The 141,906-nt window shown below is 44.9% G+C and overlaps 4 protein-coding genes, 1 long non-coding RNA gene and 1 pseudogene across 6 annotated transcripts in view; 4 read left to right on the plus strand and 2 right to left on the minus strand.

The window, feature by feature from the left end:
- GTSF1 (gametocyte specific factor 1) overlaps positions 1 to 6,040 on the minus strand; it is a 12,533-nt gene extending 6,493 nt beyond the window's left edge. The window contains exons 1-3 of the mRNA XM_019724364.3: positions 5,971 to 6,040; positions 4,043 to 4,087; positions 1,095 to 1,195 (exon numbers count right to left, since the gene is read on the minus strand). Of these exons, the coding sequence (XP_019579923.1) occupies positions 1,095 to 1,195; positions 4,043 to 4,058 (117 nt within the window). The 5' untranslated portion in view covers positions 4,059 to 4,087; positions 5,971 to 6,040. The remainder of the gene's footprint in view (positions 1 to 1,094; positions 1,196 to 4,042; positions 4,088 to 5,970) is intronic.
- Positions 6,041 to 21,830: 15,790 nt separating this feature from the next.
- NCKAP1L (NCK associated protein 1 like) lies at positions 21,831 to 62,300 on the plus strand. The gene is made up of 31 exons (XM_019724390.3): positions 21,831 to 22,015; positions 23,449 to 23,559; positions 24,264 to 24,356; positions 28,828 to 28,884; positions 29,352 to 29,494; positions 30,417 to 30,507; positions 30,595 to 30,732; positions 31,554 to 31,602; positions 31,700 to 31,856; positions 35,656 to 35,712; positions 35,999 to 36,095; positions 37,522 to 37,631; positions 37,803 to 37,935; positions 38,274 to 38,355; positions 38,538 to 38,596; positions 38,834 to 38,979; positions 40,270 to 40,402; positions 40,690 to 40,809; positions 42,899 to 43,044; positions 43,351 to 43,482; positions 46,252 to 46,470; positions 48,268 to 48,398; positions 51,122 to 51,219; positions 51,350 to 51,443; positions 51,588 to 51,670; positions 51,963 to 52,043; positions 54,475 to 54,568; positions 55,455 to 55,571; positions 55,912 to 56,021; positions 57,816 to 57,905; positions 61,777 to 62,300. The coding sequence occupies exons 1-31, from the start codon at positions 21,914 to 21,916 to the stop codon at positions 61,906 to 61,908; spliced, it is 3,405 nt and encodes a 1,134-aa protein (XP_019579949.3). The 5' UTR covers positions 21,831 to 21,913; the 3' UTR covers positions 61,909 to 62,300.
- A 5,430-nt stretch (positions 62,301 to 67,730) lies between these two features.
- Positions 67,731 to 94,640, plus strand: PDE1B (phosphodiesterase 1B). The gene is made up of 16 exons (XM_019724386.3): positions 67,731 to 67,906; positions 67,994 to 68,116; positions 84,218 to 84,331; positions 85,243 to 85,425; positions 85,571 to 85,637; positions 85,982 to 86,098; positions 88,367 to 88,507; positions 88,898 to 88,998; positions 89,104 to 89,229; positions 89,353 to 89,454; positions 90,484 to 90,604; positions 90,926 to 91,007; positions 91,357 to 91,465; positions 91,958 to 92,088; positions 92,597 to 92,716; positions 93,231 to 94,640. The coding sequence occupies exons 2-15, from the start codon at positions 68,007 to 68,009 to the stop codon at positions 92,698 to 92,700; spliced, it is 1,608 nt and encodes a 535-aa protein (XP_019579945.1). The 5' UTR covers positions 67,731 to 67,906; positions 67,994 to 68,006; the 3' UTR covers positions 92,701 to 92,716; positions 93,231 to 94,640.
- A 965-nt stretch (positions 94,641 to 95,605) lies between these two features.
- PPP1R1A (protein phosphatase 1 regulatory inhibitor subunit 1A) lies at positions 95,606 to 103,499 on the minus strand. The gene is made up of 7 exons (XM_019724387.3): positions 103,244 to 103,499; positions 99,541 to 99,601; positions 98,460 to 98,497; positions 98,066 to 98,129; positions 97,305 to 97,460; positions 96,267 to 96,373; positions 95,606 to 95,739 (listed from the first exon to the last, which is right to left on the minus strand). Exons 1-6 carry the CDS (start codon positions 103,325 to 103,327, stop codon positions 96,267 to 96,269), a joined length of 510 nt encoding a protein of 169 aa, XP_019579946.1. The 5' UTR covers positions 103,328 to 103,499; the 3' UTR covers positions 95,606 to 95,739.
- An 18,153-nt stretch (positions 103,500 to 121,652) lies between these two features.
- Positions 121,653 to 128,419, plus strand: LOC141568635 (uncharacterized). The gene is made up of 3 exons (XR_012491824.2): positions 121,653 to 122,288; positions 127,712 to 127,891; positions 128,013 to 128,419. It is a non-coding gene; the product is annotated as an uncharacterized LOC141568635 (long non-coding RNA).
- Positions 128,420 to 129,427: 1,008 nt separating this feature from the next.
- Positions 129,428 to 138,416, plus strand: LOC109443708 (torsin-1A-interacting protein 2 pseudogene; annotated as a pseudogene). Its single transcript, XR_016021879.1, has 2 exons — positions 129,428 to 129,656; positions 134,886 to 138,416. The product of XR_016021879.1 is annotated as a torsin-1A-interacting protein 2 pseudogene (transcript).
- Positions 138,417 to 141,906: the final 3,490 nt, after the last annotated feature.

A 141,906-nucleotide genomic window follows, 5' to 3' on the forward strand; every position in this document is an offset into this window, starting at 1 on the left:
ATCACAAATGATATTCAAAAAAGAAAAAATAATGTGAAATGGGAAGAAGGTTTGAAAAAAATAGAAAACGGGGAAAAGTCTGTGGGCATTTATCGCGATTTTCATACAGGATATGAGGCATTCCAACGCAAAGATTAAGAGCATTACAAGAGCGGAGTTATGCCAGTGTCTTTTAGCTGCTTGGCTCCCTTTCCCAACCTTTATTGCTGACATATTTGAGAGCCTAGGGGAGGAAGTTGTGGTGGTTTCTTCTGACCCATATTGTTCCAAGTTCAACCTTAAGTGATTTTTTGCTCAAAAGATTAAAAAGAACTGGAGAAATAATAAAAAACGACATTATAATCATGTCTCCAGGATTGTAAGAGAAACATCATTTGAAGGATGTTAATGCATACATAAATCGTATGTAGTTTGGATTAAATACTAAAATTGTTTCCCAGCATAAATCCTGGCAGAACTTTGGCCTCTGTATCTGTCATCTGTACTCTAATAATCTTTTCAAAGTGCCTCAGTTAATATACCAGCATTAAAGCAGTTTATATCAGCTAAGTCTACAAATGAGTGCCAGAGAAAAAACTCTGATGAGTTGTTTTCTTTTCCCCCAAAGATGCTTACTGTTGAAATTTGGAGAAACAGTTATTTTTAGGAATAATATTTTCTTGGGATAACCTCTAGCTGTTCAACTTCTCTAAAATTTCTAAACAAAAAAATAAAAAATCGATGTATTATATATAGCACTCAATCCTTAACAGGACAATGAACACATCAAATTCACAAGGCAAGAGGGATTTCTCATTGCTAGCAAAAATTAGTGTTTCCTCTGTTTTACAAAGGGTGAGAAGACTCCAGAGAGGTTGTTTATAAAGGGTGCTTTGTCACTAGTTGGGGGAAAAAGCCAAAACAAGGAAAAACTTACGTACCCAAGAAATAAACTCCTTTCTGTAGAAGTTGGTATAGTAAAAGGTAGAGTCCTAAAACAATTCTGGCATTTAATCAAAACATTTATGCTAAAATTATTTGATAGTTATAAAATCTGGCCTTTTAAGAGAATTCAGAACAGCATTACAGGGCATCTTATGAAAATAATACCTTACCTTTCTGCACTTGATAAGATGATAAGGAAACCTGCAGGCCCTGATCTGGTGGTTTTTATCATAGGGGCATTGTATTAGCTTTTCAGGGTCCAGGGAATCAACTGAAAGAGAGGGAAACAGGATAAGTATAAAGCTGAACAGGCCCTTGTAAAACTGCAGCATTCTAGGCACACTGTATTTTCCAACAGAATCTATAAGAACAGAACAAGACAGTTTGACAACAGTTTGAAATTTAAAAAAAATGGTGACTAAACATTTGAAAATGAAAATGTAACCCTGGGAAGATACAACTGTGTTATCACCAAATCTAAAACCATCAATCATGAGACGAGGACTTCGTTTGTATTTGGTTGTACTTAAATATTGTTGTTTTCATTGTTGGTTACTCTTACTATAAAACAAAAAGTTCAATGAAATCACATCCTTTTTTCCTTTTCTAAAAATGCTAATTCAGGGTAATTCCTATTCCAGCTAGCCCAACCAGAGCTTCCCAACCAGTACGCTGAAGATTGGAATGGCTGGTGTGCCAACATATTGATGCAGGGGTCCACTGCACATGTTCCCCCTATCCCCTACCAGTCCTCGGGCAAGTTGAGGGTAGTTAATCTTCCCAGCATCCCTGTCTATTTACTAGTATGCCATGACATGAAAAAAGATGTAAGCCCTGCTCTCTATTCGTTATATGTTCTATGGAAGCTTGAGAAATATTAATTGACAGATGATTTCTTTTTCGTCTATCTGCTTTAATTTACTACTACAAGTAGTTCCTGACCTTGGTTACTTTAGTTACCTCTCAAATGAAACCAACGCCTTATCTGATAGGTGGTTTTACTTCTCATATTTTGACATGTAGATGAGAAGAAAAAAACCAGAATTCTTTAACCTAGTGATTATCAAATTAGCCAGATTAAAAAATAGAATCATCTACAGAAACAGAACCTCCTGAGGTTAAGACAACTGCAGACATATGAAGTTGCTGTGTACAAACCCCTGACCTATATCATGCTTTTTAAAACTACCCTTACAAGACTATACTTTCAGGGATCATTTCCATAGTTTGGAACGATGGAAATTTCTCGGAACATGTCTCTCAGAGAAGTTTCTCTAAAGGTGTAAAACTGACCTTATGCTTTACAAGGTGCCCAGGCTGAGCCCCAAAATTTAACAAACCTGATTAAGGAAGGGAAATTCTGAGGACAAGAGGCAACCTAATAAAATGCTCCTGCTGTACTGAAGGCAATGATAAAAGTGAAATAAGATAAACAATTCACATTTGATAAGAAGCTTATAAACCAGGAGACTGCTATGAAAATCAGAAGCCAGTGGGGAATTGAAACAGACAGTTTCATTGGAAGAGTGGTAAACATGAAATAAATTGCTAACCATGATCATGATGCAAATGAGCCAGAAAGGTGACTTGAAGGACAGAACGAAGAGGGAGGAAAAGTCTTAGAGGACAGGCATGCTTATTATGCCAAACAGGCTCATCCTGACCAGCAATCTTTTCGTATTTCTGAAGCTTCAGGACACCCAGGGAGAGTTTACAGATACAATTCTTATTAGTTTCCTTTCATTTAATCCATTCCATCGCTAGCAAATGTTTGGCCATGTCAGCCGCTGACAGACTGGACGTGCCTTATGATTCAGATGCACTGCACTGCCCGTACATCCGAGTGGCATACATACAGTGGCATACATCCTAGTTGATAATGATAGCTTCCTATCATAATGTTTTACTTTTCGGTTTCTGGTAACTTAAGTCAGCTCTAACCTGTTTTTTTAGATTAAACAAAAATTAATTAAAAAATTTTAAATGGTGATAAAATATACACAACATAAAATTCATCAGCTTAACCATTTTTTAGCGTACAGTGCAGTAATGTTAAGAATATTCACAATGTCGTGCAGCCAATCTCCAGAACTACATCATTTTGCAAAACTGAAACTCTATATCCCCATTCCCTCCTCCACTCAACCCATGGCAATCACTATTCTTTATGTTTCTGAGTTTTACTAGTCTAGATACTTCATCATACAGTGAAATCATACAGTATTTGTCTTTTTGTGACTGACTGGTTTTACTTAGCTAATGATCTTAAGGTTCCTCCATATTGTACAATAGTATGTAACGGGATTTTCTTTACCTATTTTGCTATTGCTTTTTTTTCCTTTACTTAGTATGTCCTGGTTCTCCTTCTATATCAGTACATATAAAGAATATTTCATTGCTGCAAATGGATGTACCATAGATTCTTAATCATTTCCCTTACTAATGGACATCTGGTTTTTTACTATGGTATACAATGCTGTGACTAACAATCTAGTATATACTTCTTGTGCATTATATGAATATTTGTCTTTGGCAGATACCTAAGAATGCTACATTGAAGTATCTGTGCATTTAATGTTACAATACACATTATCAAACTGGCAAAAATTTTTCCTGGCTTTCTGGGAATATAACTTAATTTAGAAAACAAAAGATAGGCCCTGTGGACAAGCTTCCTCCCAGAGCATAGACTCAGATGTTCCTCACACTTGGATAGGGCCTAGAACTCATGATGAGAAATGGGGGAAACTTTATGAAAATAAGGAACTAGACCTGATGAAAGTATCATCAACTAAGAGGTACAGCCCAAAGACAGAAGCTGGAGATCTTCAGGAATCTACCAGATTAAGGTTAGAGTTTTAGGTCAATTTGGAAAAAAGGTCAAGTATATTCTAAAGCAGAGTTTTTCAAACTGTAAAATGATCCCCAGGTGTTAAATCACTTGGGGATTATGTTAAAATGCAGATTCTCATACAGTAGGTTTGGGGTAGGGCCTGAAATTGTGCATTTCTAACACACTCCCAGGTGACATTTTTCCCACACATTAAAAATCGTGTCAGACATAAAACTATATGTACGTAATTCAACTTATATTCTAAAAGCAATAAGTAGTACATACGGTAAGTTTCTTCCATGTTGGAAATGAAGGAGCTAAATCCACGTGCTGGGGGGAAAAAAAGCAGTGGTTCAGGGAATTGGAAATGAAATGTACCAAAGGGTGGCCCTAAAAGATAAGAGTCAAACTGGAATTGAAGCCAACCAAGTTCAATATAAGAACTCCTGAGTACTCCCCTCCCCCAGACATATTTTCCTCTTTAAAAGATTCCTTACTACTTTGAAGCATTTCAAATCATTGCCTAATTCACACTGTTGGAATAAATTCTAGGGCTCACAAATAGTTAAGAAAAACCAAATAAGACTTCCAATTTAAACTGTACTAAAGTGATAAGATCTCAGTCTACTTTAAGTGCCATTATAACGACCAGTCGCTATTTACTACGTATTAGGGTTTGATGCTATTTAATATTAGCGAGGGCAAGACCACAAAAATACTGTTATTTAAACTCCAAGATAAACATAGAAATAGGGTACCATTGTAAAGCTCTCCTCTCAAGTTCTTAAAAAAACAGGATGGGCGGGTTGACTGTCTTGCTCCCCTCTGGGACCTGGGAATGCTGGAAGCCTACGTCAGAAACTATATACACTTAATCCATCCAGTATGCCCAAATATATTTTAGTTTACTATTTCTATGACTGTTCCTAAACATGGTCAGGAAGTGCTTCACTTTTTCCAGTGATGCTTCACCTCCCTTCTGGCCCCCCAATCTCCTATGCTAAACTGGACAGACTTGGTTACTTAACCCCTTCAGTTAACATTCCTTCTATGTATTGAGGGAAAACTACTGAATGTTAGGACTTAAGAACTGCCCATTTTATTATGGATAACACAGCATAAAAGAACAAATCTGTAACAGAAATGTGGAAGATTAAAAGACAAGAAATGGTTCTGTAGTTTGAATCCTTTTCTACCGGGGATCCCCCCTATTGAGTACTGTGATTAAATAAACTTATCATTATAAGAAAAAACTAAATTTATATAAAACCAGACCCATAAGAAATTTCTGCAAATTGGCTAGATTTACAGCTGCTGTCTCTAGAGCAAGCTGTCCTTTGGCCTCTCACACAATTCCACACCCCTTCCCCCCCATTCTATGACATAAGCAGCCATGGAATCTATGATAGGAAATAAAGTGATCAGCTGGAACTCCAGTTTAGTAATTTGCTGTAGAGCCTATTTGTTCATTACAATCATTAGTGAAACCGTCCTAAAAAATACTTTCCAAGTCTGGATTAAGAAATTCTGACCTTCCTTTTGATATGTTTTACTTATACATCGTTACTTTACACTTTTTCAATAAAAATAAAAGAGGTTTGTAAGGAAGAACCAAGTATTATGTTCCTTGATTTTAAGACATTGAAAGGAGTGATCAGCACTAAATTCAGCAACTTGTAGGATGCCACCCTATCCTTTGGGGGCAAAAAGACCAATTTCAGTTGACAAAGGGCAATGGAATCGATAGCCTCATTATCCAGCCTTGTCTACTTAACTATTTTTCATATCAGCTGTTAACAGGTGATTTTTACCTTTCCCCTAGTGCTAGACATGGTGAAACGGGACAAATTACACAAAGAAGTCGAGTTTGGGGGCTGATGAAATCTGAAGCAACTGGTTAGAAACAGCTGGGGCTCAGTAAAATAGTTTTTCTTTCTTTAAACATAACATTCAGAGGACGTAGATTTAAGCAATGGGTCTAAACAGGTGAAGGAGGGAAGGTGGTTAACGTGAATGGAGACAAAAGAGCTAGGGAGGCCCTCGAGGGGACCAAGCGGTGACGGAACCACCCAGTAGCCAAACAGCTGCAGTGAGAACCCTCTCAGCCAAAGGCTATGGGCGGAAAAGAGAAGATACTAAATGGTGGCGGTATCCCAGCACACTAAAGGTGAGTTGTTTGAAGGCCCCAAGCCACGGCCCGACGCCTTCCCTACCTCGGTCACCACACGCTCTCGGCACGGTCGCCTCCGCTTCACAGCCGCGCTCTAGCAACGCTCACTTCCGGCTCTGGACGTTAGTGGGTGGGGCCCCCACTTCCTGTGACGGAGCTCTGGGCCCTGGGCGTTCCCTGGGGGCTGAGCAGAGAGCCCAGGACGCTCCCTCCTGTGGTCTTTCGCACTGTTTAGGCCACCTCTCCCACCCATCCATTTTCAGTTCATTCCTCTCCGCAGCACGCATCCTCTTTTAGCTCATCGGCCTCTGGCCCCCATCGGGATAGTGCCCTTGCGTGTGTAGAACTCGCCCTGCCTTCCTTGGGCATCGTGGCGGCCATCTTAGAAAAGAGAACAAGTGCTTAGAAATGGGCACTGGGGGAGGGAATGGGACTGGTTAGAAGTCAGATGATGGTTGGAAAGAAGCCTGGTTTGTGGCAGTTGTCCACATAGAAAGGTAATTGAGATGCTGAGGGAAGGGAAGAAGAAAACTGGAAAGGAGATAAGCAGGCACAACAGCGAAAAACAACAAAGCCAGAAACAGACAAAACCCTGGATCACCAATGACAGGAATCTGGTTGTTTTTGTTTAGCACACGTGGTAAAATCTCAAAATTCAAAACTCAATAATAGTATGTGAGAATGCTTGGTCGGATGGATGCCATAGTCGGTCTTAAAAGGGAGTTTCAGAGTTAAGGAGAGCGCAATGGAAGGAGTTGGAGAGGTAAAGAGGGCCGGAGAGTTATAACTTGGTAGTGAAAACCCAAACATAGTGTGAGAGCCTTTGTTCTGGAAACCGTGATACAAATAAAAGGTATAGGCAGTAGTTCTTTGCCTAAAGTGGTTAGGCAAACAGGTCCCAAAGTGGATGAAAGGTTAAGTGGCAGTAAGTATAACAGATGCCAAAGAAGTGGTCGGGACTGTAAATTCATATTAGGCAGAAATCACTGGAGACCAAGGTGACCTGGGAAGACCTGATGGAGAAAAGGGACTTGGAGGGGGTAGAAGATGTTGACACTACAGGTAGATCTGGTGGTACTATTTTTATAAACCAAGAAGTGAAAATGTGACACGACAAAAATTTTTTGTATTGTCCAAGGTATAGGAAGCAGTCAGTTTGGATGCTGAAATATTGGGGATTTTGGGAATATTTCTGTGGTTTATAGAGAGCCTAGATGTGACTTAGGAGAATCTATCCAGACAGCAGAACTGAATGTGGCTTTAGTGAAAAGGATCATGGAAGGAAGGCATTTTATTTTTACATAAGTAATTTGTAAATATAATTTTCAAGTTTTTAATTTTATTTTATTATCAGCCCTCCCGCTGAGGAGAGCGAGCTTTACAGCCTTTGGTTCATATTAAGATCCTTAAAAGACATGTATTGATGGAACCTGGGCCCAAGCCATTCTTGTAGGCTAATGGTTCTTAATCTTGTCTGTATGTTACACTCATCTGGGGAGCTTTTAAGACATACATACGTGGTCTGACAATTAAGTTTGCAAACTTGCCACCATGTGCTTACGTTGGCAGCACTGTACAAACAGCTTGGTAAGGTTTCATAACCTTGGTATATCAGTGTCTCACAGCTGTGTTCGTGTCGATGTGTGGCGGTGTCTTGCAGAGTGGCGTTCATTATTGAGTGTTTTGTGTGCCGTTGTGAGAATGTCTGAGCTTGAATTAGATCCAGCCAACAAACATTAAATTTCTTGTTAAACTTAGCAAGAGGAAATGAAATCAGTGACATGTTAGTCCAAGTTAATGGGGATTATGCCATGAAGAAAATGGCAGTGTACAAATGGCTTAAACATTTTTCTGAGAGGAGAGAACGCGTCACTGATGAAGAGAGGTCAGGGAGGCCAGTAATGAGCAGAATTGATGAAAACGTTGCAAAAATTTGTCTAATTGTGCATCAAAATCCTTGACTGTGAGAAACATAGCAGACCAAGTAAACATCAATAGTGAAACGGTTAGGAAAATCTTAACTGAAAATTTTGGCATGAGAAAGGTGTGTGCAAAAATGGTCCTAAAGGAGCTCTTGCATCACGACAATGCACCAGCTCACAGGGCACTGTCTGTGAGGGAGTTTTTAGCCAGTAAACAAATAACTGTATTGGAACACCCTCCCTACTCATCTGATCTGGTGCCCAATGACTTCTTTCTTTACCTGAAGAAAGGAAATATTGAAAGGAAGGCATTTTGATGACATTCAGGACATCAAGGGTAATATGACTACAGCTCTGAGGGCCATTCCAGAAAAAGAGTTCCAAAATTGCTTTGAAGGGTGGACTAGGCACTGGTGTCGGTGCATAGCTTCCCAAGGGGAGTACTTTGAAGGTAACTGTAGTGACATTCAGCAATGAGGTATGTAGCACGTTTTCTAGGATGAGTTTGTGAACTTACTTGTCAGACCTCGTACTATGCCAATTTCCCATTCCCGGCCAATTAATCAGAAAGGTCTGGGCATAGCTATTTTTAAAAACCTACTCAGATGATTCTAATGTGCAGTGGTTCTCTAACAAGAACCACTGACCTAGGCACTGTTCTGAGTTTACAAAAGCTCTTCTTTCACCTGGGTGCCTAGGATGATTTCGTGTGAAGGAGGAGCAAGCTGTTAAAGTGCTTCTTGAGAGATAATTGCTAAGAATGAAACCTTTATTGCAAGCTTAGTGCAAAGCATTTCAGAAAAAGCTGCTGTTTTGGCAAATCGGTTTCAGATTGTTAGGAATATCTTAAAGTAATCTTTATGAAAGCCTAAACCTCTAAATTTATGACATCATTCATGCAGATTGGTGGGGCCAATGTGATTTGAAGTGAGATGTAATTTTTTTTTTCTCAGGCTTTAGATTGCAGTAATCTGGTGAAATTGTTGACACTGTTGCTGTGACCCATAAGTATTTTCTTTCAGATACCTGCTGATAGAAATTTCTGAGAAAGAAAGAGCTGAGGGCTTGAGAGGATGAGGAGTAGGTACCAAAGGAGAATCCGAAGTAAGGCTTCACTGCGTTCAGTAATGCCTTGTCAGGGTGACAGGATCCTCAACTGATAAAGCTGTTTTATTTAGTAGCACCAGGGAACAAGCCCACCAACTTTCAAGAAAAAACAAAACAAAACAAAAACAAAACCCAAACCCCAAAAATCCAAATTGCCTTTCAGTGAATTTTAAAATAAAAATGGACCACACATCTATTCTTTCGATTCTTAAATGCTTTGTTTATTTCTTTCCAACCCAGAAAGTTCCTGCTTTATCTGAGAGTCCTGCTGAGCTTTCTTTCAGACTGGTTTTTCAGCCAGGTTGAATATATTTGAAAAGGAAAAAAACAATGAGAGACCAAGGCATTTACACAGGATCATTGTAGAAGCTAGCTGCGATTAATATCCTAAACTGAATCTAATCCTCGTTGGTTCTATCTGGTGACATGCTAACATTTATCCCTAAATTATAGATTATATTTTGGAGTAAAAAATTATTAGTTAAAGACAAAGACTTTGCACTAATGAGTAAAAGAGATCTGTATTCTAGTGATTGCAAAAAAAAATCTTTGTTAGAAAATCAGTTTTCTCAGCTTTTAGGATTGAAGGAATTTCAGTAGTCCTTGAAATTCTTTAGAGACTTTCAGTGTTTCAGAAAGCCCCCCAAAATTTAAATTTTAGCCCATCAGAAGATTAAAATATTAAATTTCTTTGTTTTTGGTATGAGTGTTGTAAACTAATTCCTGGTTCTCTCATCTAATTATGGTTTCTGATTGGTAGTTAAGGGTATAATTAAAAATATGAAACTTATTGAATAAATGTAGTTGCAAAATATTTCAAAATGGGAGATCTATAGGGGAACATAATAAATGTTCTTATTGATGAGGATAGATTGGAAGTATTGCTTTAGAGGAGCCTGAAATGTTGAGGCTGGTTACAATTTTTTAGGCAAAGTAGCAGGGAGAATTGCTCCCTCTAGGGAGCCAATGAAAATAAATTGATGTTTAAAAAAGTGTTATTAATGGGAGTTTGCCAAGAACAGCCAACATCCAGCTCTAGAAATACAGGATGATACAGGATGAATGAGAAAACCAGTAGTGATTTTTTTGTTTTTGTTTATACTTTAAATTCACTCTGTGTCCTAATATGAAACATTATATATCTGTGTAATACACATTGCTTGTACTTGTTACCAGGGTACTTGAGAAATCAGTTCTCTGTGTTTTTCCTTGATATCTAGGTAGTTCCTTTTCCCTGGACTCAGCAACAAATAACCCCTCACACCCTTTCTAGTGCTGGCATCTAATATGTAAATTATAAGTCAAAGTTTGTAAACCATTCATAAAATCACTTGGCAAGGCTTAATGAACAGATAGGTAAGGAAATGGGAACTTCTTAAAAGTTAGGTTTGTTGGAAAGCTAGTAGAATGGCACAATTGTGCTAAAGAAATTTTACCTCCCCCAAATTGTGTAAAGGACTCTTACATTTTCTTGTGGCCTCCTCTTGCTCTCTTTCCCTCACACAACTTACACTGTGTGTCATACCAGTGGTTCTCAAAGTGTGTTCCCCAGGCCAGCATTATCTGCATCATGTGAGAATTTGAGAAAAAGCAAATTCTTGGACCTCACAACAGGCCTACTCAATCCAAAACCTAGGGGTGAGATGCCTGACAATTTGTGTTTTAACAAGCCCTCCAAGTGATTTTGATACCCACTAAAGTTGGAGAACTATTGCCTTATACTATAGTTGTCAACATTGTTCCCTCATAATAGACCATGCCCACTACAGTTCTTAACATCGTGCCACAAACATAGTAGATACTTGATTATTTATTTGACTTGAGAGGACAGGTATATTTTGTCAGCACCTATAAGACATCATCTATCTTATAAGAGAATATGTGGGAAGAAGAGACTAAAATATTTGAGTTTTTTCCTTTCCCTGTTTCATACCACAGCTGCTTGGAAAGCCTGCACGAAAAGGCCTATAAAGTATGGACCAACAATCGGATAAAGATGTGGAACTGATGGGATATGTTTTGGTATGTATCTAGGACATGAGTAATGGGCCTTAGCAATTTTTTCCCTACAGTTTATACTGTGAATGTAAGGGTGGAAACTCTAAAACCTGATTTTAGGGAAGAAAGTTTACAACTGGAAAGTCTTTACTGTTACATAAATATAATTTAAATTGCTTTGATAGGGCTTTTTGGTGAAGATGAGTGAGCCTGGTTACCAAGGTTTTTGAAAGATTGATTTATTCAGTATAAATATTTAGCCCAGAGCATAGAGTTTCTTTTTACCCCACTATCATATCTATAAAGTATAGTTTCTCCACAATGAGCAACTTTGATTTTTTTGTGGTTACAGGACTAGTGCATAATAAAGATCCTGCCGCTCTTAAAGCATCTTATAGTTTAATTACAAAAAATCAGAATGAAAGGAGGTTAAATGGAGACATAAGCCACCTGTTATGGGAGCGTGGGGGAATAGAATAGTTAGGACTTGGGTAATCTAGGCAGGCTTTGAGACATACATTGATTTTTAAACTTTGCATTTTTTAAAAAGTATTTTTCCATAAGTTTGTTTGGTCTTTCTTGAAGCTTTGACAGAATGTTATGTTAGAAGCCAAAAACTGATATTTTAGTTTCTATTGTGCCTTCCTCCGAGGAGCTTAAAAGTTCTTAAAGTGAGATTTGAGTAGAGCCGGCACTGGCATTTTGAATGACACAAATGCCTAATAAGTGATGTTTTATGCCTTAAGAGGTGGGTGGCTGACCTGGGTTGTCTGGTTGTTCAGGATAATTATTGCTCCCCCTTTCATGCTCAGGAGTACTCTGATTTGGAGGAAAATTTATGTGGTACCCCAATGGACACTGCGTGGCCTTTTAGGGAAAGATGCCACATATATAAAATAAATGACAAAGGAAGACATCTTTATCTTTTTGGGCCATCTCTTCTTACATTCTTTTGTTTTTATGTAGTCTGCTGTTAATATGCCAAAGTGAAATTAAAGAAATTAAAAATGTGTGTAAAGCCTTAGTCAAGAGATAAAGTAAATCTTGTTTATGTTATGTAAATTTAAGGGAGAAAGTCATTGGCCCATTTTTGTACAAAGTATACTGGAATGCAGTAGATGCTAAAAGTATCTAGTTTTTTACCTTCTATTTTCTGCTTTAACTGAAGAAAAAGATCATTTGAAAAGGATCTAGAAAATACTTAGATAGGGCTAACACTTCTAAGGGCAGAAAATATTTATTTGACTACAACTTCTACTTTTAATTGGAAATCTAAATATACCTGAACTAATCAGTAAACTAGCAAAAACCAAGTCCTTTTTTTAAAATTAGCTAGCTGCAATAAAAAATTGCAGCTTAAGAGGAACCAATTTTTGGCCTGTTGTAAATTGGTTCAGTTTAACAGCAAGTATTTGAATATCTACCAGAAGCACAGCAGGCTAGTGGTGTAGTAAATACAAGTCAGCATGTCATTCTGCTTGTGCTATGGTTGAGGTTGGAGATGATTCTGTGTGTGCTAAATGAGGTGAGGATTAAGAATTGGACTTTGAAAAAGCTAGAACAGGGATTTGAATGGTTGAAGGACAAAGGGGTGACATTTTAAAATGAACAGAGTGAGAAAGAATAAGGCAGACTTACGATGGGAGTAAACTGATTTCTACAGAGTGAGGAAGGTAGGTTTGGAGCCGTGTTCCAAACTCAGCTTGTCATAAAAACTATATCCTTGAAGCATGAAAGGTTTGTACAGAGAATTGATTGAAGTATGTTGATCTGATGGTCATATAGTAAATGACATGGAGGTAGGAGAAAAAGTTGGAGGATAAAGAACCTAATTAAGGAATAGCATTATAGCCCATGTGGTGACTGTATTTCTCCTACTAAAGGAAATAGGCAAATAAACACTGTAGCCTTCTGGTTGACAAATGAGGATATGAAAATAAGGAAGAATAGAAAACCAAATGAAGCTTGTCATAGGAAAAATATTCTTTACTTAAGTTAAAAAAAAACCAAAAACGTGTTAAGATGGCAACAATGACAAGAGTTGTTACCTAAAACCTGACAGTTAAGATTTCCCCACAGTTTTTTAAAAGGCTTAATAATATGTCTTCTGTCTGCTGTCGTTTTAATCCACAACTTCTCTATCACTTTTTCTGACCTGTGGATAGAAAGAGAACATTGAAGTAATGCCGTTTTGATAGTGAGTGTTTTTATGGAAGACCTAACCTTGATGTGTGTTAGCATTTCAAATAGATTCCTGGACAGCTCTTTCTTCAAAGTCTGATTTAAAGCTATCAGGACTTTTCCTGCATTCTATTGTGGGGGGAGGAGGATTTAGAATAGAAAATATGATTTAGTTTTTAAAAAGAAAAGCTTGTCTAAGAATCTTTGAAGATTTAGAATATAACATTAGTGTTATTAGTTAAAGCTATGTTAATATGTTAAGCATTATATTCGTATGTGTTAAAACTATGATATTAATTTAAAAAGTTACTCTACTTTTTCTTCAGGACTTAGACTGTAGTTGTTAGGATGTTTATTATCCATAGTCTCTTTTATGTCTCTTGAGTCACTGTAGGAGATGACCAAAAGGGGAAAGTTAGTTGAAAAATGACCTAAAGAATTAGTCTAGATAACCAGTGCTAGGAAATTAAAGTTACTTTATAAAAAATAGTTGATATTACTAAATGTCAGAGTAGGATCTCCTGATTTTGTGCTGGCTTCTGTTTCAAATAGTTCCTCTGCACCTTCCCTTCCCCCTATATGTGGTGGGTAACTCCATCCTGGGCCCCTCTAACTCTTGGATGTGACCTTCAAGCTTGTTTGGGTGGGAATCCTGACTTGGTTCACGTACGAGGTCAGACAATTAAGTTCGTGAACTCATCCTAGAAAAAGTGCTACATACCTCATGGCTGAATATCACTATGGTCACCTTTGAAGTACTCCCCTTGGGAAGCTCTGTACCGATACCAGTGCCTAGCCCACTCTTCAAAGCAATTTTGGAACTCTTTTTCTGGAATGGCCATCAGAGCTGTCATCGTGTTACCCTTGATGTCCTGAATGTCATCACAATGTCTTACTTTCAGTATTTCCTTTATCTTTGAGTAAAGAAAGAAGTCATTGGGGTCCAGATCAGGTGAGTAGGGAGGGTGTTCCAATACAGTTATTTGTTTACTGGCTAAAAACTCCCTCACAGTGCTGTATGAGCTGGTGCATTGTCGTAATGCAGAGCCATGAATTGTTGGCAAAAAGTTCGGGTCATCTAATTTTTTCAAGCAGCCTTTTCAGTATTTCCAAATAGTAAACTTGGTTAAGTGTCTGTCCAGTTGGTATAAATTCATAATGAATAATCCCTCTGATATAAAAAAAGGTTAGCAACATCATTGCAACAAGTTTGTGAACTTAATTGTCAGACCTTGTATAATATAACTAATTCTTTTCCCTTCATTGTTTTAGGAATTGGTTTTTTATTTCTTGAAAATCTTATACAGAATTGAGAACCTTATGTAATGAAGTCCTTAATGGATTAAAGCCCTAAGTGGAGCCTTAGAAGAAGGACTGGAAGTACTCAGAGTCTACGAATACAGATCTCTTAAAATTTGTAATTGAAGCTTAGGCATCTGCCATGTCTATGACTTTAGTGACCATCTCACTTTGAGTGTCCATCTTAAAGGTATTCTGTTCTTTATTCCAGTAACTTCTATAAGATGATTTACCTTTCACAAATCAGCATTTTGGGAGCAAGTGTCTTAAGAACAATTGAAGGAGAATGATGTGTGTTATTTATTTATTTAAGTTTAGTGCAGTTTTTTTTTAAACTTCTATTCATTTAAGTGTGTTTTTCCAGGACCCATCAGCTCCAAGTCAAGTAGTTGTTTCAATTTAGTTGTGGAGGGTGCAGCTCACAGTGGCCCATGTGGGGATTGAACTGGCAACCTTGTTGTTAAGAGCACCGCACTCCAACCAACCGAGCTACCCGGCTACTCCTGATGTGTGTTATGTAGAAAGAAGGAAAGGAGGAAGAAGTAACACATGTACTAAGCATTTACATATTGTTGCAGAGTAGGCTAGCTGGCAGCAGAGACTTGAGTCTCCCTTCCATCATTGTTTCTGGGAAGTGGCTGCTCTACCAGGGACTATATTTCTACCTCCTTTACATTTAGGGATGGTCCTGTGACTAGTTTTTGCTAATGAAAAGTCAGTGAAGTATTCTCTTCTGGGGTGAGGTGGTTAAGAGTCAGCTGTACCTTCTGCATTCTCTTTTGTGGCAACTTGGGAAGCCAAGTGTGGAAGGTGACAGTCACAAGATGAAAAGAACTTATGTTCTCAAATCACCACCCCCACTAGATAACTAGCACTGAGATTGTATATGAGGAAACTTCTGTTGTATTAAACCATGATATTAACACAATTTGGATTTTATCTGTTAAAGGAGCTGCATTGCTCTAACACACATACATCTTAATTTAATATTAATCTACCTTATGAAGTAGATGTTATTTCTTTTATAGGTGAGGAATACTGTGTTTGAGAAGTAACTTCCCTTTAGGCCAAAGCAGATAGTTGAACCTAGATCTGATTGAAAAGCTAGTTTGTTCTCCATTATAGCGTGTTGCATCTTACAGCAAGGATATTAGTTGAGACAGGATAAATCCCAACATTTCAGGTTACAAGTTTCAGTTTATACCAGTATTTTTTTTTTCTATGGACAATGACCAAGTATTGGTAAGATAGAAAGCTCTTTTAACTGTTGTAAGTTAATTGAGATTTTAATTAGACACCTTTCATCTGCCTCTCCAGAGACAGATGAATTCTCAATTTACTATTTTGATTGTTGCAGTGAAGAATTTTGTGGGAGGAAGAGTAAAACAATTACTCAGAGCTGCAATACTTATTAGCTATGAAGGACTTAGGGGCCAAGACTTCATTTATGACTGTGTTCACTGTTTCACCCTTGCTCCTCTATATTCCAGACATCAGGAATCTGATTGGCAGCATTAGAAAGTTTTTCATTTGGTTCTAAACTTGGAGAAATAACCTTTGGAAGATTAAATGGCTCTGAAATGAAGCAGATCAGAAGTTATAGAAGCAGAATAGAAACTTTCTTTTGTTTTTTATTCCTCCCATTTGGCTTAGACTTCCATAGCTATGAAATATGGAGGGCAGGGAACAATAGATCTTGATGCCACTTATATGTCCCCAAATGAAAAAAAACTTGCCTTCATTGATGGCAGTTCTATTGAGGCAGTTAGCCTCAGGTTCCTTGAGCCTTTTGATTGGGACTACGTGACAAGCATTACATTTGCAGTTAGCCAAATTTTTAGCTATTTTTGGATTTTTCTGAAAGGAAAAGGTTCTTGTTTTGTCTGTATTCCACCTTCCATTCCTTTTTGGAAATGCTGAAGAACTACCATGTTCCAACATTAAGAACTGCTAGGTGCTGTGTATGGTCAGAAGCTTGTTCTTTTTTTAAAAAAAGTCTTTAACCTTTTGTATTCTCCCCCCAGTGACTTAATATTTCTTATGAGGGAAACTTACCTTTCTACATAAGGCCAGGTGGTACTGTAACCTGCTGACTGGCATCCTGCGGTTTAGGTATGACCCAAGGACATATTTCTAAGGCTTCTGGCTCCGTGAGGCCTAAATAGCAGCAACCATGGGTTGGCAGAGAAAATATTGACATTCAACATCAGGTCATCTTGACATAGATCTATTTTCTGTTCTCAAAAGAAGAGTGGTGTGAAAGATGTGGGTATCTCAAGTCTTACCTATGAAAGTTTTGGATAAGTAAGTCAATAGCTTAGCCAGATAGATAATAGGAGATATTAACTGCCTATATGCCTTGAAAGACCAAAACCTAACATTTGTACATATTTGTAGTCTTATAGTCTGTTTCAAATAGTCTGCCCCCAAATAGAGTATTGAACAGGCAGGATTCCTTGGAAAACTCACAGTACTGGGTGAGATGAAATTTAACACCATAAGCTTGAATGCTGGAGAAGGCAAGTCTGGGGCAGCTGGTTCCTTTACTCTTCAGCATTGCCCCCTTCCATCACTTCTCCAAATTTGTCTATTAAGCTGTTTGCCAGACAAGGATGCTACTTGGCAGATAGGTCAGCATAGCTACTTTTGGGGAGAGGGGATTGGAAGAATGAACAGTAAGTACCATGTTCAAGTTCAGGCTACTTTATAATTATCTGAGAATGTCAGTCTGAAGTTTCTAAAATTGTAGATATTAACATATGAAGACTCCCTGAAGTGAACTAAAAATACACCATTTCAAATCTGCTGCATTTTATTGCCAATAGGAGGCCTCCTTTCTCTATCTGTGTTTAGCTATCCTAGCAGACATTTACTTCAAGGACTCCCAAGTTTCCAGGCAACAGCTACAGCTGAGATTTCTGTAAAGCAGGGATAGCATGGCCTGATAAGGGGGAAAACAGATCAAGGCTGACTCACATGAGCAGCAGGGTTAGAAAAGTGCCTAGAATTGACCATTTCAATTCTGCTTTGCATCATGCCTAGGGCACAGACAAAAGGCACAGAACTAGGCTGTTATATGTCAGATTTTCCTGAGGGTGTTTAGGTGATAAAGTCCAGACTCAGGTACCTTTCAGGAATGTAAGTCATGGTGGTTCTTTAAAGCTTACACTGCATATTAATTATTAAATTATAGTCATGACCACTTATTATGAAGTGAATTGGCTTTCTGAAAAATAAAGGCTGGAGTATAATCTAATATTGTATGCGGTTATCTTTAGATTCTTAAAGATAATGGGGAAAGAACTTTAATACCTAAATGTAGTCCTCAGATAACCCCAAACCCTTATTTTAGTCAGCAGCCTAGAAAAGGACGAAGTTTGACCAGACTGATAAGGGCTGGTCTTAATTAACAAAAAGTTCTTCAGAACAGCTAGTGAGAATTGGCAACGTTGGATCATTCACCTAATTATTGCTACCTAAATATCCAAATAGGGAGGCCAAGACTCTAATGGAAGCCATTTGGTTAAATACATGTTAGTTTTGTTAAGACCTTGATATGCTGCCTTGACACTAAAGGATCTTAAGACCTACCTTATTTTTGAAGTATTTCTCTCAGGAGTCCCAAGGCGTGGTGTCATTTGAAGAGGAAAACAATTCTTCTGCAAGGCAAAACAAGGCAAAGAGCTGAAGTTTGAGGAGAGGGAACGCACAGTACCTTTCAGTCAAGTGATATGAGTCAACTTTTTGTACAGGCTATGCACCCTCTTCTCCCACCATATGTTCTGTGGTTTCTCAGAGGTTTCGAAGTTTCTGATATTATAGTTAAGTCTTGGAGAAGTGATTCTCAATCCTGGTTGTGTATGAGAAACACTGAGTAGTTTTGAAGTGACGGATCCTTTGGCCCCACTCCAGAACTACTGGGTTACCGTGTTTCCCCGAAAATAAGACCTAACCAGAAAATACACCCTAGCATGATTTTTCAGGATGACGTCTCCTGAACATAAGTCCTAATGCGTCTTTTGGAGCAAAAATTAATATAAGACCCAGTCTTATTTTCGGGGAAACACAGTAGAATCTTCGTGAATGGAATCTGGCTAACTGGCTTTAAGAGAGTTCCATAGGGGATTCTGATTTGTAGCTAGGGTTACTAGGCCCTGCTCTGGAGTAATTCAGCTGTCCTTGGATGGGCGCCTTCTGGTTCCAGGTGGAACTGCTGCATGATTCCTCCAATGAAGTTTCTCTAAAGACTACCAGTTGGCATGATTAATCCTATTTTTAAACCTGGTCTTTTTCTTTATGCAGCGCCAAATAGAATTCCACGTAAAGTGACAAGGTCATACATCCTCAACAATAAAAAAATTACTTTATTGTTGGCATACCTAATTCAATGTACAGGCCTTGAGCCAAATGTTTACATGTACCTTATAATTTAATCACTCCCACAGTTGTATGAGTGATGACTGCCATTTTATAGATTAGGAAACCAACTCAGTGGTGATGGCCTAAAGTTACAAAGCTAGTATGTGTTTGAATACCATTATTATTATTTGAGGTAATACATGTAAAGCACTTCAAGTACTTGGTACATAGTAAATAGCTAGGCCATCACTTTACATGTAGTAACTTATTTAATACATACAATAGCCCCATAAAATAAGAACTATTAGCAATATTATCTTCGTTTTACAGACTCAGAAACTGGTTTGCAAAACTGAACTGGTAAGTGATAGAGTTGGGATCTGAATTCAAACTATCTGGCTCCGGAACCTGGGCTCTTAGACTCTAAATCATAAGGCTTAGCCTACTGTACTCAACTATATTTGAACCCCAAATTATGGCTGATGTTAAAATGTAGGCTTTTCCTATATACCAAGTACAGGCAAATAAATGTTTTCAAGCTCCATCAATCTTACAGTTCAGCTGGGGTGGCAGTATAATATGAAATGGACAATTAAAGGTGGACCTTAATTTAAATGTGAAGTATGTGGTATAGACCTAGTGTATAGGAATTCAGCAAGGGCTGGGCTTGGGACTATTTGAGCTAGATCCAGAAGATCCACTAAGTTTGGGTCAGTAAAAGGGAAAGCATACTTAAGTGAGAAAGGCAGCAATGAACATAGCATACAAAGTCAGACAATTAAGTTTGCGAACTCATCCTGGCAAAAGTGCTACATACCTCATTGCTGAATATCACTACATCACCTTCAAAGTCCTCCCCTTGGAAAGCTATGCACCAATACCAGTGCCTAGTCCACCCTTCAAAGCAATTTTGGAACTCTTTTTCTGGAATGGCCCTCAGAGCTGTAGTCATATTACCCTTGATATCCTGAATGTCATCAAAATGTCTTCCTTTCAATATTTCCTTTCTTCGGGTAAAGAAAGAAGTAATTGGGGTCCAGATCAGGTGAGTAGGGAGGGTGAACTATGAATTGTTGGCAAAAAGTTCAGGTCGTCTAACTTTTTCATGCAGCATTTTCAGCACTTCCAAATAGTAAACTTGGTGAACTATTTGTCCAGTTGGTACAAATTCATAATGAATAATCCCTCTAATATCAAAAAAAGGTTAGCAATCTCGTTGCAACAGGTTTGTGAACTTAATTGTCAGACCTTGTATTCCCAGTAGACTGAGAACATGGTCCGGGAGGTTGGGGAGTACGTATCAAGGGACAGCAGAAGATAAGACTGTCTTGGTATGGAGAGTCTTTAAAATAATTTTCAGGACAAAGGTAAGACATGCAAATGAGGAAGATCCAGCAGAACTATACTAATCTGTATGAAGACTGCTGCTCAGCTTCCTAGATGTGGGTGTCTTACTGCCTGCTCCTTATTCTCCTCTCCAAGGCAAAAGGCCAATATAAATCCCACACGTCTCTTTAATAAAACCTGGGTTTCTTTGAAAACAGCAGGTGATTCAGATCTTCAGGGCCAGTATCATCTAATGCCAGGCCCATAACTTTCTAGGGACACAGCCAGTATATAAACTGGAAGGCAGATTCATTTCCAAAAATGCAACATTTCCTTTACAGATGTTTGAAATTTCATGTGTTAAGCATAGCCATCTTGTTTCTTTAAAAAATAGATTCTCTTGGGAGCAAACATATTAAGTTCCTTAAATAATAATGCTAATCAGCTTTCCCCTCCCTCTGTCCCAGGGTATATTGGGACAATGTGGGAGCCCTGGATATGGAAAGTGGCAATGGTTGAAAAGTGGGGAAAAGGTATTAGAAGGGAGGTAGATATGAAGACAACTCTGTTTCATTTAGAATTTTTCCAAGGATCTTCTGCCTTGAAAGACACTTGAAGGTGAGTTGGTTTTCTCGAGTAAAGGAGTTTATAGCTTGGTTAGAATGGCAAGAATATTTTAGTGCTAAAATTCACCCAGTCTTCTAAGATTTAAAGTCTATTAATTTGATTCTTCTTCATGAGGCCTATTTTCCTAGTTAGTCTTAATAATTCAACAAATAAACCAGCATGTTTATTGAGTGGCCACTGTCCAGGAGGTGGTGTTCTAGACCAGTGTTCCTCAACATGTGTTTGATGGAACATTTGCACCAAAACCTCCTAGGAGTCTTATAAATGCAGATTCTAGACCCCACTGCAGACCCATCAATCCTGAATCTCAGGGGACAGGGATTGGTCTCAGTTTCACAAGCACCTTTAAGAACCATTGTAATAGAGCAGTGGTTCTTAAACTTGAGAGTGCATTGTTAAAACAGAGTACGGGACACTACTCTGGAGTTTTGTATTCACTAGGTCTGGGGTAGGACCTGAGAATTTGTATGTCTAATAACTTTCCTCGTGGTGCTTATCTGATCACATTTTGAGAATTACTGTACTAGAGCATTGTGAGGGATATATAAAGAAGTATTAGATACAATTCTTATCATTAAGGAGCTTATGATGTAGGTGGGGGAGATAACACATATACTTAAAAGATATAAAAGGAATCATTGACATTGGATGGGGTAATTAGGAGTTGGGACTTAATCTGGGCCCTAAAGGATGGATGGACCTAAGGTTCAGGAGAGAATAACATAGGCATCCTTGATGGGGATATAAAAGAGGGAAAGTATAAAGGTATATGGGAGTGGGATGGTCAATACTTGTTTGTCTGGTATAGAACTTTATATAGGACACTAGTGGAGGTTAGGTAAGGCCAAAAGGGTTGGTGCCAGACTGTGAAGAGCCTTGAAAGCTTGTCCCTCTCACCAGCCTCCACCCATTTCACAGTATTAGCTACATAGCTAGAAAGAGGAAGTCTCCCCTGCTGAGTGTGCAAGAGGAAGCACAAGAAGATTCCGAGGGCCTGTGAGCTGTAATGACTGCTTTTACCCATGAACCAATTGTGGAGGCAACAGGAAGACCAGTGCACCAACCAGGCTGAGTCCCTCCGCCCAGAAGGTGTCACCACCCAAGCTGAAAGTGTTTGGGGGAGATCAGGCATCGCTGTCTGGATGCTCGGCTCTCTCAGTGGCCATCATGTCTTTGACCTCTGCCTACCAGCATAAATTTGCAGAGAAGCTCACTATCCTGAATGATCGAGGTCAGGGGGTTCTCATCCGTATGTATAACATCAAGAAGGTAAGCATGAGCAACGGGACTACTACTAATTATTGCAGCGGTAATGGGGCAGGGAACCCTGAGGCCGGCAGGTCCAGCAGTTAGACTTTTTCCTCTTTCCCTCTGGTTTAACTGGCCTCCAGTAGCTTGGATTATATAGGCAAAGCAGGAAGGGAGGCTTTTTCTCAGGACTTCCCCTTTCTAGGTATTATTTTCAGCCCACTGAGAGAATCTGCTTTCTGCTAGGTATGGGGGTACGGGTGGGGTGGTAAATAATTAGCTGTGTTCTGAATCACTTGGATAATGGTCTGGAATCTAGAATTCTGGGTCTTATTGTTTATTGCTGATCCCATACGCACTGAAGATACTCAAAGTTGTGTCTCAGCAAAAGCGTCCGTGGAAGTGCTTTCCAAAGAGGAAAAAATAAGTGTGATATTTACATTAAAAAAAAAAAGGTAGGTGCCTTCTGAGGTACTTACAGTCGGAGACAGTTTATGCTGTGGTTGTGTATGTGTATGTTTAGGGTAGGAACTGTGGAGTTGAGAGAAGCTGGTGGCAAGGGAAATAAAGAGATAAAGACAGGAGTGGGAGTGGGGAGTTTCTGGAAGAGAAAATAGTGGACTTGGGGAAGAAACTTCCGTGCATTTTAAAAAATGGGTTTTAATTTTAATCATATCAATTTATTACTAATTTTGGTCTTCCCATTAGTTCCCTTTATAAAAATGATGAGTTTCTCAGTAGTAGGTATAATAGCTTTTAAAGAGAATTTGGGCAAAATAAGATAGAAATCATAAATAACCAGAAAGTAAATGAAGCAAAACTGTCTAGTGTGATGTTTACCCTAAAGCATATTAATCTTCTTCCATAAAGTTTTAGACTGTTAAAATAAAATCATCTTAATCTAACATAATTATGAATCATTATAAAAGATTCCAATCTTTAAAAATATGAAAGACTTCAAGATCTCATTAATGGAATTAGAAATGTCAGCTATTATGTTACTGGTCAAGTTTGTGCATTTTTAAATCAAACAAATCACCAAGAACATGGTTTCTCTGTTCGCATGTCTCCTATAAATGCCCTTTGTGATGATTTACTCACCTAACGTACATAATTAAGACACTGTGTCTCCCTCAAAGTCTAACTCCTGAGCAGCTGCTTTTCTCACTCCTTCCGGCTTCAGCTGAGGGGTGGGGAGAGCTTCCTCTTTGTGTTGGGGCCCAGCAGACATTAAGCTTTACACGGCAAGACAAGATGCCCAAGTTATTTAGCTCTTCTAATAGTTTGCTTAATGTCCTGGAACTTGTTCCGAACCTACTCTTATGCTTTTATAATGAATTTTCAGACTCCCTTTCCCTAAGAGAGATTGTATGAGAATGCATGATACAGGAAGAGAGGTATGTTTCTGAATGGCAGAAGAAAGTATTGAAATATAGTGTGGTTTATCTGTGCAGACATGTTCAGACCCCAAATCCAAGCCACCTTTCTTATTGGAAAAGTCCATGGAATCATCTCTCAAGTACATCAACAAGAAATTTCCCAACATAGATGTCCGAAACAGCACGGTGAGGATGTGGTCCCTCTTTTCTCTTCTCTGACATAACTCTAACTCTATGCTTGAATGTCTGTCTCAAACTCTCCTCTTTGACTGCCTTTCTTTAAACTTTGCAGGAAATAGAACAGCCTTCTTTTAGTTTTCGTAGGCTCAATCACAGGGCTTCAGGTTGTTGGAGTCCTGAGAATTCTGAGATAAGATGCGATTCTCCCAGGGTGGTCTTGAGCAAAGCATGGCCACTTTTTCAATTGCAAACTTCATGAGAACACTTTGTTCTTACAGAGAGACACCCCAACAATCCAGCAGGGTGCATATGTTTTATTGTTGTTCCTGTTTCCCACTCAAAGTTTCCTTGCTAATTATCTTAGAATTATGTGTCTGGTGGGATATCCCTTATGAAATGTCAGCATTAGATTTCTTACCATCTTACCTACAGTATCTTATTATGCTTTTTTTGGCTTTGGTAAACCTCTAGGGACCTTGAAATTTCTTCTCATTTAGCATTCTATATCTAGTCAGAATCACATAACCATCCTACCTCCTACATAGAGAATCTTCTCTGTTTAAAGACCTTCAAAGGAGATTTTCCAACTTCCTTTGTCAGTGTACTTCAACTGTCTTTAAGAACGTTTTAGGTATAACTTATTTTCTTCTTGGGTTACTTTGATCACTTGTCTTCTTATTTTTTTAAATTTTGTTTTGTGTTTCTCTCAGCAACATTTAGGACCAGTACATCGGGAAAAAACTGAGATAATTAGATTTCTCACCAACTACTACCAGTCATTTGTGGATGTCATGGAATTTCGGGTGAGCCCTCTCTAGCCCAGGTCCCCCATGTAGGCATTGTCCTTCTGAGGTTATTCCTTCTTTAATAAATGTTCATTTATGTTGCTTAATACTGTTTCTTGAAAGAATAAGATGTACTGATATTGAAGGGTAGCTACTGTATTTTGCTGTGCATAATGTGCACTTTTTTGCCCAAATTTGTAAGGGAAAAATAAGGGTGCACATTATACCACTTTCCCCCCAAAATAAGCCCTAACTGGAAAATAAGCTGTAGCATGATTTTTCAGGATGCTCGAAATATAAAATAAGCCATAATGCATTTTTTGGAGCAAAAATTAATGTAAGACCCAGTCTTATTTTTGGGGAAATACGACAGGGCTTATTTTATATTACGAGCATCCTGAAAAATCATGCTAGGGCTTATTTTCTGGTTCAGTCTTATTTTCGGGGGAAACACGGTATATGGGTAGTACTAATTCTGTATCTGTATAAATGTTTTAAATTCTTTTGTTTATGCTTATGAGTTAAAAGTGTAACTCTAGAAATCAATAACAATATCCATATGCAAAATAATACCCTGACATATGATAAACAGTTTTGTTGAATTTACGACGAACTTGCAACAACTAAGAGTTCTTGACCTTCTATGATGTGTAAATATCGTTGGCCTTCTATGATGCATAAATATCATAAATTTGTTATTGGTACATAAAATTTCTTGTACCTTGTATCTGTTCTTGAGTTTTGTAATTATTTGTGACATAAAATTTCTCGTATTATAACATGTTAAAAAATAAATGCTAAAAATCCTTTATAATACAAAAAACAAGTACCTAAATGTAAACAAATAAAAATTTGAATTAAAAAATTAAAACCAAAGATTTTTTTCCCCCCTGAAAGTTTGGGCCAAAAGTGTGGGTGCACATTATACATGAGAGCACATTATACATGGTAAAATACGGTAAGTTGTATTGTTAAGTGAAAGCAAGTTGCAGAATAGTATAGGATACAATTACATTTTTATTTTAAAAGATACATAAGCTTTTAACACTATATTACTACACATTGTGTTAGTGTATATATAGGAAAGATTTGGAATATTATACATTAGACTGAAAAATAACTACCTTTGGTGGGAATGTATTATGATTGGCCTTAATTTACCTAGCTATACATTTTTGTATTATTTGAGTTAAATTTTTAAAGTATTATTCCTCAATAATTTATTACAAATCTACTGAAAAATTCCAAGAGTAGTACAATGAATATTGTTTTACTCTTCTAGTGGATTTCCTAATTGTTAGTATTTTGCCATGTTTGCTTACCTTTATTTTTCTGTCGGAACCATTTGAGTTAGTTGCAGACATTATGACATTTCCCTCCCTAAATACTTTTATCATACATCTGCTAAGAACAAGAATATTTTCTTACATAATCCTAATGTAATTATCATACTCAGGAAATTGTAAAATACTATGAATTAATAGATAGCCCATATTCACATTCCTTTAGTTGTCTCAAGGATCATACACTGAATTTAGTTGTCATGTCTCTTTAGTCTTTAGAATAGTTTCCAGCCTTTTTTTGTTTTTCATCACATTGACCTTTTTGAAGAGTCCAGATTAGTTATTTGGGTTTGTCTGATTGTTAACAGTGTTTGGTAGAAATATTACATAAACAATGAGCATATATTATTTTTGTAAATGTAAACAAACTAAAAAATTATTTTTGAAGGGGCAAATTGATAATGTGTTTCAAAAGTCTTAAAAATACATACTTTTTAATGTAGCAGTTCTACTTGAAATTTGTCTTAAGGAAGCAATAAAATAGAAGCACAAAGATGTATGTACAAGAATGTACTCGGTTGCATTATTATTATTACTTTTTTTAATAACAAAAGACCTTTATTAGGAACCAGAGGCCCTTGACATAATAGTTGGAGGGTGAGTTTGAATTTTTAAATAGCAATTTGAATTTTAGCCTAGAGTTAAGAATCTAACGGTTGCATTATTTTTGTCATGACAATAAATAGAAGTTTGTTTAAAGTTCAGAGTATATGTCTATAAATGAATGTTATGCAGCTGTAAATGATAATATATATTCATATTAATTGGCATGGAAAAATGTTCTTCACATGTTCTTTAGTGTAAAGGCAAAGTACAATACAGCTTAAGATGTAAAGTGTCCCTAAAATGTATATTTACATAGATAAACATGCACATGCAGAAGATTAGAACTTCTGATTGGTAAGATTAGAACTTCTGATTGGTGGGATTTTAAAAACGAATTAAAATTATGCTTGTTTGTATCTTCTGCAGTGGACATGTATTATTAATGCATTCACGAAATAACACAAATGTCAGCCATCTGAACAATCCAAGTTTGTGAGGGTATTATAGTATTTCTGCAGATGATACAACAGCCATTCTTCAGATCACACAATAAAGAGAGAAGTGGGGACATGGAACATTGTAAGGTTTGCAGTAGGGTCAGGTCAGAGGTATTAATCTTAGAATTGAGAGTAGTAATTAGGAAAAAGGTGGGCACTGGTAGAGGTAGTGGAAAGAATGCTGGAAGCAAATAAGAAAGGCCTCTTATTAGGAAAGTTGGAGTCCAAAGGAGATTTTAGGACTCTTTCTGGTTGCTGCATTGCTAAAGTTCTGAGCCTACGGTGTTGGTATGGCTCATTTAGGGCAGGAAGGGACATAGAAACAGTAGAGATATATTGTGCATTTAAAGTAGGTAGGCTCTGAATCAGACAGACCTGGTTTCAGATCTAAGCTTTACCACTTACAAGATGTATGACTTTAGACAAGAAACTCTTTGAATTTCAGTTTCTTTATCTATAAAATGGGGAAGTAAGATTTACTACATGACATATTTATGAGAATTAAATGAAATGACGTATGGAAAACATCCAGCTCAGTGTTTAGCATATAGTAAAAAAATAGGCCAACAAATATTAATTCCATTTCTTTCTGATTCTTGTCTTTAGAGTATAAGACCTATGTAGTGATGTTGGTTGTGAGTGGTTGAAAGTGAACCTCAGCTATATTCTATGGGAACTGGGCTGCAGGAAGGAGTTGTAGAAAGACCCTCCTAGCAAATGAGGCAGCCTAGATCTAGTTGGAGGACTGGAAGTCCTGTAGCACCGAGGGAAGATCATGGGCTCTGGGTTCTAATTCTGATACTATCCCTCACTAGCTTTGTGATCTTGGGCAAGTTTTTAAACTGCTCTTAGCTTTGGTTTCCCTATATGTTGATTTAGATACAGTCTTTTTGGGAAGATAATTTGGAAACATTTCTTCCCATACATTTTTAATAAGTGTGACAAATGTATACACACCAGTGTAACAACTACCACCGCAATCAAAGTATAGAAAATTTCCATCACCTAGAATGAGCTCTGTTCCTCTTCCCCCCCGCCCCCCGTCAATCCCTCCCTCCCCAACTCTTCACCCTAGGCAACCACTCATCTGCTTTCCAGATTAGATTTTTCTTTTCTAGAGGTTCAGTTAGAATCTGTATAACATGTATTCTTTTGTGTCTGTCTTTTTTTTAATCAGCATAAAGATTTTGAGATTTCTCTATGTTGTTTCATGTATCTGCAATTCATTTCCTATTTTTGCTGAGTGGTATTCCGTTGCATGAATACAATTTATCTGTTTACCTGTTCATGGACATTTGGGTTGTGTCCAGTTTCTGGCCATTATGCATAAGATGCCACAAGCATTTGAGTACAAATAATTGTGGGGACATATTTTTCACTTCACTTAGGATTTTTATAAATAGCGAGAAAATTAAGAAAGGATATACCAAGTTGTTAAACTGGTTTATGTGTGGGTTGGGGCAGGATAGCGGGTGGGTGCTGATGTGGGGGAAGGAAAGTGTCCACAATAAACCTGCATATTTATTTAGGTAAAATTATGTATGAAAAGAAAAAGAATCCCTATCACACTGAAATGAGGGTTAAATAAAGTATATGTAAGTTACCTAGTAAATACTTAACACACAATAGGTGTTCATTAAATAGAAACACATAGAAAATCGGGTTGTATTTCCACTTTTTAATGATAAACCTCTGAGAACAGGAGACGGCATCCAAGAACAGACTGACTTTGGGATTTGTCAATAAAAATGGTCTGATTTTTGGCATTTTAGGAACAGCCTATCAAATGACCTGCATTTTGTGACTTTTTTTTTGGGGGGGTCTGTGTGTGTGTGGAGGAAAGGGGCACTGGGTTGATAAGATCAGGGAGAGTGTGCTAATATAGTAATGACTTGTGCCTGTGGAAACATTGGAACTTGGCACAGGGTAAACCTGATAGGGGTCCCCTGATGTACCGAGGAGGAACACTCTCTATTCAGCAATGCCTCCCTATGTGACTCAGTGGCTCCCTAGGACCTATAAGCGAGAGAACCCTTCCCTTCAAATTCTGGTTGTACAAGTCACCTTCTCTTTATTCACTCTCATCTCCAATTCTACCCCCAGGATCATGTTTATGAACTTCTCAACACCATTGATGCCTGCCAGTGCCATTTTGATATCGTAAGATTCTTTGCAATTCTCTTCTATCCACAGAAAATGTCTCAGTTGGGACTCTGAGGGATGGGATGGGACTGGAGGAATAACAATTCCTTCAGGACTATGTGATATATATTATAATATATATATAATATAGTGAATAATGAATGGCTATTCATTCCAGGACTATAATTCTTTCATTAAAATGTGCTGAAGTTAAAGTGTGTTTACATGTGAAGTGAATCAGCAATGTGATTTATTTAATACAAAAGTTACACAAAAATGTACTTATTCCACTCCCTTCAACCCCTAAATGCTACCTTATTTCTCGGCCTCCTTTTATCTTGTGCTCACTTTTGGCTCCTGACTTCTGTTCCAGTTTTCTCCTGAATTTTCAATCCTGTGAGTTCTTCTTTCTAAAAAGACCCTTTCGGGATAGTAGGGATTAATTGGCCTTGATGTTCTTGGGTTCCTATGTATTTTCCTTGTAGAATCTCAACTTTGACTTCACTCGGAGTTACCTGGACTTGATCGTGACTTACACCTCAGTTATTTTCCTTCTGTCACGGATTGAGGATCGACGGGTACTAATTGGCTTGTACAACTGTGCCCAGGAGATGATGCAAGGGCATGTGTGAGTTAAGGGGATATAGGAGGTAAAGAATTTCATGCATGTTGCTATGAGGTAGGGGGTGGACACAAAGGAAATAGATGCCGTGCTTTCTCACATGAGAACCTATAATCAACCTGATGATACAGGGAAAATAAAACAAGTTAGAATACTTATAAGGGCATATACTAACAAGTGCACTTTTACATATAGTTAACTCTTCAGTGTCTGCTAGTGGGTTATCCAGTTTGCATTGTCTCTGATCAGTTTTCAATCCTGGGTTGGTTTCCCTCTGCTTTTCAGGTTAATTGTGAAAGGCAAATATTTTTTTGTTTTGTTTTAAGTATTGGTAGGAATAATATTAGCAACGTAAAACCATTAGAAGAAAGTGATGTATGATACATTTGAAGCCAAATATAAATAGATTTTGGATTATCTGCAATTCTGTACTCCTCCATTAGTGCAAATAAAAATATTTAAGGGTTGAAAGAATGAAGACCAGAGGGATCAGAGTAGCTGTGGCATATTGTTCTATGCATGATGTGTCTACATGAATACCTAGGCACCTCCCTTACCCATTACCTTTGAATGTGTATATATCCTTTGATTGTACATAGAATTGGCTTCAGGCATATTACTTGATTTATAACTAATCAACATGAATTTATAGAGTACCTATCATGTGTCCAACCCTATTTTGGGTGCTTATAAGAAAGAAACTTTCATTTACCTGCTCCAAATTATCTGGTTCTATCTAACCATAGTTTAATACACCTGGGCCTGGAATGGGTTATCCATATATGTAATTTACAGTTTAGTATGAACACCTGTGGAGGTGGTGAAGCATGCCAGCCTACGCACACATCTTTATCCTATATGCAAACATAAGCATTTACATCGTGGTTAAAGGAGGCCTGTAACTGCTCTTTCCTCTGCTTTCTTCCAGTGACCCCAGTTATGCTCGTCTGAGTCAGATGGTCTTGGAGTATGACCACCCCCTGAAGAAGCTGACAGAAGAGTTTGGACCTCACACAAAGGCAAGTTCCCTGAGAGAGTAGGGAATTCCTCAGGCACAAGTATATTTCCCCATCGCTGACATTGGGGTACATTTGCTTTCCCTGCAGGCTGTGAGTGGAGCCCTCCTTTCCTTGCACTTCCTCTTTGTCAGAAGGAACCAGGGGGCTGATCAGTGGCGCAGCGCCCAGCTTCTAAGTCTCATCAGTACGCCCCCCGCCATGATTAACCCTGCTCATTCAGACACAGTGAGTCCCCTTTTCCTCTTGTCAGTAGGGATGTTCTCCTCGCCAAAGCCATCTCTGGAGAGGGTACTTCTTTCAGGGAACAGCAGCCCTATGAATGCTTTAGCTCTGTGCCTCTAAGTTGATCACCTCTTGTCGCTGAAAAAATCTTGTTTGGTTGGATCTTTTGTTTGGACCAAATCATGGTTGGTTGGATCTTTTGTTCCTGCCCATAGAAGGAATTTAGTAAATATTCACAGAATGAATGGATGGATGAAACTGAATCATCAGGCGCCTATTCAGCCCAGTAGGGACTTGAGCCTGGCATCAATTAATTAACAAATGTTTTTTTATTCAGTGACTATGGGTCCACTGTCCTTGCTTCAAAGAACTTAAAATCTAGCAGGGAAGATATGCCACGTAGTCATAAAAATACAACTGATGGCAGACGATGAATGAGAAGCACCAAATGAGTGATTTATCCTTTAAGTGGTAAAAGAATCCAAAGGAGGGAGAAACTGTGAGAAGGTTTTGAATCTTTTTCTCCAGTTATTGAAAGTATCTGCACTGTTGAAGAGAAGTTATGTTAAACCTTTTGTTTGTCCTGACTTCCAACCCAAGCTGCTTTTCCTTTCCTCAACTGTATTCTTTTTTCCTCACTTCACTTCCAGTGCGTCACCTCCATTAATGGCAGGTCTCCCAGCTATTGGCTTATCAAAGTGCTGTTATCCAGTCCGGTAAAATAAAAGTTGGTTTTGGTATTTGCATTCTAGCTTGACTGCATTAGTCTTTAGGGGAAGACCAAGTTAAACAACTGCTTGCCCACTCTGCCTTTCTTCCTGCAGATGGCCTGTGAGTATCTGCCTGTGGAAGTGATGGAGCGCTGGATTATCAGTAAGTTTTGTGGGACTAGGTGGGAAGAGATAGAGCAGCGTGTTACATGGAGAGCAAGTTCTGAAATCTTCCTCTGCACTGTTTTACCCATCTGCAGTTGGGTTTCTTCTTTGTCATGGATGCCTCAACTCCAACAGCCAGTGCCAGAAGCTATGGAAGCTGTGCCTGCAAGGCTCCCTGTACATCACCCTCATCCGGGAGGATGTGCTCCAGGTGCACAAGGTCACCGAGGACCTGTTTAGCGGTTTGAAAGGGTGAGACAGGAGAGCCAAACTCATCTTCTTTTAGGATTTTTAGCCCCTCCTCACATCCTTTTTCAGTCTCCATGAGTGTCCCAAGTATGGGTGGTAAGGATTAATTTTAATTATTGAAGAAATACTTATTGACTACCTACTACTGACGAGGTACTTCACTGGATTTTAGGGATGTATTAATTAAGAAGATAGCATATAGACTAAGAGCAAGGACTCTGGAACCGGACTTCCTGGGTTTGAATTCCACCTCTACCATTTCCTTACTGGCTGTGTGATCTTGGGCATGTTACTTAACTTCTCTCTGCCATACCTCAATTTCGTCACCTATAAAATGGGGATAATAATACTACTACCCTGCGACCTACCTAATAGGGTTGTTATGAGGAATGAAATAATTACTATTTATAAATTAGCACATAGAAAAGTGCCTGGTACATTGTAAGTGCTATATATGTGCTTATTAGATAAACAAAGACAGAGTCTCTGCTCTCAGGGAGTTGACAAATTGGTAAAAAATAGACAAACTTTTGTGATATCGTAAGGAATTAGGATATATAAACATAAAGTGCTATGAAAACATTTAGAAGGACACTTAAACTGGCCTAGGAGGATCCAGAAAATCCTGGACAGATAGACCTAAAGAGTTAAAACGGTGAACTCTGTGTGTGTGTGTGTGTGTGTGTGTGTGTGTGTGTGTAGGTGTAGATGTGGAAAGGCAGGAGAGTTGCTTAAGGCAGAGAAAGATATTCCAGGTAGAGAAACTATCAAGATTTCGAGGCAAGAGGGAGCATGTCAAGTTCTAGGAAATGCAAGTAGCTTAGTGCATGGGCAGCTGGGTTACAAAGGTGGGGATGTCAGAGAGAGTTTTAAAGAGGTAATTGGAGCCTTGTATGTCCTCTCATTGCGTTTGAACCTGTCCTAAAAAGGATAGGGAGTTACTGAGTGATTTCAAACGGGAATGACATGATCACATTTGCGTTTTAGAAAAATCACTCTGGTTGCAGGGAAGAAAAGAGATTAGATGGACAAAAGTAGAAGCAGAGATTAATTAAGTAAATTAGGGGGAATTGAGGATGAAGTCAAGGTTCCTGGTATGGATTCTTGGCATTTTGGATTCTTGGTATTCCTGAAGATCTAGTGTGTAGGGGAAAGATCATGAACTCAGTTTTGAGCAGGTTGAATTTGAAATGTCTGTAGGATACTGAAGATAGATGCATGTTAGACCTTTTACTTAGTGGTTCTGGAATTTAGGAGTTAGATCTGAATTCAGATAAAGATGAGGGAAATGGTAATCAAAACCACAGGAGTAGGTGAGATTGCGCAAGGAGAACATTTAGAGTGAGAAGAGACTTGGCCAGAACCTCTGGGAATATTGATATTTAAGGGCCAGCAGAGGCAGATAAATTCATGAGGGGTGTTAAGAAGAGGGAAAGCAGAAGTCAAGGGAAGACAACACTCCAAGAAGGGACTGCTTATCTATGTTAGATGATGTGAGGGTTCAAAGAAAATGAGGACTGAAAAACGCTTATTGGATTTGGATATAAAGATGGTCTTGGCGTCCTTCTTGTGAACAACTTCAGTTGAGTGGTGAGGTTGAAAGCTGGGTAGCAGTGGGTTTAGGAGCAAATGGGAAATAAGGAATTTAATAGATAACTCTTTCAAGGAGTTTGACAATGAAAGGAAGAATAGAGAGAGAGCTATAATGAGAAGGCGGTATGGGATTAAGGAAGGGGTCAATACCTTTATCATTTTTTGTAGTTACAAAACTAATAACCAGAAATGTAAAAAATACAAAGTAGAAGTTGACTATAATCTCACATCCCAGAATAGTTTGGTGTATATCCTCCAGATGCTTGTGTTTATATATAAACATGTAAAGGTATGCATATATTTTCAACCTTATATAAGCAATTTTTAAAAAGCAGTGGATCCACATTCTACAGTATGTTCTGCAGTTTGCTTTTTTTCACTTACTGTATTTTGGATAGCTTTGTATGTCAGTCTATAAAGACTTATTTTTAACAGTCAAATCGTATTTCTTTTTGTGGGTGTAACATAATTTATTTACCCAATCCCCTATTGATAGACATTTAAACTGTTTCCAGTCTTTAAAAAAATAATTACAAACAATGCTATAATGAACACCCTTAGTTATATATATATATCTTTGTGAACATTTTTATAGGGTAAATTCTCAGAAATGGAATTGCTTAGGTAAAGGACATGCCTATTTCTAATTTTAATAGCTTACCAAATTGCCCTCTAAATAGATATATTATCTACAGTCTATGAGAATACTTATTCTTCATATTCTCAAAAAGTGGGTATTATCATGCAAGAAATCATTGCCAAAATTAAGAGAGCATAATTTAAGATTAATAATTTGAAGATATAGGAAGTGGATTTGGATCAATATATATCTGCATATCTAGGTAGATATATAGAAAACCTTTCTAATGATTACTCCTTCTAAGGAACGGAAGGGATGTTTGAAGAATGTTCAGTTCCCCGTCACTAAGAACAAGTAACATCAGCTTTATAGTTTAGGGAATCTTTGACATAAATGATCTAATTTGATCTTTACGATACTTACACGCAGGTGTAAGTATTAATATATTTTTTATAAATGAGAAAATGGAGGCTCAGTCTCAATGTCACTTAATTAAGAGGTGGAATTAGGAGGAAATAATTCCAGATTTTTCAAGTCTTAATGCTGTCTCTTTCCATCGTACCATGAAATAATTACCTGCCAGTGGAGTTGAATCCTGATTTAATTAAGACACTGTCCCGACTCAACATTTCTTTGATTCTGTGCTAAGTTCTATACGAGAGTGGGTTGGAGAAGGGAAATGGAAGGTTTTGAAGTCTGACTAATGTGGCAATAGTGATATAGAACAAGAGAAGACAGATATAAGGAACATAGAGAGCAAAGAGCCTAAGGTAATGTGGGATTTTTGAGCATGGGTTATTAATAACAAAAAAGAGATATTGTGAGGAAAGTCAAGTATTACAGACAAACCAAGAACAATGACAAGGCCATTTACTATGGTGATTTAAAAGTTCACATTGACCTTACAGAGAGCAAGGTGTGTAGTGTCAAAGGCCTGTGGGATTCAAGGGTTAGTGAAAGGTGAAGAAGTAAAAAGAGCATAAGTATCTCCTTGGAGGAATTTGGTGGAGTGGGAGAGTGGGCAAAGTATAATAGATTGTCATGGTCAAGAAATGGTCTTCCTAGAGTAAGGGAGGCTTTGAACTTACTTGTTGGGAGAAGAGAACAAACTAGTGGAGAGGGAGAGATTAAAGTGACAAAAGGATAGATAGCTGATAACTGTTAAATTCTAAGAGGTGGGGTAGAAATAGGACGTAAGGCAGAGCAGGAAGAACTATTTTACTTGAGAGCAGGGCCTGTGTCATATTTATGCACTGCTTTTTTAATCTCCCTTAAACCAGAAAGAGCACTTTGGCTTGGAGGTGTCAAGGCAGGAGCACAGGACTAGAAATCTGGTCCCAGCGTTGCCATTAAAACCCTATGTGAATTTGGGCAAGTCATTTTTTCCCCTAGGTATTAATATTATTTTCTTTATCTGCAAAATAATGAAGAGAACTGAACAGTCTCTAAGCTCTATTAGTCTCTTATTAAATAGGCCAGGGTGAAAAGTGGGGTTTGGGAAGATCTTGATAGTGAGGGCTGCCCGTGCTCGCCCAGGCTGTCGCTTGGAATCTCTGAGGAGTGGGAAGGTGGGACAAGGCCTCTGACCAGTGGTATAGCCAATGTCTCTGTGCTTGTGTCAACCCTCAGGTATGGCAAGCGAGTGGCAGACATCAAGGAAAGCAAGGAACATGTCATTGCAAACAGGTAAAGGGGGAAACGGGTTCTCCTGGGGGGAGGGAGGAGGAATCTCTCCTAGCCTTTGTTGTCACCTAAGCCAGCCCAAGTTTCTGTACAGGCTTATTGCCTCAACCCAAGAAGAACTGGCTGCTGCTTCTCAGATCCTCGTGTTTTCTTACAAAGGCTAACTGTAGCATGGAAACATCCTCTGCCTGACACCGCTTCCTAAATGCAGCTCTCGTCTGTGCTGCCTTTAGAGGGTTTTTAAGGGTGGGAGAGGCCATGTTCTCTAGTTTCCACTTTCTTTTCTCAGTGGCCAGTTTCATTGTCAACGACGCGAATTTTTGCGGATTGCAGTGAAGGAGCTGGTGACTGTGTTAACTGATGAACCAGGACTACTAGGTCCCAAGGCAAGAGAAAGGAATGTTGGGAGGGTGATGATGATAAAAGACTCTGTGTGGGGACTGACTTTGGCATTCATGAGTTTTTGCATTTCTGAGTCTTCTGATGTCTGTTTGTATATGTACATGCTAATTCCCTTGAGTCTTCTTGGAGTACAACAAATGTTTTGTATCTTTTTCGGGGCATTAATGTAGCATATTATGTATTTTAGCTATTTGTGTACTTGTCTTATCCTCTATTTGAGTATGAACTAATTAAAGACAGACCTTGCTTTTTTTTTTTTTTTTTAAATCACATAAATGCCTAGTAAATATTTCTAAAATTTAGTTTGATAGGGAGGAAAGAGTATTGACTGTGAGCTAATGTCAACATATATACCTGTCTGATTCTGTGTCACATAGTTTTTTGTGGGTCTCTGTGTTTATTGGATACTATTGTTGGTGTAGCTAACAATTGTACCCATATATGAGTGTGATAAAAAATACAGAGAATGTTTAAATTAAAAAAATTTTATTAGAGTAAAAGATACACTGCCATTAATCCCGCTTAAAATACTCCCCCACACTTATCCCATCATTCTTGCCACTTTCTGAAACAGTTCTGGAAGTCCTCTTTCATGAGTGTCTTTAGTTGTGCTATAGTGGCTGCCTCGATGTCCTGAACCGATTTCAAAATGTTTACCTTTCAGGATCATTTTGACTTTGGGGAAGAGCCAGAAGTCACACGGTGCCAGATCCAGTGAATAAGGTGGATGAGGACACACCATAATATTTTTGACAGAAATTGCTGTACTGGAAGCGATGACACGGAGCCTTTCTGTTGTAATAAAAAAGATATGGTGAATGCTGCTGCTGAGTGCCATCCAATGGAAAGGCAGTGATCTTCAATACAGGAAGTGGCATGTTGAACCTTAATAACAGTGTGTGACAAGTTTCAACTTGTTTGGTGCAGTCAGTTGGGTGTGCGCTACAGTTGAGAGAAGGTGTGTTTTAAAGCATGCCATAAATCATCCTCCATCATGACAACGCTCCACGTCATACATCGCTTCTGGTATTTGGCAATTTCTGTCAAATAAAAACATCATCCACCTTATTCACTGAATCTGGCACCACGTGACTTCTGGCTCTTCCCCAAAGTCAAAATGATTCAGGACATCGAGGCATCTACGACAGTGCATCTAAAGACACTCACAAAAGAGGACTTCCAAAACCACTTCAGCAAGTGGCAAGAACAGTGGGGATAAGTGTGCTCGAAGTGAGAGGAGTATTTTGAGGGGGATTAATGGCAATGTGTCTTTTACTATAATTTTTATTTATTTAAACATTCACCATAGTGTTTGATCATACCTCGTACATATTATTATGGTAGTTTTCTCTGTGCTTTGAAATCCATTTTTAAAGTTGAAAATTCTCATAGTCTCTGTCCTCCCCTTAGGCCCTTTATGCTTTCATGGCCCTGTCCTTCATTCGTGATGAGGTTACCTGGCTGGTTCGCCACTCAGAAAACGTCACCAAGACAAAGACACCGGAGGACTACGCTGACTCGTTAGTACTTGACATGGTTAAGAATCTTGACCTTAGATGGACTGGAAAAAGGGACAGGGAGGCATCAAATGACCTCAGGAAGTTTCAGTTTCTGCCCTGTTATCACTGTTTTTGTCTCAGCTCATATTTCTAATCTCATACATCTCTCTGTTCTCATCCTTGACTTTGTAGGAGCATTGCAGAACTGCTTTTCTTGTTGGAGGAGATTAGGGCTCTCGTCCGAAGACATGTCAAAGTGATACAGCAATACCACCTTCAGTACCTGGCCAGATTTGATGCTCTTGTGCTCAGTGACATCATTCAAGTATGTTAACTTGATTATTCTTTGGAAATTAAAGGGCAATCCCTGGTCATTTCCCCCTGGAGAACACCCTAGCTGAATCTCAAAAAGCCTTATTTCCCCCTCTACATTTGTCAAAAGAAAAAAAAAAAGACTAATAATCTCAGCAGTCTTCCCCTCTACCCCAAGGTGAAGCTACATAGAAATAGCAGAGAAAAAGTGAAATTAGGTGTTAGCGTCGTAGGGAACCCAGGAGGTTTCCTCCATCTCTTGCTTGACTCTTTCTGTGGCGCTTAGCATTTCTACCTTCAGACACTGATCGAACCTTGCCCACTTGACGGTAACTCCAACTTCTCTTTTAGAACCTGTCTGTATGTCCTGAGGAGGAGTCCGTCATCATGTCCTCATTCGTCAGTACTCTCTCCTCTCTGAATCTGAAACAAGGTAACTGGAGGAAGTGGAAGAGGCGGGGCATGTGTGAGGGGGAACAGCTTTATTTTCTAGAAATATTGATCTCTTGAACAGGGAATGGAGCAATATGGCTTTGACGAGGACCTACCATTCTATGTAGTTGGATACAGGGTGCTCCTTTATTATTGCCTTTTAACTTCTATTTTTCTATGCAGTTGATAGTGGAGAGAAGTTTGAATTTTCTGGATTGAGGCTGGACTGGTTCCGCCTACAGGTAGGTCTGTTCCTGTTAACAGTTCCCCATTCTCAGGTTCTAGCCACCTCTCCCCTGCTCCCCCACAATCCCATCTCTTTTTATCTCCTAACTCTGCTATATAGAGTGATTCAACATTGAAAACTGCTGATTGGACAGGAAAAACCCCAGCCAAACTGTAGCCCCAAGACTTTTTTTTTTTTTTTTTTTTTGTCATTATCTTGTTTTTCTCCACCCCTTCCCCAACTCCAACCACAGGCATACACCAGTGTGGCCAAGGCTCCCCTGCACCTGCACGAGAACCCTGACTTAGCCAAGGTGATGAACCTCATTGTGTTTCACTCCCGAATGCTGGACTCAGTAGAGAAAATGCTGGTGGAAACTTCTGACTTGTCTACTTTCTGGTACGTCCTGATAAGGAGCTCTTTATCAACTCACCTGATCTTTTGTATGGTCTCTGTGGAGGACTGTGATTCTCCCAGATGGATGGGAAAGTTTTTTTTTTTTTTTTTCCCCCATGATTCCTTAAAGGTGGATACTCAAACTCCACAGCTCACTCATTGCAGCTTCTACCAAGTGATAGGAATTTGAAGTTGATATCCTTTTGTTCTGACATTTGGAGTTTACCCACTTTCCCTTCTCTGGGATAACCTGTCAATACATCTTTTTCCTCACTGTTATCTTTGGGAACTTTTTTCATTCTTGGGACATTGTGATTTAGAAGAGATGTGAAAAACTTGGGGTTTAGTGGGGAGAACTGAAAATAATTGAGAGCTGGAAGATAGGGCCTTTGGAGAATGAAAATTAGTTTGTCTTCCTTACCCTGTTTCCCCAAAAATAAGACCTAGCCAGACAATCAGCTCTAATGTGTCTTTTGGAGCAAAAATTAATATAAGACCCAGTCTTATTTTACTATAAGACTGAGTCTTATATAATATAATATAACATAATATAGTATAATATAATATATAATATAATACTGGGTATAATATAATATAATATAATATAATATAATATAATGTACTACCGGGTCTTATATTAATTTTTGCTCCAAAAGACACATTAGAGCTGATTGTCTGGCTAGGTCTTATTTTCAGGGAAACACGGTAGTATCATTCAGCATTTATTAAGTGGCTGTGGTTGTGCATAACTCTACACTTTGAGGGACCAAACAACACAATATGTTGTCTCTGCTCTCTGCTTGAATATAGGTGGGGAGATATAACACCCACATGTGAAAGGGACATCAACATGATACTTGCAAATGTAAAAAAGTGCAAAAAGAGTGCGTGAAATTGAGAGGATGTAGGGTTTAGGGAAGATCAGTCTCATGGAATTAATCTGAGAATGCTTTCTGGAGCCTGAGTGTCCAGTTTTAGGAGCATGTGAATTTGTACTACTGAAGGACTTCCAATTAGGGAGAATGGCCCAAATCATGCAGAGGTTCTAATGGAGGAATAGTAAATTTTGTACAGGGAAAGGGAAGAAAATTATCAGTAAACTGCCCTGGGGTCCAGTATAGAAGTCTGAAAGAGTTAAGGTCCTTGAGTTCCTGTCTACCTTAAAAATAGGAAAAGTAAGGAGAAGAGTGGTGAATATCAACAAATATTTGTTGAAAGAATGAATACTCTCTCCACTTCAAAGGGACCAGCTCCTAAACCCTGGTTTTAAGTCTCCTTCCTTTTTTTCTGCAGCTTTCATCTCCGTACCTTTGAGAAGATGTTTGCTATGACTCTGGAGGAACCCACCATGTTGCGTTATGCCATTGCCTTCCCCATGATTTGTGCTCATTTTGTCCACTGCACTCATGAGATGTGCCCAGAGGAGGTGGGTACCCTGAACTCCAAACCCTGTCATCTGTCTCATCACATCTCATCCATATTCCCTCAAAACACAATTCCAAGGGTTGATTTTGGTCCCAAGAAGGGCACAAACATAGGTATGTCATATGAGTCCCTAACTGTCTCAGCTTTATGTAGGCGGTGTTCTCTCTCTGGGTTTCAGGTTCTTCTGTAGAAGGGATGGGTAGCGCAGGCCAGGGGGGCAGAGCAATATTAGGAGGAAGTGACTGTCTTGGTGATGATAATTTCTTCCATGGTTCTTCTTTCCCAAAGTACCCTCACCTGAAAAGCCACGGCCTTCATCACTGCAATTCCTTCCTGGAAGAGTTGGCCAAGCAGACCAGTAACTGCATCCTGGACATCTGTGCTGAGCAGCGAAACTTGAGCGAGCAGGTAGGCTGAGTCCTCTGTCTGCTTAAGTTGCCCCTTTGCTATCATTTGGTGCCTTCCCCTCTTCCTACCTTTGTCTTCCTCTCAAATGCCAAGTTATCTAAACTGTTTCACTCAAATAAAGCTAGAGCTTTTGTGTACTTGAGTTTATGGCAGGATGCTTTTCTTCGTGTAGTCCCTTAAGTCTTTACTCCCTGGGGATGAGATAGGGTGTCTAAAAATACTTATTTGAACAGCTGCACTCCAACGAAATCTGTGCTCTCATTTAAAGAGTTCTGAGAGATGAGTTAACTTTCTAATTTATTTCCCCTCTTCTCGCTGCCCTGGGTCCACGTACTTAGGACAGTGGCCCCTAGATCACCTGTCTTGTCTCACCTTGCTGTCCATCTGCACCTTAATCTGTGGCTGCCTGAACATTTGTAGGCCCCTCCTCTGTGTTTATCTGCAGGGCTGCTTTCCTGTTGTTGTCTGCTTGTTTTCCCCTCCCCTCTCCTCCCTTGACTGACTCACAGCACCTGGTCACGATTCGCACAACCTCAATTTCAGAAAATTTGAAAATGAGGAACTTGTTCTGTCGTTGCCCCAGACTACCCACCCCTTCCTGGATTTGAGTCAGGCTTTGAAGCAACTTTGCTAGACGGGAGCCAGGTTGATATGTAAAATGGAGATAAAAATAGTTTCTTTATAGAGGGATCATAAAGATTAAATGAAATAAAGTATGTTACATATTTGGTATACAACTCTCAATAGATGTTAGGTGGTCTTTATTTGGTACTTACTGGGGGCTAAGCTGGGTTTTGGGGATGGGGTCCCAGAAGGAAGGTACACAGTCCCTGTCCTAGGGGAATGTCCTAGATTAAGGGAAAAAGGAGTATAGACACATTTATGAAAGACATTTCAATAATTAATTCAAAGAAGATATGCAAAAGAATGCAATGATGGGTATATTCATCACTCAACTTGACTATCTCCTGTATGCAAGGGACACGGAGATTGGCCCAGTGCTGAATCAGGGATGACAAGCCATGATGTGAGGAATGATTTTCACACACACCAGCACTTCTGTAACCAAATGAGTATTGGCTCCTCCGAAGTTATCATTTTGACTAGATAATTAGTGATACTCCCATTACTAACGGAGCTACACATTTGGGCACTGCTTTCAGAGTCTGCCATATACACTTTTGCATAATTTCACGGTGGACCATCTTTGTCCATCTAGGTGGACTTGACTTTTTTGAAACAGAGTTTGGACTTTAATAAAAAGCAAAGTGTAACTATAAAGTAACAAAATCAGTTTTCTCATGGCTCCTGTGCTGCTCTAAGAGTAATTCCAAGTGAGGAGTTTCCAGACGTGCTCTGCACATGCTCAGCAGCATTTGGCTAAAAGGGGAGAATTCCGAGGTGATTACCTTGAAGGAGATACGTGAATATGCTGTCTGTCTGACATTTTCTGTACGGCTAACTGGGGTATCTCAGTGAAGGGAAGAGAGGTAGGATTGATGTTTCCACTAACTAGCGAGAAACGTGATGTCTTATTTCAAAGAGAGACAGAGAGAGAGAGAGAGAGAGAGAGAGAGAGAGAGAGAGAGAGAGAGAGAGATGGAAAGAGTGCAGGCCACCTATGAACTGAGTCTTCAGAAGGCTGTGGGTGTCTGTCTCCACAGGACAGCAGGTGAGATGGTGTTCCATACCAGCAACAAACAACTGTCTTCCCAGGTTGGAAGCCCCTGGAGAGTACAATTGAGTGGAGCTCTTAGATCTTATTCTTTTCCCTTGAATTTTTCCATTAGGAAAGGCTCCTTTTCAGGCTGTGGTTGGGGGACTGATGATCTGATCTATGAAAGACACTGTCATCTGGAGACTTTGAGTCTAAACATGGGGAGATATTTAATAAAAACTGTAAGAGGTGAGCAGTTTGCAAATAGGCCCTCGTTAGAGAAAGAGATGCTGGAAGGGAAGAGAGAGAAAGGCAAAAAGATAAAAGAACAGAAAATAATGGAGGGACCTTTTTATAACTGTTAGGTGGGCTACTTGGCAATTTTAGGAACGAATGAATCTCCTTTCTCCAGTCACTTGTTTGTTTCTAAAGCTTCTCCCTAAGCACAGTGCCACTACCATCAGCAAGGCCAAGAACAAGAAAACCATGAAGCAGAGGCAGACTCCCAAAAAAGGAGAACCTGAGAGAGAAAAGCCAGGAGCCGAGAGTCACCGGAAGAACCGCGGCGTTGTTACCAAGTGAGGATCTGGGCCTGAGAGGGCGAGCTGGGCACTGCATCAAAGAAGGGAGAAGAGGGAAGGGGAAGGTGATACGGCAAAAGAATGCAGAGCGGTGGTGGGGAATGACAGATATGGAAAAGCACTTAAATGTAAGTTTTCCACTTTGCCTTTGCAGTCAGCCTTAATGTGCACTGTTCTAGGCTGAGTGTTCCTAGAAGATGAAAGGGATCTGAGGGTCATGGGCCTGACAAATCCTTCCCAGATAATAGCGGGCAGTGCCAGACCCATAATCAAGGCGCATTTCACTTTCTCAATTTTACCCAGCATGGACAAGCTGCACATAAACTTGACAGAATTGGCACTGACAATGAATCACGTATACAGCTTCTCTGTATTTGAACACACTATCTTCCCCTCGGAGTATCTCAGCAGCCATCTGGAGGCCAGACTCAACAGGTATTACTCTTTCCTTGTCTATGTTTGGATAGTATTGTCATTATCAAGTTGGGTTCCATTAGATTCATCTTGGTGGTCATGCGACACCCTGGAGATTTTGATGCAGTCAGTCTGGCATAAGTTCTCTGTTAAAAGCAAATAAACAGAAAGAACCCCAAAGCTCTACAGGTGGTTTCGATGAACAACCAGAGTGGTCACCACTGGTTTAGTAGACTGAGCAGAGCCTTTGCAGTGAGCAGAACTGTGTGGAGATCCTGGCCGTTAGCTGAGACATTGGAGCAGGTTGTTCAATTTGCTTAGGCCTTACTGTCCTGCCCTGTGAAATAAGGATAATGACACTTACCTTATAGATACATAATTGAGAATTACCTCTAATTGAGAATTAGCAGAGAATTAAAGATTGTAATGAGTACAAAGTCCCTGACGTATTATGTCTTGATAAGATAGATTCTCTTCCCTCCACTTTGCCTCTCATTGCGTTGCTTACAGAGGAGGAACATTCCTTATATTGGAATTGGGCACTATAGGCAGCAATTAGGGGGAAGAGAGGAAGAATTATTGTAAATAATCCCCTAGTCTTCGATGTTTTCTTTGGAATATGTAGTATAGTCACTCATTCATTCAACAATTGTTTATTGAACAGCTACTGTGTGTGTCGGCAGTGTTCTAGAAGCTGTTACTATCGCAGAATACAAAAGAGATAAAACCCCCTGCCCCTATAATGTTTACCTTCTGGTGGGTGGGGGGGATAGAGGAACAAAATAAAGTAGAATATATAGTAGATTAGCTATTGATTACTGCTAAGCAGAAGAATAAAACAGGAAAGGGACACAGGAAGTGTGTGTGTGTGTGTGTGTGTGTGTGTGTGTGTGTAGTGGTGGTGGTGGTGGTGTGTGTGTTGCTTTTGCATAGGGTGGCCATGGAAGGGCTGCTTGAGAAAGTGACATGTGAGTAAACTCTTGAAGGAAGTAAGGAGGCCAAGCATGTGACTGGGGAAAGAACATTCTGAGCAGAGGAAACAGCAAGTGCAAAGACTCTGAGGTAGGAGCATGCCTGGTATGTGCAGGGCACACGGAGGAGACCAGTAGTGCGGCTGGAGCACAGTGAGCCAGGGGGAGACTGGGAGGAGGAGAGATTAGAGAGGTCGGAGAAGTGGTATACTGTCCAGATGCGTCTGTGTCGTTGTAAGGATTTCGGCTTTTATTCTGAGTGACAAGGGGAGCCTCGGCAGGTTTTGAGCAGAGCAGTGCAAGATTTCACTCAGTAGTTCAATTAGATCATTCTGGCTACACTAGGGGGACAAGGACAGACGTAGGGAGAACACTGAGGAGTCTTTGTTTTGATTGTAGGAGTTTCAGATTTATTTTTCAATTAGGTTTTTGATTGGGTGATGATAAAATTAGTTTGTTTCCATTCCATACACATTAGCTGTAAGGAAGGAAGTATCGCAGGTACATACACACATCAAGAGGATGACAAGTTGATAATTGTCCATGGATAAACCTTCAGAAGCTGGCAGTGGCTCCTAGGCCCTGGAGTGGCATGGGTGTGATCTTCTAGTTTCCCCTGAATATCTCTAATACTTTCGTCACTGACATTGTTCCTAAAGCCCCAAGGTTGGCCTAGAGGTTTGGCCTCAATGAAAATTCTAAAATACACTAGGCTTGCCCCAGTGTGTCCCTTCTGTATTATTTTCCCTCAAGTGGTACCTCCTCTCTTTTCCTTTTCCTCTGGGGAGCAGACTCTCCAGTTCCTTTCTTTCCCCTGCCATAAGCATTTTACCAAAAAACACAAAACAAACAAAGAACTCCCCAAACATCTGAGGCTTTAGGAAGAGTCTGATTAACTCATTCATACTGCGGTACAAATAACTGACAGAGCCTTTGACAAAGTGGGATGTTCTTTTCCCTACTCTTTACTTTTAACAAGGAAAATAGCCTTAGGGCAAAGGACTGACTCTGATTATGAATTCTTAGGTTCCTGGGGAAGGTATTTCAGAAGGAAATGGGGAGAAGTATTCTTGTGTGCCCCTAAAATAATACAATAAGTCCTCACTTAATGTAGTTGACAGGTTCTGTGACTTTAAGTGAAACAACATATAACAAAACCAATTTTACCATATAAACATGAGTTAAGTTCCTATAGCATCTCATCAACGTTATAACAAAATGATATTATTCGAGGACCTGATGTTCAGTGTGAAGAGTTATCTCACCGTGTCTAGTGTTGGGTATAGCTGCATGTAAGCCAAGTGTTCTCTCCATCTAGCTCTGGCATCCCATGGCCAGTAAGGATTGCACTGCACTTCCAAGGATTTCTAGGTATGGTTTTCCATTTCTGACAGGGGTTGAAGTAATTATTTTCTAGGAGAAAAGACAAATACTGGCCCTGAGAATGCAGGTGGTGTGAACCTTCAGGTAGAGTTAGGTGGGATTTGGGAGCCCAGGTCTTTTACCACCTGAACTAATCTTTCCAGAGGAGGCAGAAGAGCATAATGGTGAGGAATCAAATGTCATTGGATTCAAGTCCCAGCTCTGCCACTTGCCAGCGATGTGGTCTTCACAGATAGCAAGTGACTTACTATTTCTGTGTCTCAGTTTCTTCATCTGTAAAATGGGGATAATTATACCTACCTTACTGGGTTGCTATGAGGTTTACATGAGATACTGCATGTAGTAAAATCATAGCACAGCACCTGGAACACAGTGAAATGTGATAATTGTTACTATGTTTATCAGTATGGTTGTGATTATGATTTTTGTCACCCAGAGCCATTGTGTGGCTGGCTGGCTACAATGCCACGACCCAGGAGATTGCAAGGCCTTCTGAGCTATTGGCAGGAGTCAAAGCGTACATCGGTTTCATCCAGTCACTGGCCCAGTTTTTGGATGCGGATGTTTCCAGGGTCATCCGCAATGCCCTTCTGCAGCAGACACAGCCGCTGGACTCCTGTGGGGAGCAGACTATCACCACTTTCTACACAAATTGGTCAGTGTTGCTTGTCCTCACTCTGCCTTACCTCTTTGTTAGCACTTTTTCCTTTACACAGCAGGACCTCGGCGGGTCCAGGCATTTTAACTCCCAGGGCCACAGAGCCCCAAACAGGCTTGTTTCGGCTTGAAGACTGGAGCAATAAGCTGGGGCAAGCCAGCTACCCTTCTGTCCAGCATGAGGTCCCTTTCTAATCTCCCGTGGAACGTCCATTGATCTCCTCTGTAGCAATTTGACCTTTTCTCTCTTAGTCGTCAATTCCTAACCTTCCTTTTCTGGATTCTAACTGTTTTAATTTCAGATGATCTGTCTTCTTCTTTCTGAAGTTCCCTTGTTTCTCTTTTCACCCAGCTTCTTCCTCTGAAAACCATTCTGACATCATCTCTCGGGAACATTGTCTCTTCACTCCCAGCCATGACCGTGTTTCTAATAGATTGTTCTTAATGGGGATGGGGGCCTCCTCCCCAAACCGTAGGAATTATGTAGCAGTGTTTCCTTTGAGATTTAAGGATGGAATGGAGCCGGATTCCTACCTCCCCACAAGCCACTGGGTGGCGCTCTTAATCCAGTATGAGCTCATCAGGCGAGAGGCTGCAAAGAACCCCCAATAGGGGAAAGACAGACAAGGTTTTGCAAATACAAATGCCAATAAGGACCGGGAGGTAAGGTAAATGGATGTTGTGGGCTACCGTGTTTCCTCGAAAATAAGACCTAGCCGGACCATCAGCTCTACTGCGTCTTTTGGAGCAAAAATTAATATAAGTCTTGGTCTTATATTATATAAGACCTGGTAGTTTATATCATATCATATCATATATCATATCATACCATATCATATCTCATATCATACCTGGTTTTATATTATGTTAAAATAAGACTGGGTCTTATATTGCTTTTTGTTCCAAAAGACACATTAGAGCTGATGGTCAGGCTAGGTCTTATTTTCGGGGTAACACGGTAGGTGGGAACTTCAGGTAGGTGGGGAAGACATGCCTTTTTAAAGGGGGCAGCTGCCACTTAGCTCCACCTGATCTCTGCCTCACTAAATCCTTATTTTTAATGTAAAATCTCTCAATTTCAAAATTTTGACAACTAATTCAAATTAAAAGGAAAAAATACATCACATTTGACAAATGGGTTTGACCTACCCGTGGTTAGCTTGTGACTTCTGTAAGACCTAAGCCAATAGCTAGTTGCCTGGGTGAATGGCATGGATTAGCCAAGCCCTCCTCTGCTGACATTGTCTGGGGGCCTTCTCAGCTTGCCCAGACGTCAGAAGGGACTGTTTGGAGACTGGATGATTAGTGTTCATGGGGTTTCTCTGTCCAGGATGTTTGACTTGAGATCTGCTTCCAGGATCCTAAGTTTTTAGTCCAACATTCTCATTGGAGAGTTTGAGGCTAAGTATATTTCAGAGGAGCCCAATTTAGTAGGAGCTTTTTTCTTGTCATCTTGGGCTTGTCTGACATGACAGAGAAAGGCCAAGGGTGAGGGGAATACAATAGTCGGAAAAGAGCAGGAGCTGAGGGAGGAGAATGCATGCTATTACATTTGATGGCCCAACGGAATACCCTGCAGATTAGAGGTGAAGCAGGATTACATTACTGCCAGTTGTTGTTGAGCCAACAGCTTGGGGTTAATTAGAGTGTTGCAGTATCTTCTTTGAGTCTCTTTGTTCCCACCCCAGCCTTTGGTGGAGTTTCTGTTCCTGAGCCCAGTAGTAGTGGTGGAAAACAATGGTAGGGAGAAAAGATTGAACATTAATCTCCTGTGCTTTCTTGGCCAACCCGGTAGGTACCTAGAAAGTCTGCTTAGACAGGCGAGCAGTGGGATCATCCTCCTCGCCCCAGCCATGCAGACCTTCATCAGCCTCCCCCGAGAGGGCGAGCAACACTTCAGCGCAGAGGAGTTCTCTGACATCTCTGGTGAGCCCAGGGCCCGGTCTCCTTGTCAAGGAGCTGAGCCTTTCCCCCCAATACAGTATCTCAGCCTATGGATTCCATCTCAATTCTCCTACTTCCTCAGAGACTCATTCTACCCTCTCCTCAGCATCTCTGCTAGATTCCACCTTAGGGACAAAAAGTGATTCTAAGTGAGACCCAGAATTGAGGAGTGGCCTGAGGGTTGAAGGTGGAGAGGGACAGTGAGGGGAGTTAGGAGTTAGGGACACTCAAGTCACTGAAAGGATTTATTCTTCGAAGGGTGGTAAATAGTTATTTTCCATCTCCACGAAGAATAAAAGAATAGGACATATAATGAAGAATAAAGCATAAATGGAAGAAGGTCATTCTCATGCTTGGAATTATGAAATAGTGGTCTGATATCATGGCATATTCCTTCTTAGGGATACATTTTAGAGCCTTTAACCAGTGCTTAGGTTACCGATGTTTAATAATGATGATAAGATAATGGATGGCACTTATTGTGGGCTAAGTTCTCAGTGTTCTCATGTATTAACTCATTTAATGCTCGCAAGAGCCTTGAGGTAGATACTCTTACCCCGATTTTACAGATGAGGACACTGAGACATGGACACGTTAAGGAGCTTGCCTAAGGTCACACATTCATTAATGATAGAAATGGGATTTCAACTCAAGGCAGTCAAATTCCAGAAGCTGGTGCTTAATCACTGTGTAGTGCTGCTTCCCATTGTATGGAAGTGCTTTTGTGTCTCAAGGGGGGCCAGGTAAGGAGTGTGTGGTGAATGAGTTGGGAAGTCATTCTCTTTTTAAAGAGGGCTTTAAGCCATACAGATCCTTTTTCATGGATTTGTTTTGCTGACTGATTTATGAACTGTCCTACTGCTTCCTCCTTCCTTTCAACTCCATATAAATCATGGATCCTGCATGGTATTTGGGACAGGTAGGAGACATTCCAGTGACCCTCCGCTCTCCATCCTTCTCCTTCCTTGGGGGTGTTATGAAAGTCAGAGTATGCAGTTCTGTTCTCCAGCTCTGTCTTCTTCCTACCCTCATTCTGACTCCATCAGTAAGCTGACCCTACTCTTTATCTGCTGGAGGTTTCAGATGTCCCCTTCTCATCAACTCCACCCACAAACTGTAGGCAGCATCTAAAATCAGCTTTAGGTCTTGCTGACAACTGACAAGCAGCAGGAGGTAATGCTGATTCCCCCTTCTACCACCCCCACCCCAATTTTCCTGGGTTACCATGGTGATGGGGCAAAGCTACTCCAAAAATAGATGGAAAGAGGAGGATGCCCTTGGGTTACTAGCCTGGAGTAGAGAAGACTAGAGTAAGGAGGTTTGGCAGATCCAGACCTGTAGATGGACTTGCAGTTCAGCGGTCCCCTCTCCATCCAATCTAGAGGATGCGTCTCAGTCCCTTTCGCTGTTGTTGGCCATTTTAGCATTATCTAAGTTGAGTGGTTAGGAAATCCTTTTCTAGTTCTCAGGTCAATCTTCCTACTGTCAATAGGTGACTCTAAAAATGTATTTACTCTGGACAAAGCTCTGTGTCAGTTGCTGTGACCACTTCTACATCCTCTGCCATTGGTGGAGGTGGAGGCCAACCAGTCTTGCTCTCAAAGACTTGAGCATGGAGCCTTGATTTTCATTTCCCTCTAAACTCATATTCACTATGTTAAACTCACCTTTCTTGACTGGTCTCTTGTTGTTATCACTTCTGGTCTTTTATGGTTTTTCTCTGCTGGGATGGCCCATAGCCAGAGATCATAGCTAGAGCTCCTCCCTGTTTGAATTTGTCACTACTGTTCTTAACATGGGGTTTCCCGAGACAGCTTTATTTGATTCAAAAGGACCAGAGGCAGACTGGGTAGGGAGGGATAAAGCATTGGGGCAGACGAGATGAAAGAGTATTTAGAGGAAAACACAATTGCGACTCTGGGGATGTGCGTTGATTATGAAAAAACAAAAGGTAGCTTAAGGAGAGAAAAAGTTGGACAGTGAGGCGTTAAATAAGGGAAGGGGAGGGAGGAACATAGACAAAGCCAGGCCTTTGATAAGGAACTAGTTGTGGTATCTGCTGGGACACCAGAAGGGGCAGTAAGGCACTACGCTAGCTTTCTGGTACCAGCTTTTAACTTGGTTAAGCACCTTGGGCAAGCACTTAACCCCTTGCCCTCTTGTCTGTTAAGCCATATATCTCAGAGGGCTGTTAATAATTATCATAATAATCCCTTATTCATATATATAGTGTTCTAATGTTTTTATAATGTATGTTATTTATTCTCATATCAACTCCATGAGGTATTCAGGGCAGATATTGATTTCTTCATTTTACAGAGAAGTAAACTTAGCTTTATAGAGGGTCAGTGACTTGTTTAAAGTCTTATGTCTACTAAAGTTACTACAGCTGGTCCAGTAAGAATAAAACCGAGGTACCACATCAAAGGACCTGGGAAAGTATAGATTCTTATAAGGATGTAAAATAAATAGTTCTCATTTGTGATACATATTGGTGTGAGTACCAGTGGGGAGAGGGTAAACGGTCCCATGGGCAGGCCAAACCTATCACCTGAATGCAGGATATCAGGTCACTTTTGCTCCCCAACTTCCCCTTTCCTTTCCTTGCTGAAACCCATTTTAAAGAGTCAAATCACCCTGTAGCTGTTGTGCAAATGCTCCAGTGCCCTTTGAGTCCAGCTGGGATCTCTGTAACTCTATTCCAGAGATGCGGGCCTTGGCTGAACTCTTGGGCCCCTATGGCATGAAGTTCCTGAGTGAAAACCTGATGTGGCATGTGACCTCTCAGATTGTGGAGCTGAAGGTACGGTGGAAGCAAGCCCCGGGCAAAATGTTCAGCCTCAGGGGAAGAGGGTTAAGAGTAGGAGACTGGGGGAAAGAGGCACCGTGGGTTCCGGCGTTTCCTGCCTAACGTCTCTGTGTCCCGGCTGCAGAAGCTGGTGGTGGAAAACATGGATGTGCTTGTTCAGATCCGCTCTAACTTTAGCAAGGCAGACTTGATGGCATCTCTGCTGCCCCAGCTGATAGGTGAGCACCACCCCAAAAGGGAGAAGGAACTGTGGGCAAAGCATTGCGGGATCTGGATTTGGGGGACCTGGGGGCTGGGCCGGATCTGAAGAAGCAGCGCCATCACTGTCCTCCTAGTTCTCTAACACTCGTCTTTCTCCTCAGGGGCTGATAATGTGCTCAAACGCATGACCATCATTGGGGTTATCCTCAGTTTCAGGGCCATGGCCCAAGAGGGCCTTCGGGAGGTGAGTTGGGGAGAGGGGCTGCCACAGAATCACAGTCCCCTCCGTGGTAGGGCTTGTATGAGAAGTTGTGGAAAGGGTTGGAGAACATTGAGGAGAAAGGAGCTTAATTTAGTAGAGGTCCTGGAAGATCTGGGGCTAAATGAACTAAGGAAAGCTGGAGGCATGGGAGAGGGGTGGGAAGCCAGCTAGGTTCATATTTAAGCTGAGGCCCTTTGTTTTGTTTGTTTTTACCTGTCTTTGAAGGTACTGGCTGGCCACTGTTCTGTGGATTCATTCATCTTCTTTCCTCTAGGTTTTCTCCTCCCACTGCCCATTTCTTATGGGTCCCATTGAGTGCCTGAAGGAGTTTGTCACTCCAGACACAGACATCAAGGTATGGGGGAGTGCAAAGTGGAATCCGATGTGGAGGGATGTTGAAAAAGGGTGTAGTTAGGATCTCGTAAGGGAGAGAAGGCTCTGAAGAATACTGTAGGGAGAAGAGCCAGGGTTTGAATAGGAAAACACTGGGGGAAATTTGTGAAGTGAGAGGGCATTGGTCAGACAAATATTCTTGGGGAGAGAGGGAGACATGGGGGAATGGAGAAAAGTGGGAGCCCGGGAGACCCTGTTGGGGCTGGGGAAACATTACTGGAGGGAGAGGGGTAAGCTCTGGGACAGTATCTGTAGGTTTTCACCTAAGATGTACACACAAGCTCCTCTTTAGTCAGGAATTTAGGTACTTTTTGTAAAAAGATTTGTTCCTTCCATTCCCACCCACCCTGCCTGCCTTTAGAGTTTCCTTTCTTTTTCTGGCATTTCTTCCTACCAGTTGTGAAACTTTCTGGTTCCTTTGTCTGTGTCATCTGCCTCAAGGCCCCGTTTACTACAGAGATGGAGGAAAAAAGAGTGGCTTCTGTAGGCACCCCAAGTCAGACATCCATTCCCCGCCCCTTCCATTATCTTGTCTTTTGAATCACCTGGAACAAACAAGTATGTTACACAGGAAATATAGCTGAAGGCTGGGAACAGGGGCCTTCAAACGCACAGGGCAGGTTGCTTCTCTTATTGACCATCCTTTAACAGAGGGCGGTCTGTGATAAGAGGAAACTGGTTAGCAGAAAGAATTAAAATTAGGTGTTAAGAAAAATGTTCTTACCTTGAGATCAAAAGAGTTGTGAAATATCCTCTTCTGTTTGTGTAAAATCAGATGAGGGTCAAGTGGTCATGGGGGCCGTGAGGGGGTGATGTTTCACTGGGATGGCTGCCCCTTTGGACCAGTTATCATTTTACAGCGAGCCTGGGTTTCTGGCAGCTGCTGATGCTGGCGCCAATGCTCTAGCCTGTCAGGAGCTTGTCTAGTTGATATCTCCCAGGCAGCCCTGAGCTCTATGCTCTGCCCGCTTGTGAAAAAGAGCAGGTGGAGGTGGAGGGGGGATGTCCTGTCCATCAGAGATTCTGTTACTGCCTCAGAGGGTGAGAAGCTTAGGATAAAAGAAAAGTAAGACCCCTTCAATTATCATCCCTTTCTTCCTCCAGAAAACCACAGGTCATGGACCAGGGCTCTGACCTCCGAGGCCATGGTTGCCATGAGCAGGGTCATCTAGTTAGTAGGGAATTTAAATCCAGGGCAGAGCAGAATGTGGCTAAAGTTTACCTTCTGTGTCGAGTCCCATAGGTCAGTTTGTGTATATTGTTATGTTTGTGGGGTTCTTTGCATATGATATTCTACTTAATTGTCTGCTATTAAAACAGTTATCCTTATTCTCTCAGAACATGTTAAAGTCTTTTTTTTTTTTTTTTTTTTTTTTAGCCTCAAAGGGGTCTAAGTCCTTGGTTTGGGAGTGGGGGTTTGAGGCTATATCCTGGGAACCTGATTCTAAGTACAACGAGGGGGTTTGGGTATCAGTCAGTAAATATTGAGTCCCTTCTGTGAGCTTAGCATTGTATTAAAAACTAGAGAGGATAAAAAGAAATGCAACATTTCTAGCTTTGAGATAAAGGAAGAGGAGGGAAAGGGATAATGTTTATTAGTCTATTAGTAGTGACTGTTAATCCCTAGGGTAGATGCTTTGCACGTGTAGTCTAATTCAATCTTCACAACAACTCTGTGAGGTAAGTACTATTATCCCAGTTTTACAGATAAGAAAACTAAGGCTCAAAAAAGGTTAAGTAACTTTTAGTCAAGGTCACATATTTAGTAAGTGGTAGTGCTAGGATTTGAACCCAGAACTTCTCACTCCAAAGCCTTTTTCTCCCTTCTCCACGCCATGAGGTTAAAAAAAGTATAATCTAGTTGGTGAGATAAGCCATATGCCTCACCTCCTATCTGAAAAGATAACTGAAGTCTCCAGGTACTGTGTGTGTGATCAGTGCTAAGTCAGTGCTACCAGTTTAAGGAGGCAGACACGGGTTTGGGCTGAAGTAATCATGGAGGGCTTCACAGAGATTTAAGTTAAGCCTCAAGGGATGGGTGTCACCTAGATATGAGTAGAGGAAAGGCAAGAACACCCTGAACGAAGGAAGAACATGAACCAAAGTATGGAAGTAAGGAAGTATAGTTTGGAGAGTGAATAAATTACTTTAGGAAGTGTTTGGAGAAATAAAGTTGAAAGAGTAAATTTGTAGTATGCGGTATGTGACTGCCAAGCTAAAGCATTTGGGTTTTTTCCCTGTAGGTTAGGGAAAGCTATGAAAGGAATTCCTGCAAAAGGTGGTGGTACACCAAAAGTTTAAAATCTGATTTAGGAATCCTGACTACCTGTAGCTTCTGCCAAGCACTTCTTTCCTGAGAATCATTTTCAGAATGTTGTTTTCTTCTCTACCAGGTGACCCTGAGTGTCTTCGAGCTGGCATCTGCTGCAGGAGTGGGCTGTGACATTGACCCAGCTCTGGTGGCTGCCATTGCTAACCTGAAAACTGGTGAATTGGGGAAAGGGGTCAAGGGAAGGCCAGGGCCATATTTTGGGGAGGAAATATGTCAATGTCAAAGAAGCCTTTTGTTTGGGGTTGTAAATTCAGGGGATATAAACTGGGAGCTAAAGAAAGACTAAAAGCATGGTCCCTAACCCCCACAAAATACACAGGTAATTTAGACTTGTAGTCACATTCCAACCAGCTGACCTATCAATCAGCTAAAAAGTATTAAGTGAGAGTCTGTTTGATGCTCAGCAAATGCTCAAAGGAATTTACAATCTGGTTGGGGAAATAAGATTAATGCAGAAGAAACAATGAGGGAACAATACACTGGTAGTGTGTGATTTCACGCTGAGCTGTGTGGTAAAGTGTGTGAGTCCCCAGAGTGATCGTGTACTCTCCCTTCCCACCTCGACACTATTTCCTTCTTCCCCAGGTCTCTCACATTTGTCTCTCACATTTTCCGTTACACATTTCCTCTTACACATTCACACTTACACTCAGAACAGGATGGAACCTAGGGGTTGGTATTAAGCCCTTTCAAATCTCCAGACTGGCCCTCCCTCTTCTCTTAGTTTTGGTGAGACTCTTTCCTCTCCTTCCGGCCTCTCCACCCCATCGCAGGGACAGTGTGCTTGGACTGCTTGTCAGCAGAGCCCTTCGCTAAGAGCTCTGCTCTGTCACCAGAGGAGGCCTCCAGACCTCAGGCCCCTCACCGTACCTGGAGGCTCACCCTGTCCCCGTCAGCAATAATGGTTTTCCCATAGTGCTGTATCAAGTGTCTTCATAGAGGTTTTCTCCCGTGATCCTCACAGGAATTCTGTGAAGTAGGACCCTAGAGAAGAACACTCCTGTTTGCTGACCTTACTTGTCCTCTCTTCCTTCTCACCAGATACTGCATCCCCTGAGGAGGAATATAAGGTGGCCTGCCTGCTCTTGATCTTCCTTGCAGTTTCCCTCCCACTCCTTGCCACAGACCCTTCTTCCTTCTATAGCATTGAGATGGATGGTACGTAAGGAGTAGGTCTGAGAAAACCGCCCTATTGAGGTTACTGTCCTGGGGTGGGGAGATGAAAAGAGACATTTATCTACCTGGAAAATACAGACTTCTGACTCAGGTGCAAAGTTCTGTTTCAAAAGGCACTTGAGAAGGAACTATCCAAAAAATTCAATTTAGTGAAATTTTGTAAGAACATCCTTCTCCTAATTCCCAAATGCCTCCTAGTCCTTTTGGTGTTAAATAGGGGTGGTCCAGCCTGAAAACATGCGAACTTAGCAGCTGAGGTCAGGCTGGAGTGGCTCACTTTATTTCCTTTTGTTTCTTTCCCCCTCCATCAATAATAACCTAGGTTTCAGCAACAACATTCACTGCTTGACCAAAGCCGTCATCCAGGTGTCTGCTGCCCTCTTCACACTCTACAACAAGAACATTGAAACTCACCTCAAGGAATTTCTGGTGGTGAGTGGGCTAGGTGAAAAGGAATGTAAGGTTGCAAAGTCTGGAGAGAATTGTTTCGACTTAAATCCACAGACAGTTATTGTTGAACGGGTCTTGGAGTCTAAAATCCTACCTAATTCATTAAGCAGGGAGAGGCCACTTCGTGAAAGGCAGGGATTTCTTCTAAATTCCCTAACAGCTGGTATTTCAGCCTCTGCTCGAATACTTAGAAAGAGCACTGGACTAAGAGTCAGAAAATCTGAGTTCTAGTTCTGGATCCATCACTAAGTTGTGTGACCTCTGAAGAGCCAAACTTTCGGGGCCTCAGTCTTCCCATTTATTAAATATAGTGATTAAACTGAACCCATGATTCACTACCTTGGTGTTATTAGAATATCCCAAGGAGCTTGTTCAAATGCAGAGCCCCAACCCTTATACCAGATCTACTGAATTAGAATATCCTAGGGTGAGTCCTGGCCTGTTTTTAATAAGGTCTCCAGGAGACCTGATGTACAATAAAGCTGGAGTTTTACAATCTATAAGGCCATTTCTAACTCTAATATTGACAAAAAGTAAAACTTTTTTTGAATTCTCAAACTTGAGCATAAATCAGAATAGTTTAGAGAATTTCTGAGTCAGTGGATTCAACATGTGCTGGAAAATTTGCATTGCTAACAAGTTTCCAAGTTAATCCTGATATTGCTCGTCCTGGGATCTCACTTTGAGAACCGCTGGTTTAGATTTCTAGGGACTTGGGCTTACAACCAGGTGGCTGATTCTACTGTAGGCTGTGTCTGATTTGTTTGAAAAAAATTGTTTTAAAAGAAATTTTAGCCAAAGTTTGGCTCCCTGTAACTACCACCATTGATCTTAGTTTTGCCTCTGGAGAAACACAAAGTAATCTCTTTCCATCGTTGAAAGAGGCCCAGAGTTTTCCACTCTAAATCCTCCATGGAGGAATCCCATCCATACACTTCTGATACATGGTCCATTCCCCATTGCCTGCTTGAGCATTCTCAGCAAGAGGGAGCTTATTCCTTGGCAAAACATGGTCTCATTTAAGAAGTAGGGCCTCATCTGTCTTCTTTCAGGAGGAAACACAGTAGATTATATTCTCTCAGGAATCATACCATTGTCTTGAAAAGTACATGTCTGGGGCTTGGGGGCTTGGGGCTTGAGTGGGTCTCTATTTAAACTGGGCCAGCCCATCAGACAGAATGGGCTCTGAGCATCGGAGATATAAAGAGGACTCACAGCATAGCTCTAAGATGGGGTGAGAAGGGAATTCCCCCTCCCCCCGCTTTCCCTTTTACCCTCTTTGTTTGCTAAATGGGCCTGGGATACAATCTTCCCTCTTTGATTTGTTGGGGACCTGGAGGTGAATGGAGAGGACAGCTATTTGGGAGTTGACAGGAGGAGAACACCAAGCGCACTGTGTCTGAATCAGAGGCCCAGCCCTATCTCTAGTTGGGTGAGGAGTCAGCTGTAAACATGATGACAGCAGTGTTTGGAGGCTGCCTGGGAAAAGAGATTAATCTCCTGGCACCCAGCATCACCTGCCTTTGTTCTGGGTTCTTTCCTTGCCCTTGCCACCTCTCCCCCAGTACCCCTGGCGGCCTCCTGTTGTCTGCACTGGCTGGTTGACAGGCAATATGCATCTGAAACAGAGGGAATTTGCCACTTTTCCACCCTGAGTCTCCAGGAACATCCCAGCACTTCTCAACATTCCTCCTTGATCTTTTCTTCTGTAGCCCGAGGCTGTCCTACTCTGACCTCCATAAAAAGCTGCTTCCCTTACAAATTCTTCCCTTACAGGTGGCCTCTGTCAGCCTCCTGCATCTGGGCCAGGAGACTGACAAGATTAAAACCAGAAATCGGGAATCCATTTCTCTGCTCATGCGCTTGGTATGTATCTCGTTTAAGTTGGTCTGGGGAAAGAGAGCGGGAGGGCCAGAGAGAGACTCCTCTGTAGGGTCTTTGGGTCCCTGCCGTTGTCATCACCCAAAGAACTTAATTCTGCCTGACCCTCTGGGTCTAGCCCTCACGTTCTAGTCAACACTCTACACTTGTCCTGTAATTGCAAGGGAGAGTCTTCAAGGCCTTCTCTGCAGGCCAGGGCCTTCCTGGCCTTTAGCTGACCGGCCCCCTTTGCCTGCAATGTTCTGACCTGGTGGGGCAGCTGAGTCCCTCATCCAGAACTACCTGCCCAGTACATGTTTGGTTTTACTTGGCCACTTCCTATCACGGGCTTTCTTGTCCTTAAGAGTACTGTGAAGAGGGTGCCAAATAGCAGGGAGCTGAAATGGGGGCTGGTGGGGAGGGCTCAGAGAGGGGAGGGATTTTAGATGAAAAGCTGTGAGGCAGGGAGCCAGGTGGGCCCTGTATCAGGCAGCTCCTGCTATCTCTTCTCCTTTCTTCCCAAGCTGTGGGCTTTTCTCTACTTTGGCAGAAAGTTCTGGGAACTCTGACTCAGTTAATTAAAAACAAAATCTTTTCCTCATGACCCTGTTTCCCTCCCAACACACTTACTCACTCTTTTGCTCTAAAAGTCTGATTCTCCAGGTTAGTATTTAGATATGGACAGGAGGGGCTCCTGCCCTGGGCCCTGGGTTTAAGAGGCCCTCCTCTGGCCTATGGGGTGAGGACACATCCACTGGAGCCTGTGCCTCACCTTGAAGCCCCAGTAAGGACTTCGGAGACCTCAGAATTCTCTGCTAAGCAGCTCCAGCCCGCTTGTGGGACTTGTAGGGCGGAGTGTCTTCCCCACATCCGTCCTACTGAGGTAGACTGCTGCTGGTGGATTTGCCTCTGGTGCCCAAAGAATGTAGGGCTGGAGCTTAGCTGTGCGGATAGGAAGTCTAAGTGTGCATGAAAAACCCTTCCAACTGAGGCTGGTTCCCGCTTCCCTGTTCTGGTGCGGAGCTCTGAGGAGTCTAAGAATTGTTCATTCAAACCTGGCCTTCTGTGAAATTATAAAAGTATATTGTGAAAGTTAAAGCTAGAACATAATAGTCTATTTGATTTATTTAGTCATATGGTATGTGGGCTGCCATTTGGACTCTTGGCCCAGGACCACAAATGTTAGGGGCAGGGATGCCTGCGATGCCCCCTGGGTCTCCTTTAAATACTTGGGCACTGAGTGGTATCTGTGTCTCAATTTCTCCTGCTAGAAAAAGGCGTAGGTTGGGCTGATTAAGGATTATGATGGAGAAGAGAAGAGAATGGACATGAGGGTGTGTGTGTGGCGGGGGGCGGGTAGTGAGGGGTGAGAGGGCAGAGGAGGCAGATGGCATATACGGCAAATGCCAGTAGTGTGCTGGGTAGAGCACAGTCTGTGGAGCAGCAAGTTAATTAACCTTTGCTGAGTCTTTATCCATAAAAGCGGGCAGTAATCCTCGTGATAACAGTGGTTAAGATTCATGAGATAATATATGTGAAAGTGCCTAGTACATAATAGATGCTCAACAAATGTTAGTTCCCTCCCTCTGCTGTTTATTTTAGCTTCTGGATGGTTAGGTATGCCTCTTCATTGCCTTGGGCAGTTTTCACTTCTGGAAGGTTGGAGGTGATTCTGTATTGCCACACAGCCCTGCCTCCTCCTTCTGCTTTGCTCCCCCCACCAAAAAGAATTGTGAGAAGGCATATGCCCTTGTGGCATCGCAGTGAGGCCTGCAGAGTGGCTGGAACAGAGCTAGGACCAGGTGCTTTCTGCTGCTGCAAAGCAATTTAAATGCAAATGTTTCCACAGAGAAATTGGAAATGACTGAAGGGGAAGGAGCTGTATTCTGAGTTAAGCGGCTACTCATATAGCCCCAAACTCTGGCCAGGCACTCCTCTCCCTGGGGTCTTTCTCTCTCAGCTGTCAAGCCTGGGCACTGTCCACCCCTAGTATTGCCAGCCTGTTCCTGGCATGGGTGGGTTTCTCAGGGGGAAAGAGATGATGCTCTCATAGAATCGTGGAATCTTAGATGTCAGAACGAGGCCGGATCCTGGCAATTGGTCCAGTCCTTATAGTTCATAGATGAGGAAACCATGGACAGGGAGGGAAAGATGACATTCAAGGTTTCCCCCAAAATATATGGGGAGATTTGGGATTAGAACCCAAGTTTCTTGGCCTTCAGTCTAGGGCTATTTCTACTACTACCGTGTTTCCCTGAAAATAAGACTGGGTCTTATATTAATTTTTGATTCAAACAAATGAGAAACAGAAACTCATAGACACAGACAATAGTTTAGTGGTTACCAGAGGGTAAGGGGGGTAGGGGGTGGGGGGTGGGAGATGAGGGTAAGGGGGATCAAATATATGGTGATGAAAGGAGAACTGACTGGGTGATGAACACACAGTGGGATTTATAGATGATGTGATACAGAATTGTACACCTGAAATCTATGTAATTTTACTAACAATTGTCACCCCAATAAATTTAATAAAATAACAAAAAAAAATAACAACAACAAAAAAATGCATCAGGGCTTATGTTCAGGGGATGTCATCCTGAAAAATCATGCTACGGCTTATTTTCCGGTGAGGTCTTATTTTCGGGTACACACGATATGAATCTCCTCCAATTATTTTCTGTGCTTAATGGAGCAAAGACTAGTAAGAAGTCTTAGGCCAGTGGATTCTTCTGGAAGCTGTCACTCGTTTTCCTACACCTGAGGGTTGTATCCTGGAAAAGAGAGCCTATCCCTCTCCTGGCTTAAGGTTTGAAAGTCTTGCCCAGCAAAAAATTATTTCTGTTATCCAACCTAAGATCCGAGCTACAGTTTTATTGACAGATTTCCATCCCTTCAGCCTGTAGCACCTGTTCTTCTGAGGCTATGTGTATTGTGTACATGTATTTGAGAATAGCAGAATCTTACACATTTTAAAACCTGAAAGGACTTCAGAGCAAGGAGCATGTTAGCGTCGATAGGGTAGGTTCTCTTTTCTGAGTGAAATTTTAGAACTGGAAACCCCAGCAATACTGGGGAGGGCCCATCTGTGTGAATTGCCAGAGGATATGGGACACTCGTCTCCAGAGTGTGTCTCTTAGTCCCAAAGCTCTTGATGAAAAGAGTACTGTAGGAAACACCCTGCTCCTTCCTCCGGGCTGGGGCCTCTCCAGCCCAATGCTAGGTGGTGCTGCTTTTCGCTCACGTGTTCCTGCCACCAGGTCTCATCCAGGCATCTTGATCTATCTTTCTGCTTGGCTGTGGGGGCTGCTGGGATTACCACAGCACACAGGCTTCTAATTAAACTAATTAATCATGCCCGCTCCTTTCTGCAGCATCCTTACTGTTCCATAAGCACTGTACTGAGAAAGGGAGGACACTGAGGCCCCGCACAAGAGGACCCAGGTGGATTCCGGGCCCCTTTTCCAGCCTGCAGTGGCAATTGTTTCTTTCTCTGCCAAGCTTTGTCATTAGCACTTTTATTCATTCTTACCTGCATCTGTGCTGCCCACCCACATATGATTTAGCATCCAGAATGACAGAGAATGGGATTTTTTTCTGACACAAGGGAAGTGACTCTTTTCTGCCTTCTGCTTCTGAGCCCTTCATATAACCCTGAGGAGGGGGACAGGGGCCGTTATAATGGAGCTGAAGAGGCCATATTGCTTTCCTAGAGCTAAACCAAGTGGGGGAGGAAGAGGGAGTGTGATTTGGAACTCTGTTCACTTATAAATCTGAGGGCCTCAGAGGGCCTGGCCCAGGGGACTGAATGAAGCGGAACAGGGTGTCACAGAGGTATGCCCCACCTGAGGTTCTCATCGCTTGGCCCCTTCTCTTCCAGGTGGTAGAGGAGTCCTCCTTCCTGACCCTAGACATGCTGGAGTCCTGTTTCCCTTATGTCCTGCTTCGAAATGCCTATCGGGAGGTATCCCGGACCTTCCACCTGAACCGAGTGCCAACCAGTACTCACTGAAGAGCCCTGTGGACCTACCCAAACCCATGCCATACTGGAAGCTGTGGCATTTTCTTAAGGAGTGGGAATGGGGTGTGTCTGGAGCCAGAGCTGATGAACAGGCATATGGAGGAACAGTCCAGGGCTGAGAAATCATAGAGAAGTGAGGCAGGCTGGGGGGATAGAGGACAGGCTATGGGAAAAGCTAGGCGAATGGGGCCCTGAGTGTGAATTTTTACAACGAGAAAACTGAGTGACATACAAATATGTTTTCTATCTTCTGTTGACTGGAGCTTGAGCTCTGACTGGCGTGGATCTCTCCGACCTTCATCACTATTCTAGGATAATGCTGGCCGACAGAGATGATCAATCATCATATTAAACTATAATGAGCTTATAATCCTCCCACTGGAGCTGCTATTGTCCCCTGCACATTCATTAGGACGATTATCTCCTCTCTTCCTTTTCTAAACGTGTTCTGCAAACATTCAGCCTGCTCCTACTGAAAAATTCTAGCAAAGGAACACCTGTTTTTCCTTTGTGGGGGCTCTTTTAGGAGTCATGGGTCTCATCCTCTGCCTCCAACTCTGCTGCCTCTAGGGACAATGAGGACGTGCTCTTGAGAAATTCTCTCTGCCCCAAACCCTTTCACCTGCCCTACCACATTTTGTGGGTAACAAGTAAGTTCGCTCATCTCTTTAACTTTCACACCTCCTGCTTTTTCTCTGACATCACCACAACCCAGAGCAGAGGGCTAGTCTAGGTAATTCTAGGTCACACGACAACTAATTAGACCAGAGTCATGTGGGTTTCCCTTCCAGATCATTTGGGGTCCTTTTCTTTCAATCTATAAAGACTACTTTAACCCAAATCCCCTTGTCATCCTGGGTATAGCTGTTGCTCCAGGCAGGGATTTCTCTTCTAGATCTTAAATTTCATAGACCTCATTAGGTTATAGGGCCCTGAGCGTAGGTATACTTGAGGGAGTACAAGCTATTTCAACTTAGCCCTTTTCTGCACTAATTAGAATTTCAAGAGTCACAAAGCCTGGGGGGGTTCAAGACAGCACTAAACTAGGTTTAGTTAACTCCATGGCAGAAAACAGTGGCCTCCATCCATTACTTCTGTGCACTCACTGCCAGGAAGGCTGGAGCCACAGATCATATATGTCTGTTTCAGAGTGGATGGAATGGATAAATGTGATTAACTAGTTGATTAATCAGGGTCACGTCCATAGCTCCGTGATAAAAGGGAAGCAATCGTTGGCTTTCAGCAAAACCATCTGGCCTTTATTAAAGCTATTTGATAGCTGTTTTTGGATTTTGTATGGTGTTTCCCAAAAAATAAGACCTAGCCAGACCATCAGCTCTGATGTGTCTTTTGGAGCAAAAATTAATATAAGACACAGTCTTATTTTAATATAAGACCCTGTCTTATATAATATAATGCAATATAAGACCTCTGGTCTTATTATTAATTTTGCAATTAGAGCTGATGGTCTGGCTAGGTCTTATTTTTGGGGAAACATGGTATGTGTGTTTGATTTTTATTTCTTGAGACCCAAGCTTAGTCAATACTTTTTAAACTTGGCACCCATAATCAAAACAAGTTTTTCTTAGCAACAATTGTCTGCTCTTTAGGATAGAAGCAACATGCTTCCTGAATCAGCAAATTGTCCTTCCTTGGTATGGAAAGGACATTTTGTTCTAAGGAATGATTCAAGGTCAGGCCCACTGAAACTGAGGGCAAAGTTGATGAGGACGAGAAGGCTCAGAAGTATCTGAACAACTAATTTTAAACACATATCTCTGCTGGGATCATCATCTTGAGGAGATGGAGACCCCTTTTTCCATCTCTATGTGGAACTGCTTAAGAGGAGCCTCCCCGAGGACAGAAGACAAGTTACTGAAGGGGAACAGGGTAGACATAATGCCTTTTATTTTTTTAATTAAAATTTTTATTGAGATAGTTAATCCAATAAGTGAATGCAGAGAGGTCCTATGTATCTTTACCAGTTTTCCCTCAATGGTAACATCTTGCAAAATGATAGTATACTATCATAACCAGGCTATTGACATTGGTACAATCTGCTGATCTGATTCAGATTTCCCCAGTTTTATACTTGTTTTCTCTGCGTGTATGTATTTAGTTCAGTACAGCTATGTTACGTGTAGGTTCGTGTATCTACCACCTTGGTCAAGATACAGAGCAGATTCGTCACCACAAGGATCCCTCATGTTGCTCTTTTATAACCACACTCACTTCCCTCCTGCAACCCTCTACCCCTTCCATAACCCCTGGCAATACAAATCTGTTCTCCTTTTCTAAAATTTTGTCATTTGACATAATATCTCTTTATAAACATATAATTACACATACATTTCTCTATCACATATACATTTTCAATGTGTTCTTGCATCCTTATGACATTTCTGCAAGGTAGCCAGGGAAGACTTCCTTATTTCAGGCCAGTAAACAGATTCAGAGATGTTAAATGACTTAATGAAGCCACATGTTTAGCAGTACATGTAGAACTGGCACCCAAGTCCTAGACCTTTTCTCCCTGACCAGACTGCCTCTTCATCTCAGATTTAGTTGTTAGCATCCAGAGACCCTAGAATGAGCAAAAATAGGAGGTGAGGACCTGATGGCCTGTACCACCTGAAACAAAAGGTGAATGTTTAGAGGTCACACTACCCATCAGCATTTTAGGCAGTTTGCTTCCTTATAGCCTAGGACACAACTATGAAAACTATGAACTGCTTTCTGCTCTCAGATCCCCAGCTTGCTTTTTATTCAGGCCTAAAAGGAACCGAGGAATGAATATCAGGAAGAAATTCTGACCTGATTGCTTTGTCTTGCAGGCAGACTTGGTTCTAGCCTCAGCATTTTCATTAGTGCATTTATTTTCATTAAAATCTCCATTAACTTGTTTGCAGCAATGAGATGGAATTATCCCTGTACCAGGCCTGGGGCGAGATGTTGCAGAGGTGCTCTCATTCCATTGGGCAGTTCAGTCAGTCCAGTGGGCACATGAGGGCAGCCTCTATGCGCAGTGGGGCTGGGGCCTGGACTAGGGGGTCTTAACCCTTTGGTACTTGGCCTGGGAGGAAGAGAACAACTGTGGTTTGTGCTTGTAACCGGGAGGGAGGGAGGTCCCAGCTAGGGACAAGACTTCCTTAACCTTAGGTCCTCATGCCTATTATCAGTTCTCCAACAAAGTCTGACTTTGAGAAGAAGCTGGCACATGGTTGAAATGCACTCACGCGGTTGGGGGGGAAGAGTATTCTTCCAGTCCTCCTCCCCACAGGGCCTCCTGCTCCTCCTAAGTACCTGTCATCAAAGGAGAGGAAGATGAATCCCCCCTCAGCCCCCACACCTCAAGGAGTTGTCAAGCACTCTCCCTCCCACCTGAATAGGAAGCAGGAGCGGCAGGCCACGTTGCTATACCAGCCTGCAATGTTGAGGCAGTCAGAAGTGAACTTGAGCTGAGTTTGCAGCTCTGGAGAGAATGAGGAGCAGGCTTTTCTCCTGTCACTTTGGAAGTAGAGGATTGTGAGGCCGCCCCTTTAAATAGCGTTCTTGTAGGAGGCAGATCACATCCATCGGTCACCACTGCCAAAATATCATTTTTGGTGTCTGTCAAACTCAAAGCTTGCTGGAAGGGACTGTGGGGTTAAGGGAGTGAGGAGGCACGGTCTCCAAGGGGCAGGGACAGTGTGGAAGCTGAAAAGGAGAGGAATGAGGTTGGGTAGAAGGAGCTGGGAAAGGTGGGGGCAGAGGACAGGAGAAAAAGATTGGGAAAGAAGAATATCAGCTCTTTTGAGCCTATGAATGGAGCAGATACACCCTGTTCTTATCCCGCTAGAGGGAGGGTAAGACAAAAACGGGATTGAATTGCAACAAGAGGAATGAGGCTGAGGTTAAACACCAGGACTGGTGACTCTGGAAAGAGAAAGAGAGGCACAGCGTGGAAAAGCACTAGGAAAAGAACGGGAGACTTGGCCCTGGCTTTGTCACTTGTTCTCTGTAGGACCACGCACTTTTTTCAGGACTTAGTTTTCCCATTTGTTAAATGAAGGGAGTTAGACTAGATGGAGTCTAAAGTGTCTTTTACAGATACATTTTTTTTTGGGGTGTGTGTGAAGTTTTCTTTCAATAGTTTAGGAGATGGGGTGCTGGGAGAGCAGGGGCGGGGGTGGCATATACCACTGTATTGACAAGAAATGTTAGGAGATCCTTCTGTAAGTATATCTCCTGCTTCTAGTTGAAATACTGCCTAATTTGGGAATCTCCTTAGCTCTAATCCTAATTCCCTAATTAGAGCTCTTTAGCTCTAATCCTAATTTGCAATTCTTCCGCAGTTTCTAGCCCATTCTTTTTCAATTGATAAAGAAGGCAATTGCTCTCAAGTTTTGAGAACTGGATTGTGTCGGAGTCTGACTGGGGTCTCAGATGCAGCTTTGTCTTGGCTGGGACTGTTCCTGGCAAGGCGGGGAAAGAGGGATGTGTGCTGAAGTTAGATGGACAGGGAGGGGGCAGTCCCAGAATTCTTTCCTCTTTTTGTCCTTCTCTGACTCCGCCATCTCCTTCGGCCTCGGTACTTCTGGGAGCTGGTTCTGCTAGATCTGAAGGATTGACCTAACCTAATGGCCTAAGAGGCAATTCTTTGATGTTGGGAATCTTCACCCTGCCACTTCACTTTTGTTTTCTTCTCCTCCATTGCCTGGCAAGGGGGGAACTTCCACCCGATATTTAGAATGGAGTAAATACCTTCTTCAGATACCTCCTTCCAACCTCCAGAAGTTCTTCAAATTAAAACTCACATTCTGGGATCCTGGATTAGTCAGTGAATACATCTCCACTTTGAGTTTACATAGGATATCCCCCGTGCTAAAGTAGGTGGTCATTAAGAACAAATCTAAGAAATGCTAAGGTGTTTCCTGCCAGAGTCCAAAGTAGGACTTAGTTTGATGGAAGAAGCTTTGCCCTGTTACAAGGTCTTGAGTTCATGTTCCAGGTCATTCATTCTCAAATGTTTTAATCAGTTAGGCTGTTTCCAGCTGGGCCCTCAGCCATTAGATTTCTTTCACTGAAGACAATAAGGGAAATAAACTGGAAAGGCTACAGGAGGGGTTGAGATGAGATATTGGGAATGATTTCCTGGCTCTCATGGAGTTATATTTAATCAAAAGAAGATGTGGTGCTGCTGCTCTGGTGGATTCTCTCTGGAAAGCTTTAAACTTGGGAGAAACTTCCATGGCCAGGAGGGACGTTAGAGACACCAGGGGAAAGGCCACAGCGATGCAGACACGTCAGGAAGACCAAGCTAAGGAAACTGAGAAGAGGAGTGGGAAAGCATCGCAACTCAGAGCAGACGCTGAACTTTTCCCTTCATAGGCAGGAGTGCAAGTGTGAGGGTCTGGTTTGGGGCTGGGTTCTCATGGTGGGGGGCTTCACTGAGCCAGACAGCCAAGGCCCCCAGGCAGAGAGACGTGGACTCTGTCTCTCACACACGAAACGCTAGGCACATGTGAATACATGAAACCTCACGCACATACACAGAAACTCAAAACACACACCGAGGGAAACCACGCAGCATCCACACCGAAGTCCTGCCGCCGCCTGCGCCGCACTCTGTAAACACGCACTCACATCCACCCGCGCGGTCCCGGGCGCCTGGGTGCGTGTGCCCGCCCCGGGGCGCTTCTATCTGTGTGTGCCCCCGGCTTCCAATCTTTCCTCTGGGAGAGGGAGGAGTGGCTGCCAGGAGTGAGAGACGAGCCGGCAGGCAGAGAAGGGTGGGGGAGCAGAAGGAGGGGGAACCGGCCGGGGGAGGAGGAGAGACGCGAGGAGGCGGCTCTGGCAGCGCGCGGCGGCGGCGGCGGCGCGGAGAGCTTGGACTGGGGAACCCAGAGCTCAGCTGGGCAGCGGGAGAGGAGGATCCGCAGGAACTGCAGCTCTGCCGGCTTGGGCCGAGCCTAGAGACACCGGCCTGGCTGGTCCGCGCCAGCCGCAGGTGGGAAGGGGCTGGTGTGGGGGTGAGGGTCTTCCGGCTGGGGGCTGAGGCTGAGCCGCGGTGCTCTCTCCTCCTTCTGCTCCACAGACAGAAGCTGAGCATGGAGCTGTCCCCTCGCAGCCCTCCCGAGATGCTGGAGTCGGATTGCCCGTCAGCACTGGAGCTGAAGTCAGCCCCCAGCAAGAAGATGTGGATTAAGCTTCGGTCGCTGTGAGTCCCCGGCCCCGAGTGGGGGGAAGGGATTTTAGGGAGCCTGGGGGTGGGGGGTGGCGGCTGGAGCCGGGCTGGTGGATTCGCTCTGGCACACATGTTGGCAGGTGCGAGGAAATAAGCTGCTCTGACACGAGTGGCCAGGCCACATGTGCAAGGCATGTGCGGAGCAAGCTGGCTGGTTGGAGCAGGTTTAGGAGTTGCAAAGCTAGGGATGTGCCTGTGGACCCCCCGGGGTGACACAGGCAGCGTAGAGAGGCGGCACAGGATGTGCGGTGCGGTGTGGCAGGGCTGCAGCCGGGCAGCATTCAGGAGGTGCCAGGCTGACTCATACGTATCAATGTGCGGGGTTGTGCAGATGGGAGACACATAATATGTGTGTACAGGAGTGTCTGTGGGGCACAGAGATCTTTGTAGTGATTGCACACATGCAGAGGTGCATGCAGACACTTGTGCCAACCTGTGGGGCATATATCGCTCTGTTGGGATTGGTCGTTTCTGCCTCCTGCATTCTACATGGGGTGGGGGTGGGGGGCGCCCCACACCTGAGCTGCTCCTCTCTCTTGGGGCCTGGAAACCCACTCTGCATATTAATGATGGGGACCCACCTGGGATCTGGAGAAGGGGTCTGAGGGGGTGAAGGGTGGAGCCTCTACCTGTTTGCTGAGGTGGTGATGAAGAATGATTGACAGGGGCAAGGTGACTGTCAAAGCCTTTTTATTGCTTTAGGGTCTCCCAAGGATCTCCAAGCACATTTAGGCATCTTTTCTTATTGCAGGATCAGGGTATGTGGGGAGGAATAAATGGGGACAGGAAGGACTCAGGCATCCCATACTCCAGTCCCGAGGCAGGAAAGGAACTTTTCTTCCTGCTCCTCAGAGAAGAAGAGGATCTGGTCAAAGACAAGCCACGCACCATGTTTATCTCCCAGTCAGCTCAGCGGGTAACCTCCGCAGTCTGTTGATTCTTAAGCAGAGAACAAGGGAAGGTGCTCCTCTCCCTGATATGACTCCCTATGGCCCCAGGAAAGAGGCTGTAAATGTTTAGTGAGGAAATACAGGAAACAGAGCCCCTTAACCCAGTATCCTCAATAGTGAGCCCTGGAGCTTTCCATTTCTGGACTCTGACAGAGGGAGAGATGGGGGTAGGAGATGGATAGATGCTTATGATTGTTTTGTTTTTAAAATACTTCACCTGTGGTGATAAAATGATGCCTTTTTTACTGGGTGGGTGGGTGTGATTTATATACTAGCTGCTGAGAGAGGCCTGAGGGAGAACTGAAGCATAGTGGCAACAAGGCTTGGGATCCAAATGTGCCTCACAGTTCACCCCCTTTGCTGCCCCGAGCCAATGCAATTTGCGGGCTCTCTGAAGCGCAGCCTTGGAATGAGTTCTGGGATGAAGAAATGGAAAACCGAATTGAATTGATTTTTCTTGGGAGGAGCCCTGGGTGATTCTTAATAGAAAATGCTGCTCTGTTAATGGTAACTAAACTGGGAAGAGGGACAGGTTAAGGAAGTGGTTGAAGGAAAAGAAAGGGACTCAAGGTCTATAAATGGGAGAACTTAAAGTGTCCCGGGATGGCTTCCCCATAGCACTAATGGCTTATCGTATACTTCCCTTGCCTCCATTCTAGGTCGCAGGCCCTGCAAAAGAGCAGCTTTTACCTGTTTCACTATCTCCCACACCTTTCTAACCAAAAGGCTTTCCTGGAAACAAATTGCTATTTCTTCCTTTAGTGTGAGAAGTTCTCAATGGTGAAAGAAGAGGATCCCCAGAGGAGGCCTTGAAACCTGGGGAGAGATGGGAGTAGAGGCAGCTGCCCCTACGACATGTGTTAGCTGAGATGACCTTACACGAGATGATGGTGGACGGGGACCACTAGTCGTATGGATTAGGTTATTCTGGTCTTCACTCAGCTCAGCACTGGGGACTGTAAGAGTGCACCCTGTGGAATAACTGACCAGAAAAGTACCATCTCCTTATTATGTATCACCAGGAACAGATTCTCAATCTCACTTTCTCAAAGCAGAGGAAGATCGCGGTATCAAGGCAGACCTCCAGTTGATGGCTTACGGGATTTGGCCCTTTTTGGGGATTGGGGAGGCTTTGCCAGTCAGATGAAGGGAAATAAAAGGATTTAGGACTTTTGCTGGGTAGGAGCGGGAAACTCCCTAACTCTCAGTGTTCAGTGGTTTCTGAAGAGGTGAACGAAGAAGGCATTCTCTCTTTTAAATGGAATTAGAACACCTCTTTGTCTAACCCCAGTCTCCACCTGTTTCCAAATGGGCCTGAGTGGGAAGGGGTTGTTTAGTCTGAAAATAGGGGGGATGGTGGACATGATTATCTCAGGACTGGGTACTGAATAGAAATGAAAGCAGACGGAATATAGTATATATTCCTTGATTCCCCTACTCAGCATATACTATATCTCCCTCCACCCCCTCCTAACTACTCTTTTAATTTCTAATGTAGGACATCTAGGCTGTCTTGGGGAGTTCAGGCGTGGGGCTTTTGCCTCTGGTGAAAATGCCTGTATAATATAGTTCCTCAGGGCAATTTCTTCTTGGGAAGGGCATCCAGGAATTCTGTTTCTCACACTAGCACTCTGCTAAAGATAAATTCAGAATCTGGAACATATGAGCTAGAGAGTCTTTAACTGTGGGATTTTACCTCTACCTAGCAGGAAAATTTTCCTAACTAAGCGGACTCAGAATGAGGTAGGAAAGGCTGGGACAGGCAGTCTGGAGATGATGTGCTGATGAGGATGATTTTCAGTATCTCTCACCCTAAAATGAAGGATTTGATTTGCCTGCCTCTCCTTCTCTGAGACCAGGGGGGTGTGGGGAAAGGTCAGTGGGAGTAGAAGGGGTTTTCTGTATCTTTTGGGAATCAAGAAAAACTATCAGCAGGAATTGATTAGCCACCCTTAGCTCATTCAACAACTATTAATTGAGTGTCTTCTGCGGGCCAGGTGATGTCTGGATGCTGGGGATATAGTGATGGACAAAATGGACACAGTCCCTGCTCCTATGGAGCCTGTGATTTGGTTCAACTCCATCAAGTGGAGTGGAGAGTGGATGTTCCTCATTTTGCTATACCCACCCAAGTGGTAAAATTCTACCACTCTGGTTTCTGCTTAATCTTTTCCTTTGGGGGTTACACACACAGGAAAAGCATATATATGAGTTCTCTACCTCCCAGGACAGTACAAGCACCACTCTCTTTTCCTTGCTCCCGTTTCTCCTGGAATTTTACAGACAGAACTTCCCTCTTCCTTTGGGATAGTATAGACACAATCCCTTTTTCTTCTTTCTCCACATGGTACACACTCAGGATTCTCAAGGTCTTGGCTCAGTATCCTAAGCTGTGGTTCAAGGTCATTACAGCTGAGCTGGAGCAAGGACTCACTTGGGGATTATTTTTGCCTATCTTTGTTTCGTCAGCATCTAGTGTGGTACTGGAACATAATAGGCACTCAGTAAATAAAAGAATGAACAAATGAATTAATGAATATACGTGTGTATGTCAAGGAGCCCAGTTCTGACTGATTCTAGGGGGCATGTGCTCCTGTGTGCAGACCGGGGAGTAGGCAATGGGGGTGGAAGAAATGTTGTTGTTATGATGTTTAGAAGGCGTGGGGTTTGAGTACCTCAGAACAGAGCCTGGAACTGAAGGAGTTACAGAGGACATAGAAACGACGTTATTTGGATGTGTGAACGAGATGTATCATAATGATTGTGAATGCCTGACATGTATACATGTGTGTCTGGGTAAAGGTTAATGTGCGTGCCGGGGACAGTTTGTGGAGTCAGAGCTCTATGACGATGTCTCTTTGTTTTTATGTTTATAAATGGCATGCATGATAATAAATATGTTAGGTAGGTATGCTGAATTCAGGTGTGCTGGATGCCTGAAATGGCCTATGTATGAATGAGATGTATGTGAGTATATGTGTAGGTAATGGGATAATATGTATATGTGATCTTGTGTATGTGTTTGCAACGTATTCATATTTTCAGACAATCCTTGGGAGATCAAATGGGCAGGAGGAGGACGCTGAGGGACTGGACTGGGTGTCTCACTGACTTATCCCACCTTTTGTCCTCATGTTGTGCATGTCCCATGAGTGATCTTCTGTGGGTGGCTCTTGCTAGTTTTGAAAACGATGACGCTGTCTTCCTTTCTCTGCATATGGCTATGGAGCTGCTGTGAAGACTGCAGGATAAACAGTGGCTCCCTTGACCTCTGGAGAAAAAGGAGCATCATTTCTCCCAGGCCTTGGTGGGATGATTTTTAGTACCCTCCTCCCCAGATTAGCCCTTCCTCCTTTATTTCCAACCACAGCAGAGGGAATCTCTCCTCCCTGAGTTTTATACTCCTCCCATCAGATGGCTTCCATGTCTCTATTTCCTCCATCAGCTTTATCTTACCTGAGGCATCTCTGGGAGGTAGAGGATGGAAAATTCCTGCAGGAAGAGGAAGGAAAGTGCAAAGATAGGGGAAATGAAGTTCAAACCAAAGGAAGAACTTCACAAACTTCTGGTCAGAATAGGTGGCTGGAGGGAATCAGGGAGACCGGGAGGGAGGCCGGGAGGGAGGCCGGGAGGGAGGCCGGGAGGGAGGCCGGGAGGGAGTGGAAGAACATTGGGAATATTGGGAGATTTGAGTTTGAGTTCATGTTTCCACTTTGCATGATCATGAAGTCACACAGTGTCTCTGAATCTCAGTTCTTCATTTTATATCAACCATGTGAAAGTGGCTTTTAAATGATGAAATCTGGAGTTCTTTCAGCATGGGAGAGTTTGCTGTGTGAAGAGGCAGGGGAATGAGAATGCAAGGGTCACCACTGGCTTGGATGGGAAGAAAATAAAGATCCAAGAGGCAGGAATATGAATTACTTAGTACGTTTGAGTCCTGGTGTTTGGGACATGATTTGGAAGATTCTTGTTGATGAATGCTTGTCAGGAACTGGTGAAGCAGGTGTCTGAGCTGAGAGAATAGAGAGTTGGGTGGGACTAGAGAAGGGATGTCCTAGAAAGAGTGTGGGCCACTGAGGTTAAAAAAAGAGAGTGTCTTATTTCTTATCATTTCTTTTCCCAGTGGTCAAACTAGAAGTGGGTGGAGCAATTGCAGTCTAAGACATGGCGGGTGTGGGGAGCCCAGGGACGGCCCCTGACGAGCTCTGCAGGCACTGGAGGAATTCCCCTCTGGCATTTATCCTCAGGTGGGAACTGAGGGGGAAGAAGGGCTCCTGAGAAGGGAAAAGGAAAAAACTGAGATGTTATCTGCAGCTCCCAGACCTGGGGGTAATATGACTACTATGCCACATCCTATTTTAGGAAATCTCTTAAGTCCCTTAGAACCCAAATATCACTCTGCTTGCTCAGGAGCCCAAGGAGACCCGTTGCAAAGATGGAGAGTGGAGAGACCACATTTGAACTTGCATTTATCACCTTTGCCCGGAGGGGAGTGAAGTAGGTTGGGGATGCTAGGGACTGGAAGGCCAGGGGAGAAACTCAGTAGGAGAGAAGCCTGGATGTCTCTAGATATTTTCCACCTGCCTGCTGCCCGGGAAGTTCCTGAAGTCAGTGAAGTGAGTGGTTGTTACCCACCTTCACCTCTTTTTTTGGCCACTCCCATCAGACTGGGATGGAGGAGTCTGGAACCTTCCCTCTCTTTAGAATCTTTAAAGGAATCATCTATGTTTCTGCTCCCTCTGTTTTCCTCTTCTTTGATTCTTTCTACAACCTTTCCTCTGTCCTTGCCCTCCTTTGTTTCCATCTTTCTCTGGTTCCTCTTTCTCTGCTAGACTCCATTTTGCTCTCACATCCCACTTCCTCCACCTCCTCTCTCTCTCCCCCCATTCCCTCTGACTTAGCCTCTCGCTCTTGGCCTTCAGTGCTCCTACCCTCCCCTCATCTTGGCTAAGAGTCAGAAAACCCCTGGGCTCTCCCCACCCAGGTGTTATTGTGGAGATGGTGCAGGGTAAGTTTGCTGCAGGCACCCTTTGGGGTGGCCTTAGGAGTCTGGCCTCAACTCCTGTATTCTGCCAGTCCTTTCTTTCCCCTTTTCCGTGACCTCATCCTCCCAGTGACTCGGGAGGAAGACAAATAATTGCCTTTGGATCTCTGGGGGCTGATTTTTCTCACATATGGAAGTTGAGTAGCTATTTTCCAACCTGTTCAGGACAGCAGCAGAGAAAGAGGGACAAAACCAGGGCAGCAGGTGGGGTGCAGGTGAGACAACTGGGAGACTGGAATTTGTTAGATAATGAGATTGTCTCCTAAGGGAGGAAGACTTCATGGCCTGAGAGAAAAGAGAGAGAATCCTGGGAACAGAGTGGGGCAAAGACGGGAACTGAGGGGGAAGAAAGTCTGCTGCGATGTTGCCCATTCAATGCAGAGGTCCCTAATGCCAGTGCTCCTCCCCCTCTGCACCTAATAGCCCTGCCTGCCCCCTCCCCCCCCCAAGTCCTGCAACTGCTCCTCTCCCCTCAGCTCCTGCTGCATCTATGGAGCTTATCCCTGTCTTGGGAGAAAACACCAGGTTAGGATTCTGCTTAACATCCCAGACCTAGCAGAAGTCCACTGAGAGAGCAGTAATGGGGTTTTGGTGGAGAAGCGGGCTTGGTGGGAAAAGGCCAGGGCGTATGCAGGGGAGGCATAGCGGCACAGGCTAGGAGAAGAGCTAGAAAGGAAGGGGGGTTTCAGGTGACGCTGTTGGATACAGCCAGGCTCCCAGGTCAGTTGATTCCACAGCTGCGATGAGCAGTCAGGTTTGCAAATAATTACGGTGGCTGCAGTGGGATGATGAGGCTGTCAGCTGGTGCTGGCGCCATTTAGGTTGAGACGGGAGCTTGGCTTCCAGGGAACTTAGTGATTCTCTGGCAGGCAGGGCCTGGGCTAGAGAAGCTTCTCCTTTCAGTCCTAGTCCTTGGCTCCCCTGCTCCCCTGTTTATCTGCTCTTGCATATCTAACTTGGCACCATCTTCCTACTTCTCTATGCTCACCTTGTTTGGAAACTTCTTGAGGCCTGGGCTGAGTGAGCACACCTGCCAACAGTGTTGCCAAGCTCCCTAAACCCTGACCATCTCTCTACCAAGCAGTAGCTTTAGAAATTCCAATCTGAAATAAATAAAATAAATCAAATTGCAACAGAGACTCACCCCAAAGACTTATTTGTCTGGCCTGTTCTCTTCCTTCCTGTTTTTATTTGAAATGCCAAGAAAATTTGCTGTTGTTTTGATTGCAGCAAGATGGATTGAAGAGAGATATGCAGGCGAACTTGCTGGAAAGTTCATGGAGGTTAGACTGTGACCTTTCTATGATAAAGAAGAAAGCCACTCTCCTCTTTTACGCATCAGGTTAGGGATGAGTTTGGGGAAGCAGTGAGCCAGTCAGAATGAACTTGAACTCAGGATGAATTGAGACCCAGGCATCCTACCCAGGCACTGAATCTGAGAACTATAAAATGTTACAGAGGAGGAAACTGATGCCCAGAGATAGTTGGTAAGATAGGGGGCAGGGCTGGGACCAGACCCAAATTCCACTGATCCACAATTTACTGTTGTTCCTATCACACCTGCAGTCAGTCCCATGTCAAGCTTCCAACTCACTTCCATCCTAGGCCGCCTTTAACATCTGTTAGGCCCCCTGGAAGCAGGGCATCTGCTGGAAACATCTGTTGGGATGTAATTTGGAGGGCTGGTGGGGTGGTCCATGTGGAGGTGGTTAATGAGCAGAATTAAATAGTGCAGGGAGGGAGAAGAGGGGCAGACAAGTGAACCAGAGAAAGAGTTCTGGACTGGGTCCTGGGAGCCTGCTCTCTGATTTGCCTTCCTCCTGACCTGACTTTCTTGCCCATCCCCCCCGCCCCCCCCCGCCCCCCCTTAAGTGCTGAAGCCTGAGGGAGAAGTGACTCATTTGTGTGCTGGGCTGGGAGCCTGGATATTGGGTTCTTATTAGACCGGGCTAGGCTCAAGCTGCTTAGATTACCCTCTTCCTCATCTGACCTGAGCTGTGCTGGGCTGTTGCTAGGAACACCTTTTAGAAAGGGCTTCTGGTCAGGAGGCAAAGAAGGCCTTGCTTTTAGACACAGGCAAAGTGAGAGCTGACTCCTTTCCCTCTTCTTCAGTGTTTCTCAGACCCTCTTCTAGATCACCTTTGAAATCTCCCTTCCTTCCCTCCCTGCCCCCTTACTAACTCCTGCTCCTCTCCCTCATCTCCCTCCACTCACCTGGTTTCTCTCCTTCCCCTACTATCCCCTAGTCTTCCATAGGCCTTGCCCCATTCTCTCCCCACCCTCCCTCCACCCAGCTCCTCTGACCAGTGCCTAGAGACCGCTGCCATGTCAACCTGAAGCCTACCGTTTCCCAGGATGGCACCCCAGTTCTGCCACCAGGGGGGCTATTTTTATCTCTGGAGCCACCCCCGCCGCTGTGCCCAGCCAGCTGCAAGAACTGGGGCTGCCTGTATAGCAATGGGAAGCCAGGGAAGTGAGGGGAGCACAAGTGCTTGGGTAGGGTGGAGAGCCGATTGCTCTTGGCTTCTGGAGCTCCATGCTCTGCATGTTCCCCAGCTCCTGCTTCCTCTGCCTCCCGGCCCCTGTGGAATAAGGAGCCAGAAACAAGTCCCAGACATCCAGAGTGGCGGTGGCAGGGCTTTGCCACATCAGGGGTCTTGTTCATGGCGGACTCTTAATGAACATTTGTTGAACTAACTAAATAAAGGCTTGGACTAAATAATAATTTTTTTGCATTTATGCATCATTTTATAGTTCTCAAGGTGCTCTCACGTGGGTTCATTTGATTATTTACCCATTTTACAGACAAGGAAGCTAGGGCTCAGAGTGTCTTGCCCAAAGTCTCACATAGTGATAAAGTCTAGGCAGAAGGCACCTGGTTTTAAGGCACCATGTCTTCTTTCTTGTTGGATTTAGATGATTTCCTTGGTTCTTTCAACTTCTGAGATTTTAGAGCCTTGAGATCAGCCAGTTAATCCTTCTCCAACACCCTCCCCTCCCCCTCGCCTCTCCCCTCCCTCACACCCCTCTCCTCTGACCTAGGCAGTGTCTCCTACCCTTTGTTCATCTCATCCCAACTCCCATCCTTCAGTGCAGGTGGGGAAAGCTGGGATGGGCCAGGAGGGAGGCATGGTCACCGGGCTCCTTGCTACTTTAAAACTAAATTTAAAAGCTAAAGGAAAATCCGTGCTGGACTCTTTGCAGGGGTCATCACATCTATGCCCTGCCTCTCACCCAGGGGACAGTCTCCTTAGCTTGGACAGAGGTAGTGGGGTGTGTGTGTATGTGCGGGTGAGTGGATATGTGTGACATGTTTTTCCCCAGGAAGGGATGGTGGTTGACCACTATCCTCCCTTATTAGGAACAGTTAATAATAATAATAAATAATAATAAAAGTTGGGATGAGTGGTGTGGCTTGTATGTATGTGGGGGTGAGGTGGTAAGCAGTCATTTGTCCAACCAGCTTTGGTTCTACTGGGCAAGAGAGGAGAGGGATGGACTTGATATCCTCTCCAAAGCTTTTCTAGTCTAAGAAATCTCTACTTTTCAGTAAGAGGGTTGAGGTTAGTGCCTACTTGGCTAGGGTGGCAGGGCCTAGAGTGGGCCTGAAGTTAGGGGAGGGAGGGGAGCTGGCCTGGCTTGTTTGTTGCTGTATCAGGCTGTGGACAGCTGGCTACCACCTGCCTCCACTCCCACCTCCATACCTATCCCTTCCTCCAAGCAAGCATGTCTACAGAGTAGGCCAAATGACTTATCCCTCTGGGGAGGCAGTTCTGGTTCTATGAATCTGGGTCTAGTCCTTTCTTTCTGAAAACACTAACCAGTGTGTGTGTGTGTGTGTGTGTGTGTGTGTGTGTGTGTGCGTGTTGGAGGCACAGAGAATGAGACAGACACAGAGAGTGCAGGTTTCCTTTCCTCCAAACTGCAGTAGTCCTGCCTCATGGCTACTAGTTCACTAGAAAACAACTTGTAGATACTTAACCTCCATTCCTCGCATTGCTGTTGAAGCCCACTTCCACTTGTCCCAGAGTCAGGGGAGCTGAGAAACAGCCGGTTCCTAAACTTCATTTGTTTATAATCCTTCAAGGCTTTGGCACAGTCACAAGGTATTTTAATTTCTCCCTGTTTGGGGGGGTGGTGGTGGTGGTGGGGAAAGACTTCCTGTCATAAAATCCTGGCTCTTGGCTTGTTTCTTCTCTTTTCCCTTTTTCCTTCATACTCACTCCAACTAATCCCCTGTCCTAGTTTCCATATTACCCACAGCCGGAGACCCTAGATTTAGGAGACTGTAGTCGCGGAACTCACAGCCCTGGATGCATTTGTCTTCACCCGGTGCTCTCCTCCTTAGCCCCGCCCAACTCCTCAGCTGACCAATCGCAGCCCCAATGCACTTGTATTGGTGACGTCATCTCTCAGCCAATCCGGAGGTGGGCTGGGGCTGTATGCGCACGTCCAGTTCGCGCCGCAGAGGCTAGGTTCTTGCTTCTTCTACCTGAGCAAGAGCAAAGCCTGGAGACGAGAAAGGGGGGGTCTCGGACCCCAGGCCTCTCCTTGGCCATCCTGTCATTTCTCTTCTTCCTTTGGGCTGGATTGACCTCTCTCCAGTTAATTCATAATTATCCCACAATTCCTGTTTTACAGATGAAAAAACTGGGGCTGGGAGTGCTAACATAACTTGCCTAATCTCTTGGTTTCTGTGAGCAAGTCTTCCTGACTTTCATTCACTGCTTGGGATGCGGGATGGGGGATGAGGGTTTCCCTCCTGGTTGAGAGGGTCTCTAGGTAAGGATCCCCTGATCCCTAGCTTCAGCAAACCGTCCCCTGCAGTTTCTAATTCTCTTCCTGTCTTGCTTCCATTCTTTCAGGTGGGTTAAAGGTCATTTTGAAGAACTGCCCTGGGGAAAAGACCCTGGAAGGGAGCTGAAGCTGTCTTAGCCCCTCTGGTGGGCGCTTGCAGAGCCTCTTCCCTTCCCACTGCAGACTTTCTCTCCACAACAGATTCAGGATGGTTCCTTGTCCCTGCGCCCTTGCGACTCCTGCTAACCACTTCTCAAGGAGGAGCCCCACCTCCTCAGAGCAGGGGCTGGCCTGTGCTATTTCTGTCCTTTCTGGGATTCTTCTGAGAACGGATTCTTGTTTTCAGTCTGATTCAGATGTGAAACTTTTCCCGTGGCCTCTCACCCTGTTGCTGAGGGCTGGGTCTCTGCCTCATCAGTCTCTTCTTCCTCCAGCCAGGCTCCTCCTGTTCCCTTTCCCAAAATTCCGTATGGTCAGTCACTCAGTTCTGCTGAGACCTGGAGGAGGAAGTCAGCCCAAAAGGGAGTCATTCCCCTGGGGGCGAGGGGGTGCTGGGTCCTGGGGGCTGCACTTTGATGCTCTGAAGTTGGAAACTTTGATTCCCTATGGCAAACCCTGTTGCTGTGCAAAGGAGCCACCTCCAGGGCCCCATCCTCAGGTAGGTGTCAGAGAGGAGGAAGGGAGAGCGGAGGAGGCCAGGTTATGTGTGTCCACCAGTTGTCATTTGGTGGAGGGAAGGGATCAAAACTTGGCAGTATATATATATACTTTCTTACATTTTAAGAAAGTAAAAAAAAATATTAAAATTATGCTGATGGTAACCACTTTGAGCACCTCTTGTAATTGCAGAAGTCAAATGTGACTTGCATTCATCTTTTGTTATCGGTATATATTGACCATTACAATTTTAATACAGTTTTTCCCTTTCTTAAAATGTGTATATGTTTTTTTGGCGCCTTCTGTGTGTGTGTGTGTGTGTGTGTGTGTGTGTGTGTACTTCTCTGCCTTGTACCTCATCCATCTTGCCCTGTATTCTCTTCCCTTATCCATCCCCTTTCCTTTTTATCACTTCCTCTTGACTGTGGCAGGTGATTTAGCAGAATTTCCCCCTTTTCTCTCCTTCCTGACCCCACATTTTCCTTAGGACCTCACATTTCTCTGAAATCTCTTCATCTTGTCTTAAGAACCCAAAAGGGAGGTCGGATTCTTCTCACAGCTCCCAGCCCTTGGCTTGAGCCTGCCCTGTGCTGAGCCCCTACTGACAGTGATCTCTTTGGGGGTGTGAGTTCTGGAAGAACTGGCAGAGATATTTGGAAACTGCCAGATCATCAGCCATGTAGTGATCAAAGGAAATGAATTGGTTGGGGCTGGGGAAGCTGAGCTCCTCTGTGGTGTTGGGATTATTACTGCCCAGAACCTTCTCTTCCAGCTGGCTGCCCAGAGCTAGGAGACACGGGGCCTTCCAGGGTTCAGGATCTGAGGCTTTTCCCATGGTGCAGGGACTGAAGGTAAAGGAGAAAGAAGTGGTGGTGGTGAAATAGGTTTAGGGGTGCAGGTGGCAGGAATGTTGGGGAAGCTTCCAGTTTTCTTAGGGCTGGGTGAGAACTGGACAGGGGAGAGCGTTCTGTTTCACAGGGAAAGGGACCATTCCCTGCCAGATTCTCTGAGGACTGAACCAGAGGGGTTGGATTAAAACTGAGGTGGGGGTGGGGGAGTAGGACTTCCTGCAGAAGAATGATGAGGTGAGGACTTTGGGTGCGTCAGGGGAGATCTTAATTCTGAAGGACTTTAGAATCAGAGAGGCTGCTGCCAGGTCAGAAAGTGCACTGCGGGGGAGTTATATAACTTCAGGAAGGTGAAGTTAAGCACCTGGATCCTTCCAGCTGACCGAGTCTAGGTTCCCCTTTTGGACTCCCCATTTATCAAATATATTCTTTAATTTTTCTTTCCCTCCCTCCTTGTGGTGTCTGGATTGTGTTGGGTTCGGATTTCAACAGGAGCTATAAAAGAGCTCCTGGACAAGATCTAGAGGTGGAGGAAGGAGGAACTTGGAGGGAGGGCTGTGTTGAAAGCCAGCCTAGATCTCACTCTTCTCCCCAGGGTTTCCATTAGAGAGAAGCGCTGGCTCAGAGGTCTCAATTGTGAGCTCTGGCAGATAGCTCCTCAATTAATCTGCCTCCTTTCCCTTTTATTTATTTAATGACCATTTACTGAGCACATATTGTGTGCTTATAGCAGCCAGGATAAATAAGTCACTGTCAGTGCCATCAAGATACTCACAGTCTACTATGGGGTGACAGACAGCAACACCTCATGAAGGATGGACGACTAAGACTGAAGAAGCTGTGATGGAATGGGTTTCAGCCTCTCTCCAAGTTAATTACATGATTGAGCTTCCTCTGCCCAACACCTTTGGTGTTTGGGGCACAGTTAAAACTCTGGCGGTGTGAATTGTAGGCTTGCTGATCTGACTGAGATTGACAAGTTGTGTGACCTCGGACAAGTCACTCAACCTCCCTTATACTCGTAAGGTGATTGTGAGGCTCAAATGAAGTTTGTAATTGTAAAGGAGAGCTCATGGCCATTATCATTCTTCTATTTCCTCTGTTAGACGGCTTCCTAATTACCAGCCTCCGTCCAAACTAGACTCATTCTTCTGGACGTGGGATAGACAAAGCAGGCACTGTTGAATTTGAAGGGAGCGAGCTGTGAGCGGGTTAGGGCCAGCATGACACTGGTCAGTTAATTCCAATTCAAATCACATTTATAGAGACCCATTGTATATGCCAGGCCTTTTGCATATATTATTTCATTTAATCCTCTTATTAATAGCCCTTCACAGGTGATTTATTATCGTCCTCACTACGTATTTCACAGATGAAGGAATCGAGGCTCTAAAATAAAGGTTCTCAAACTTTAGGGTGCGTGAGAATCATCAGATGTTTGTTAAGCAGATCCCTGGACCATACCTCAGACATTCTGGTTCAATAGGTGTGCAGTGACTCCTAGAATCTAAATTTTTAATAAGTATCCCAGGTGATTCTGATGCCAGTGGTCTACCGGCCACATTTTTATAGATACGTAGTGTTTGAGAATTAGTGGTTGGCCCAAGGGCTCAGAGCCAGGAACTGACAGGTTTTAATCCAGGATTGCTGCCTCCCAGACCTGCCTGGAGCCTTGGTTTCTGCATTGGAAATAGGGATAGCAATTCCTTCCTGCCTCCCTCCCTCCCGCTTGGCCCATTGTGAGGATAAAATGAGATAAAGCAAGAGAAACTGCTGTTTAAAATGTAGAGCTGGCAGCATTGTTAGTGATTATACGAATACATGCAAATGAGCACCCGTGGGCTTGACTGTTCACTTTGGGAGTCTGCTGGGATGTGTGTCTCAGGAGGGGGGGCAGTCGAGGAAGAAACTTTGACAGAAAGCATTGACCCCTAGGGACAGAGTTTTCAGTTATGGAAAGGGCTGACCAAAGTCGAAGATCAGGCCTGGGATAGGAATCTGAGCCGGGGTGGTGGGGTGGGGGTGGTTGTGGGGCGTAGGGGCGTGGTGGGGAGATGGGACCAGAGGCCTTTCTTCCTGGATTGTGTATTCCCAGATTTGAGGGCTCCTGGCTCCAGGGAATCACCAGGAGAGGGAAGCCCGGCTGAGTCTGGGCCCCAAAGGCAGAGTGTACCTCTTTGTTCTGTGATCTCTGGGCAGGCAGTCTGGGAGCTGCTGGCTCAGGCCCCCCTTTCTAGCTCATTGGCTCGAAAGCCTTTTCTGTTGTCGAGTCTCTATTCCTACTGAAGATGTAGCTGAGTCTGAGGTTTACTGAACCCTGCCTCTTTCTTGTTAAACGACCCGCTCTTTCTACATGGAGCGTGTTCAGTAGGAAGCCTGGAAGTGGCATTTGAAGACAGTCCACTGAGGAGGCTGCAGCGTCACCCTCCCATTTCCCCCCTTTCCCTCTGCCCCATTTGTATTCAGACTTGTCTTGGCCAGGACTGCTGGCACCTGAGGTGAGAGTTGGCCTGTGATGCTTCCTGGGGCTGACTATTTTGGGCACCCCTCTTCCAAAGCTGCTGAGACCCCGGGATTCTAGAGCTGCTTCTGTTCAGGAATGCCATTGTTCTCCCTCCTCAGCAGCCCTGGGAATCGATGCTAATTTCAGCCTCTGGTCCCTGACTCATTCTGTTCTCCTCCCTGACTCAGAGGGTGACCTTGGGTTTCTGAAGCCCCTCTTAGCTGGGAATAGTGATGGCCACCATTTCACCCCCATCTTGGTTTTAGATGGGTGGGGAGGGGCGGGGGGAAGAAGCAAGAGGGGAATATTTAATTGCTTTCTTTATAATCATCTAAAGTCAGAGAGCATTGTTTGCTTTGTGACTGCCTGGGCTGGACTCACCAGACTTCTAAAAAGCCTCCCACTTAGTCACAAACCCCCAGAATTCATGAGTGCAAACTATGAGGGATTGTCCCGTCGGGCAAAGAATCCCCTCCGTGAGACCCCTGGCCCCACCTCCACCACTTTGGCTCTGGGGGAAGCTGCTGCAGGGCTGAGGTAGGGGATGGGTACAGTCACCCTTTGCCAGAGGTTCTCTCTGACACTGGGCAGGCAGGGGTTAATCCTGCTTTGTCCTGGTTGATGGATTCTGGAAATCATAATCCATTAGCTCTGCCTGGATGGAGTGAGGCCAGCTGAAAGCATTCAGATTGCTCTTTGTTCTGTGTCTTTGCCATCCCTGCCAGGGACAGAGGGGCTATGGACATGTACCCCCCACCACCACACACACACACATACACACCACGACCAAGAGACAATGAAAGAATCTTAGCTACTCTTGATTGCTGTCGATCCCAGAGACCTCTTTCATAGGGGAAATAAGCAGCTTCATCTCTTGGTTACTTAGACTGTGGAAAAGACCATCCCCCAAACATCCCCCCCAACCAGGGGCTTGTACCTGCCTAATTCTGCTGGGCCCCGGGCAATCTAAACAAGAGTGTTCAGGAAACACAAACTAAAGGCGGGTTTTATGAGGTCAGAGATGGATGGGGAAGGTGGAGTCAGGAAAATCCTGGGATTAAACTTTGGGGTAGATAAATTTAATACAGGCAGAAGCAGTAGCCTGAGATGAAAAACATTAGCTGCCATTATTCTTACTGTTAGAATGATGAATGATTTATGGAAGACTGAAGCTGTGTGTGTAAAATGAACTCTATGAAAGGTATCCAGTCCTATGACAAGGTAGCGGCCCCTAAGCAGGATGTCTGTCCCCCCACCCCCTCCGTTCCCCAGGCTCCGCTACATGGTGAAGCAGTTGGAGAATGGGGAGGTCAACATTGAGGAGCTGAAGAAAAATCTGGAGTACACAGCTTCCCTGTTGGAGGCCGTCTACATAGACGAGACTCGGTGAGAGTGGTCACGGCGGCGAGGCTGGGCTTTGGGGAGAGACCTGCTCACAGAGGAGGCAGATACCAGACACAGAGACCCAGGGACTGGGAGTCAGACACTGTGGTAGGGCCAGAGCAGGAAGGCAGAGGGGCAGGGGCAGGTGGAAAGAGCTGTAGGTAGAAATATTGGCAGAGATGAAGAGGCAGGTGAGCAGACACGGGGTTGCAGAGACAGAGACAGAGACAGACACAATGGGAAGAAGGAGAGAAGGTGGTTACCTTACAGCTCATCTAGTCCCAACCTGCTTCCCACAGTGGAATCTCTCCAGATCTGCGCTGCCCAATGGGGGAGCCACTGGTCACACGTGGCTATTGGGGTTTGAAATGTGGCAAGTGTGAAGTGAGATGGGTATGTATTTGTAAAATATGTGCTGGATTTCCAAGCTTTGGAAAAAAGAATAAAATATCTCATCAATATATTTTATACCGATTCCATGTTAAAAGGATGATAGTTTGGGTGTGTTAGGTTAAAGAAAATTTATCATTGAAATGAATTTCACAGGTTTCTTTTTACCTATTCCTGGAATATTTAAAGTTACTTATATGTGGCTTGCATTTTATTTCTGCAGGACAGGGTTGCTGGTCTATAGCATCCCTGACAGTGGTATTCCTGTGTCTGCTTGAACGCTTCCAGAGTCGGGATGCTCACTACCTCACAAACAAGTCACTTAGTGACTTGTTTCGTTATTGGGGTCATCAGAGAGAGAAACAGAAATAAAAAGCCATAGTGAGAGAAAGGCGAGGGAGCTCCGGAGAAGGGAGAGCTGGTCTGAGAGTTACTGAGGTGTGGGGTGTGGCTGGGCCCAAGGTTTTCTAGGTGGTGCAAGCACTTGCTGTCTTTCCTCTGTGATGCCCCTTCTGGGGCCTCAGGCAAATCCTGGACACGGAAGATGAGCTGCAGGAGCTTCGGTCAGACGCGGTGCCTTCGGAGGTGCGGGACTGGCTGGCCTCCACCTTCACCCAGCAGGCTCGGGCCAAAGGCCGCCGAGCCGAGGAGAAGCCCAAGTTCCGCAGTATCGTGCACGCTGTGCAGGCTGGGATCTTCGTGGAGCGGTGAGGCTCGCCCACGCTCGCCCTCGGTCTGCCTCTAGTCGCGTCCCTCTTTGTCCAGCCCCCCCCCCCCCCCCCGCAGTATGGGGCCACATGCCCACCTGATCAGACCTTTATACCCGGGCCTCTTCTCATTATCCTCCTCTAGGATGTTCCGGAGAACGTACACCTCTGTGGGCCCCACCTATTCCACTGCGGTCCTCAACTGTCTCAAGGTGATCCCTGGGTTTTTGGGAAAGGGGAGAAGGTTGGGGGATGGAAATGGTCTTTTGGACTTTCAGACTCTGTTTATGGGGTGATTTTTGCCTTCTCTTTTGATTGTTCTCATGTTCCTCAAAACAAATTTTGCCCACTCCAGAGGCAAACTCCTGCAGTTCTTGTCTCTCCCATAGTGAGACATATCCAGGAAGAAAGGCCCATTTCACCACTTCTTTGTTTACCTGTTTCCCAAGACTCTGCAGTCATTGGGAAGTCCTCCCTGAAGTCTAATTGCAACCCTTGCTGCTTCTGGGATGCTCCCCTCGGGAATCTCCCTGCTTAGTTTGTTGTTTCTTCACAGAACCTGGACCTCTGGTGCTTTGATGTCTTTTCCTTGAACCGGACAGCAGATGACCACGCTCTGAGGACCATTGTTTTTGAGTTGCTGACTCGGCATAACCTCATCAGCCGCTTTAAGGTTGGACAGCATCATACCCCTGCCTCTGGGCATGATTCTCCACTCCTGTCACTCCTGTGCTAGAAGAGTCCCATCAAGTAGATTCCATAGGCTCCCTCACGTAGTCTGCCTGTCGGGGAAGTCTGCTCATGCCCACCCCAGTCTAACCATTCTTTCATTTGCTACAGTGCCAGCCTCTGACTCCATTTATTGCCTGCTAGGGGAAGATTCTAGGTCTGCAATCATCTAGCCTAGGATTCTGCTCTCTCCGCCTTTGCATTTCCCCCTAACTTGACCTCACCAGGCTGACTCGATGTTCACGTCCCTGTTTCAGCTGTCCTGCCTCCTGCCTGTGGACACTGGGGGTCTAGAGTCCGGATGCTGTCAGCACTTTGGGATCAGAGTCTCTACATTTGTTTCCTGGGGTGCGGGGAGGGAACAAAGTTGGCCATTTTTCTTCCCCCGCTCCCTAGCACTAGTCCCTGTCCAAGGAATTTTATGGAGAGGATTGGCTCTTGGCAGGGCTGGGGAGGGCTATATGAGGAGATGGAGGGTGTGTGATCTCCATTTGCTCTGCAGCTTGGCTAAGAAGAATATGGCATTAAAGTCCCCTCCAGATCCTATGCCAGGAGGGAGCGTCTTTTGGGGATAGAGGCTGGAAAAAACCACTTCCACATGGAAAAACCACTTCCGCACTTAGAAGTGGAGGGTGAGGGGGGATTGAAGAGTCGCAGTAGGGATATTTGGTTATCACTTAGGCGGGGGCGGGCAAATGTTAGAGTGGAGGAAAATGTGTGTGTTCTGAGGGATCCATTTGGGGGGAATCAAGGAGTCCAGTTGGAGGGGCCCCTCCCAGAGGTCTTTGGAAGATCATCCCGCCATCCTCTGCCTCCACTTCACTATAACAGACCCATGGAGCATGGAAGACTTTCCTCCACCCTGACTGCTTTAACAACTCCCAAGAGGTTTCCAGAACTTTCCTGAGATGCTTAGTGGGGATTTTCTTCAGTGCCATCCTGAGGCCTGTCCTTCTGCAGTTTCTTTTTCTCCCCCGTCAATCCTGCCCTCTCCAGGACAGAAAACAGCAGGGTCCTCTTTTTCATAAGATTTTTCCCAGCTCATGTTTCTCCAAATTGGTTTTCAGATATATTCTAGACACCAGCTTCTCTTAAACTCTGCTTCCTTACCTGGAAGGACGGTTTTGGGGAGACCCTAAGAATAATTGCATCAGGTTGGGTTTGGCCCAGCCCCAGTCTGCCTTCCTCCAAGGCAGTTAGAGAGAGAGGGGCACTTACTGCTTTAGTGTTCATTCATTGTAGAGCCCCCAGTTGGAGTTGTCCTTCTCAAGCTCCGCATTCCTTTCCAGCACCCAGCCCCTCCCCTGCTCCTCCCCTCCCCTTCCCTTCCCTTCCCTCCAGGGACACCATGGCAACACAAAAGCAATGGCAGTTGTCTTGGAAACAGTCCTTTAAAATTCCCTGAATTTGGGGCACAGCCCTCCAGGGGTGGGGGTGGGCGATGTTAGGGTCTGACTGACGAGTGGCGTGTCTTCTGTATATCATCACTATCGCTCATCGCTACAGATGCTTCCCCAGGTCCTGAACTACGTTCTCCCAGCCTCAGGAGATCCAGGGACAGGTGCAGACACAAACCTTGTCCTCTGACAGCCCAAGCCTTCAAAGGAGGCAGACATACTCCAAGGGCCTACGCAGGACAGGGACAGAATGGAGAATAGCTGGACAGAGCTCTGGCTCCTGGAGCGTACGTGTGTGTGTGTGTGTGTGTGTGTGTGTGTGGCTTCTCAGAGAAGGGGGTAATCCACATCTGGCTGGAAGGGTCCTCTCTACATCATCTTATCCTTCCCCCTGCTTCTGAGCCCTTCTCGATGGTATTGGATTGGGGTGGGGTGGGGTGGCTGGAAGGTAGGAGGGGAGCTTGCTTTCTTTTTCTTAAAAATATCTAGGGAAATAATAATAATTATAGCTACTTTATAGAGAGCACTTACTAAGTGCCTTGTACTTATCTCATTAAATTCAAGGTAGGTGGTGTTATCTTCATCTGTAATTAAGTAGCTGAGGCATAGAGAGGCACGTGACTTGCCCAAGGTCACACAGTCAGCAGGTGGTAGAGCCAGGATGTGAGCCCAGGTTCACCTGACTGCTGAGCCTGTGCTCTCTCCCTAAGCCACACTGCCTTCTAAAGAAAGATGGCATTGCTGATCTCAGTCTTGGGCCTCCTGCCATTCCTTCAGACCCAATGTGTATCTCGATTACCTCCCTCTGACTGCAGATTCCCACTGTGTTTTTGATGACTTTCCTGGATGCTTTGGAGACAGGCTATGGGAAGTACAAGAACCCTTACCACAACCAGATCCATGCCGCTGATGTTACCCAGACAGTCCACTGCTTCTTGCTCCGCACAGGGATGGTGGTAGGTGCCCTGGAGATCACTCTTGTGTGATTTAGGGTTTCATGGCTGCCGACCTGGGACATCTAGACTATACTCCGATTTCCCTTCTCTCTTTGGTTCTTCTCCTTTGGCATCCCACAGTCTTCAGAGTCAAATTGGACTTACTCTAGAGAATTTCTGGGTAGACCAGAAACTTTATGTGATGTATGCTGGGATGCAGTGGGAATGTTGCAGGTTGGGATGGAGGAAGGTCTTTGGCCATTCCAGGAACTGGGACGCCTGGCTGCATTAGCTCAAGAGCTGACCTTGAAGAAAGGGATGGCCTGAGTGGTCTAGCTTGTGTGTGGAGGTCTGTGGGCAGTGACAAGAAAGGGGGTCAGACGCCTCTCATCCTCCGTCTCTTTCTCCCAGCACTGCCTGTCGGAGATCGAGATCTTGGCCATCATCTTTGCCGCAGCCATCCACGACTATGAGCACACAGGCACTACCAACAGCTTCCACATCCAGACCAAGTGAGGGGTGGGACATGGCAGGGCAGGGGGGGCCAAGTGGAGGTGGGCAGGTTGCCAGAGTCCTCATTTACAGAGAGATGAACACGATGACCTTTGGCTTTGTAGGTCAGAATGTGCCATCCTATACAATGATCGCTCAGTGCTAGAGAATCACCACATCAGCTCTGTTTTCCGAATGATGCAGGACGACGAGATGAACATTTTCATCAACCTCACCAAGGATGAGTTTGTGTGAGCAGATGTCATAAGTGGGCATCCCTAACACCCCGTTACCCCAACCCACTCTTCCCACTTCCTGGGCCTCCTGCCTAGAGGTGTTGTGGGCTTATCACTTTACTGGTTCTGTCCATTCAGAGAGCTGCGGGCCCTGGTCATTGAGACGGTGTTGGCCACAGACATGTCCTGCCATTTCCAGCAAGTGAAGTCCATGAAGACGGCCTTGCAGCAGCTGGAGAGGTGGCCTATGGTGGGGTGTGGCCAGGGCTAGGCCAGAGTGAGGGCTATGTGAGTTGGGGGCATACACATGGGTAGTTGGTATGCCGAGGCTTTGCCTGGATGTAGAAGCTCTCTGGTTCCAGATAGCCGAGCGTATCTGTGTGTGTGTGTGTGTGTGTGTGTGTGTGCGCGCGCGCGCACATATGGCCCAGGGTGTATGTACAGCCCAGGTAGCTGGTCTAGGGGAGAGCACTTTAGGCTAAAAGTCTGAGATGGGCATCCTCATCTCAGCTTCAGGACGGGCTTACCCTGGAATGCTGGGGAAATCTTTCAATCCTTCTGGACGTGTTCCCTTATCTGTGAAATGTGAAAATGATATGCCTCCCTCTTCAAGAGCTTGCTACCAGTTTCTGCTCTAATAAGGCCATTGAGAGAGTCATGTGAGGTTAAAGAAAAAGCACAGAACAAATGCTATAATTACATCTAATGTTGCTTAAAAGTGGGTGGGAGTATCTAACTATGTGTAAGAGAGAACAGGCTCTGTGTGTGTCCTGAAGGTGTGTGTTACTGGATGGTGTCCACGTGTGGGAGGGTGTGTAGCGTTAGAGCATATCATTACTTGAAAATAATAATTATAGATAACATCTACTGAGCGCTTATGTGCCAGACACTCTTCTAAATACTTATATATTGTACGACATTTAATTCTCAGAACAATTCTATGTGGCAGATTCTGTTACTACTTCCACTTAGGATTGAGGAAAATGAAATATGGAAATTTTAAGTAACTTGCTCTATGTCATACAGCAAGTGTGTGACAGGTATGGTGAGGATTTGAACCTAGACCTCTGATTCAAAGAGCCTGAGCTGCTTCCTGTCATATATGAGTGTGTGTGTGTGTGTGTGTGTGTGTGTGTGTGTAATCTCAGAAGGTGATTGAAGTTACCTGAGAGGATCTGAGAGAGGACATGAGATGGGAAGTTAGGGATGGTTCAGGCTTTCTTTTCCTAAAAGATCAGTCTCCCTTACATTTCCATCTGCCTCAACCAGGATTGACAAGTCCAAGGCCCTGTCTCTACTGCTCCATGCTGCTGACATCAGCCACCCAACCAAGCAGTGGTTGGTTCATAGCCGCTGGACCAAGGCTCTCATGGAGGAATTCTTCCGCCAGGTAGCATGGCATTTTTGCCCACCCCCTGCCCGTGGGACCCTCTCTCCCCTATGTGCTCCGCCTTCCCTACTCCTACTCCTGACCTTCATTCGGCTACCTGTAGCTTCTATCCTGACCCAACACCTGTGGGTTAAAATGTCATCGTCCTAAAAGCTGAGCAATAGCTAACGACAGGTGCATCCCATTTGCATTATCACTCATTGCCAGTCACAGGCACAGACATTCCTCTTCTCCCACTACCTCCTACCACCCCCAACTGCACCCCAGATCTTGGAGACTAAGATATCCTCTCCAGCTTTCCCACCCTGTCTTCTCCCACAGGGTGACAAGGAGGCAGAGCTGGGCCTGCCCTTTTCTCCACTGTGTGATCGCACTTCCACTCTTGTGGCACAGTCCCAGATTGGTGAGTGTCCTTTCCTGCAGGGAGGAAAGGATTGGGAAGGGGAAAGGATGCTGTCTGGGCCCGGGCCAGGACTACCCCGTCTCCATGCCTCAAAACCATTCTTCCTGTAAAAGCAAGCCTGATACGCTAGAGTGTGGGGTCCTGAGGTGGAAGGCTGGGGGCGTGGGGAGTGTGATGGTGGAGAGTTTGCAGGGGTCACAAGACATCACCCAAAGGCTGCCCCCACTGGGAACTTTACAACCCCAGGTGACTCTGTTTTACACGCAGCCGAGTCACAGCCATGCCAGCCATATGCACTACCCAGCCTTCCAAGGAAGAAATCGCCATGGTGTTACCCTCTTCACTGCAGGTTTCATCGACTTCATTGTGGAGCCCACATTCTCTGTGCTCACTGATGTGGCTGAGAAGAGTGTCCAGCCCCTGGGGGATGAGGACTCCAAGTCTAAAAACCAGCCCAGGTGAGGAGGGCTGGGGTAGCCAGGTCTCCTTGTTCTGGGGGAGGGAAGTTAGACTCACAGAGGACTCACTGGCAGGGAGGAGGTACAGCCATGGTGGGAGCAGTGGAAAAGCTGGCTACTCCAAGGGTGGGAGCCCCTTTGCTGCGTGTCACACACAGGGGTGGAAGGATGGGACCATGGGACCAGGAGGGTGTGACCTGCACCTGTGTTCCCCTCCACCATATTTTGGTCTCTTCCATTAGCTCTGTCTTCATTGCCTTTCTGCTAATCTTGTTTTTCTTTTCCTTCTCGTAAGAGGGAAGGGGTGGAGCGGGAGGGGTGAAATTGTGGGGAGAGGGACAGGGACTTGGAGGTAACCAGCAGAGGGAAGAGAGGATGAGCCTCCCCAAGCCTCCTCCTGCTCTTGCATCCCCTCCGCTCGGAGAGCTGTGAAGGCAGTTCTGCAGTGGGCTGGGTCTCACCTCTGGAGTCGTGGGGTGGGACTGCTTCTAGCTTCCAGTGGCGCCAGCCTTCTTTGGATGTGGCAGTGGGAGACCCCAACCCTGACGTGGTCAGCTTCCGTTCCACTTGGACCAAATACATTCAGGAGAACAAGCAGAAATGGAAGGAACGGGCAGCAAGTGGTGTGTACCATTGTGGGGGATGAGGCCTTGGGGGGGAAGGCAGCTAGTGGAGCAGGAGCAGATCCATTTTCCTTAAGCCTCTGGATAAACCCTTTGTTTGACTCCTAGAGTTGGGAATGGAGCTGATCAGACTAAAGTTATATCAGAGAAAGGACTGGCTAGCTGATTGGCTTGGACTGTTCTAGAATGAGGACTGGAGAGAGGATAGGGACGGCCATATTCCACAACCCAAGTGGCCCTATACATACTGTGTTCTATGAATGGTGCTCCTGCAGGTTAGCATAACGTGGTGGCCCTGGCGGGGAAAGCTCTTCCTTTATGTGGGAGCCGAGGGTTGTGAATTTTAGCAAGGCTGGAGCGCGCTCTCCAGGTGAGCAGGGCTTCAATATAGCTCAGCTTGGAGGTAGGAAGATGCATGAGAATCCCTTACTTTTCTCCATATGCTTCTAGGGTTCTGGGGGAAACTACTTCTTGGTCTGGTCCCAACTTCCTTCATGCCCCTCTGCAGGCATCACCAACCAGATGTCCATTGACGAGCTGTCCCCCTGTGAGGAGGAGGCCCCACCGTCCCCCGCCGAAGATGAACACAATCAGAATGGGAATCTGGACTAGCCAGGGGCTGGCCCGGGTGAGTGTGTGGTGGAGCGGGGCAGGTCTTGAGGTTGTACCGGGAGTAGGGACAGCGGGTGTCCAACGTCGCAGCTCTGAAATTCAAAGGATGTGAGGCTCTCCCTCCCTCCTTCCAGGCAGGAAAGTGGAGGAAGTGAACACACAGAACTGAGCCAGGGCATGAGTGGGAAGCAGGGAAATTCTTCCAGCATTTCTTTCCTACTCCTTGTAGGAAGAAAGCAGGTAGCTCCTCAGAGCAGGGTGGGGCCTGAGCCCCGCTGCAGCCAGCCTGCAGAGCACCTTTGTGAGGGTTTGGGAAGAGGAACCAGCCAGGGCACAAGTCTCTGTGTGGTCAGTTGGTGTGACTTCGCTGGCAGCCCCTGCTCACACCGTGGCGGCGCACTCTTTTGCACGGCATGTTTTACACAACTATGTGTGGGACTGAGTGGGGATCCGGGTGGGGCTTGGAGAGGGTGTCAGGTTGGAGATAAAGGCAAAGATCAGAGCACTGAGGCTTCTCCCTCTTTCCCTAGGTCCTCATTGAGTTCAGAGTGTTTGATGTCATCAACACCATCCATCGGGACTGGCTCCCCCATTTGCTCCAAGGGAGCGTGGAGGTTGAGGAACAGACAACCCACCCAAAGGCCAAATGCCAGAGATTGTGGGGTTGGGGGAAGGGTCCTCCCCACCCGACACCCATTGGGGCGCACTTTAATCTCCCGGCAGCAAAACTGGGGAACTTCAGGCTCCCAGTGCTCACTGTGTCCATGCCCCTGCCCCTGGACTCCCCCAATGGCCAGATGGCTGGCTGGGAAGGGGGTGCTTCCCGGAGGCTTCCCAGGGCCTGGGGAGAGGGTCAGAGATGCCAGCCCCCTGGACCCTCCCCCATCCTTTTTGCCTCCAAGTTTCTAAGCAATACATTTTGGGGGTTCCCTCAGCCCCCCACCCCAGATCTTAGCTGGAAGGTCTGGGTCCCCCTTTTCCTCCCCTGGGAGGGGCTGGAATAGGATAGAAAGCTGGGGGGTTTCAGAGCCCTATGTGTGGGGAGGGAAGTCGGCTCCTTCAGGGCATGGTATCTTTCTAGGGTCTGGGAATGGTGGGGTCGGCCTCTTTACCCCAGACCTACATTGCTTCAGCCCTGTCCCCAGCCCCAGCCCCTGCAGTCTTCCCTCTCTCCCATTCTGAAATGGCGACTGGGGTACAGAGGAGCCATTGGGACTGGGGGCCGAGAGGAGGCCTTTCCTGGGGTCCTGGAGAGCTTGGGACTGGTCTCGGCCCCTGGGGCTTGTTACCTGCTCTGGCTGAGGTCTGAGCCCTTTGCCTCCTTCCTCTCCCTGAGGCTGGGGGGCCCCATCCGACCAATGTCTGTAAAGTGCTTTGAGGTGTTGCCAGCAAAGCACCTCCAGGATGCATCATTTCAGCACAGGCAGGAGGGATCAGCTGGGTTGGGGTCAAGGGCGCACAGTGGGTGGGGGTGAAGTAGAATCCAGTAGGACTGCGTTGCTAGCAGAGTCCTTCCCCTCACTTCCCCTCCCAGCACTGGCCCAGCTGCAGGCGCAAGAGGCCTCTCCGCTGTGACAAGCGGGGAGTGGTGGGTGGAAGGCAGATGGGGAGGGGCTCAGGGCTGCTGCTGTCATGTCATAAGAAGAGAGCCCAGACAGGTTCCCTGCCCCTTCCTCTCCTCGGGCTCCTCTCACCCCACCTTGTCCCAGGAAAGGCCCAAGTTCAGGTGACTTCTCTCCTCCTTTCTTGTAAATACCAACCTTGCATTTGTACAGTGGGCCCTGTTCATGTGAAGTCCGTATCCATGGTCTCCTAGACCTGCCACCTGTTCCTCCTGCCCCACCCTGAGTGGGGCAGAGACGCATGTGACTCACCCCTGCCCTTGGTCTCCCAGAACCGTGCTGTAATCAGACATCAATAAAGACGGGAGACCACGCCTGGCTGTGTGTGGTTCACTGAGTGGAAGTCCACCACGTGTCATGTTACGTTCGATAAAACCCTGGTGTGGTTGGTGTTTTCCCTGTTATACAGATATAGTGGGCAAGCTGAGGCCCAGAGAGCTGAGGTCTTGCCAGAGGGCACACAGCAGGGAGGGTAGAAGTAGGACCTTATACTTCTGAGGTTCTGTTTTCTCTCCATCACACTGCTTCTAAAGTAAGGAGTGGTGAATCTTGCCTTCCTTCCTCCCTGCTCCCCTCCACCACCTGGAAATATCAAAAGCAGTGGGCAGGAGAGGCCTGGCTATGGTGTCTGAGGAAAATTTCTTCACTTATGCTCAGCTTTTGTCTTTTACCCCGGCCCCTCCATATCTAGGACAAGGGGGAGAGGTTCCCAGCAAGGGCCTCTTTGTTAATAGCCACTGTGTTCTCAATCCATCTTTACTAACGGGTTGGAATAGGGGAGATGGTCTCCTCACAGCTGGAGGAATGAACATGTCCTGAAGCTGGGGAATCACTGAGGCTTGGAGAGCAGGCAAAGAGGCATCCACACGTCACACCCGGTCTTTCCCACGGGCCCAGAGCCAGGGTGCAGTTCCCATTTTTCCAGCAGATGGCACCCACAGCACAGTCACAGCTGGACAGTCCTTAGAACGCTCCAAGTTTCAAAGCGGCAGGGCAGGCCTGCCAGGTGGTGGTCTTTTCTTTAATAACAAAAGAGAACTTGGACCATCCTTCATTCTTGGTACCCTGGAAGTTAGTCCTTCCACCTATCTGACCCTATTTCTCCTCCCACAGCAAGTAAGGGCAGGGTTAGGGAAGACCCCCTTCTCAAGGCTCTTGCCCAGGTTCCGTAGTTCTTCCCTTCCAGAGGCAGCTGGGCAGAAGGGTAGGGGGCTTTAGAGAGGGCAGGTTAGGAGGGGATGGAGAAAAGACTCTCCAAGTTGGGAAAGAAGGAAAATGCCAAGGACCTAACACCAAATTTATCAGTTTTTAAAAACAAGAGATTTCCCCCCAAAAGTGAAGAAATAAGAAACAAATCCAGTGTCCACGCACTCCCAACTGCAGTGTTGATTCCAGGATACCTCCTTCACTCTCAGATCTGTTGTGGGGAAAGGGGCAGAAAGAGAGGGTGAGTGATAGGCCAGGGGGCCTTTTGCTCCCCTGCTGGTCTGCCCAACCATCCCATTTGTCACACATCTAATTTCTGATGTCTGAACCAGTCCCTGTCCCCTGTCCAGTCTACACAGGAGAGGGAAGACTAAAATCAAAGCTCATGAGGTTATTTCATCAATGCCTCCACTCCAGGCAGGACCACGGCTCACCTAGCCTGGACAGGTGAGGGTCTCCCTTTGGGTTCCAGATGCCCTTTATCAGAAAACCCATGGTCTATTTCCATCACCTATTCCAGGAGCCAGAAGTCCTAACAGAGTCTAACTTCAATCCTTCCTGCTACAGCTTCTTGTTTGTCCATCAGAGGACATGCAGGTCCACTTTTCATAGAGAATAGCTCTGCAGTGACTGCAGCTGGAGCTGTATGCCCCTTTCCCTGACCCCAGATCCTAGCCCTCGCCCTCACCCACGTAGCCTGCTCTCCTGCAGACCAGCAGCCCAGTCCTGGCGGCTTACCTAGTTGGCTCCCTGGGAATCCAATGGTGGTATATGGGTGGAGGATTCCTTTGTGCTGGGTTTCTCACTGTCCCTTTCCTGAGTTTTTGGAGTGGATTCTGCAGGCTCTAAGGAGGGAAAATAGAAGGTGGGAGGGAGAGGTGGTATTCATGAGGGTTTGTTGAGAGGACGGTGCTTTTCCTCACCTCATCCTATAACCCAGGGACCCCTGAGAGGAGCCAAGACCGAGCTGGGGCAACTGGGCAAGACCAACAGAGTTTTCTCTGATCAAAATTCCTACTATAGGTTCACTATGCTTTTAAAAACTATATCTGCAATCAGAAATTGAAAAAAAAAAAACCCTCTCAAAAAAAGTTTAAAAAGTTGAGTACAATTTCAATGTGTGGCTAAACCTGACCTGAACTGAAGCTATTTATAGTCTATTTATTCTACTTAGTGGGACCATTCATTTCACTGGAGAAGTATCCATGTGTTTGGTTACAGGGTGCTCTGATTACAGGGGTATTATGTAATATACAGCATATATACTGTATCACTTCCCTAAAATGGCAGAAATCCTGACTTCTGGAATACACTGGGATAAGGGACTATGGGCATGTCTTAACAGCACCCCCAGCAGCTTCCATCTGTTGCATGCTTTGTATTTGTCAGCTACTGGGCAAAGAACCAGTGTCATTTAATTTTCACAAACAACCCAGTGAAATAGGTACCATCATTATCATTTCACAGACTCAGTTTAAGTCAGTTGCTCAAGGCATCTGGTCTGGTAAAGGGGCCAAGAGAGGATTCTAGCCTGTGAGTGCCGTTCCCGTTACTGTGGGCTCCCCGCATGCAGCCACAGCAGGGCGCTCTGAAGTCTAGTTAGAAGGGGCTGGGGTCATTCAGTGAGGAAAGGGGAAGAGATGCCAATACATGAGATACATGCAGACATATCCATATTCTGAAGACAGTTTCTGGCCTCTCCTAGGCCCCGCCCCCCGCCATGGATGCGTGTGCCTCCTCCTGGGCTGGTCCCCCGCCCTCCGTCGTAAACCGTACTTTGTGCTTTCCCAGAGGTGCCCGGCCTTGACTCCGCTTCTGTGTCTGTGATCCCAGGTGGGCAGGTCTCCTGGGCCCCTGTGCTCTCAGCGGCTCCCTCAGGCTCTTCTCCCTGCTGCTGTTGCCCCAGGTGATGTTCGACCATCATCTGGAGCTCTGGGGGCACAGAGAAAGGGCGGGAACATTGGACAGGACTGCGCGGATCCTCCTCTGTGGCCCCTCAACTTCAACAGCCCCATTAAAGGGTCATCACACACTGCTGGTGTGGTTTGACTGTCTCATCCCCTGAGATCCGAACAAGGAAGGTCATTTGCTAGGCAATAAGGAAGGCCGAAAACTAGACAATAAAATGTACTTCCTTAAAGGTCAGAAAGGTATAGAGAAGAGCCTTTAAGAACAAAAGATCCTCCTAACTTCCTGGGCTACTTAGTCTCCCTTGGGGGCAGGAGAAAAGACTCATATTAGAGCCAAGCAATATTTGAGTTCCTTCTACGTGCCATGACTACGCTGAGTTCGCATATTTTCTGTAACTTAACTGCCATAGTGAGGGAGTAGGTGGGGCTCAGTAGGTAAAGCAGGTTTTCAAAGCCAGCCAGTCAGGGGCAGAGCTGGCATCTAGCGCCACTTGGTCCAGCAACAACTCTACTATAATAAAGACAGACTTAATGATTTCCCAAGGATTCCTTCCAAAAGGGTCATTAGGTCTACTGCGCAGCCGTGGGCCCAGAGGGGGAGAAAGGAGTGGGAAGGATCTTTCAAACCTTTCATTGTGGGTGTGGTCCGAGTCACCTTCTTCCGTTGCCGTGGAGACATGGCCAAAGTAGACTGGAGGGACACAGAGTGCAGGTGGGTGCCAGCCCTCTCTCCCGCCCCCTCTGCCTTGCCATGCTTTGGGATTGCAGACCGGGGGTAGCTGTGGACTTCAGAAAGTGGGGCAAGAAAATTCCTGCTTCTCTACCCCCCACCCTATAATGGTGAGCAAGGAGACTGTGTGTGGGGGATGTGGGAGGATGTGTGTGTATTTCCACTCATGCACATTTGGGGGGTGCAGGGCAGAGGGAGTCAAAAGTCCTACGGATGGAGGGTTCTGAGGAATAATCCCCTAACAAGTCTGTGGGTACCCTGGGCTGGGCTGAGCAGGAAGGGCCAGCTCACCTTGAGAAGTGGGTTGGGGATCCGGTCTTCATCTACCTCTGAGAGGAACAGGGAAAGGAGAAAGTGATTAGGATGGGAAACTCAGGGAGTCCCCAAAGAGCTGACTTCCCAAGGGGAGGAGCCTGTGCAATCACCTTCTTCCCGATCTGCCCCTCACATCTGGCCCTGGGTGGCCCCGGTGGCTGCCCAGGCCTACTCCCTCCAACTCCTTGCTCTGCTGGGTGGCTTTACCCCTGTAGCCAGTCCTGTCCTTGACTCTGTACAGGTCCATGTGTGTCTACGTCCTTGCCTCAGACCTGGAGGTTCCTGAAGGCAGGATTTGTGGTTGCTTTGCTCTGTTCCTCCCTGTGAAGTATCCATATTTCTTTCTCCTTCCATTCATTCTCCCCCCACTGCCCCAAGGTCCAGAACTGAACGCTGTATAGGAGGGAACATTAGAAAAAGAATAGCAAATTTATCCTGTGCAGGGGCCAGGAAGTTACAATCACTTTTGGCTGTTGGAGGAAAGCTCGAGACTCAGGCATCCTGAATTCCCATCTAGCTTATTTGCATGATCACCTCTAGTCCACGCTCCTGTCAAGCTTCCCTGACTTTCTCTGAGACCTAGTTCTCTCCCCAAACCTTGACGGGGACACTGGTGACCAGAATGCCAGCTGCTCCCTGAGCTGTTTCTAACCTTTCTCTTCCCCTCTGGAGGCTGTGAAGATAGCTGATGGAGGGGGTGAAGATCGCTGCTGGAGGCGGTCCCTCCCCCTCACAGCTGTCACTGCCTCTGGGGGTGGGGGCAGCAGCATCTCAGTTGCTGGAGAAACCTGGAAGGCTGTTGTGTAGCAACTAGCACTCGGTTGACCACCACAATTCCTGGGGGGCTTAGGAACCCTCCCCTTCCTAGCATGGCTCCATCTTCCCAAAGCAACAGAAACCCTCTTGGTAATCCAGCCACCACTTTCCTGCCTCCAGGATTGAGGAGATCTCTGATTTCTCAGATCTGCCCTTCTTCTATCTAGCACCACCTTCTCTCACCAGACCCAGCTGTCTTCAGCAGCCCCCACTCCCTTCAGCAACCCATCCCTGGGGTTACCTGGGGATGACTGGTCACTGGTCAGCACAAGGGTGGCAGGGGTGGGGCGGCGCCTCCGAATCTGAGGGAAGAGGTCAAGTACACGTGGAAGCATCAAAGCCCTACCCAACACCACTCAGCAACATAATCCAGGTCAGCCAGTTAACACACCTCAAAAAATGTCATGTTACACTGAACCTGCAGTCCCAGGCTGGACTTCCTTGGTTCCATCACTCTGCCCTGGGCACCCAAAAGACCTCTCCTATTTCCTGCATCTTCCCAGTCCTGGCCCCAGCTCTCCATCTCAGCGGCTATATCTGCTCTAATGCATTGATCTCTGGCCCACTGTCCTTCCGTCCATCCTGGATCAATGGTCAGAAATAAACTGAGAGGGCACAAGGCTTTTCCCTCAGTCTCCCAGCCCACCTCCTAAACAGATATTAACCCTTTGTGGGCCAGCACCTGCAGAGAGCACCCCCTCCATCCCCCGCCCCCCACCCCCAGCCTAGGAGGACAGCACAGAGAAGGTAGGTCTGAATGTGTGTGCATTCCCTAGCCCATGCCCCTCACTCCTGAATGTCCTCCTATTCTTGGACACACTGCCTTTCTGATTTGTCAGGAAATATGGTCTTGGGAAATCCTTGTCATGGTAAATGTAAATGAGGAGGATCCCTAGGCAGGAACCCTGTCAGGGCCTAAAGCTTAGCTGAAAAATTGTATCTTTGGCTCCTGGTCCCATTCTACGAAATAAATGTATAAGAGCTGATTGCTGGGCTTCTGAGCCCCCTTTCCCCTTGCTGTTATGTTGTCATGCTGCCAATAAAATTGATTGTTGTCGAAGTTGGTCCAAGGACTCTTGGGACATGTAGTTTTTTCCCTTTCTCTGGCGGGTTTAGAGGATTGGAAGTGAGGGGACAGGTGGGGTTGAAGTCTCTGCAGCTCCCTCCAGGGCAGCAGTGGGGAGGGAAGACTAATGGGACTGGGAAAAAAGCTAAAATAATCCAGGGCTGAGAAGAACAGAATGAGGACACTGAATGATCAAATTGCTATCTTTGTGTGTCCATTACTTAATATCATTACCATTGAGGGTGAGGGTGATAAGACACCTGCCCTTCTCTATGCCAGGAAAATGGGTACCAGTCATAGCAAGAGGGGCTCTTCCCAAAGAAGAAATGGGATGCACAGAATGGGGGTATGTTGAAGTGGGGCTTTGTTTTCTCTGGAGAATTCAGTGACATCCGTTTTTGGTGACATTTCAAGGTCCCTGGCAGTCCTGTGTGTGTGCGCATATATGCATGCACTGCACAAACGTTAGCTATGAGTCTGTCTCTGGCTATTCTTGGTGCAAATGTGCTGGGTGCCAGCAGGCGGGCATGTGTGCTTCATGTATGTGGGTGGGGGCCACCCTCCTAGAAGCGGATCCTCCTTTCTATTTCTTTCCTGCTCTGGGGGAGGGGCTGGCTGTGGGAGAGACAGGGAGAAAGAGAGCAGGGTGGGGATTAGTGGCTGCTGAGAGCCTGAGAAGGAGACTGCAAGTGTGACAGAAAGGGCAGCAGGGCTCTGTGATCTTGCACAGGACCCTTCCTTAGCCAGTCTCCTCGCCTTGGAGATTTCCAAGCACTCGGCATCCTTGAGAATTGTGACAGAGTAAAGTTAGACTTCCCAAAGTACCTCCCAGGCACCTGAACTACTAGGAAATGAATAGATGCTCTCTTTTCTTTTTCTTGCTTTTACCCCAAATCCTAGGTCTCAAGGACACCTGGTGCCTTCACCTCTGATTTACTTCCAAACCAATCATACCAAAGACCTGGTAGTTGTGGGCACCCCCCCACCCCCATTCCCTGCCACTCTGCGCTCCATAACTCAGAGCTTCTAACCATTTTTGTCCTCCCCTGTCAATCTGGGTAAGGAGCTCCTGCCAAGACTGGAGTATTTTGCCTACATACTTGGATAACACAGCAGGAGGGGGCTGGGGTTAGACTGCAGGTAGAATTTCAGACCTAGCAGACAGATTTCTAAAGATTAGAGAAAAGGAGTTTCAAGTCCCAGCTCTCTCTCCCCCTCTGGATCCTTGGTACTGCTTCATCCTCCTCCCCCGCCCCCCAGACTCCTGAACCAGCTGGCCCACTGTTCCCCCACCAACATACACCTACACCTGCCTCCTCTAACACCAAACATGCGGGTGTCAGGCAGTGACACTTACATGTGCCAGTGGAAGGTAGTTCTGCTTGAAACCTCACCCCTAACCTCACTCTTGGGTACTTTCTCTTGGGTCGGAGGTTATTTTTGCCAGTCCCCTGCCTGCAGGCGTAACAGCCTTTCCCCGTGACCCCAAAGAACACTCCCCACGCTAGTGGCTCTCCACCCTCCTCATCCTTAGGAGGTTTGAGATCTCACCACAATCTCTCTCCTGTCCCACCTCAGAGATATGGAGATACAGGTCCCCCAGGCCAGGGAGAGGATGGAGACTCAGGTACCTAACCCCTACCCACTCTTGGGGAGCTGAAGTTAAGGGAGAGAGTGTGTACCTTTTTTTCCCTTCCCATCCAGACCTTATTCTATCCAACAGCTCGATCAACAGAAAGAATACTCTCTCAGCCCAATCATGAGAGGTCACAGTGTTTTTTCAGGTGGGGAGGCCCAGCAGAGCCCTGGCAGCCAGTTGGGGGAAGTAGAGAACTGACCTTGTGGAAATGGATATTCCTTAGGAAGGGGGATGTCCAGGCAAATGACAGATAACACAAAGGAGATGGAGCAATGAGCAAATGAGCAAATATTTAGCAAAAGGGCGGTAGTAGCGACCAGGGGTGGTCACCCTGTCCACACACGCTCACTTTCCCTGAGACACACACTTGCTCACACACTCTCATATGCTGCTGCCTCCTCTGCCAGGCTGCTCTGAGCTAAAAATAGGCTAGGCCAGGAGGCTGGGCCGGGCCCTGGACTCCCACCGTTCCTTGAGCGGAGGCCAGCATAGTGCTTCTCCCCTGCCTATACCGTGCCTACCATTCAACTTGGACCCCAGCTCCTAGAAAGCCCCTGCCTGTGGCCATTCTCTCTATCCTAACCCCTCTCCCCACTCGAAAGGGCAGTAGTTGGGAAAAAGGACCCACGTGTTTAGACTTGCAGAAGAGGGGAGCCTCAGCTTGCAGCCACCACCACCCCTCTCCCCAAAGCCTCAGCCCTCCCACTGTTCCCCAACCCCTTCTTATTCTCGCTCTCTGGAGTCCAGTAAGGTCGCCCCCAGTTAGGAGAGGACTGGGAGGGCCATTTCTCTTCTTCCCACTCCTACAGCATCAGGCTCCCTCCATTACCTACCCTCTCCCCTAACCCCTCCCACGCTGCTGGCCGTACCCTTCAGCGCCCCACAGGGCTCAGAAACTCTGGCGGGGATTGACTGGGTGGGGGATGCAAGATTGGCGAAGGCAGGAGGGGTCGTGTCCTCAGGCAGCCTTCTCCCCCAGGGCTGGGGAGGCAGACAGCGACTCTCGCGGGGACAAGCTTCGCGAGGAGGCCCTCGTCCGTCTGTCCGTCTCCAAGAAGCCCAGATAGGGACATGTGGCTCCGACGGTGGGGGAGGGGACAGAAGACCCCCAAACTGAGCGCGTCCGCCCTCAGAGGTGCACTGCTAAGGGAGGACCAAGCAGGGATCTCGGATCCCACAGTCCAGGGGTCCCTCGTCCTTGGCTGGGCGAGTCCCGTGCCGCCCCGCCCTGCTCCGCACCTGCTCCGCCGCCTCTGGGTCAAGGTGCGGCTCCAGCAGCGGGACCGTGAACTGGATCTTCCGGGGGCTGTTGTCGGGCTCCATGGCTGGGCGGAGACCGCTGGCCGGCGCTGCGGTGGACCGGAAGGCGGCGGGACTCGGGGCTGGGGCGGGCGCGCTCACTCCCGCTCCTCTCGGCTCCAGCCCCGGCCCCAGCCCAGCGCGCTGAGCTCGGGCTCTCGGCTCCGCTCTCTCAGCTCGCGTCTCTGGGGACTCTGCGGCCGCCTATTGGCTCCGCACCCGCCCCTTCCAGGCCCCCCTTTCTCCCCCAGCCTGGAGCCTTAACCCCGTCATGGCTGCGCCGCCTGCTGCGGGGTTCCCGCCCCGTGGGCGGGTGAGCGGGGTCCCGGTCGTAGAGGACAGCCCTGGAGGGTATGCCGGTGTCCTCAGAGTTTTGGGCAGGGAGGCGGGTAAGGGAGCGGCTACCAAGAACTTCTCCAAGCCTGGGCAGCTTTTAGGGGCTGGGAAGGTGGAGGGGCTATGCGAGAGAGGAGGCAGCAGAGAAGAAGATTTAATTTATGATCTGAAATGGAGTTGTCTCATAGAGAAAAGATGGAAAGGGGATTTAGATCTGCAGCAGGAGGGATTAAGACTAGACATAGAGAGGGACTTTCCCTTGGGAAGCCACTAGAGCGGAGGTGGAAACTTGGAGCGGAAGTGTGGGGTCTGGACACTGGTCCAGTGCTCATTCCAGGGCAGAGAGGAGAACTGAAGACCTTAGAGGGTCTCCAGAGGCCAGAGCCTCTTCTTGGAGTGCTGATGGCGGTAGGTGGAGGGCCCAGGGAGAGAGGACCATCTGGGACTCAGCAGAAGGGGTAATGGGGGTGGTGAGCCACTAATGCTTGTGAAATAGATTTCTCTTTCTGCTTGCTCAATGATGGGGATGGGAAAGCAGGAGAAAGGCCTGCAAGGGGAGGATGCTGGGGGCTGGAGAGGGAAACTCCTTGTTTCCAGAAGGTGTTGGTTTCCAGTTTCACTACTGGTGGAATAGTGACATGATCTGCTGTAACTGAAGGGATGGAGGTTAGACGTGAAGAACTTACTGGTTTGGTGTAGGACCAAGATGTCAATCAATACTAGAGAGTGAGGGAGATAAGCTATTCATGGGAGCTGTGGGCCCTAGGCCAGGGGCGGGGCCTCTGGATAAAGGGAAGAGAGGTACTGGGGCACTGAGGAACGGCAGGGCTGGATACATTCTACCTGGAGGGGAAGGACTGGGGGTGGGGTGGAGAAGGGACAGGGACCTGTGGGGGAAGGGCCGACAGGGGCCAGGACCAGAGATCTGTTTCTTTTGCCTTAAACCAAGCAACTGTCAAGTTCCATACAGATCAATGCCTGCTTCTCTGGGAACCCTACGGTTATCCTCTCCTCTAAGGGGTCGGCTTCAACCCTCAGTTGCCTCCTCTCCCGGGCAGCCCTTCCTTGGCCTGGATTTCACACAGTCCCTACCCCTGTTACCTCCCAAAATAACCTCCCGTGCCCTCCCCCCAGCCATATCCCTTTACACATGCCAGGCCCAGCTCAGTTTTCTCAAGGCAATGCTGGGATCCAGTGGGCCAGACAGACCTCCATTTGCTGTTAACTGGCCCCTGTTTTGCTGTTACTTGGACTCCAGGACTCCCTATACCTAGCCTGCACTTGCAGGATCCCCTTGCTCTCTCTTTGATGTCGCAGGGCCAGCCTGGGAAACAGCTGTTTGGAATCCTTAGCGCCCCTCCATGTCAATTGCTCCCACCACCCAGAAGTGACAATGGAGGGAGGAGTGTGTGTGAGGGCACTGAAGCCAAGAGGATAAGGATGGGGTGGAGGACACAGGGGCCCAGTGGAGCCCAGGCGCTTGCTCTGGCTTCTTCTCCACTCATCTACTTCCTAACCATACATACACCGAGCAGGGTCCAAAGTATCCCTTAAATAGGTGACTTGTCTATCCCCAACCCCCTTCCATCAGGATCCTGGAACTTGAAGCTGGGATTCCCACACCCTTATCTCTGGGGCCTCAGACTCCCCTCACTGAGGTTCGATTTCCTCATTTGTGCCATGGGCAGAAGAGTCCCTACCTGACAGCTTTAGTATCATATGAGGTAAAGTACCTGACTCATAGAGCCCTCAATGAATTGATAGCTGCTGTTTTTCTTGTCTGTTATTTCCCAGCAGGATAGCAGAGTCAGGGAAGTGACCTCTCCAGGCTCATAAGAGGAATCTCTGCCCCCCAAACCTCTGCCCCAGTTACCCAGTTTGCCTCGATCTCTTTCATAGTCCCCCTTTCTCCTCAAATTTGGTTTGGTCAAGGAAATTCCTCCTCAAGTCTCACACCACACTTCATGTGGCTTTCTCAAGCTCCAGAGTCTCAGACTCTGCTCCAAAGGCTGTGTGTGTCAGAAGAGGAGCCCAGAGAGCTCAGGCTTTGGAGAGATGCCTGATGGGGGGCTGTGTGGGAAGAGGGTGCTAGAATGGAAGCAGAGGAGGAGAGAGAAGGAGAGGGAAGAGAGACAGCTCCTGGTACTGGCTTTGGGAGGAGGCTGGGGGTGGGTGGCTAAGCATTATGGGTAGGGGGCAGACAGACTAGCTGCAGCCTTTGGTGCTGAGGTCTCTACATGAGCTGGCATGGGTCTGTCTGTGAAGGTGTGAGTATGTCATTGTGACCTTTTTAATGCCCAGAGAGGGGTGAGTGACTGAGTGGGTGGAAAAAGGTGTGGGTTGCTCATGCACTGGGCTGAGGAGTTGCACAGCACCCCATGCCTGCTCTTGGAGCCCATCCTAGAATAAGAGTCGGAGGTCGCCTGTCCTAGCCCCTCCCCCCAGCTTGCACATGTCTGTGCAAGGTATGCTCCCGTATGCAAGCATTCCCATCCCTGCTGCAGTCACAGCCCCTGCTGGAAGAGCAGCAGCTGTTCCACGTGGTCCATGAAATATTTAAGGTTACAGGGATGTGACTTAGTGGTGCCGTCACATAACAGCTCCCACCTGCCCCGATGGGCTCTGGGTTAATGGGCTTCTCTTCATTGCTCTCAGCACTTTCTGCTTTTATTTATCTATCCTCCTCACCCCCACTAACACTTTCATGTATTATCACTAATCCTCACAACCAACCAGGAAGGAGGGCAGGGAGTATGATCTTTATTTCACTTTTCAAGGTCAGGGTCGTGGAGGGAGGTGATGCTGGGATGGGCTGCTTGGGTTGGGATTTGGGAGGTCAGAGTTCGATTTCTCCCTCTGCTACCAACTCTCTGGGTCACTCTGGGGCAATCACCACCCCCCATCCACCCCCAGCCCCACTCTCAACACACACACTGGTCTGTTTCCTCATCTGTGAAAAAAGGGTGACTGCACAGGTTTCTTCCAGTTTTAATATTCTGTCATTAGAGTTGGGTTACTCCAGTCACACAGGCAGGAAGTCTCAGAAGCAGGGTGAGAACCCCATGAGGCCGGGCCCTTACCTCTACCGTAGTATTTCTCCCTGCTTGGCCCGTGTGGCAGGGGTAAACTGCAGCTTGTCGAATACAAGACACAGCTTTCCACACACACAGCTCTGAGGAGATGAGGCTAGACACTGGCTTTATACACCCAAAGGAGCGGTGGCCATCCAAGTGGTCCCCCTCGGAAGCCATGTGCTCATATCAATTTCCTGCAGTTTCTCCAACATTTCTGGAAATTTTTGAAATCATCTCAGAGCTTGTGGCATATGCTCTAAAAGTCCTTATGGGAAGTGACTGTTTGTCCTTTGGGGTGGCTTGGCTCTTTTGGAATTGAGTGAGAGTCTTTAGGTGTCTTGTGAAGAAGAAGGGAGGACAGTGGGGAGCACAACTTGATCTGGAATGGAGGTGTGGGTGCCCTGCAGTGAAAATCTGTGTTCGGGGGCTCCAAAGCCCACTGAGGAGGCCTCTCTGTAAGAGAAGTTTCCAGAACTTTTTGTGAGCCCCAGCAGCACAGTGAAGTATTTGTGTGGCCTGTCAGGGGCTGACTTGGAAGGGCCAGCCTCCTCTGACTGTGTAAGGCCTGGTTTGCCTGTGAGAAAGGCCATCGTGGCAATCCTGCCAGGCTTGGGTGTGTACCCCCTGCAGCTGGCATTCTTGGGAATGCGGCCAGAGCTGGTGATTCAAACCGAGAGGATGCTCATTTCCGAAATGCTTTACCTCTTCTTGAACCACGAACTGGTACAGGTGGAAGAGACTTAAAAATCAGTCAGTCCAACCCCCTCGAGCTAGAGAAGGCAAACTGAGGCCTAGAGAGAGGAAGCAGCTCTCCCAAGGACTAGAGCCCATGCCAACGCTTTCCCCAATAGACCAGATTTGGTGGCTCTGGCAGGGTGAAGGCTGAACCTCACGCAGGGGCATGGACCAGATGGCTTCTTGAGATGCATTTTACCCCATGACCATCCCCAGTCCAGAAGGCCCAACCCCTAGCTAGCCTCTTCCACCCCGAACTCTCGATCAGGTTGAAAATAGTCCTCTAGTTAGTACTTATTGGATATTCATACATGCCAGCCATCGTGTTAAGCACTGGGGATACAGTGGAGCACAAAATAAGTACAGTCTCTGTTCACTGGCATCTTATAGCCTAACAGGGGTCTGTGTGGAGTAGGATGACTAAGTAATTATAAATGATGAGTCTCACACAAGCAGAAGTAGAAGAATGAGGTGCATAGAGGAAGGAGGAAGGTCAACAAGACCTCTGAGTGCTCAGATGCTCTTCCCACCCTTACTAGCTCCTTCCAATATGATGGTTTAAACACCCAGCCTCTGAAACAGTCTGCCTGGGTTCAAATCCCAGCTCTGCCACTTAGTAGCTCTGTGACCTTGAGCAAGTTGCTTAACCTCTGTGAGCCCTGGTTTCCTCCCCTGTAAATAATAGTCATCTCTATTATTATAGTGAGGGGTGGATGAGGTAATGTCCATAAAGAACCTAGGTCCGTGCCTAGAACCCATTAAACACTTGAGAAATAGACATGAATAGTGAAGAATTCATCCTGGCCAAGGTTTCTTCTTTTTTTTTTTTTTTAAATTTATTGGGGTGACAATTGTTAGTAAAATTACATAGATTTCAGGTGTACAATTCTGTATTACATCATCTATAAATCCCATTGTGTGTTCACCACTCAGAGTCAGTTCTCCTTCCATCAGCCAAGGTTTCTTTTGACTGGTAAAATCAGGGATAAAGAAATGGAGATTTCAAAGCTTTCAGAATTGAGGGGTGGGTATCTGTAAGACAGACACCCGTGCCCCTTTCCAGCCAGATCCTGCTCCTCCCCATCCTATTCTGAGCAGCTGTTCTTGATGTCCAGCTGTGTCCTCATCAGCATGGATGATCACCCCACTCTGCTAATTAACACCCGCCCTGTTAATGATTAAATCTAATGACTTTGACTTGGGGGTGGGATGGAAAATTCCCCAGCCACAGGACAGGATGAGGGTAGGTTACCAGGAGCAGGAAGGAAGGGCCCCTGGGCTCTGGACGTGTTGTTGATGGTAGGTGGCAGGGGGAGCAGATGCCAGGTTTTCTCCCTCGGCTGCTCAGCAGGGGAATATAGGGGGGTCATTTGAAAGTTACAGCCCACCCTCCTCCCCTACTTCCCCCAGGCTTGGCAGAGGACACTGGGCCCAAGCCCAAGCCTTGGCATTCCTCTTGTCGAGGGTTGGCCATCAATTGCTGCTGCGGCTGGAAGGACTGGGGTGAGACGGTGTATTAGTTTTCCAGGGCTGCTGTAACAAAGTACCACGAACTGGGTGGCTTAGAACAACAGGAATTTATTCTCTCTCAGTTCTAGAGGCCAGGAGTCTGAAATTAAGTTGTCAGCAGGGCCATGGTCCCTCTGAAGGCTCTAGGGAAGAATCCTTCCTTGCCTCTCCCAGCTCCTGGTGGCCCCAGGTGCTCTTTGGTTTGTGGCAGCATTACTGCAATCTCTGCTTCTGTGTTCACATGGCCTTCTTCCCTGTGTGTCTCTTGTGTCATTTCCTCTTCTTATAAAGACATCAGTCATTAGATTTAGGGCCCACCTTAAATAAGGATAATTTAATCTCAAGATCTTTAATTAATTACATTGGCAAAGACCCTGTTTCCAAACAGGGTCACATTTTGAGGTTCTGGGTAGATGCAAATGTTTTGGAGACACTATTTCACCAACTACTGATAATGAAAGTGCCTGAGAGGTCTGGGCGGTGGTGAGTACTCCAGGAGACTGTGCTGAAGTTGGCATAGCAGGCCAGAGGCACGTGTTTCTCCCCCTCTCCAAGGAGAATCAAAACCTGAAACTATTTAATGTCACCCTTCTGCAGGCTGTGCGGTCCTGCTGTGGAAAAAGGCGAGGGGCTGGCTTCTGTTCTACTTATGTCATGTTCTCCTTCCCTTCTCCCGCCTCCCCCCAGCCCTGTCCTTCACTTCTTCTTATTAGATGCTGTTTCTGAGCGAGGTGTATTGGTGAGGAGGTGGGGTGGGGTGGAGTGGACAGGGAGGGGTAGGTGAGTTTTTATATCAGTTGGCATTCAGCCTCCTCCTCCATCGGCTGATGTTTTCTGGTGATTATTCTCTCATGAGCGCTTTCTTGGCTTCTCAGAGCTTTGCTGTCAGCCCCATTCACCTGGGTTCCCTTATCCCAGAAACTGAGCATCCTCCTGCCGCTGCTGGGGTCTCTTTGTCTTCTGAGGTTGCCCTATTGGACAGCACCCCAGATGGATGCTTGGGGATACACCTGTTTCTCTCCCAGGACCCATAGCCAGTTTTTCCATTACTAGGCAAACTTTGGCAGCTCAGGGCATACTAGAACACCATCTCTGCCAGCCTGCACAGCTTGGCTGTTCCTTGGTCCTTCTCTCTCCTTCTGAACTTCTGGGTTGCACCCAGGCTCCAGGACACTCTGCCCTCAACTCTAACAGGTAACCCATGCAAGCATCCATTAGGTTTGCTGTAAAGGGTAGGGCCCTTCTCCCCTTCCTTGAGAGCGAGGGGCTAGGGCTCACAGCATTTTCTCCGTACACTTCCTCCTCACAAAATCCTCCTTTCTTTCCACACTATGACGCCTTTTTATATCCTCAATCTGGCTGTGGGGGTCAGAAACTAGTTCTTAACAAATTCCTTTTGAAATTCTTCATAGGATGATTGGGCACCTTGCTTTGAAATCTCATCTATTGTGTCTTGGTGCCTAGTTGAAATTCTAATTCTAATATTCTGCTACATAAGTATCTGGGATAGTTAAGATTGCGCCAGGAGAGAGGGGTATCAGGTTCTAAATCCTTAAGTTGGACTTCTCAAGGGAGAGGACACCAAACAAATGGCTCTGTGGCAGAATGGCCACCAGAGGGCAGCAGATCCTGCTTCAAACTCTTTCCCTCCTTGGACTCTTTGGAACTATGTTATATTTGGTTCAATTCCCAGAGACCAGGTGGAGCCCAGGTGCTGGGTCATGAGGAGGGCCTCAGCTCTCCTGGAATCTTAACTGGCTCCCCCAAGTGTTGGCCCTGATTTCTGACTTTCTGCAGTCTAACCAACGTTCTTCCAGTTGAAGTATCAAAAATGTCAATCTGCTGTTGACAATACCGGCCATTCACTAAACACCTACATTGTAGGGCTTGGAGATTAAAGCGACACTCTCTTCCCTGGACAAGCCCAGCAAAGAAGGGAGGCCTGTGAACAGACACAATGAATGCAAAATAGCAACTGCTCTTGTCGAGCAGAAATAAGGGATTTGTATGGAACCTACAGAAACAGAGAGCAGGCTGGCAGTTGCCAGGGGTGGAGACTGGGAGAAATGGGTGAAGGTGGTCAAAAGGTACAAACCTGCAGTTATAAGATAAGTAAGTCCTGGGGATGTAATGTACGGCATGGTGAGTATAATTAGTATTGTACCGTATATTTGAAAGTTGCTAAGAGAGTTGATCTTCAAATTTCTCAGCACATACACAAATTTAGAACTATGTGAGGTGATGGATATGCTGACTAAACTTATTGTGGTAGTCATTTCACAATATATACATACATGAAATCATTATGTTGTACACTTTAAACTTATCCAGTGTTATGTGACAATTATATCTCAATAAAGCTGAAAAAAAAAAAAGAAATAAGGGCTTAGGAAGCACTGAGGAAGGAGCAGAAGGCTTCAGGGAGGAGAGAGAATTGGAGGTGTTTTTTTTTTTTTTTTTTTTTTTGAATGTTTCTCATTAAAATGTTATTTTCTTTTCTTTTTTTTTAAATTAAATTTATTGGGGTGACAATTGTTAGTAAAATTACATAGATTTCAGTTGTACAATTCTGTATTACATCATCTATAAATCCCCTTTTTTTGTTGTTTTAAGGATGAGTAGGATTTTGGAGAAAAAGAAGAATGAGAGTAAGGGGGAGGTAGATTGACAATTCCTGGGAGACAAGAGAGTTGACAGGTGACAAGGAAGGTGGGGGGTAGCAGCAAGTGGTGGGTAGTCAGGACTTGTTTGAGGACTATGGAGAGACTGAGGCCCAGTGGAGGAACTTTGGGAAGATTCCATTTTCTGCTCCTGGCAGAAGCAGAGCTTCTGTTTTGACTCCCTAGTCTCCAGGAGGAGGATCTGAGGCTAGATGACTGCAAGCATTTTATTGAATTTAGAGGTTATCAGAACAAATGGGGAGATGGGAGCCTTGAGCTTCTTAGGGAAGAAATGCTTGAAGAATATGACATTGTTTAACTGGGATTAAAGAAGATTCAGTTAAAGGTGGGGTGATCTTGGTTTAGCAGGACAGGTGAGGGGATGGGCTTTGGATGCAGTCAGATGGGCCTTGGAACAAATCCTGATTCTTCCAGTACCTGAGTGACCATGGTCTGATTGCTTTACTTCTTGAGTTTATTTCCTAATCTACAGAATGGGAATAATAATTTCTACATGCTAGGGATGTTGCAAGTATTGAATGAGACAATATACATAAAGTGCTTATTCCAGTGCCTGGTAAGCATTTGTTAAATGGTAGCATTTATTATTAGAATGATAATTGCCTTCAGATGTCTCAAAGGTTGTCACATGGAAACCACCAGCTCATCTGCTCTGCTCCACCAGGCTGCAATAGCAATGCAAGTGTGAGGGAGGCAGATTCTGCCTGGCTGGGAAGAGGAATGCTCTTATAATCAGAGCCACCCAAGCCTGCAAGAGGCTGCATTGTGTGTAAGGAGATCTGTGCCACTGGAAGTACCCAAGAGGCTGTCTAGGGGATCCTTACATAGGACTTATAAGGGCCCTTTCTAACTCAATTCTTTGGGATCCTTTGAGTTGTTCTGAAACTGTGCATTGGCGTCTATGAATGGAAGATGCTGTGATTACCCTTGGAGAAGAAGGGCCCCTGGTACAGGGAAGATGGAGGCAGCACTGGACAGAATCAGTGCCTCTCCTGGTCTAGGGCCAGATCACCAGACACCTTAGCTATCTGTTCTCCTTGGGTGAGGGGAGGGCATGTGGGAGGCTTTGTGGATGTTGTCCCGTCCCTTCTCCTGCCTCCACGTGATAGAACTCCATCTTTTGTGTAGGAACTTTGGGAGTGGGGGGAGATAGTCTTCTTTAAGACCCTTCCCTCACACCCAATAAAAGGAAGTCCCCATTCTGGGGTCCCTCTACATGGACATGCATTGAGAAACCCTTCCTGACACATAACATTAGGCTTCCTTACTGTAGTGTCTGGGCCTCTGATACTGTACCTCGTTCTCTGGGAATGTGGTCTTCACCTCACCTCTGCATTAATCCTATACAGGCTGGGGGAGGGAACACTGGGCCTTTGAGCAAAGACTTCTCAGTCCTTCCCAGAATCTTTTCTTTCCAACCACTTTGTGGGAGGGAGACCCTTACCTGCTACCTTGTGCCCCTTTCCATTAGAGGAGAGGACTCTGCTCCCTTCTTCATCAGGGGCTGTGTCAGAGTGAACCCCTTTATTCTCTTTTTCCTTACTTGCTCCTTCCTAGGAAAGAAGTAGATAATTTCACCAATCGCTTCATTCATTCATTCATTCATTCATTCATTCATTCATTCATTCAATTTCCTCATGAATTCAATTCAGATTTATTCATTGAACTCCAACTGTTTGCCCAGTAATTACTGTTCAAAGTAATAGAGAAAAAATAGTGAATAATAATAATAGGTTAAGTTTCCAGGTTCCATGAAGCTTACATTTTTGTGAGGCAGGAAGTATATAAACAAGTAAACACGTGTATGAAAAAGTAATTTCAAAGCATGGTAAGTGCAATGAAAGAATAAACAGGTGAGGTGACAGAAGTAACTGGTGGGAGGGTAGATGGGGTGGCCAGGGAAGCTCTCTCTGAGAAGAGACGTTTGAAGGTTGACAAGGAGCCAGCTATGCCAAGAGCAAGAAGAACAGGGTTCTAAATAGAGAAAACAGCAAGTATGAAAGTCTTGAACTGGGAAAGATGCTGTGAGTCCCAGGCCCATGAAGAATGCCAGCATGACCATGACCATGATGTATTGAACAGGAGAGTGGAATGAGATGAGGTTGGGGGTAGATAGGTGGGAGTCAGACCATGCAGGGCCTGTAGCCTCTGGTAAAGAGTTTGGATTTTATTTGAAGTGCAGTTGGAAAACACCTAATTGTTTTAAGTAGTAGGTTGACCACCATGATTTAATACGTACTTTTAAAAGAATGCTTGTCTAAAAGCTGAATGGAGGATGGTTTAGAAGGGGTAAGAGTAGAAACAGAGAGTTTAATCAGAAAGCCATTGCAGAAGTCTAAGTGATAGATCATGGTGGTGGAACTAGAGTGGTGGCAGTGGAGATGGGGACAGGGGTGAAGTCAGGACATAATCTGGATAGAGTTTAAAGCCCTGTAGATGTGAGGGTTGAGCTAAAGGCAGAAATCAAGATTGACTTCCAGGTGTTTTACTTGAATAATCGAGTATATGGAGGTTATATTTAATGAGGTAGGAAGATGAGATGGACAAGTATATTAACATACTAGTTCAGGTGCAGTAACAAGGTCATAATACCATGGCATAAACAGAAGTTAAACAAGGGTAATACGCTGACTCCGCATTATTCAAGACTCAGACATGTTATTTATTTCAGGTTTTTATTTAAAAATATAGCTAACATATGACATTATGTTAGTTTCAGGTATACACCATAATTATGCAACATATATATACCTAAAGAAGTGACCACCATAAGTCCAGCACCCCTCTGACACCGTACCACGCTATCACAATATTATTGACTGTATTCTCCATGCTGTACATTACATCCGCATAACTTATTTGTTTTATATCTGGAAATTTGAACCTCTTATTCCCCTTCACCTTCCCCCCTTTTTAATTTTTCAATTACAGTTGACATTCAATATTATTTTATATTAATTTCCTGTGTACAGAATAGTGTTTAGACATTTATATAATTTAAGAAGTGATCCCCCGACTAATCTAGTACTCACCTGGCACTATACATAGTTATTACCATATTATTGACTATATTCCCTACTTTTTACTTTACATCCCCATGACTATTTTGTAACTACCAATTTGTACTTCTTAATCCCTTCCCCTTTTTCACCCACCTCCAACCCCCTCTCCCATCTGGCAACCATCAAAATGTTCTCTGTATCTGTGAGTCTGTTTCTGTTTTGTTTGGTTGTTTATTTTGTTCATTAGATTCCACATATAAGTGAAATCACACTGCATCTGTCTTTCGCTGTCTGACATACTCCACTCAGCACAATACCCTTCAGGTCCATCCATGCCACTGCAGATGACAAGAACCCATCCTCTTCCATGGCTGAGCAATATTACGCTGTATAGATGTACTACCCCGTCTTTATCCATTCATCCATCGATGGACACCCAGGCTGCCTCCACATCTTGGCCATTGTAAATAATACTGCAATGAACATATGGATACACACTTCCCCTTGAAGTTGCATTTAGGGTTTCTTTGGATAAATTCCTAGAGGTGGGATTACTGAGTTCTTCTTTGTCTCTTGTTATAGCCTTTGTTTTAAAGTCTATTTTGTCTGGTATAAGTATTGCTACCCCAGCTTTTTTTTCCTTTTCCATTTCCATTTTCGTGAAATAACTTTTTCCATCCCTTTACTTTCACTCTGTATGTGTCTTTCAATCTGAAGTGAGTCTCTTGTAGACAGAATATGTAAGGTTTTGTTTTCTTATCCATTCAACTACCCTATCTTCTGATTGGAGCATTTAATCCATTTACATTGAAAGTAATTTCTGTAGTTATTGCCATTTTATTATTCCTATTTTTGATCTTTTAGGTTTTTTTTGGTTTGTTTGTTTGTTTGTTTGTTTGTTTTGGGTCTTAAGTCCCTTTAAGATTCTTTGTAATACTGGTTTGATGGCGATGAACTCTTTTAGTTTTTTCTTATCTGGAAAGCTCTTTATCTGTCCTTTGATTTTAAACTATAGCCTTGCTGGGTAAGTGGTCTTGTTTGCAGATCCTCTCTTTTCATTACTTTGAATATTTCCTGCCAATCCCTTTTGGCCTGCAAAGTTTTTGTTGAGAAATCAGCTGACAATCTTATGGGAACTCCCTTATAAGTTACTATAATACTTGCCTTTCTTTTGCTGCTGTGGGGACAGAGCCCCAGAGAACAGTTTCCAGGCTCTTGGCCTCAGGTAGAAAGGTGCTGGCTCGGGTAGCAGATGACCGTCAGCTGTGACTAGTTGGCCGACAGCTGTAACCATTGAGCCCTTGGCCACTAATATAACTGCCGCAGGTACGTTGGTCAATCGAGTTGAGGAGAGTCGAGGAGAATCGTTGGTCGGTTGGCAGAAAAGTGGACAGCAGGTCGCATGTCATGTGAATTCAGCCTCCAGTGAGACTATAGTGGTATGACTCCCCTACCTGTGACTCCGTGGGTGTTCCTTTTTGGCCTCACCATGTCCTGTGTTCTTGTGTGGGGAGTGGGAGCTGAGACCCCGCCTGATACTCCGCACAACACTGCTTTTAGGATTCTCTCTTTGTCTTTAACCTTTGCCACTTTAATTATAATGTGTCTTGGCGTGGACCTGTGTAGCTTCATCTTGTTTGAGACTCTCTGTGCTTCCTGGACTTGTATGTCTATTTCCTTTAGGAAAGTTTTCAGTCATTATTTCTTCAAATAAGTTCTTAATCCCTTGCTTTCTTTCTTCTCCTTCTGATACCCCTATGGTGTGAATGTTGTTACACGTGATGTTGTCCCAGAGGTCTCTTAAACTATCCTCATTAAAAAAATGTTTTTTTCCTTTTGCTGTTCCTATTGGGTGTTTTCTGCTACCTTGTCTAAGTTTCAGCTGCTGATAAAGCCTCTTGCAGTAAGGAACTGGGTGTGGTGGAGTCTCAGTGAGTCACCAGGTGGAGCAAGCAAACTCATTAGACCAATTCACATTCAGATTTGGCCTGTGGGGGAGGGCTCAGCACAGAAAAGATGGTGCCCACCTGCCCGATGCATGGGAGAAGGACCCCACACAGGGAAAATGGCGACTATCTTCCAGCTCACACCCTGAAGCCACAATCTCTGCCCCCCATATGTCTCCGATGCCTCCTGAGTCACTCTCTCTGCCGGAACCCAGGGTGAGTGCCTGCGAGTGAGCCAGTGTGGGTTCTTTAAGAGGACATCTGGGTTTCCTGCAGCCTTCCATCCTACCTAAACGGTCAGAATCCCCACTATTTTTCACAACCAGATGTGGTTGGGGCTCCTCTTCCTGACACGAGTACTCTGGGCTGGGAGCATGGTGTGGGGCTGAGGTCCCTTGCTCCTCTGTGGGGAACCTCTGTGGCAGAGAGTTCCCTCCCAATTTTCATCCACCACATGGAGTTTTGGGACTAGCCTGGTTTGTGTCTCTGCCCCTCCTACCAGTCTTGATGTGGCTTCTTCTTTATATCCTTAGTTATAAAACTTCTTTCAGCTAGACTTCAGACGATTCTCCAGGTTGATTGTTCTATAATTTAGCTGTAATTTTGATATGTTCATGGGATGAGGCAAGTATAGCATTTATCTACTTTGCCATCTTGAATCTTTCCAAACATTCTCCCTCAGGCTCTTTTTATTTTGTAACTCTTTCTTTTTCAGTATGTGGCTTCCATTTAGTGGTCTGTGATGGTTGTTCCAGCTCCCACCTCTTCATCTCATTCCAGTCAGTGGGAAGGGGAGAAAAGACAAGGGGAAGACATACTTCTTTTTTTTTTTGTCAAGGACACCACCCATAATTTGCCCTTATCAAATTTGCTCACATCCTACTGGCGAATCTAGTCACATGGCCACATCTACCTGCAAGAAAGCCTGGGAAATAGAATCATTAGCTAGATGGGAAAAATGGAGGAGTCAGTAGATTGGAGGTCTGGATAAGGTCAGAGTTGTTACAACTGGACTTCTAGAGTAAAGGAGATGGAAGGACAGGACATTATAGACAGAGGATGAGATTCCTGAATTGGAGATTTTGAAGGTTATTATAGCAAAGTACAGGCTGAAGCACAAATGTCAAAAACTGAGAAGTGAGGGTGTTGAGAAGGTCACCTGTGTGAATGTTGAACATCATCAAGCATGATGACAGGAGCAAGTGGGGAAAAGAAGAGCAGGAACTGAGGTCATGAGTGCATAAGGGAGGGGGCTGGAAAGAGGGGCAGCCTGTGTCCTGAGCTTCAAAGTAGTGGAGTTTTTGAAGTTGGAAGGAGGAGCCATGGTGTTGGAGCAGCAATGGGGAGCAAGGAGGACTCCTCTTCCCACTTTCCAGCTCTGAGGTAATTGGTGCCAAGGGAGAAAGCAACTTCCACAGAGAACCTTGTAGCGGCTGTGGGATTCTTAGGAAATTTGAAAATGTCATTTAAGAATAGGCAATAGAGAGAACATTCAAAACAAGACATTGGCAGTATCAAGGAGTTTGGTGATCAGAGATCAGGAATTCTAGAGGGTCCAAAAAAAGGGCTTGGGAGAAAGAAGCCAGGCAGAGGACTGCGTTGGGTTAGGGGTGGACAGAGCTGCATGGAGATACGTGTCTGGTTAACAGAGTCCTGGAGTCTTTGGCTTGGCCTTGGCAATGATTGAGGAAAGCAGAACAGGCGTAACAGGAGGCATTTGGTTGTCCACCTTCCTCTAAAAGCAATCAAAATGGGGTATAGACCTCAGTACTTAGCTGGACGGTTTGGGGCCTCTGGCAACTGATTCCTGTGGTACTAAGGACTAAGGCGATGTTGGTTGTAGCTGATCCCATGGGAATAGGAGAAATGTGGTAGCATACATAATGACTCCCAAAGATGTCCGTGTCCCAATCCCCAGAACCTGTGAATATGTTAGGTTACCTGGCAAAGGGGAAATAAGGTTACAGATGGGATTAAGATTGCTAATCAGCTGGTTTTAAAATAGGGAGACTATCCTAGATTATCTGGGTGGGTCCAATGTAATCTCAGAGGTCCTTAAATGTGGAGGACAAATTCAGAAGAACCAGATTGATGGCAAAAGGAGAAGAACTTGACTAGATTTTGCTGGCTTTGAAAATGAGAGAATGGGTCTATAAGACAATGAATGTGGGCAGCCTCTAGAAGCTGGAAAGGATCTAGGAATGGATTCTCCCCTAGAACCTCAGGAAAGGATTGTGGCCTTGCTGACACCTTGATTTTTAGTTTAAGGAGACCCATCTTGGACTTCTGACATCCAGGATTATAAGGTAATAAATCTGTGTTGTTTTAAGCCAGTATATTTGTGGTAATTTATAATTAGAAATTATAATTAGAAAACTACAATACAAGATGAAAGGATCTCCTTTTCCAGGTGACTGTTCCCTCTGCAGGGTGAGATGCTATGGCAGCTGGAGAGACAAAACATTCGTTGGACATGTTTCACCAGGGACTGGAATTAATGCATTAACGGGAACTAGCATTGTCTCTTTCTCTGCTGCCCCCTCCTGATGCAAACACACACAAACTTGGACAGGGCTTCCCACCCCACCCCTCCCCTGGGGGATGTTGGCTGTTTCCCTCCTTTTAGTGTCTCAGGCAGGGAGGAAGCAGAGGAGGCTCCTTCTAGACTCACATTTCAATTGCATTCTCCAGCTCAGTTTGCCAGAGAGGTCAGAGTGTTGTGGGTTGGCTGACACTTGTCTGACCATAAATAAAATGGCCATTTGGTCTCCTTTTGCCCTCTGTTCTTGGGGTACCTTCTCTATTGGCTGGATTCAGAGGGGTGGAGGGATGACATGCTTGTGGGCCTCCCTGGAGTCTTGACGGTAAACTCAAGGACTGGTCTGGGGAGAACTCCAGCACCATGGATTTTAACAGGCAGAGGTTCAGAAGGTAATTCTAACCTGCAACTTTATGGGTGCAGTTGAAGCTGGAATGAAATTACCCCAATTCCATGTGTGTACAGAACATAAGAATACTAAATTTTGACTTTAGATTATTTGTGCTAACTTCTAGTAAGTGATGCTAGGTTGGCTGTCCCAGATCCTGACTGTCTACTTTGTTTTGAACTACATTTAAAACCACAGAAGGAACGATGGAGGCGTGTTATTTATGGCATGTCCACAGGCTCCTAGAATTATTTCCTACCACACAGTCTCAAGTTGGCTTTGGGTTGTACATTTATTAAGCCCTTACCAGAGTTGCGGATTTTGGACACCCACTGTAGAATTAACCACAGAGGTGTGGTGGGCTTCATAAAGATCAAAAGGACCAGGAGACTTATATGGAGGAAATGCCAATGTGGTGAAAGCAGAGAAACGTTCAATGGAATTATTACAAACTTGAAGGATAAGAGTGAAATGAATACATCTTATACCTGGAACACGCTGTCTCTAGAAACCAGACTTGTTGAGGGAATCAAGGAGACATGGGCTCTATGTGAGATACAAGTTTTAGTTTTATAGCGAGAAAAGTCAGAAAAAAAAAAAAAAAGGAAGTTCTGTTGATTGAACTGGGGGAAAAGAGATTTTCTTGGGAGAAATGTTGAGTTTTTAGAGGTCATGCTTGAGATATATTAAAAGACAAAGGAAATGTTTCAACACCTAAATATTTTTAAGGATAGAACTAGAAAAGAGCAGAATATTTACTCATTTCTACGAGGTGTAATCAAAACATACAATGAATGTTTAAATAAAATAAAATTATTACAGTAAAAGACACATTGCCATTAATCCCCCTCAAAATGCTCCCCCATGCTTCGAACACACTTATCCCATTGTCCTTGCCACTTTCTGAAGCAGTTCTGGAAGTCCTCTTTTGTGAGTGTCTTTAGTTGTGCTGTCGTGATTGCCTTGATGACCTGAATTGATTCAAAATGTTTTCCTTTCATGGTCATTTTGACTTTAGGGAAGAGCCAGAAGTTGCACGATGCCAGATCTGGTGAATAAAGTGGATGAGGACACACTGTAATGTTTTTATTTGACAGAAATTGCTGCACCAGAAGCTATGTGTGACATGAAGCATTGCTAGGATGGAGGATGAAGTAAAGACACTCAGGAAAGAGGACTTCCAGAATTCCAGAACTGCTTCAGAAAGTGACAAGAATGATGGGATAAGTGTGTTTGAAGTGAGGGTATTTTGAGGGTAATTAATGGCAATGTGTCTTTTACTGTAATAATTTTTAAAATTTAAACATTCACTGTATGTTTTGATCACATCTCATACATCAGGGAGGATGAATGGGGCCTAGAGAGATTTAACAATGATGCAAAGTGGAGTGAGACTGCTAGAGGGAGAGTGGACAGAGGAAACTAGTATAGACAGTGGCTTGCTTAGCGTGGGGAAAGAAAAGACCAGGAGGTTTAGTGATGAACACTGCAAGTATCGTTAGCTAAATTTGACAGGGACAGTTATTTAGAGGTGGGGAGGAGGTATTGCCCATGATCTGAGGGGACATGCCCAGGAATCTGTGATCAGGACCCTCAAACACACTTGAAAGGGAATTCATACAGGAAAAAAATAGATCTGAGTTACATCTGAATTAAATTGGGATTATTGGGAGCATTATTTTAAATTTATAAATATCACAACAGAAACATCTTTAGTTCCCCACTTTGAGAGAAGAGAGAGTAGGCTTGTTCCGCACCCTCTAATGGGAAACATAATGCCAAAATTAAGCTCTCCATGGGAGATGTGGATAAAAGAATGTCCAAACCTAGAGAAACATTTTATGAGAGTTTATTTGAGCCAAAATTTTGAGGACATGCCCAGAAGCAAGTTCTCAACAGATTGAAATTGTGCTCTGGAGAATGGCAGTTTTGTAGCTCATTTTTTACACTTAGAATCAAAGGAAAGATGTAATGAAGGTTACGTGAAACCCATTGGTGGTGTAGATTAAGGAGGTGGGAGAAAGCAAAGTGGGGACATCTCTAGGACTGCCTAAAAAGCAAAATGGAGGAACATACTTCTTTTACATTGGTGGGTACAGGATAGTTAATATTTAACATTTACAGTAAATAGAGATGGCATGTGGGCAACATGATAACAATGAGGTGTTTGTTGTCTTGTGCTCTGGTGCCCGTGACTGTGCATCCGAGGGGTCTGGAAAAGAAAATGACTCTGACATTCCAAAGGTGTGTTATCCTAGATGCATAAGAACAGTGGACAGGGCTTGCTTAAGGTCAAGACTGACCTTTGCCAAGGAAGCTACAGGCTTGGGATGGGACCTGCTCAGTTAGGAATTTATGATCAGACCAGCCTGTGTGGTTATTTTTGGTCACGGAGCGTATCGGGCCTGCCACCCAGTCACCCCTGAGCTTGTCAAGGTTTATTACATAGCCCCCTTTTTGTTTACCGAGATTTCTCCCAACTGAGGTTTCAGTTCATGTGTTGGGAACGCCAAAGAACTGGCACAGACTGAAAGCATCCTGGTGAGGAGAAGTCAAGGTTTTCTCTATTTTCTCAGATACCACTAAATTTCTGCCATGTTGCATTGCCTACATTAGCAACTTGACTCTCGTTGAGCTCAAGTGCCTCATATGCCAGGAGGACACTCATCGAGATGCCTTGTCATCACTTCTGTGCCAATTGCATTCTGCCCTGGCGAAGCAAGCCAAATTCTGGCCCCTTGTGCTGCCGTGAGCTGCCGACTGGAGATGACACATGTGAGTAGCACAGATGAGGCGGGCTCATCTCTCAGCCACAGCACCACTCAGAGAAGCTCTGTGGGGAACGTGCACATGAGGTGGCTGTGGCTGAGTGCCAGCGCTCTACGACACCTTTCTCTTGCCCCTTAAGCCCTCATCAAAGGTTTCTTTGCCTTCACCCTCTAAAGCCTCACCCCGTGTTCCCCCCCCCCCAAAAAAAAAAAAAAACACCAAACAAACCATACACTTGGTTCTGGGTACATAGTTGAGAATATGCTTGTGTTTCAAAGTTTTGCTGGAGTGGAGCTGGGGCCACAGTATTCTGTGTCCTAGTTACACTGACTTTGAAAAAGAAGGAACCCTGAGCTACTTGAGGATAGATTAAGTCAACTTGGGAGGTTCTCACATTTCAGGGGTTAAAGACCAGGATGCAGCCAGTCCCCTGCCTGCAGGCATAACAGCTTTTCCCGGTGACCCCAAGTAACACTCCCCACGCTATTGGCTCTCCACCCTCCTCATCCTTAGGAGGTTTGAGATCTCACCACAATCTCTGTCCTGTCCCACCTCAGAGATATGGCCATACGGGTCCCCCAGGCCAGGGAGAGGATGGAGACTCAGGTACCTAACCCCTGCCCACACTTGGGGAGCTGAAGTTTAAGGGAGAGAGTGTGTACCTTCCCTTTCCCTTCCCATCCAGACCTGATTCTATCCAACAGCTCGATCAACAGAAAGAACACTCTCTCAGCCCAATCATGAGAGGTCAGTGTTTATTCAGGTGGGGAGGCCCAGCAGAGCCCTGGCAGCCAGTTGGGGGAAGTAGAGAACTGACCTTGTGGAAATGGATATTCCTTAGGAAGGGGGATGTCCAGGCAAGTGGACGTATCTAGATTTTTTTGGAGTGAGACCTCCCAGCTAAGAACGAGCAGAATAAGAAATTGGGAAGGGAAGAATTTTGGACTTTCATTTCCTTGCATTTTAATTTAAAAGAAAGTGTATTTAAATTTTGTTCTTTGTTACTTTTGAAATTAGGAGGGGGTTCTTGTTCAATTTAGGGCATTTTTTTGCTTGCTAATGTTGAGTTATTTGATATTTTATGCTGCCAGGGAGTAGTTACTTTGTAACCTGCAGGTGAGCTGAGCTGAGCTGATTGGAGAGAGCAAACAGAGTTTAGGGCACAGTACAGTCTTAGCGTTAATTTGGGTCCTACTTGTACCCAATTCAGAGGCCTTTGGGGGCAACTGTAAAGTGGCCACCCTGCTGATTCTGGGAGAATATGCAAAGAATAACGGTGAGAACCTGTTACTTCATTTTCTTCATCCGAAAACGGGGATAACAAATTTTTTGTCTCTTGTAAGGATTATATGAGTAAATATGTGTAAAACATTTGGAAACCTATTTCCACATTTTCTATTTGGAAATATAGTTCTTATTTGTTCCTGCCACATAGTAGGAGCTATAAAAATCAACGGGCCTTATGTTATGGCCACTTTCGTAGGTCACAAATGGCCAAATATCTGCAAAGTGGGAGACTGCTCTGATGCACGGTTGGTCCCTTCTCCTCTCTCTAGTTGTACCTGTGGTTGATCACAGACCACAAGCCAACCCTTTAACCCCAAAAGGTTGAATAAAGAGAAGATAACTCTGTACTGGGGGCTCTTTCTCTTAGATGTCCCTTCCTCACAAGAGGAGCAGGTTGGAGGGAACACTTTCCAGCCTATCTTTCCATTCCTTGCTTACTCTCTGGGGAAGAGTAGGTGATCTTACAGGAGAGAGCCTGACTGTGGCTTCGCCAGCCCTGTCTCTGTTCAGCCTGTGAATTAGGCAGGGATGGGGAGAGAGTAGAAGGCCCCTGTAGCCCGAGGTCTCTTAATCAGCTTTAACAGATAGCCCTGCATTTGGGGTTTATAGCACATCTGTCCAGCCATTAGTAAGGTGGATACTTTGCTTTGATCTCCAGTAGGTAATGACTTTCATGTCATTTTCTGTATTGGTCTGAACTAGAGGGTCAGAAGGATGAGTCAAGGTTTTTAATCTCCAAGACACTTCAGCCTTCCTAATCTAATCTTCTCAAGAAACTCCCCCTCCAATTCCTTCCTGAACTCCATAATCTTTCACTGTCTCCCCTGTCATTTTGGCAAGAATTTTTGCCTTGCCTCAAGCTGTAGGTTGAGAAAGACCCATAAAAGAACTTTCCGTATAGGTTGGTGGAGTTGTAAGTGGGTCCTTGTATTGGAGGGGAAGGTGGGTAAAACAGGGAAAGTGGGCAGGTGGAACTTTCTACACCAGGAGGAAGCAAAGGAACAAAGGAGATTATTTTGTCTGTTTCCTCTCTAAACACACTTCCAGATTTTCCTAGGCCAGGACACTGCCAGCCCTGCATTGCAGTAGGTCAGTCACTCTTAATCTTCTGGACACATCTTTTTATATGTCCTGGGGGTAGGACAGTAGAGATCAGAGGTGGCTCCTGAGTTGGAAAGACTCGAGTGAAGTCTGTGAGTCTTTATTCTCACACACAACACTTCTGGTCACCAAAGGTATAGGGTTTTCCCCCGACTAAGCAATTCTGGAATACCATGTGAGTGTCCTTCAGTTGAACTCAATTCTGACACCAGCGGCATGTGTCAGATCCCACAGGTTGAGGGCTTAGTCCCACAAGACTACTCTTCCCCACTTCAGTTGCCAGTCACAAGCAGTAGGTCCCCAGGTTACCCACAACTTCTGATTTGTAGCCAAATCGGCGTTTCCCATGACCCCTGCCTTGCATCCTATTAATTTGCTAGAGCAGCTCACAGAACTCAGGAAACACTTCCATTTACCAGTTTATTAAAGGATGTGATAAAGGATACAGATGAACAGCCAGATGAAGAGATACATAGGGTGACGTCTGGGAGGGTCCCGAGAGCAGGAACTTCTGTCTCTGTGAAGTTGGGGGTGTGTCACACTCCTGGTATGTGGAGTGTTCACCAATTGGAAGCTCTCTGAACCCCATACTATTGGGATTTTATGGTGGCTTCCTCACATGGGCATGCTCAGGTATTAACTCCATTTCCAGCCCATCTCCCCTTTGATGTGGGGGGTGGCACTGAAAATTCCATGCTTCTATTCATGTCTTGGTCTTTCTGGTGACCAGGCCCCAACCAGGAGCCCACTCAGAGTTGCCTCATTGAACAAAAGATGCTCTTATCACTTAAGAAATTACAAGGGTTTCAGGAGCTCTGTGCCAGGAACTGGGGGCAGAGACCAATACATATATTTCCTATTATCTCATAGATCCTTTCCAGCCATCCTATCTGCCCTTAAATGCACAGACTTCCCTCCATTTGTAAGAGGGAAAGAGATTTTATTTTCTCATACTTTCCCCCCACCCCCATTGAGTCCTATATGCCTTTACAGTGAAGACCAGCCAGGGCTGGGGAGCGGCCAGGGCTGGGGTAAATACTTGGATGTTTTTTGAACGGGTCAAAGGGTGTCATCCACCCTGAGGCGAAGCTGAGGTCCTGGCAGATGATGGTGTAGAGGAGGAAAGACCGCACAGGATGGGACCCTGGGAGCACAGAGTGTGCAGTCAGAAAATGTGCTAGGAAAGGAAACGGGAGATGGGAGAATCAGGAGAGTGCAGTGTCATGGAAGGTCAGCGAGGAGAAAGTTTCTGCAGGAGTAATTGGGTCCAATTCTACAGAGAGAATGAAGGCAGTCAGGACTTGAAAATAGTCACGCATTTGTTGTTGTCAGGAACTTTTGGGAGAGCAGTTGCTGCAGGCTGGTGGCTGGGAAGAGGCAGACTGCAGAGGGATGAGGAGTAGCCGGGTGAGGTAGCCTGGAGGCCATGGGCATCCACGTGGCAGGGGGCAGCTGAGGAGGGCCAAGACTTCACAAAAGATATTTTGGGATGTGGAGACTTGAACAGGGTTGTAAGCTGAGGAGGAGGAGAAGTTTAAAATCAAAGGGATGGGATAACTAAGGAAGAATCCTAGTAGAGTGGGCAGCTTCTGTCCTTTCCTGCCCCAACAGACACCACAGAGCCAGGCATGGAATGCAATGCTTTAATGATGAATGTGAGGGGCTAAGAGATGGTGGTCAAGGTGGGCGGTGTGTGGGTACTGTAGGCACCTCCCATGGCCTAGCCGGGGATATGGGCATCGTCATCATTAGGGCTTCTTGACTTCGGAGGCACGGGGGAATAAGCTTTCCAGATAGTTCATGGTTTCTTTCACTGTTTTGTCCAGATTCTTCCCAATTTTATGGCCAAGCTTGGCCAGTTTTTCCTCTGAGGTGGTTGCTGAGGAATATTGGGAGAGAAATGTCAGGGTAAGGCTACTGCCCCCACCATTCCCCACACTCCAGCAATTCTTTCTCCAGTGCTGGCACAGGAGATCAACGGATTCTCTGAATATCATTTACCTTTAATTCTTGTTCCCCCCTGCAGCTTCCTTTCTCTTTCTAACCCCACCCGTTTCCCCCAAGGAAGCGAGCAACCCCTGCTCTTTTCTGCTCAATGCCTTCCCAGCCCTTCCCCTCTTCCCTGGCTCCTGAGAAGCCCCTGGAGTGAGTGCTGTCATCTCTTCTAATCAAAAGGCAGCATTTCTGAAACCGTCCTTCTGGGCTATGGGGTGAAGCAGCTCAGGGGTGTGATTCTTTGGTCTCTTGATGGATTCGATCACAACCTCCTCTTCAGAAACCGGCTCTTCTCTGGAGACAGCAGATTCTTTAGAAAGGCGCTCCCTGGAGACTTGGTCATTCTTGGGGTGGCTGTTGGGGGTGAGCTACGTAGCTGGGACCAAGAAATGGAGTGAGTGACGGGCAGAAAAAGAGCTCATAGGGGGAAGCAGCCAGCCAGCACTGTGGAGGGGATCAGGGTTGAGTCATTGCTCAATTTGTGTAGACCAGGACTGAGGTCTCGTACCAGCATCCAAATCGATGAGCAGCTGAAAGGCATGTCCCTGATTGTGAATGCCCTTGAACAAGAACTCCACTTCTAGCAAATCCGCCTTCCCAGTGAAAAGAGATTAACTATGCAAACACCTGTCCCAGTGCCTGGTGCATAGGAAGGGTTCCATAAATATTGTTTCTTTTCCTCTGAATTCTGGGTATTGCTTGAGTCTCCCTCTCTAGCTTCTCACAGGTAAGGGAGGTTAGCTTGAGATTAAACCATGTTTACAGATAACCAACAAAGCAGAATCCTGCAATGTGCATGGCTTTTGGGCTGTGGGGGTGGGGACCCTGGGCCCCATGAGCCCCGCCAGCATCATCACCTCAGAGCTGAAACTACTTACCTGCTAGCATTTAGGTCTGCAAGGTAGTCCCCACTCCCATCTCCAATGACTACCCATCATGAAGTGCTGTTCAAATTGTTCCTGGCCCAGATCTTGACCAGTCAGTACAGCAGGAAAGATTAAGGTCCGACACCTGTAGGGGTTGTCTTTGCTTCCCTTCCTCTTCAGGTGGAGAATTCATCATTGACTGGACAATTTGTTACCCCCACCAACTACTCTAAAGAATGCCAACATGAGACTTACAGGCATCTGTGGGCTGAGCCTCCAAGTGGATTTCATCTTTTGGCTCTGAAAACAAAAGGGCTCTGAAAAACTAAATGGCTCCAGAGGCCTGAAGACATTTAACATGTGAGATGCTCCCATGCCACCCCTCCTGCCCCAGCGTTCTCCACCTCCCTTACCCTGCTTTAGGTTTTTCTTAGCACTTCTAACACCATGTAATTTATTATTGTTTGTTTCTTCCTCTTAGAATGTAATTTCAGTGATGATGGAAGTCTCTGTCTATTTTGTTAGTGTATCCCAAGCACCTGGAACTATGTGTGCAGCACAGAGCAGGTACTTAATAAAAACCTGCTGAATGAATGTGAGTATTGTACAGAGGGAGGCAGAGAGGTCCAAAGAAGGGTAGTGACTGCCTGGGGTGTACAGCATCATCAGAGGCTGCAATCTTATCTGAATCGCTGTTGACCCACAGTCTTCCCTGATTTGGGTCCAGTTTGGTCCCTCTGCCCCAGCCCCAGCCCCAGGCTTTCTAGGCTGCAGGATTTCAGGAGCCATGTGCTCTAGACCCCCGCCTCCATACTTCGGTTACCCAAGGTATGAACTTTTGCTTTGCATCTCCCCACCTCTCCACACAGCACAGTACAAGGGTTAAGGAAAGGCCTTCCTAGTGCTGAGGTTGCTCAGCTGACAGCTCAGTGAGCTCTAGGGCACAAAAGGGTGTCAGACTTACTATCAAGGACAGAGAGACAGGAGGAGGCCAAGCTGGCCAGCAGCAGGACAGTGAAGAATTTCATGGTGACTCTGTGGCAGGGTCTGTTTTCCCTGGGGAGGTGTTGTTGACCAGGCAGCCTGGCAGGGGCTTTGTTTATTTTGGGGTAGGGATGGGTCTGGGGAAACTGGTTCAGGATTGGATCTGGGACCACTCCAGTTTTCCCCTCCCAAGTTCCCTATTCCAAATACATTTGTTTTGGGAACTGGAGCTTCTGGGAAACAAGTTAACAGGAAAGTGAGGCCCCCAGTATTCCCCCTGGCCCAGGCTATGCCAAGGGTGTGCCAGCCCAAGGCTCCATCACTGGAATTCCTTAGAATAATTGGGTGTGGTTTCCTTCCTTCTTGTACTTATTACCATGAATGATTTTATTTTTGTTTGTCATCATTTAATTAATATTGTTCTCCCTCAAGAGAATGGAACTTCCATGATGGCTGAGATTATATCTGTTTTGTTTGTCATTGTTTTTCCAGCACCTAGAAAGGAGCTGGCACATAGTAAGGGCCTGAAATATATCAGTCGGGTAAATGAATAAAGTAAGGGCGAGTGGTCCTCCAGGCGGGTGGTCCTCCAGGCAGGTGATCCTCCAGGCTATAGATAAAGCTCTCCATCATGTCAGGAATGAAGGAGCCAGGCAGTTCGAGGAAGTCCAACTACATGCCAGGCATGGTTCTAAATATGTTCATATGAAGTATTTTACTTAATTCATGATGGTTGTGAGGTATGTGCTATTTATCAAGCAAACAAACTGATGTTCACAGAGGTGAGGTGACTTACACAAGGTCACACAACTGGGTGGATTTGAACCCAGGTTCGTCTAACTTCAAACCCTATGCCTTCTACATCCAGGGTCTAGGGGTCTAGAAATGGACCAAATGGAGCAGTGGGATGAGAGAGAGGAGGAGGGGTATGTACCTAGGATGTGGCCCTGGGCCCAGGGACTGAACTAGTTGATCTCTTCTGCCCTCCTCCAGCTAGAACTTTTGGTGATCTCTCTGGAAACTGTTTTTGGATCACTTCCAAGAAGGAGATGGCTGCTGCACCTTGTTGGGCATGTCGGGTCCCACTGAGGGTAAGCTCCCACTTGGAGACCACAGAGAACTCTGAGCTGTGCCAGCCCAGGTGAGGCCTTCTCCTTCCCACAGTGGGAGGGAGGAGCCCGGGGACCGGCAGTCATCCTCCAATTGCTCTAGTGCTGCTTTCCCCATAAGCCAGCGGTGATGTGAAGGAAGGGAGTGTGTCTTTGTCTGCCTCCCACCTCCCCTTCCTCCTGGATTTCCCCCTCTTAGTGCAACCTCCCATCCTACAGCCCCAGAGCACTTAGGAGCAAGCAGGAACAGAGGAGGGCAGTCACAGTGAGTCCTCAGCTTTCCAGGCTGATTTCCTCATAGCCCTAATAATTTACAAGTTTAGACCTCCAGACCAGGCTATTTTGGTGATTTCTCATGGCTCTTCTGGCCTTCAGTCTGTCTCCACGACAGTCCTCTGTGCTAATGCTGGAGGAATCTCCTGAAGTTCGTGCCACAGCTCTGCTCAAAAGTCTTTCATGACCATCCATTACGCATACAAAAAAGTCCAAGCTCCTTGGCCATGTGTTCAAGGCCCTCCATATTTCAGACCTCATCTCTTGTCTCTGTGAATTACTCCCTACTCACTGTAGTGTTATATTTGTGTTCACTCTGGTCCTCTGTCAGGAGTGTGCTTTCCTCTCCATCTTCCTGCTGTGTTCCTATATCATAACCCACATCAGATGTTACCTCCTTTTTCACCATCATACCTGCCTCGGTTAGTCACCTCACCCCTGCGGTCCCACAATGCATTGTTCACATCTTCATCTTTCCATTATTACATTCCACTACCACTTACTGAGTGTCTGCCATTTTTTAAGTTTTGGGGATATGTTGATGAGCAAGATTGCCTGGCCCTGGCCTTATGTTTTTTACTGTCTAGCATTTATCACACTCTATTGTAATTCTGTTTAAATCTATTGCTCCTACTGGTCAATTACCATTTTGAGGGCAAGAGCCACAGTTTATTTATCTCTGTATCTGAATTGATTTAGCACAGATCTTAACACTTGATAAGTGCTCCAGTTTGGTAAATTGAATCAGTCAATTTGCCTGTTCAAAGCTGGCACCTGGGGGATATGTTTACCCTTAGTGAGGAAGGAGGGACCTCTGAGAAGATTTCCTCCACACTTAAATATTCCAACAAGGTTGTGTTGAGTGTCTACTTACTATATGCCAGAAATGATGCAGGTCCTGGAACTTCAACACTGAGCAAAACAGACCTGGTCCCTGCTCTCCCAGATAAAATGCAAACCAACCAGTTCAATATGAATTTCAGATAAACGGTAAATACATTTTTCAGTATAAGTATGTCTGAAATATGGGACATACTTATACTAAAAATTTGCTTATTGTTTATCTGAAATTCACGTTTAACTGGGTGTTCTGTGTTTTGTTTGCTAAATATGGTAATCCTACCCCAGGGTTCCAGAGCAGCCTCCACATTCTGCCCTCTGTCCCTCCAAGAGCCCAGCCTCCATCTGTGTGCTCAGCTCCCCACCTGTGTAGTGGAAAGATGGACTGAAAAGTTGTCCAAGTGTCACAGCTATTGTTCCTTTCTGAGAAAAGAGATTGCAGTGGCGCTTTGCGCATGAGTTCTAGACTTGAGGTGAGATGACCCTGTTCCTCTGCCCATTTCTATTTGGTGAGGAAGTCTGGGTCTTATCCGGAGGCAACCATCAACAGGCTGGACATAGGAAGAGCCGTGGCTTCTGAGGAGGCCTGGGCGAGAGAACTGTCCATTTTTGGTGCTCCATGTTGAGTGGCTCCTAACCCAGTCAACAAGATCCCTCTTGGTGAATTCTGAATGTGAGACAGAAGGAAAATTCACTGAGGTGTAACAGTAGATGCAGAGGAGAGAAGGAAGCAGAGAGAGGCCAAAGAGACACAGAGAGGTCAATACTTGTGCATACAGGAGCTCCTGGGCCTGAAGTTATGGCAAGAGAACTGTTACCAGAGCAGCTGGAGAGAGACTCACAGACCAACCACAGTTGTTCCCAGCATAGCACTCCACGAGGCCGCTGAGATGCTATCCTGATCTTCCTTCCTTCTGTCACTTGATGAAAAGTGAGTGAGTCTTATAAACTTGAAATAGCCTATTTTGTCCAAAAAAGCATTACCTTTTAGTAAGGACACCTGCAGCCAAGTGTCAATCTGCCATTACCTCACTGTAATTACTTCACTGTGTGGCCCTTGGCCAGCCATTCCCCCTCTCTGGGCCTCATTCTCCTCAGCAAGGAGAGAAAGGGTCCGGAGGGATGTCCAAGGATCTCTAAGGTTCCTATTCTGGGATCTGACAGCCCCTTGGGTCAAGGGTAGAAACTTCTTTGGAGATTGTTATTTCGAGAAGGATAACAGCTGGTTAATCTGGAGCTTCAGGGTACACCAGAATCAGCTGGGGAACCTCCCTTCTCCATTTAGTAGGTCTGGGATGCAGCCCAGGAACCTGCATTTTAAAACCACTGTCCAGGGCAATTCTGATACGGAGATGCTGAGGATCACACCCACTTCTGCTAACAGAATGGATCCTAAGTAAAAGTTCAAACATTTTTTCTGGTAAAGATTTTTGGAGGCAGAGAGTCGTGTGTGTGTGTGTGTGTGTGTGTGTGTGTGTGTGTGTGTGTGTGTGTTATTACCAATGTAGCCGCTGGCCTGGGGTATTGGGGGTTGGAGAGGAAGAGGAGTAGAAGGAGACTAACATTCTGCGAGGTCTGACCTTGAGCCAGATACATTGGTGATTTAATTCTCATAATAATCTGTAGGGTAGTATTGATTGGGAAAACTGAGGTTCACAGAGGTTAAGTAAATTTACCAAGGTGACAGATGTCAGCTGGCAAAGCTGGGATTTGAACCCAGATCTGTTTAGCTCTGGTTCCTACGCTCCTCCCATAATGCTCTCCCCCACCCTCACCCAATCATCACCGGAGTCAGCTCCACAGTAGAGCAACCATAAACCCTTGGTTTCCCCGTGGGGCTCTATTTCACAGACTGTGTGCTCTTTCCCACATATTCATTGACAATCCTGGGAAATCAGTGTTTCTGCCTCCAAACACTTCCCAGACTGCATTTATGCTCAGGAGCAGTAGGGGAGTCTGTTGTTACTATAAGAGGGAGGAAAATAAGGCCATTGACAGGGGAGCTCAGAGGGTAACAGAGCCAGAGGGAGCAGGTTCACATTGGAGGTGGGGGAGTGAAAGGGGTCAGGAGGGAGTCAGCAAGGGGCAGCTAACTGCAGAAGGATTCCACTTCCATATGACACTGGGGCAAGTGGGGAGGGAGAGCAGCTTCTGTCCTGCTTCTCAGTCAGGCTCTAGCAGTTCTTCTTGAATGAGTCTCTAGTTCTTTTCTTCAGGGTCCAGTGCTGAAAAGTCCACTCCAGCCATATCCAGTTTCTCTGCAGGAAGGTCTGAGCCAGACTTGGCTCCACCTGGGCACTCTACGGAAAAGGCTCTCTATTTGGGAGATGGGGACTCAAGCATGTTGCTCACATGCACTGGCTGCTCAGTGCCGCCCACGTCACCCAGTGTGCTGGGATGGGAGTCTGTGAGCACTGTGGGTGTGAGAGCTGATGTGCCAGCTACACTGAAATCTGGTTACCCAGATGCCTCAGGACCACTCACCCACCCCTGGGGCTTCGGGCAGACTTTTTTTCCTCTCCTCTTAAAGTGCTTACTAACCACCCCTCAAACTGCATACACAGTATTCAAATCAGATGTTTTGTAGCAATATCAATCCACAGCTTTGATCTATGGGGTTCTATTCCAGTGAGGATTGCAGGCTGTGAGAAAAGGCTACAACAAATCAAGTTGGTTGGAGGTTAGACATCCTGGAAGCCAGGGGATTTGTCCTGTCCACCTGGACATTGGGAGGTGAAATAAAAATGGCAGACACAGTGGAAGGGATGGTGGTTGTTCTTGGGGCAGACACAAAATTATGAAATTTTCTATTTGGAAGGAATCATGTGATTTGTGAACTTACAGTGAAGATTCTGAGTGAGGAAAGGCCCTAACAGGTAGTGGCTGTGACACATTTAGGGGCATTTCTGTTCTCATTAATTCCCTCATGGGGGCGTTGGAGGAGGGTTTGACACTGGGGCGCTTCTTTAGGGATGCACAGCTTTGGAATACAGGTTTTGAATGAAACCCAGAGCTCTCAATTTTCCTAGCTAGCCTCAAATACCCTGTTTCCCTGAGAATAAGACTGTCTTTTGGAGCAAAAATTAATACAAACCCCATATTATACATATTATATTATACTGGGTCTTATAGTAAAATATGACCGGGTCTTATATTAATTTTTGCTCCAAAAGACGCATTTGAGCTGATTGTCCGGCTAGGTCTTATTTTCGGGGAAACATGGTCGGATGCTTTTACTTACAAATAATGGACAGTCCAATTCAGTTGGCTAAGACAAAGAGAGTCTCTGCATCTCCTCATCATCATAGGGTTGTTATGAGGACTAAAAATATTAAAATCTGTATAGTGTTAGAATAGTGCCTGGAACACTTTTAAGTTTTATAGAAGTTAGCTATGATTATTGTTGTGGTTATTTATCATTATATAATTTTGGATGCATTTTTTAATCAGTTTTTGAAGTGAAGGAATATTCTCTTTTTCCAAGAATATTAAATTAGCTCCATCTTACTGTTGAAGTTACTTAGATATATACTCCATCGCCATACTTTCCTGGTCTATTTGACCTTTATGGACTGAGGTGAATTAGATTCTCTCCAACTACAAATCTTGCATTTCCTAAAGTTTTGATGCTCTTTTATAAGGAGCAGGCATATCTATATCTGTTAAATTTTTATTGTGATTTGCAAACTTTATTTATGTAGTCTTCCTCATCTCATTTAATGTATTCTCACTGAAATAAATGTTATCTAATATTAAGATCAATATTCTGCTTTTTAAAGTTTGTATATGTGCTTTTGCCTGTCCTTTGACTTTCAATCTTTCTGAATTACTTTTCTATTGAATTTTGTGTAATTCCTACAAATAAGGACTTTCTCATCATAACCTCAATATAACCCTTAAAATCAGGAAAGTAACATTTGATATACTATTGATACCTTATTGCCATCTAAACAACAGGCCCCATTTAAACGTTGTCCCAATAATGTCCCTATGACAAAAGGATTCAATCTAAGATTATGCATAGCATTTAGTTGTCACAGTTCCTCAGTCTGTCCTTGATTTTCAGGCAGTTTCACTTTTGAAAATAACAGGCCATTTGTGTAGCATGTTCCCCAATTTGGGTTCATCTGATTTTTCTTCACGATTAGATTCAGGTTCTTCATTTTTGTCCAGAGCATTAAGAAGTGACACTGGCTATTCGGCCGCGTCCTAAGGGTGCTGCCTGGCCGTCGTCATGGACCAGACCACCCTGACGTTGACTGTTGACGATTTAAAACTCCGCTAGACTCTGTATGTGAAGGATTCTGAGACTCTCCAGCCACCTCAGCATCAGCTGCTTGCTGACTGGGTCCTGATTAAGGTCCGCCCGAGACAGACTTCATTGGATCCACACTCAAGAGGACTCTCCCAGGTTTTCCTGAACCCCCTAAATCGCCATCAAGTGCCAGCGCCTTAAGACTTGGGTACGTGTATTACAACGGCAAGAGTGCCAGCGCCCACAAAGACCCATTGGACCTGTCAGCTCCTCTGTTTGACCAAGAAGAAAGAATAGCTTACCAGCAACGCAGAGTAAGCCATGAGCCTCTGCATGACATCAGCCGCTGATTAACATACAAGAGAAAATATCTAGACTAGCGCCCTATCTTTCCTTGAAAAGCTGGGATTTGAAGGAGGTATTCTGAGATCTGTGCTCCTAGCAAGTAACTCATAACGTAATAGAGATAATTGGTCCCTGAGTTCAGAGACTGAGTTGCAGTTGAGTGAAAAATAGACAATGAAATCTTGAATTGCACGGAGGTGCAAGCCAAATTTAACCTCCTCCAACTAGGTGTGGTCAGACTGAGAAATTGCTAAAGCAAACCTGTAATAGGACTGATTATTTGGGTGTCTCTCTTTGTCATTGTTGCCTCTTACTGTTACATTGCTTTCTGTGTTGTCCCTGTAGGCCAGATGTTCTCGGATAATTCACATTGCCCCGACTGTGGACAACAGAGGTTCCCTAGTTTAGAACTAGGCCACTGGTTGTATCAAACTGAACTTGTTGCAGATGAATGTTACCAAGTATTCTTGAACCGTATTAGCAGAGCTGATTATTGCCCTGAGTGCTATCCTAATAATTCTGCTAACAGAAGCCTTATTCTTCCTTGGTCATTCCCACTGGAGTGGGCTCCCCAAAATCTGACCAGGTGGACCTTTGTAAAAGCTTGCTACCCATTTCTTCTGGGTCCTCCACTGGTTAGAAAAAGGATACATTACTCTAGAGTAGCTGGTTTTAACCCTGCATTAGTTAATCTTGACCAGAACAGACAAAACCTTAAACAAAAAACTTGGCCATAGCAGTTAACTTCTTAAATAGTCAAAATCATGGCAACTCTAGAGGGTTTTGTACTAGAAGCCCAAGGAAGATAGGAAAAGGACTCCTTTTAAATCTGATCCAGACTGTCACTACTTTGGGGAACTGCTTAAATTGTTGGATCTGTTACAATGGTCTACACCTATTTTGTCCAGCACGAATTTAATCAGTATTCCAGCCAGACTGTTCATCTAGAACCATGCTATTTCATGTTCTCTGGTTTGGAATTAGCTTAGCCCCCTTAAAAAGCTCTACAGCCTCATTATTGACAAATGGCAAGGCGAGGCCCATAGTGTCTATAGTATAATGATGTTTCTAGGAATAACTTTTGTGGGAAAGCATCCTCACTGTCACTTGATTGTTGGTGATTCTGGTAAAACAGCTAGACATCTTAATAAGAAACTGCTTTGTTCTAAATTCCACCTCTTATATATTAATCAGTGATTATATATCTCTATATATTGCAATTTATTCATATATAATCATTTATTTATCATTGTCTCTCTTTGGCCTCAGTGTGGCTTTGACATTATGGATAACTGGTCACTGTCAGAGAAATCACATTCTGTCAGGCAACACCTACGTAGGTGAAACAAACACATGCAGAAATACCCTGTCTACACTTCCTGGGCTCTCCATAAACAAAGACTATTCTGTCTCTGTGGTGACTGAACTACCCTGGAAATCCCCAACTCTGGAAATGGAAAAGTCCCTGTACTGTGAGATAGGTGACAAAAGGAGTTACCGAGCTGGACTCCATATGTGTGTTACAGAGTCCGAGGGACACGTCCCTCTTAACACTAACCAGGGCCCGCTGGACACAGCCACGTGCTGGCCTTCACTTGTTCAGGAGACGCACGGAACCAGAGTTCGGGTTAAGAAACTTAGAAAATGCTGTTGAAAACGTCTCAGAAGCCACTGAACAATGTGCAAATTCCACTTCAGATGCTAGATAATCCTCTGCTTGTGTAGCAGCTGGACAATGTTCTCGAGGCCACAGGTTCTTGCTGTGTTTCCCCTCTGGGATCCTGATCGCATCAGCTTCTGTGGTCTTAGTTTCGCAATGCGGTTGGTTGGGCTCCAAACAGTTCAGGCCCCATCAAAGGCTGCAAGTAGGGAGCAAAGGGCTTTCTCCTTTGAAGGCTCTGTCTTATTTGGAGAGATACTTTTTTCAAAATGCGCTCCAGCTTTCTTCTTACATCTCATTAAAAGGCACTGGTTCGCAAGGGAGGCCGGGAAGCCAGGCAACAGGGAATGGGGTTGCGGGTGGCTGGGTAGGCACACGTCTCCCCTACTAAAATCAGGGCTCTCTAGGAAGGAAGAAGTGAGGAATGAATGGCTGTTGTATACCTGCCCCGTGCTGTGAAACCTGAAGTTGCTTGTTCGTCTGTATTAAGAATGTACCCCAGAGATGTAGCCTGTGTCCGCCTTATGTCTGTCATGGGGGAAGTTGTCTCCTGTTACTGCGCTGAATAAACTGTGTGGACTGCTAAAAACAAAAAACAAAACAAAAAAAAGTGACACTGTATTTTTCACATTACATTCTGTCAGGTGGTACATAATTAGTTTGATTTGTCCCATTTTTGTGATGTTAACTTTGATCACTAATTAAGTGATGTTTGCCAGGTTTCTCCACTGTGGAGTTACTCTTTTCCTCTTTGTAATTAATAAATATTTTGTAGGAAGATACTTTGAAACTATGTAAATATTCTATTCCTCATCAAACTGCTACCAATTAGTTTTAGCACTAATTGATGTTTTCTTGGCTGAATTATTTATTCCTGTGATTGTTGCCAAATAATGATTTTCTAGTTCAATCATTCCTTCTACATTCATTAGCTGCTATTCTGCTGTGAGGAAACCTTTCTTAGTTCCCCATTTATGAATGTATGTACGTGCATAGAAATGAATAATACATACACGTGGACTCATGACTTCCTATTTACTCAATAAATTATAATCCTATTACCATCATTATTTAGTAGTAGTATTACTATAATATTTTGTTATATTTCCTTTTTCACTGAACTTGGTTAGTCTGAGACAATTTGGCAGGGATGGGATTAAGCTAGACTTCTGGTTAGCTTCCGTATTCTTTTGACATGTCTCCATTGTTCTTTGAGCACTTTTTTACTTTCTGGCACAACCAGGCATTCCAGGCTCATCAAGTACTTTCTCTGCCCTAGACCTGGTATCAGCCATTTCCCCACGGACCTCTGTTCTTTAATGGTGCTTAGAAATGAAGATATAGGCTCTAGGTTTGCTCATTGCTCTTGGGATGTCACTGCTTTCAGGCCTTCCCATTGGTCAAAGCTAGGGAATACATATTTGCGTGAATGTATATACATGCACACAAATAGATAATACATGCACATTTACCTCTAGATGTATTTCTATATTTATATATATATATATATATATATATATATATATATATATTGAAAATCATGAATTCTCACTGTTACCCCAATTACAGTTTGGCACCACAAAACTCCAGCTCAGTCACCCTACACCATGTAGACCCCCTCCTCACCCTGCTTGTGCTCTGACGCACCCCACGCCAGACCACTCCTCCTCCCCACTCTCACATTAGTTTCAACACCCTGCGTCAGCTTTCCAGCAGTGCCCAACCCCTGCCAATGGAGATGCCTACCTTGCTGGTGCTACCAACTGGCTTTTGTACTGAATTAGTCAGAAAGGCAGGAATGCCAGCAAACTGGAAGGGAGTAAAAAATCAGTTACTTTGTTATTGATGTATCTTTTAATCCATTATTTATAGTTTGGTTTTACGATCCAATCTGAGAATGTTTTGCTTTTAATACATGAATTTGTGTTATTTTTATTTATTCACATTAAAGGTGTGTTTGGTACTAGTTTGATCTTCTTAATACTATCCTTTCATTTTAACAATTTTTAAATATTTACATTTTACTGTATGATCTGTATGATTTCTTTTTTCTTTTTCCTGTGTAGTTCTTCTGATGATATAAGAGATGTATAGTTTTTTAAATCGTCCTATTGATTACTGTTATAGCCATAACTTCAAATGATGTATTCAATTCTTTTTTAAAAATTATTATTATTGAGGAAGGGGAACCGGACTTTATTGGGGAACAGTGTGTACTTCCAGGACTTTTTTTCTAAGTCAAGTTGTTGTCCTTTCAGTCTTAGTTGTGGAGGGCACAGCTCAGCTCCAGGTTGCTAGTTGCAGGGGATACAGCCCACCATCCCTTGCAGGAGTCGAGGAATTGAACTGGCAACCTTGTGTTTGAGAGCCCACTGGCCCATGTGGGAATCGAACCAGCAGCCTTAGGAGTTAGGAGCATGGAGCTCTAACCGCCTGAGCCACTGGGCCGGCCCCCAATTCTTTATTATTTAGAGTTGATTCCTCCTATTAGCAATGATTAAAATAGTGTACTTCCACTTTCTCCTTTTTCCGCTACTCTTTCTTCACCACTTGATTTTCATGGGCTGAAGTATTCTTCTAGTGATTTCCTTTATACCCTTATTACTTGACTCAGGAGGTGAAAATAGTTTTTGATACTCTAACTATAAAAGCTGTGCAAGTCAGTCTGATTATATTAACTCCCACTCTCTTTTCTATCCCCACCATTCTCATTCTGATATTTGGTTACATTCTCATAGTTTATAACATTTACCTTCTGCTTTGTAACCATGACTCCTCAGCAATTTTAGCTTTTGTCTTGCATTAAAATGGATTTAGCATTTCCAGCTAATCCTTTTATCTAATTTTCTCCATTTATCTCTTGGCTTGCTAAAATTTATCATCTAATAGTTTTTTATTTTTTTAAGGGTCATAGGAATGACACTCCCTGAATTCTTGCATGTTGGAAATATTTGTCTGTTGCCTTTAGCCTGGTAAAATAGGTTGAGTAAGTACAAAATGCTTGGATCTCATTTTTCTTCTCCCAGAGGACTTTGCAAGGATTTCTCTGTCTTTTGCTGTTGAAGTCTGGAGCCAGCCTGAATTTTTTTTTTCCTCAGTAGGTATGCTGATAGTTTTGCTTGAATGCCCAATGATTCTCTTGTTTGTTAAAATTTATTTTTAATTATAGTTGACACACAATATTATATTACTTTCAGGTGTACACCATAGTGATTCAACATTTATATACCTTACAAAGTGATCACCATAGGAAATCTGTTACCATCTGTCACCGTACAGTTATTATGGTATTATTGACTATTTTCCCTATGCTCTACATTACACCCCTGTGACTTATTTTATAACTGGAAGTTTATATTGCTTAATCCTCTTTCCCTTTTCCAATGATTCTTTCTTTATTTTTGAAGATAAGGACCTTTATTAATCTACTTCTCAGCAATGGTCTTTTTGAATCAGTTTTTCCTCTCAATCTGTCGATTCAAGTTTTTATTATTAATTTTAGTTTTCAATTGCAGTAAAATATACATAACATAAAATTTACCACCTAAACCATTTCTAAGTGTACAATTCTCATAGTTTATAACATTTACCTTCTGTATGGTGTTAGTGCATTCACATTGTTGCACAACCAATTGCCAGAACTTTCTCATCTTGCAAAACTGAAACTCTGTACCCATTCAGCCACAACTTCCTGTTTCCCCATCCCACAAGCCTGATTCAAATTTTCTTTTATTTTTAAGGAACACTGTCTTCAATGATGTTTTTCTCTTCTAGATGTTCAGTCCTCTCCTCCAGGAGCAGTTTTTACACATACGGTGTGACACACAAGGCGTTCTTGATTTTGTTCCTCTGAACATGCAGTGGACTGTAGAGAAGTTGTGCTTTGCCAGCTCTGTCCAGATCTGTCATTATGAGACTCTGTGTCAGCATCCTCCCTCAATTTGGTTCCAGTTTCACTGGACTTGCCAAAAGTTCTTCATAAGAAGTGTTATCTGGGTTTGTAAGTGCTTTGTCTATTTTCTTCCAAACTGGAATTTATATAGCTATATTTTTCTTGATGTAAGTCAATTCAGTTGGTTTCAGAGATAAGTTGGTAGATGCTATCTTTACTCCTCCTTACATTTGGAATTGTGTTATTGAGTGTTTTTTACCCTTTAATTTAATTTGTATATGATTTATTTAGAATATCACCCATATCCGAACATCAAACTTCCATAACCCCAGAAAGCAGGAAAACAACGGCAAAACCAGAAATATGCCTATTTTTTAATCGAACAATTATTTGTTGTCATTTCATGAAATTTAAGGTGGGAAAGGAGGTAGAAATCTGTGCTTGGCTTTCCATCTGGACATAGATGTGTTTGTATGTATCTTGAGTGGTTTGTTCCTCAGAGATCACTCTTTGCTCCCCACCCCACCCCGCCTCCAACAAAAGCAGCAAGTTACAGTGGACAGACCCATACCACAAGGGGGAGCTGTCTGCTTCTTTTTTCTTACTCACCCTAGGTCCTTTGGACTGCTGCCATCATCTGCCAAGTTGAAAGAAATTTCACCTGGGTTGGGGTTTCCTCTGAAACAGTACCTGGGGAAGCTGTTTCTCCTTCATCAGGGTTTGTCATGATCATTATGCCTCCAAAGGCACTGTTGTTTGGATGATTGAAGTTTTCTCTCCCTTGAGGGGGGAGGATCTGGGATATGTTGGGGTGCTGGAAGGCAGATATAATGGGAGCCTAGGTAGGTACCATCAAGGGGGTGGATGGGAGAAGTGTTGTGTGCAGGTATGGGTCTGAGTGGAGGGTACCTACATGAATGTCCATCATTCAGTACACAGACCATTTGTTAAGTATCTATTACCCATCATGTATTAGGGATACTGAAATGGACATATAGACTTGCTTCTAAAGAGTTA

Source organism: Rhinolophus sinicus, chromosome 1, assembly GCF_057876585.1.
Source record: "Rhinolophus sinicus isolate RSI-liver-muscle chromosome 1, RSI-T2T, whole genome shotgun sequence".
NCBI lineage: Eukaryota > Metazoa > Chordata > Mammalia > Chiroptera > Rhinolophidae > Rhinolophus > Rhinolophus sinicus.

What these genes read in the sequence shown, in the direction of transcription:
- NCKAP1L (XM_019724390.3), top strand. Translation starts at nt 21,914, where the DNA reads ATGTCTTTGACCTCTGCCTACCAGCATAAATTTGCAGAGAAGCTCACT. An exon ending in TGGACTGGTTCCGCCTACAG is followed by an intron (nt 38,597 to 38,833) that starts GTAGGTCTGTTC and finishes CTCCAACCACAG; the next exon opens with GCATACACCAGTGTGGCCAA. An exon ending in AACCGCGGCGTTGTTACCAA is followed by an intron (nt 43,045 to 43,350) that starts GTGAGGATCTGG and finishes AATTTTACCCAG; the next exon opens with CATGGACAAGCTGCACATAA.
- PDE1B (XM_019724386.3), top strand. Translation starts at nt 68,007, where the DNA reads ATGGAGCTGTCCCCTCGCAGCCCTCCCGAGATGCTGGAGTCGGATTGC. An exon ending in GTCTACATAGACGAGACTCG is followed by an intron (nt 84,332 to 85,242) that starts GTGAGAGTGGTC and finishes CTGGGGCCTCAG; the next exon opens with GCAAATCCTGGACACGGAAG. An exon ending in TGTGGCACAGTCCCAGATTG is followed by an intron (nt 91,008 to 91,356) that starts GTGAGTGTCCTT and finishes TCTTCACTGCAG; the next exon opens with GTTTCATCGACTTCATTGTG.
- PPP1R1A (XM_019724387.3), bottom strand. Translation starts at nt 103,327, where the DNA reads ATGGAGCCCGACAACAGCCCCCGGAAGATCCAGTTCACGGTCCCGCTG. An exon ending in CAGTGACCAGTCATCCCCAG is followed by an intron (nt 98,498 to 99,540) that starts GTAACCCCAGGG and finishes TGTTCCTCTCAG; the next exon opens with AGGTAGATGAAGACCGGATC. An exon ending in TCCCCAACCCACTTCTCAAG is followed by an intron (nt 98,130 to 98,459) that starts GTGAGCTGGCCC and finishes GTGTCCCTCCAG; the next exon opens with TCTACTTTGGCCATGTCTCC.